General features: G+C 42.1%; 3 protein-coding genes and 1 long non-coding RNA gene across 7 annotated transcripts; all 4 read left to right on the top strand.

Moving 5' to 3' along the window:
* The first annotated feature begins 18,740 nt into the window (after positions 1-18,740).
* On the top strand, positions 18,741-74,477 carry LOC116545613 (T-complex protein 11 X-linked protein 2-like). 2 transcript variants are annotated; one of them, XM_032272145.1, is made up of 11 exons: positions 18,741-18,799; positions 19,260-19,397; positions 27,149-27,281; positions 39,467-39,587; positions 40,599-40,819; positions 41,581-41,717; positions 41,965-42,185; positions 42,284-42,465; positions 43,231-43,394; positions 44,245-44,393; positions 74,407-74,477. In XM_032272145.1, the coding sequence occupies exons 2-11, from the start codon at positions 19,271-19,273 to the stop codon at positions 74,407-74,409; spliced, it is 1,458 nt and encodes a 485-aa protein (XP_032128036.1). In that variant the 5' UTR covers positions 18,741-18,799; positions 19,260-19,270; the 3' UTR covers positions 74,410-74,477. The 2 variants fall into 2 exon arrangements, with proteins under 2 accessions (XP_032128036.1, XP_032128035.1); XM_032272144.1 differs by lacking the exon at positions 74,407-74,477 and having other exon boundaries at positions 44,245-44,882.
* On the top strand, positions 54,410-55,886 carry LOC116545616. The gene is made up of 3 exons (XR_004266379.1): positions 54,410-54,880; positions 55,136-55,219; positions 55,845-55,886. It is a non-coding gene; the product is annotated as an uncharacterized LOC116545616 (long non-coding RNA).
* On the top strand, positions 56,358-114,679 carry LOC116545615 (nuclear RNA export factor 2-like). The gene is made up of 23 exons (XM_032272148.1): positions 56,358-57,310; positions 74,407-74,514; positions 94,580-94,675; positions 104,877-105,060; positions 105,289-105,442; positions 105,756-105,839; positions 105,951-106,055; positions 106,173-106,253; positions 106,410-106,479; positions 106,636-106,724; positions 106,845-106,952; positions 107,146-107,255; positions 108,987-109,023; positions 109,400-109,468; positions 109,558-109,613; positions 109,754-109,861; positions 109,982-110,040; positions 110,167-110,282; positions 110,380-110,422; positions 111,012-111,084; positions 111,614-111,796; positions 114,197-114,257; positions 114,407-114,679. The coding sequence occupies exons 1-23, from the start codon at positions 57,301-57,303 to the stop codon at positions 114,449-114,451; spliced, it is 2,049 nt and encodes a 682-aa protein (XP_032128039.1). The 5' UTR covers positions 56,358-57,300; the 3' UTR covers positions 114,452-114,679.
* On the top strand, positions 74,478-80,784 carry LOC116545614 (melanoma antigen preferentially expressed in tumors-like). 3 transcript variants are annotated; one of them, XM_032272147.1, is made up of 4 exons: positions 74,478-74,518; positions 75,001-75,406; positions 79,333-79,388; positions 79,751-80,784. In XM_032272147.1, exons 2-4 carry the CDS (start codon positions 75,404-75,406, stop codon positions 80,184-80,186), a joined length of 495 nt encoding a protein of 164 aa, XP_032128038.1. In that variant the 5' UTR covers positions 74,478-74,518; positions 75,001-75,403; the 3' UTR covers positions 80,187-80,784. The 3 variants fall into 3 exon arrangements, 2 of the variants coding, with proteins under 2 accessions (XP_032128038.1, XP_032128037.1); XM_032272146.1 differs by lacking the exon at positions 74,478-74,518 and having other exon boundaries at positions 74,664-75,406; XR_004266378.1 differs by lacking the exon at positions 74,478-74,518 and having other exon boundaries at positions 74,664-75,029; positions 79,333-80,784.
* Positions 114,680-118,383: the final 3,704 nt, after the last annotated feature.

Below are 118,383 nucleotides of genomic sequence, written 5' to 3'. Positions count from 1 at the left end.
GTGCATGCTTCACGAAGTTCTCGTGTTGCGTTTTTCAGCTCCATCAACTCACTTATATTCCTTTCTATTTTGTCCATTCTTGTTAGCATTTCGTCAAATCTTTTTTCAAGGTTCTTAGTTTCTTGGCATTTGGTTAGAACATGTTCTTTAAGTTCACAGAAGTTTCTTACTACCCACCTTCTGAAGTCTGATTCTGTCATTTCATCACACTCGTTCTCCCTCCAACCTTGTTCCCTTGCTGGTGAGGAGTTGTGATCCCTTTTAGGAGGAGAGGTGTTCTGGTTTCGGGTGTTTTCATCCTTTTTGCGCTGGTTTCTTCCCATCTTTAAGGATTTATCCACCTGTCGACTTTTGTGGTTGTTGGCTTTCAGATTGGGTCTCAAATCTTTCAGATTGATGGTCTGTTTGTTGGTGATGAGGTTATTTCTGTTTCTTGGTTTCCTTCTGACAGTCTGGCCCCTCTGCTGTAGGTCTGCTGAGGTTCACTCCAGGCCCTGCTTGCCTGGGGTTCACCTGCAGTAGCTGCTGAACAGCAAGGGTTGTTACCAGTTTTCTTCTTCTGCTATCTTTGTCCCAGAAGGATACCCGCCTAGTGTCAATCTGATCTCTCTTTTATGAGGTGTCTTTTTGGATATATAGGCATCAGGGAGCTGCTTGAGGAGACGGTCTCTTCTTTATAGGAGCTCAAATGGTGAGCTGCGAGCTCTGTTGTTGTTCATTCAGAGCTGCTGGGCAGGTACTTTTAGGTCTGCTGCAGCAGCACTCATAGACTGCTTTTTGTTCCCAGGTGCTCTGTCCCAGGGATTTAGGGCTTTATTTATGAGTTTCCGTTATGCTGCCGCCTTCTTTTTTTTTTTTTTTTTCTCCTTCAGACCTGCCCAGCCCAGCAAGGAGGCAGCCTAGTCACTGTCGGCCTATAGCAGCTTTGCTGAGCTGCTGTGGGCTCTGCCCAGCTGCCAAGTGAACTTCCCTGCAGTCCTGTTTATATGGGTGTAGTTAGAACTGCTTAGACGATGGTGGCCCGCCTCTGTTGGGGCGGAGTCTCTGCTGTGGCGGGTTGCCTTGGCAACGGCGGGCTGCCTCAGCAATGGCGGGTTGCCTTGGCAACGGCGGGCTGCCTCGGTAATGGCGGACGCCCCTACCCCACAAAGCTGGACCGTCCTGGGTTCAGCTGCGCTTGCTGTGAAACTCTCAATCCAGAGTTTCTGGTTGCTGTTCTTTTGTGGGGGTGGGGCCAGCCGAGACTGATCGCCTGGCTCCCTGCCTCAGAGCCTTTTTTAAGTTGGTGTTCCAGTCGCCTGTTGAAGAGGCGCCAAGGTCTGTTTGTTTTCCCCTGCGGCCACTCACTGCGCTGGCTTAAACAGCGGCACTGAGGTTTGTGGCGCTTTTTTTTGTTTTTTTTTCCCCTGGAATCTACTCTCCTGGTTCTCTGCTCAGTCCCCTTTTTGAGCCTGCGTACGGGCGACTTCCCGTGGCTCCAATCGCCAGCCAAAAGGGCCCCCGGACCAGTGTATTTTGTACGGAGAAGAGCGGCTCTGCGGCGCCGACAAAGCAGCCGCGCGGGGCAAAGCAGCGGCGCTGGCTGGCACAGCTGCGCTGGCCGAAACAGCCGCGCTGGCGACCGTGAAGCACCTCCGCCCGGTAATTTCCTAGTCTGTGGGCAATAAAAACGCGGCGTCCACTCACCCTCTGCGTTTTCACGGGGAGCTGCAATCCTGAGCTGTTCCTAAACGGCCATCTTGGATCGTCCGGCGTATGCCAACTTTGAGTCAAAATTCTAACTTCCCTAACATCTGCCATAATTATGAGGGCATTCAGATATGTACAGTTGACCCTTGAACAACACAGGTTTAAACTTTGTGGGTCTACCTATGTGCAGATTTTTTCAACCAAACATGGATTTAAAATGCTGTATTCACAGAATTCAAAACTTGCATATATGGAGGGCCAACTTTGAGTGTACTCAAGTTCTGCAGAACCAACTGCTGGACTTGAGTATGTGTGGATTTTGGTATACGTGGGTGTGGGCGGAGTTCCTGGAATTAATACTCCCTGGATACCAAGGGAAGACTGTACTCAATTCCATTCTGAGATGTCAGAAAATATTACCTGCTGCCAGAAAGTGGATTTTCTTTATTCTCTAAGTCAAGATATTTAAATAATTTTTGCCAGTAAATATGCATTCTGTGGTCCATAAAGAATCTCTCTAGTTAAAAACAAACAAACAAACAAAAACAAAACATAAATAAGATACCAACTCTTGCCAGAATTTAAAACCAACTGACTGTATTTTTGTTGAAACTACTTTAAGTGTGCAACTCATTCATGTCCTGAAGCACCAGGTACAATTGTGGTGATGCAGCTCTTGGTAGGGCTTTGAAATCAGCCTAGTATCTTTGGGCTGAGGTTGCCACTAAACCATCTTGCAAACAAGCAGGCCAGGGAATGAAAAAGAGCAAGAGTGAAGGCAATACTGAGCGATCCTTTACCCAGGAATAGGCCCCTCTGAGTTGCTTCCGGGATGCTGCTACCTTCTGCTGCCACATTCCAAGGTCCTGGGAAAACACCTGTGGTCTCAGGACATAAAATGTTCTCTCTCTTTTCTCAAGCTGATGCTTTCTTTATTCGTTCTCAGCTTTGAAGACTCTTCCTGTTGTGGAAATAAAGGAAAAACGACTAAATGAGAATAAGCAAAGACTATTTATTTGGAACTTACTACAGCAAATGAGTCAGACATCATCACTTGTGTTTTGGCAGGTACTCAAAGCCATGCAGAGGAATGGGAAAACTTTATAGTAGAAAAAAGGGAAGACTTCAGATATTTCCTGATTGGAGGTTTTTGGCATGGGGAAGCTGTAGGTGGGCGAAGTAGAAGCAGAACAATTTATGTGACAGGTTAGGAAGTTCGTATTTAGTTTGCCCTGGTTGGTCCTAAGGTGGATGCAGGAACAAAAATTGAAAAAGCTGCCAGTTATTAATCAGGTGTTGGTCATTTGGGGCCAATTGTTACAGAAGTTGTTTGGTTTCTTCGATTGTTACTAGAGATAGCAATCTGGCTTCCTGCAAATCTGATTTATAGCAGGCTGTCTTCTTGGGTAATTATAGATAAGGGGATTAGTTTCCTGGGAAGGTTGTGGATCAGAGTTCTGAAACCAAGAACTGAAAGAGACACAGAGAGGAAACATGTTTATAACACAAAGAAAGAAAGGCTGACTCTGGTAACTAAGATGAGTCCAGTACATTCGGCAGGCAAGGGTGTTCCATTTTATATCTTTCTCCCAACAGTGTTGTTGCCCTGTGGGGTTAGGGCATTTATGGTTATTCATTCATTCCACACTTAATTTATTGAGTATCCATTATGTTCTAGGCACAGTGAAGAACCAAATGCACAGCCTCTACCCTCAGAAAACTTAGTCTCATGGTGAAGTTCAATATTCAGTAAATAGTAATTATGCAAATAAATGTATAATTACAAACTGTGGTGATTCCTGTTATTAAAAAGTACAGATTTATTTTTGTTAAGTAACTATCATTTATTTCTAGCATATTTTGGTTACACAGATTTATTTATTTATTTATTTATTTAAGAGAGTCTCACCCTGTCGCTCAGACTGGAATGCAGTGGCACAATCTTGGCTTACTGCAACCTCCAGCTCCCGGGTTCAAGTGATCCTCCTGCCTCAGCCTCCTGAGTAGCTGCAACCACAGGCATGTGCCACCACGGCCAGCTAATTTTTGTATTTTTGGTAGAGACAGGGTTTTACCATGTTGGCCAGGCTGGTCTCGAACTCCTGACAGCAAGTGATCAGCCCACGAAAGTGCTGGGATTACAGGCATGAGCCACCGCGCCCAGCCTGGTCACACAGATGTTTATGAAAATCAATTCTATTTAATTCCTTTAAACCGTGAGTTTAAACATTGTCAGAAATAATTTGATGTTCCTAGATTATTGCTCTAACCTGCAGACTGCAGTATAGGAATCCCAAATTCCTTAACAAGCTGCACATATCTCTGCAAGTCTCTGGATTGAAACAAAGATCCTTCTCTTTCAGGTCTGTGGTCTCTGGGAGAAAAGGGACCCTGCTCCATGACTCACTGAGAAACATTTCGCGGCTGCCTGTGTACCCTGCCAAAGGCGCAGACCTTTTTTGTGAATCCTTCTCAGTGCTGTTTCTTTGGCCCTGAGGCAGCTTTGCAGGGGCCTGGGCCTCTTCCCTCCTTGTGAAAACAGCGCCTTCACTTGCTGCTTGAAGCTTCTTTTTCTACAGCAAGATTTTCCAAACCTGAGCAGTGCATTATGAAATCAATTTAATGGCCGAAAGGAAGAGTCATTAATAATTATAGGGGATAACAGCATCAACTAGGACTGTGCTGGGCAAACCAGGACATACAGTCTCCCACTAATTCAACACTAGCATTAGAGAAAATAAAATGGAATAAAATAGAATCAGAACAGAAAATATCAGTGCATCACACAGAGAAAGTGTAAATAGTGTTTTGTGAAACTTTTCCTGGGGGCAAGAAAAACAAGTCTTATTGGAGTCAATGACAAAAGCACTGGAAAATTACTGCCAAATGGAGCTTGGGAATAGGCACCATGCGATTCTCGGTGGTTCTTGCCACTCTGGTCTCTTTCCATCCAAATCTAAGTTCTCAACCAAGGTAATTCCCACAAGTAAACTCCCACCTGTCCCACCAGTTAATTGGCCTGAACCCTGGCACTGAGCCCAGGTTAAGCCAAGTTCTGGAATATAGTGACTATGTTTAAAGGATAATACTTGTCTTGTCTGGAATATAATATACAGTCAGTAAGGGAAATAGGGGATCTAAAGCTATCCACATATGGGTATCTAAATGTGAATGTTTGTAAAAAGTAGAAGCTAAGTTTTATTTTTTATTTTATTATCATAAAATAATATTATCACCATCTTCCTTGAGGGTAAGAACCTTCTTGGAAAACAGCACCAAACCTGACAGATGGAGGAGCTTAGTGCTTATTGAACTCTGCTTGTCTGATAGGTGGATTTTCTCTGGTTTCGATAATCATGCATTGTTTCCTAAGTGATGTAACTGCCTCTTTTGTGGAACCGCTTCAGTGTTTTCTCTCATAATAAGGATGAGTCTCCAGCAGGAGAAAATATACACCCTAGAAACAATATCATAATGGGCAAGATTCCATGAGATAATTCTTAGAAGAAAGCAGTTAGCATGGTGCTTGATATCTAGTGAGTGCTCAGCAATGGCAATCGTTGCTGTTACTGCTATTAAGTATACAGAACAAAGAAAAGCACACAGGAAAATATATGAACTGTTTGCCTTTGTTTCACTCTGCAGAAGCAGGTAGGGCCTTCAAAACTTAGCCTGGTGGTTCTGTTTATTAGGTAAACCATTACTTAATTGATTTTTAATGGATACCATCAGTTCTTAGGCCCTTAACCCATGTGCTTTTTATTTTTTATTTATTTTTAAATTATACTTTAAGTTCTGGGATACATGTGCAGAGTGTGCAGGTTTGTTAGATAGGTATACACGTGCCATGGTGGTTTCCTTATTCCTCCCCAATCCCCCTATCCCCTGCTATCCGTCCCCTAGTCCCCTACCCCCTGACAGGCCCCAGTGTGTGATGTTCCCCTCCCTGTGTTTATGTGTTCTCATTGTTCAATAGCCACTTATGAGTGAAAACATGTGGTGTTTGGTTTTCTGTTCTTGTGTCAGTTTGCTGAGAATGATGGTTTCCGGCTTCATCCATGTCCTTGCAAATGACATCAATTCATCCTTTTTCATGGCTGTGTAGTATTCCATGGTGTATATGTGCCACATTTTTTTATTCAGTCTATCATTGATGAGCATTTGGGCTGATTCCAAGTCTTTGATATCGTAAGTGCCACAATAAACATACATGTGCATGTGTCTTTATAGTAGAATGATTTATAATTCTTTGGGTATATACCCAGTAATGGGATTGCTGGGTCAAATGGAATCTCTATTTCTAGATCCTTGAGGAATCACCACACTATCTTCCACAATATTGAACTAATTTATACTCCCACCAACAGTGTAAAACCGTTCCTATTTCTCCACATACTCTCTAGTGTCTGTTGTTTCCTGATTTTTTAATGATCGCCATTCTAACGGGTGTGAGATGGTATCCCAATGTGGTTTTGATTTGCATTTCTCTAATGACCAGTGATGATGAACTTTTTTCCATATGTTTGTTGGCTGCATAAATGTCTTCTTTTGAAAAGCATCTGTTTACATCCTTTGCCTACTTTTTGGTGGGGTTATTTATTTTCTTGTAAATTTGTTTAAGTTCTTTGTAGATTCTGGATATTAACCCTTTGTCAGATGGATAGGTTGCAAACATTTTTTCCCATTCTGTTGGTTGTCAGTTCATTCTAATGACAGTTTCTTTTGCTGTGCAGAAGCTATTAAGCTTAATTAGATCCCATTTGTCTATTTTGGCTTTTGTTACCATGACTTTTGGTGTTTTAGTCATGAAGTCTTTACCTATGCCTATGTCCTGAATGGAATTGCCTAGGGTTTCTTCTAGGGTTTTTATGCTGTTAGGTCTTATGTTTAAATCTTTAATCCATGTGTAGTTAATTTTCGTATAAGTTGTTAGGAAGGGATCCAGTTTCAGCTTTCTGCATATGGCTAGACAGTTTTCCCAACACCATTTATTAAATAGGGAATCCTTTCCTTATTACTTGTTTTTGTCAGGTTTGACAAAGATCAGATGGTTGCATATGTCTGGCGTTATTTTTGAGGCCTCTGTTCTGTTCTATTGGTCTACATCTCTCTTTTGGTACCAGTACCATGTTGTTTTAATTACTGTAGGCTTGTAATATAGTCTGAAGTATGATAACGTGATGCCTTCAGCTTTGTTCATTTTTTTTTTTCTTTTTTTGCTTAGGATTGTCTTAGTTATGTAGGCTCTTTTTTGGTTCCATATGAAATTTAAGGTTTTTTTTTTTTTTCCAATTCTGTGAAGAAAGTCAATGGTAGCTTGATGGGGATAGCATTGAATATATAGATTATTTTGTCCAATATGTTTATTTTCACAATATTGCTTCTTCCTAACCATGAGCATGGAATGTTTTTTCATCTCTTTGTGCCCTCTCTTATTTCTTGAGCAGTGGTTTGTAGATCTTCTTGAAAAGGTCCTTCACATCCCTTGTTAGTTGTATTCCTAGGTATTTTATTCCCTTTGTAGCAATTGTGAATGGGAGTTCACTCATGATTTGGCTCTCTGTTTGTCTGTTATTGGTGTATAGGAATGTTTGTGATATTTGCACATTGATTTTGTACCCCGAGACTCTGCTGAAGTTGCTTATCAGCTTAAGGAGATTTTGGGCTGAGATGATGGAGTCTTCTAAATATACAACCATGTCATTTGCAAGTAGAGACAATTTGACTTCCTCTTTTCTTAGTTGAATACCCTTCATTTCTTTTTCTTGCCTGATTGCCCTGGTCAGAACTTCAAATAATATGTCGAATAGGAGTGGTGAGAGAGGGCATCTTTGTCTTGTGCCAGTTTTCAAAGGGAATTCTTTCAGTTTTTGCCCATTCAGTATGATATTAGCTGTGGGTCTGTCATAAATAGCTCTTATTATTTTGAGATACATTCCACAGATACCTAGTTTATTGAGAGTTTTTAGTACAAATGGCTGTTGAATTTTGTCAAAGGCCTTCTCTGCATCTATTAAGATAATCATGTGGTTTTTGTCTTTGGTTCTGTTTATATGATGGATTACATTGATAGAGTTACGTATGTTGAAGCAGCCTTGCATCCCAGGGATGAATCCGACTTGATTGTGATAGATAAGCTTTTTGATGCGCCATTTGGATTCAGTTTGCCAGTATTTTATTGAGGATTTTTGTATCAATGTTCATCATGGATATTGGCCCGAAATTTTGTTTTTTAGTTGTGTCTCTGCCAGGTTTTGGTGTCAAGATGATGTTGGTCTCATAAAATGAGTTAGGGAGGATTCCCTCTTTTTGTATTGTTTGGAATAGTTTCAGAAGGAATGGTACCAGCTCCTCTTTGTACATCTGGTAGAATTTGGCCGTGAACCTGTCTGGACCTGGACTTTTTTTGGTTGGTAGGCTATTAATTGCTGCCTCAATTTCAGACCTATTTATTATTATATTCAGGGATTCAACTTCTTTCTGGTTTAGTCTTGGGAGGGTGTAAGTGTCCTGGAATTTATCAATTTCCTCTAGATTTATTGGTATATTTGCATAGAGGTGTTTGTAGTACTCTGATGGTATTTGTATTTCTGTGGGATTGATGGTGATATCCCCTTTATCATTTTTTATTGCATCAATTCAATTCTTCTTTCTTTTTTATTAGTCTGGCTAGTGGTCTATTTTTCTGATCTTTTTAAAAAATCATCTCCTGGATTTATTGATTTTTTGAAGGGTTTTTTTTTGTGTCTCTATGTCCTTCAGTTTTGCTCTGATCTTAGTTATTTCTTGTCTTCTGCTAGCTTTTGAATTTGTTTGATCTTGCTCTTCTAGTTCTTTTAATCATGGCATTAGTGTGTCAATTTTAGATCTTTCCTCACTTCTCTTGTGGGCATTTAGTGCTATTTCCCTGTAGACACTGCTTCGAGTGTGTCCCAGAGGTTAAAAAAGTACAGAATGTTAAGACAGGGGCTAACAGGGAACTTTTATTTAGATTGGAAAGCCATAGAAGGTTCTCTGAGTAATTTAGAATGTGAAAGCTGAGACATGAACAATGAGGAATCAATTAGTCCCGAAAAAGTGGGTAAAGAAGGAAGAAAGCATTATAGAGAGAAAAAATAGCAGGCTTAAGACATTGAGGTAGGAAGGCACATGGCCTGCTCAGGAGAAAGAATAAAGGTCATTACTGCCATATGCTAGGAATGAATGGTGTGAAATGTGAATGGAGAAGTAGACGCTAAATGCTGCTGTCAGAAATTTCATCTTCCACTGCTTTGTATCTCCTTTCCATGAAGATCTCTACTGGTTTCCCCATCCATCATGCCTCACTTTTTGCTTGGAAGTTTCAATTTTAGGCTGCTCCCAGATTACTTACAACCTTCTCATATTCCCTTTGGGTTCTATGAAGAAAACACATTGGTAAAAGGTAAATACAGATAATGTTGATGTGTAGTCCTGTACTGTAAAGGAGACAGTAATGAAATAAATGTATTTTATGATTTTGTGTGGTTTTATTTAAAGCTGGAAATAAATAGTGGTGTGCATCTGTGATCCCAGCTAGTTGGGAGGCTGAGGAAAGAGGGTTGCTTCAGCCCAGTAATTTGAGTTTAGCCTGGGCAACATAGCAAGACCTTCATCTCTAACAAAATAAAACAAATAAAGGTGCCATCCTGTATTTATGTGCCCCCACCACTTTAGTTAGCTGTTTATCTTCCACTACACTGTACTGTATGGTGATCTTGGGCTCTGTGATAGTTAAGATTAGGTGTTAGCTTGATTGAATTGAAGGATGCCTGGATGGCTGGTGAAGTATTGTTTCTGGCTGTGTCTGTGAGTGTGTTGCCAGAGGAGATGGACATTTGAGTCAGTGGACTGGGAGAGGAAGGCCCACCCTTAATGTGGGTGGGCACCATCCAATTAGCTGCCAGCATGGTTAGAACAAAGCAGGCAGAAGGAGGTGGGATAAATTTGACTCCTGAGTCTTCTGGCTTCCTTTTCCCATGCTGGAAGCTTCCTTCCACTCCTACCACCTTGGACATCAGACTCCAGATTCTTTGATCTTTGGACCCTGGGACTTGCACCAGTAGTTTGCTGAGGGATCTTAGGCCTTTTGCCACAGACTGAAGGCTGCACTGTTGGCTTTCCTGCTTGTGAGACTTTTGGACTTGGACTGAGCCACTACTGCCTTTTCTCTTCCATAGCTTGCAGACAGCCTATTGTAGGACTTCATCTTGTAATTGTGTGAGCGAATTCTCCCTAATAAATTCCCTTTCCAATTTCCCTAATAAACCATGTCTATATCTAGCCTATTGGTTCTGTCCCTCTGGAGAATCTTGACTAATAAGGCCCTACTTAACTTCACCTCTTAGTTTTTAAATCCATTGTGTATCATTTACATTTTTTCTTTAGCAAATGTATATACTTAGTTAAATTGCTCTTGAGTGGCTATATATGTTGTGAAATAAACAATCCAAGATATGGGTTCTAGTCCTGGCTTTTCTGTAAACTGGTAGTGTTCTGTAAACTCTAATTGAAGTTCTCTCAGTCTCAAATGCTTCTTTATAAAATGAAATGTTTAAATTTTTTATGTGTTAACTAAATTATTCTTACCCAGTATTCCTCCTAAATTTTGTAATTTTATACCACTTAGGAGCATCTATGAATATCTCTGTTTCACTTAGTCTTCTTTGTGTCCTTATGGATAAGATTGACTGTCAGTATAATTTTCTTTTTTGGAGTAGTATAAATAAATATAATTTAACAAATAATAATTGATCACAGTATTGAGGTAGGGTTAAAGCACATCTGAAGGGTAAAAATTCCCTGCTGAAGGCATAAAATTCTCATAAATGACTTTGCAAACTGTGATATGTGTACCCCAAGTGTATAACCCCAAGTGTGCCAAGGAATAAAAGAAGCCAACAAATATATATGGTCCTTCCTCCTGGAGGAAATATTTTACTCAAAGTTTTAGGGTTGTCTTTATGTGAAAATGAACATGGGTATATTACTCATATTTAATAAAAATCATATAATATTTTTGCCAGATGGTGCCAAGCAGTTCCAGGCTGTTGATATCACAGTATTGAGGCTGGGTTAAAGCACATCTGAAGGGTAAAAATTCCCTGCCAAATGCATACAGTTCTCTTGAATGTCTTTGCAAACTGTAATATGTGTACCCAGAGTGGGTAACCAGGTGTATTACTCACAGTAATATACAACGAACAAACATGGTATATAACTCATAGTTCACAAAAGTCATGTAATATTGTTACTGCATGGTGCCACACATTTTCAGGCTATTGGTATCCTGAATAAAGAATTGGACAAGACACACAGATAGCAAAGCAGCAAAAATTTGTTGAGCACAGTATTACACTCTCAGAGTGGGAGAGTAGACTGACCTCTGCGAGATGAGATCAGTGTTAGTTTGGTATACTTTGAGGTGTTTTTTTTTTTCTCTTGTGTGTGTGTGTGTGTGTGTGTGTGTGTGTGTGTGTGTTTTCTTCTCTTCCCAAAGCTGCCTAATCTCTAGCCAGTGTCGGCCTTTTAACTGACAGGTGTGTTGCTTAGTTACTTTGGCTGCTGTGCATTTGTAGGGTCACTTCTGTCCCATAATTTTAAGTGCCTGCATGATATGCAGTCCATATGCATGAGTTTTAATGAGCTGAATATCATATGGGGTCATGTTAAGGATACTTTTTCTCTTTAATGCACATGCCTATCCCTGAAGGGCTAACCCTTACTGGTTTGGTCCAGATCCTGCTAGCCGTGGGGTTCTTGCTCACTTTTTTTTCTTCCTTTTGTTTTGGGTGCTCAACTTCTTCCTCTTTTCTTGCTTCTTGCTCACCCACCCCTTCACCTTGCTTCTGCTCTCTGGTTTTACTTATTCTGCCCTTTATCCAAGTTTTAATTACTTTTGCTGTTCTCCTGCCTTATGTTTCCTATTCTCCTGCCTCTTTTTCCCTATTCCCTGCCTCAGTATTTTATAAAATATTATATGAAAAGGAAAGCTTTAGACTCCACTTAAATTAGAGGTTTTTCACTTTCTCTTAGGATACATTGAAAAATATTTGCATTTTTGAGTAATGTTCACTTTAATTATGTTACCAAGAAGAGAAAGTCCTGATAAATGATGGGGCACATCTGACAAATATCATATTAACCATTATGAAAGGTTAGAAAAGGTCTTAAGGTTTAAAAATGGAGAGCCAGTATAAGAGAGAGTCTCTATCACCTTAAAAGCCCAGTAATCTTTATAATCTTGTTTTTTGGGCCTCAGTTAAAGGCTGGGTTAATACTTGATTTCAAGCTCCTGGAAGGTATCTTGCCTTCTTTCTGACCACCTATCACACTTCTTGTATGTACCCAACTTCTGGTACTTACCATATCACTGCAAATTAGGTTTTCCTAAATTTTGGCAACAGCTTCTCTGCCGTAGATGCAAGGTGGTGTCATGCAAAAGAAAAAATATATTATCAAGTGTCAGAAAAACTTATCTCCCTTTCTTGTGTGTGCAAAACTTATCTCCCTTGCTTGCTGTGTGATCTGTATTAATTCACCTAGTTTTCATATTTCCATTTTGTTACCTTATTAAATGGGCATAAAATAACGTCTTACCTATTGTGCAGGTAGTATGGTGAGCATAGAGCATGTATTTGAATATATAGTTACATAAAAAGCAGTTATTGTTAACTGAAATTTGGAGGGGAAGAGGGCACATTTTCATTTCATCTTTCTAGGCCTCAATTTCTAACATTTTCTGGTTGATTCTTTATATAACTTTTAATTTTTGTGGATACATAGTAGTTATATATATTTATGGGATACATGAGAAGTTCTGATACAGGCATGGAATATGTAATAATCACATCATAGAAAATGGGGTATCCATCCCCTCAAGCATTAAACCTTTGTGTTACAGGTATTCCCATTTTACTCTTTTAGCTATTTTTACATATACAATTAAATTATTATTTACTATAGTCAGCCTGATTTGCTATCAAACACTAGGTATTATTCATTCATTCTAATTATTTTGTACACATTAATCATTGCCACCTTCCCTACTACCCCCCACTACCCTTCCCAACCTCTGGTAACCATCCTTCTACTCTCTATCTCCATGAGTTGAACGGTTTTGATATTCATTTATTTATTTATGAGACAGGGTCTTGCTCTGTCGCCCAGGCTGGAGTGCAGTGGTGCAATCTCAGCTCACTGCAACCTCCACCTCTTAGGTTCAGGCGATTCTCCTGCCTCAGCCTTCTGAGTAGCTGGGACTTCAGGTGTGCACCACCACACCCAGCTAACTTTTGTATTTTTAGTAGAGATGGGGTTTCACCATATTGGCCAGGCTGGTCTCCAATTCCTGATCTCAAGTGATCTGCCAACCCCAGCCTCCCAAAGTGCTGGGATTACAGGCGTGAGCCACCATGCCTGTCCAGTTTTGATTTTTAGATCCTACAAATAAGTGTGAATATGCTATGTTTGTCTTTCTGTGCCTGGATTATTTCACTTAACATAATGATCTCCAATTCCATCCATGTTATTGCAAATGACAGGATCTCATTCTTTTCTTATGGCTTAATATTACTCCATTGTGTATGTATAGCACATTTTCTTTATCCATTTACCTGTTGATGGATGGTTAGGTTGCTTCCAAATCTCAGCTATTGTGAACAGTGCTGCAATAAACATAGGAGTGCAGATATCTCTTCAATATACTGATTTCCTTTCTTTTGGAAGTATACCCAGGAGTGGTATTGGTGGATCATATAGTAGTTCTGTTTTTAGTTTTTTGAGTGTTCTCCATAGTGGTTATACCAATTTACATTCCTGCCAACACTGTACAAAAGTTCCCTTTTCTCCACATCCTCGCCAGCATTTGTTATTGTCTGTCTTTTGACTATAAGCCATTTTAACTGTGGTGGGATGATACCTCATTGTAGTTTTGATTTGCATTTCTCTGATGATCACTGGTGTTCAGCACCTTTTCATGTGCTTGTTTGCCATCTGTATGCCTTCTTTTGAGAAATATTTGAGATGTGGCACTTTGGGGTCACCACCTGAGACATTGATCACCACCTGCGGAGGTCTGTCTTTTCGACCCTGACCCAGCGCCAGATGAATAAAATACACTCTCACACACAGAACACAGTGTCAAGTGGGCAAGTGGGCTAGGGATGGTTGTCTGCTGCTTTCAGAGGGCAATTGCAGCTAACCAACCATAACTCCCTGTTCCTCCTTGCATTTATTCAGTATGGATTTAATAACAGAGGTTCTAAGTCAACTAGCTTGTGGATAGTTAGCATGGTTAAAAGAGTGGTTTTACGAATGAAAAAAGGTCTTGGTTCTGGGGCCCAGAATAGACACCATTAAAGGGGATTTCCCTTTCGATCTCCAGCCATCCAGCACAAACTTTATATGAGTAAACAGTTAGAGTAGAGACAAAGTGATGTGGGGTAAACAAACTTAACTGGAGAAGTTTTTATTATCCTTAATCTTTCACTCTATGACTTAATGCTCTAATGTAAGAACTGGCTGCTTTCAATCTGTTCCATAAGTTAATAAAAACCTTTTGGTCTTCCAAAAGGTTTGAGACTGTATCTTATAACCTTCCTAATATTTCCCTAATATTTTGCCAGCTACCCTGAGTGAATCCCAACATCTATTCAGATCTTTTGGTCACATTTTAATAGGATTATTAGATTTTCTCCTATAGAGTTGTTTGAGCTCCTTATACATACTGGTTATTAATCTCTCGGTAGATGGGTAGTTTGCAAATATTTCTCCCATTATGGGTGTTAGCTCTTCACTTTGTGATTGTTTCCTTTGCCTTGCAGAAGCTTTTTACTTGATGTGATTCCATTTGTCTGTTTTTGCCTTGGTTTGCCTGTGCTTATGGGATATTACTCAAGAAATTTTTGCCTAGACCAAAGTCCTGGAGAGTTTTCCCAATGTTTTCTTACAGTAGATTCATAGGGGTGAAACAACAGTGGTGAAAGTGGGTATCCTTGTTGTGTACCAGATCTTACAGGAAAGAGTTTCACTTTTTACTCATTCTTATGATACTAGCTGTGGGTCTCTGTTTTATACGGCTTTTATTATGTTGAGGCATGTTCCTTCTATACCCAGTTTTTTGAGGATTTTTATGATAAAGTAATGTTAAATTTTTATCAAATGCTTTTTCAGCATCACTTGAAATTATAATATGGTTTTTGTTCTTCACTCTGCTAAAATAATGTATCACACTGATTGATTTGTGTATGTTGAACCATCCTTGCATCCCAGGGGTAAATCCCTCTTGGTCATTATTAAATATCTTTCTAATGTATTGTTGAATGTGTTTGCTAGTATTTTGTTGAGGATTTTTGCATCAATATTCATCAGAGACGTTGGCCTGTAGTTTTCCTTTTCTGATGTGCGGTTGTCTGGTTTTGGTATGAGGGCAATATTAGCATTGTAGGATGAGTTTGAAAGTATTTTCTCCTCCTTTATTTTCCAGTTTGAGTAGGACTGGTATTAATTCTTCTTTAAATGTTTAGTAGAATTCAGCAGTGAAGTCATAAGGTCCCAGGCTTCCCCCGCCCCCCATAGATGGAGACTATTTATTAAGGCTTTGACTGTGTTACTTGTTATTGGTCTGCTCAGGTTTTGGATTTCCTAGTGGTTTAATCTTGGTAGATTGCATGTGTCTAGAAACTTATCAATTTCTTCTAGATTTTCCAATCTATTGGCATATACTTGCTCATAGTAGCCACTAGTGATTCTTTGAATTTCTGTGATTAACTGTTGTAATGTCTCCTCTTTCATCTCTGATTTTATTTATTTGGGTCTTCTCCACTTCGTTCTTCATGAGTCTGGCTAAACATTTGCCAATTTCGTTTACCTTTGACAAAAAAACAACTTTTTGTTTCATTAATCTTTTGCATTATTTTCTTCATTTCAAATTCATTTATTTCTGCTCTGATATTTACTACTTCTTTTCTTCTAATTTACTCTGTTTTCTTCTAATTTACCCCTGTTTTTATAGTTCTTTATGATGCCTCACTAGGTTTTTTATTTGAAGCTTTTCTCCTTTTTAAGGTAGGCATTTACAGCTATAAATTTTGATATTAGTACTGCTTTTTCTGTTATTCCATAGGTTTTGGTATATTGTGTTTCCATTATTATTTGTTTCATAAAATTTTTCAGTTTCCTTTTCAACTTCTTTATTAATCCACTGTTCATTTATGTGCATATTGTTTAATTTCCTAGGAGTTTCCTAGGAATTGCAGTCTTTGTGTCCTAGAGTGCCCTTCAAGTTTACCTGAAACTCCAGAGCACTTTGGCCTATAGTGGCGTGGATTGCTGAGAGACTGAAGTTCTCCACCCTGGAATGGGTGAATCCCCTCTAGCTATGTCTGGTCCAAATACTTCCTCTGTGAATGGGCACTGGCTGAGCCCAGCATCGCTTTGCTCTCTGCTATGACAGGGTAGCATTGAGTTAACTGTGGAGTCCCCCAGTCATTGCCCTCTTCTTCTCCCAAGTGCACAGACTCTCTGAGCTGCACAGCTGCTGTAAGGGCATTGGGGAGGGGTGGCATCAGGGATTTAAGACTGTCTCTCTCCAACCCTCTTCAATGCCTCTTTCAACAATATGAAGTTAAAACGAGGCACTGTGATTGCTCACCTGATTGTTGGTTCTCATGATGATGCTTTTCTGTATGCAGATATTGGTTACAATTTGGTGTTCCTGCAGGGGGTTCAAAAGGTCTAGGCTTCTATTCCACCATCTTTCTCTCTCCCTCTAGTTGGTTCTCGACAACTACTGATAATACATATTATTAAATACAATATCTGGGCCATCCCTAGGCAAAATGTAATTTGCTGTTTTCCTCTATTTCTCCTCCTTTGTTGTTTCCACACTTCTATTTCCCCTCATTACCTCTCCCAGGGATTTCAATATTATAAGACACTTAAAAAGACTATTTCACTATTTGAATGAAGTGCTAATAAAACTTTAGGTATCACTAGGTAGAGTTTTTTTTTTTTTTAAACAATGCAATTTTGTGAAAAAATGAATTGGTGTCATTCTGGAAGGTTTTTCTTAGAAATAAAATAGAATTCTAATTTTTTAAATGAAAAATGAAGTTCTTGTATAGTGAAACATATACCTTATGAATGTATAATTTTAGGTTCAAATCAAGGAAAATATATTTAAACATTTATCCTGGGTTTGACGTGAGAACAATTTGTTTCACAGTTGACATTACTGCAGCAAATACTAGGAAGGATGAGGGGGAAATTAAGATTTAATATTTATTAGTAAAATAAACTCTTTAGCTAAGTGGTAACTTTACTGGCCACGTCCCCTCATATCCTCTTGTGCCTGGAGGTTAAGGTGGATTTTTCCTAGGCTGGAAAGCTCTTGGACCTCTTCCTTTTTCAAAATCCACATGTTATGCAAGATATTCACACTGCGCTATTATCATTAACAAGGCGAGAATGGTGGTGAGAATCTGGTCAAAGTATAGTCTTCATTTATAAAAGAAACAATTTTTATGTGTTAAGAAATTATGTCAGGGTAAGGGAGGGATCAAATAGTATAGTGTGGAAACATATACATACTGGAAATACGCTAATCCAGGGGTCCTCATATCACTGTGGTGACTGGCCAGTGGAGTGACAAAGTACACTAGGACTAAAGAGTGAGCAACATGAGGCCCCTTAGGATCATTCATTCCCGTGCCCACAGTTTACAGATGAGATCCGAAGCTCACAACTGGATTGCAGTGAAGAGCATGCAAATAATTGAGCTGAAAGTACCCAAAGCAAAATGTAGAATTCCTTTCAGGCTTACGGTCTTACCCCTTTACTACACAGCTTCCATGACTGGTCCTTTAAAATGAGTCTTGATTTCCATATTTGTAAAATGAGAGTTTAACAGTTCATGGGTCTCTCCTTACTTTCCGTGGTGGATTCACTTATGCAAAAGATAAAAGAAAAATCCAAAAAAGACTTCTGGAATTTTGTAGCCCAGTTGGTTCTTTATTTGTAGGGGCTGTATGAACATCATGAAGTCAAACAAACAAACAAACAAACAACAAATGCTGATTTTTCCCCTAAATAGTTACTTAAATGCTATTTTTTTTCTGGGGCAGTGTAGGGGTCACTAGGTACGAGGCTGTGTCCTGCAGACTTTGACTTAACGATGGAGTTTTGGGGTGTAATGGAAATGTTAGTTCCCATAAGGAAAACATATGGATGGGTACGTAGTGCAAATCAGGCACTGATCAGTGTGGTTATGAATAAAGGTTATAGTATAGTTGTGACTAGAATTATGATATGTCCCATGCCAGGTGTTAAGGGAGGTGCTAAGATGCCCCAGGCACCATAAGATGCCTTGGGGTGGCATGGAGTTTACTAGGGGTCTGGGATATCCCATCCCCACATTGGCCCAAATTATAGGGGAACGAGATGTGGCTATGAAACTGTGATTAATGCTATGGTGGATAAAGATATTAGTAAGGCTGCCCTGCAATTGGCCGTAGGGGCTCCAGTAGAAGATGTTATAATTTCCTAAGTGGAGGCTATGGACTGGTTTCCCGTGACAAACCTCCCAGCTAAAGTGGAATCCACTACCTTCCCTTAATATTTTTGCCACCAACCTGACTGAATCCCCACAGGGCAATAGGGATAAAAGCTTTGAACAGTTCATTCATGAGGAGCAGGGCTTGAGATTACTTCCAAGCTCTTGATCCTGGGCAGGAGGGTATGAACATAAAGCCTCATTATGTGTATCTCAGCCTCCTGCCTTTATCACTCAGTGGTGAGACCCTGCTTGCCTGTCCTGCTCTCTTGGTTTCCAAGGCACCCTGGACAAGTAACACCAACCCGCTACCCTGGAAATGGATCACCCTTTGTTTTCATGTTTGGACTCTCCTATCTAGTGTCACAGGTAGGGGTGCACTCCAGGTGGACCTCATAATCTCCAGGATTCCATCAGGCTCATCCCTGATAATCTCCCCTCTCTTCCTGGCTACAATGGTACTTCCCAGGACCGGGCTGGGGAGGCAGAGGGGCTTCACCAGCAGACACAGCGGAGCAGCCAGTCAAGGACGAGGAGGAGGTGAGTGACCAGGGTCCCAAAGGCCGTGGGGGGACCTTGAGCCGCGTCAGGAAGGTCTGGAGCAGTAGTTAAGGAGTTAGAATGTATTCCAGGACCAATGAAAGGTAGTCAGAGCCGAGGAAGATTCCTTTCCTAGCTTGGTTAGTCATGTGCAGTGTACCCCCCTTCTGGTGAGCTTTTGTCCATCTCTGGGCCTTGTTTTCCTCTTACGCTTGCCCAACACTAAACTTTGATTTCACTAAAGGAACTGCCGCTAATTCCCCTTCCCCTCAAGGCCTGTTTGAAGACCCTAGTTGTTCCTTTGAGAAGCTTTGAGCCCTGATACTTAATCCTTTCAACTGAGGGCAGCGGATTCAGTCACCGGGACACACAACTGCAATTGAGGAGCCCTCTTTCTTCTTGTCGTTGGGTGTGAGTCAGGTCTTACACAACTGGCCTCTACTTTTCTCTCCAATTCCAGTTAACATCAAGATGCCGAAGACTGAGGAAACTGTGCTCCAGAATGATCTCAGTGAAGTGGAGAGCGGGGCCCCTGAGCCTAAAACACCAGGGCAGAGCTGGAAAAGCAAGAGTTTCTGTTTAGATGACCAGTCTCCTGGTAGGTATAGAATAATGTCATCAGTTCTATGAACAATAATTAGGCTAAAGGAATAGCCCGTGGTTTAGGGGCCTTTAAGGGATATAGAAGGCTCTTGCAACCTTGCATTTTTCCTTCCTAATCCTTCTGTTAGTCCTTTTTTGGATTATTCTTTCTCTTGTCTTTCTGCCCCCTCTAATTTTTACATGCAGGAGTTAGGCCCCTAATTGGTAAGTAAAATTAAAAGATTTTGGCTTTAGAGAAAGAGGCCAACAAAGGAAACTACTTGTGTTTGACAATAGTTGAGAGTGATTTAGTCAATTCAAAGCATGGGAAATAAATAGCATTCTTGTATTTTGATTTTGTGAAGTATAAATGGTAGATCTAGGACAGCTCAGAAGTGGTCCAAATTATCTGTTGCTTCAGTTGTGTTCTGTTCTTTTCCAGGGGTGCTTTGTTTACATAAAAATTATCACTGCTCTGGGGTAAAGTTATATAGATCTGTAATAACAGCATTTTTCTGTGAACATTGGGACTTTACGTCTTTTTTACACCTTATGTTGGGCATTTGAAGCTTTGGCTTGACTAGTCCAACCTCACAGGAACTCAAATTGCAGTTCTTTTGTAATAATCTCCAATAAATTTACCAAAGATTAATCTGCAGACCTATCCAGGTGTAGCAGTTTGATCTAACCTCTTGACTGAAACTGGAAAAGAAGTTGAATCACGTGTGTTTCTCTAGGGGCCACTTGGGGCCACTGCTAGTAAGCAGAATGAGGCAATTCATACGTCACAATATCTCTCAAATAAATGATGTCAGTGAATTAATTAGATGGTATATTTAAACATATGTAGCTTTTTAGTTAGTATAGAAAGGAAATAACAGTATGTGAGACTAACTTTTCAACAAAATCTCCTCAACAGTTTTTTAAGTGAAAAATAAATGGACGTAAATAGACTATCTTCTTGGAGTGAGTTTTTGGACTCTTATATGTGAGTTTGAGTATAACTTGAGGGCAAATAGTTCTCTCTGAACAAGTTATGAAACTACATTGAAATTGAGTTACCAAATAGTTTTATTACATCTTTTATTTTACATATCAAGTAATAATTGTAACTACTATATACATTTTGTTTCAATACTGAAAGTATCTTGTACAATGAATTTAGAACATTGGTTCCCAAATTCCAGTGCTGGGCTGTGACATAGTTCTTACCAATATTAAATGAAATAAAATAATAGAGATGTTGTAGTGAGTTTTTAAAATAATGTTAAATTGATTCAATTTAAAGGAGTATTTTGTTTTAATTGTACTTTAGGTTCTGGGGTACATGTGCAGATCATGCAGGATTGTTGCATAGGTACACACATGGCAATGTGGTTTGCTACCTTCATCCCCCTGTCACCCACATCTGGCATTTCTCCCCATGTTATCCCTCCCCAACCCCCTAACTCTCCACTGTTCCTCCCTTGGCCCCCCCAACAGACCCCCAGTGTGTGATGCTCCCCTCCGTGAATCCGTGTGTTCTCATTGTTCAACACCTGCCTATGAGTGAGAATATGCAGTGTTTGATTTTCTGTTCTTCTGTCAGTTTGCTGAGAATTATGGTTTCCAGATTCATCCATGTCCTTAAAAAGGACACAAACTCATAATTTTTTATGGCTGCATAGTATTCCATGGTGTATATGTGCCACATTTTCCTTGTCCAGTCTATCGTTGATGGGCATTTGGGTTGATTCCAGGTCTTTGCTATTGTAAACAGTGCCGCTATGAAACATACCTGTGCATGTGTCTTTATAATAGAATGATTTATAATCCTTTGGGTATACACCCAGTAATGGGATTGCTGGGTCAAATGGAGTTTCTATTTCTAGGTCCTTGAGGAAGCGCTACACTCTCTTCCATAATGGTTGAACTAGTTTACACTCCCACCAACAGTGTAAAAGTGTTCCTGTTTCTCCACATCCTCTCCAGCATCTGTTGTCTCCAGATTTTCTAATGATCGCCATTCTAATTGGCGTGAGGTAGTATCTCAATGTGGTTTTGATTTGCATTTCTCTAATGATCAGTGATGTTGAGCATTTTTTCATATGTTTGTTGGCCTCATGTATATCTTCTTTTGAAAAGCATCTGTTCATATCCTCCTCCCATTTTTGGATAGGTTTGTTTGTTTTTTTTCTTGTGAATTTGTTTTATTTCTTTGTAGATTCTGGATATTAGCCCTTTGTCAGATGAGTAGATTGCAAAAAATTTTTCCCATTCTGTTGGTTGCCTGTTCACTCTAATGCTTGTTTCTTTTGCTGTACAGAAGCTCTGGAGTTTAATTAGGTCCCATTTGTCTATTTTGGCTTCTGTTGCCAGTGCTTTTGGTGTACTAGTCATGAAGTCCTTGCTTATGCCTATGCCCTGAATGGTTTTGCCTAGGTTTTTTTCTAAGGTATTTATGGTGTTAGGTCTTATGTTTAAGTCTTTAATTCATCTGGAGTTAATTTTAGTGTAAGGTGTCAGGAAGGGGTCCAGTTTCTTCTTTCAGCACACTGTTAGTCAGTTTTCCCAACACCTTTTATTAAACAGGGAATCCTTTCCCCATTGCTTGTTTTTATCAGGTTTGTCAAAGATCAGATGGTTGTAGATGTGTGGCATTGCCTCCAAGGCGTCTGTTCTGTTCCATTGATCTGTTTTGGTACTAGTACTATGCTGTTTTGATTACTGTAGCCTTGTCGTATAGTTTAAAATCAGGTAGCATGATGCCTCTGGCTTTGTTCCTTTTGCTTAGGATTGTCTTGGCAATGCGGGCTCTCTTTTGGTTCCATATGAAGTTTAAGGTGGTTTTGTGCAGTTCTGTGAAGAAAGTCATTGTTAGCTTGATGGGGATAGCGCAGAATCTGTAAATTACTTTGGGCAGTTTGACCATTTTCACGATACTGATTCTTCTTAACCATGAGCATGGAATGTTTTTCCATCTGTTTGTGTCCTCTCTTATTTTCTTGAGCAGTGGTTTGTAGTTCTCCTTGAAGAGGTCCTTTACAACCTTTGTTAGTTGTATTCCTAGGTATTTTATTCTCTTTCTAGCAATTGTGAATGGGAGTTCACTCATGACTTGGCTCTCTATTATTCTGTTATTGGTGTATAGAAATGCCTGTGATTTCTGTGCATTGATTTTTGTATCCTGAGACTTTGCTGAAGTTGCTTATCAGTTTAAGGAGATTCTGGCCTTAGATGATAGGGTCTTCTAAATATACAACCATGTCATCTGCAAATAGAGACAATTTGACTTCCTCTTTTCCTAATTGACTTCACTTTACTTCTTTTTCTTACCTAATTGCTCTGGGTAGAAATTCCAATACTATTTTGAATATGAGTTGTGAGACAGTGCATCCTTGTTTAGTGCCGGATTTCAAAGGGAATGCTTCCAGTTTTTGCCCATTCAGTATGATATTGGCTATAGGTTTGTTCCAAATAGCTTTTATTGTTTTGTGGTATGTTCCTTTGATACTTAGTTTATTGAGAGTTTTTAGCATAAAGGGCTGTTGGATTTTGTCGAAGGCCTTCTCTGCATCTATTGAGATAATCGTGGTTTTTAATCTTTGCTTCTGTTTATGGGGTGGATTACACTTATGGACTTGCATATGTTGAACCAGCTTTGCATCCCTGGAATGGAGCCCACTTGATTGTGATGGATAAGATTTTTGATGTGCTGTTGCAATCAGTTTGCCAATATTTTATTGAAGATTTTTCCATCTATGTTCATCATGGATATTGGCCTGAAGTTTTCTTTTTTTGTTGAGTCTCTGCTGGGTTTTGGTATCAGGATGATGTTGGTCTCATAAAGTGATTTGGGAAGAATTTCCTCTTTTTGTATTGTTTGGAATAGTTTCAGAAGGAATGGTACCCGCTCCTCTTTGTACGTCTGGTAGAATTCAGCTGTGAACCCATCTGGACCTGGACTTTTTTTGGTTGGTAGGCTATTAATTGCTGCCTCAATTTCAGTCCTTGTTATTGGTCTGTTCAAAGTTTCAACTTCCTCCTCGTTTAGGCTTGGGAGGAGGCAAGTGTCCAGGAATTTATCCATTTCTTCCAGGTTTACTGGTTTATGTGCATAGAGTTGTTTGTAGTAATCTCTGATTGTAGTTTGTATTTCTGTGGAGTCAGTGGTGATATCCCCTTTATCATTTTTTATTGCATCTATTTGATTCTTCTCCCTTTTCTTTTTTATTAATCTGGCTAGTGGTCTATTTTGTTGATCTCAAAAAACCAGCTCCTGGATTTATTGATTTTTTGAAGGGTTTTTTGTTTCTCTATCTCCTTCAGTTCTGCTCTGATCTTAGTTATTTCTTCTGCTGGCTTTTGAGGTTTTTTTTTTTTTTTTTTTTTTTTTTTTTTTAACCTTGCTCCTCTAGCTCTTTCAATTTTAACAATAGGGTTTCAATTTTAGATCTTTCCTCGCTTCTCATATGGGCATTTAATGCTATAAATTTCCCTCTAGACACTGCTTTAAATGTGTCCCAGAGATTCTGGAATGTTGTGTCTTCGCTCTCAATGGTTTCAAAGAACATCTTTATTTCTGCCTTCATTTCATTGTTTATCCATTTGACATTCAGGAGCCAGTTGTTCAGTTTCCATGAAGCTGTGTGGTTCTGAGTTAGTTTCTTAATTCTGAGTTCTTATTTGATTGCCCTGTGGTCTGAGAGACTGTTTGTTGTGATTTCTGTTCTTTTGCCTTTGCTGAGGAGTGATTTACTTCCAATTATGTGGTCAATTTTAGATTAGGTGCAATGAGGTGCTGAGAAGAATGTATATTCTGTGGATTTGGGGTGGAGATTTCTGTAGATGTCTATTAGGTCTGCTTGGTCCAGATCTGAGTTCAAGTCCTGGATATCCTTGTTAATTTTTTGTCTCATTGATCTAATATTGACTGTGGAGGGTTAAAGTCTCCCAATATTATTGCGTGGGAGTCTAAGTCTCTTTGGAGGTCGTTACGAACTTGCTTTACGTACCTGGGTGCTCCGCTATTGGGTGAGTATACATTTAGGATCATTAGCTCTTCTTGTTGCATTGATACTTTTACCATTATGTAATGCCCTTCTTTGTCTCTTTTGATCTTTGTTGGTTTAAAGTCCATTTTATCAGAGACTAGGATTGCAACTGCTGCTTTTTTTGCTCTCCATTTGCTTGATACATCTTCCTCCATCCCTTTATTTTGAGCCTATGTGTGTCCTTGCACGTGAGATTGGTTTCCTGAATACAGTACACTGATGGTTCTTGACTTTTTATCCAATTTGCCATTTACATTTAAGGTTAATATTGTTATGTGTGAATTTGATCCTGCCATTTTGATGCTAGCTGGATGTTTTGCCTGTTAGTCAATGGATTTTTTTCATTGTGTCGATTGTCTTTACCATTTGGTACATATTTCCTGGACTTGAATGGTGGTCTGGTTTGCTAGGTTGGGGAAGTTCTCCTGGATCATATCCTGAAAAGTGTTTTCCAGCCTGGATTCATTCTCTCCATCACATTCAGGTACGCCTATCAAACCTAGATTAGGTCTTTTCACATAATCCAATGTTTATTGGAGCCTTTGTTCATTTTTTTCACTCTTTTTTCTCTGTTCTTGCCTTCTCATTTTAGTTCATTGAGTCGATCTTCAATCTCTGATATCCTTTCTTCTGCTTGGTTGATTCAGCTATTGAAACGTGGATGCTTCACAAAGTTCTCATGTTGTGTTTTTCAGCTCCATCAAGTCATTTATATTCTTCTCTAAGCTGTTTATTCTAGTTAGTATCTCTTCTAACCTTTTTTCTAGGTACTTAGTTTCTTTGCATTGGGTTAGTACATGTTCTTTTAGCTCTGAGAAGTTTGTTATTACCCACTTTCTGAAGCCTGTTTCTGTCAATTCATCAGATTCATTCTCCATCCGTTTTTGATCCCTAGCTGGTGAGGGGTTGTGATCCCTTGGAGGAGGAGAGGCGTTCTGGTTTTTGTTGTTTTCATCCTTTTTGCACTGGTTTCTTCCCATCTTAGTGGCTTTATCTACCCGTGGTCTTTGTAGTTGGTGACTTGCGGATGGGTTCTCTGAGTGGACGTCCTTTTTGTTGATGTTGAAGCTATTTATTTCTGCTTCTTAGTTTTCCTTTTAACAGTCAGACCCCTCTGCTGCAGGACTTCTGGAGGTCCACTCCAGACCCTGCTCACCTGGGGATCACCCTCGGGGACTGCAGAACAGCAAGGGTTGCCGCCAGTTTGTTCCTTTGCTATCCTCGTTCCTGGAGGGTACCCACCAGATGTGAGCCTGAGCTCTCCTTTATGAGGTGTCACTTTGGGTATACAGGGATCATGGAGTTGCTTGAGGATGCAGTTTGTCCCTTATAGGAACTCAAGTGCTGTGCTGGGAGCTCTGTTGTTCCATGCAGACCTGCTGGGCAGGTACTTTTAAGTCTGAGAACTCCCAACTGCCTCTTTTCCCAGGTGCTCTGTCCTAGGAAGGTCAGCTTTATTTAAAAGTTCCTGTCGTGCTGCTGCCTTTTTTCATAGATGCCCTGCCCTGCACAGAGTAGTCTAGTCACCATCTGCCAGCAGAGGCATTGCTGAGCTGCTGCAGGCTCTGCCTAGCTGCTCTGTGAACTGCCTCAGTAGTGGCGGACTGCCTCAGTAGTGGTGGTCGCCTTTTCCCCCACTGAGCTGAACCATCCTGGGTGCTGCTGTGCTTGCTTGGAAACTCTCAATCCAGAGCGTTTCAGATTGCCTGTTTTGTTGGGGTGGTACCTGCTGAGCCAGATCGCCTGGCTCCCCAGTCTCTGCCCCTTCCCTTTTAGTTGAATGGGCAGCTCTGCCTCCCAGGCATTCCAGGAGACAGTTAAAATGGCCACCCAGATTTGTGTGGGTTTCTGTGTGCCAACGCAGCACCGGCTGAAACCACCATGCTGAAAACTCGTGTTGCTTTTTGGCCGGGCAATCTCCTGGTCTGTGGGCCGTGAAAATTTGTTTGGAAATGTGGTGGGCCCTCATCCTCTATGTTGTTCTTGGTGGGAACTGCACACCGGAGCTGTTTCTATTTGGCCATCTTGGATCCTCCCCTCCAAAGAGTATTCTTAATGCTGACTGTGTTTTCTTTATACTTCCTGAGATGATAAAATGCCTTTTCTTTTTATGAAGTGATTATTTTGATGATGGTAGGGTAGGATAGTCTCATTGTTCTTTTGTTTGCCTTCCTGTCCATATGTGGAAAAATAAAAATTGTGAAATCATTTTCTGCCACTCATGTTATTTTGAAATTTTGTCTATTGAATCCCCATATTTAGAAACTACTGTTTTAGAAGTATGAGCAAGCTTTAGAACCATCTAGTAAGAATTTGTGTGGTATCTATAAGGAAATTTTAGCCTTCATCTTGTGTGTAGCCTCTGCGGTAGCAGGAGAACAGTGAGAACACAATAACTTTTAGATACACATTAATTCTTACAAATCACAACTTATTCATTGTTTTCTGTGTTTTACTTATTGTTTTACATTTCAAGTGGAAAGTTTTGAAATCTGTTTTGTGTTTTTGAAAAAACGAATTTCTTCTTTCCATGCGTGACTTCTCTGATACCTTCAGTGTTACTGAAGGGCAAAGAGTTCAGAAAACTTCTAATATTAAAATAATTGAATGAGTCTGGGTAAGATCCATTTGATGAATCTAGACTTGGAAGTCTTACTTGGTAGAGTGAATCTCAAAATAAAAATTCTATTTATGTGGGTTCCCTGTTAATGATGATTATGTTTTTTCCCCCTAGAGGGCAGACCTGATGCCTTTTCTGTCACAGAGCTGATAGAGACGGTTAATGAAGTTTCCAGGCTGAGCATTGCACATGAAATCATAGTAAATGAAGATTTCTATGTGGAAGAGACAATTTTACCTCCAAACAGGTACAGATTATTCAGGTATTTTTTTTTCCATTTTACTCTTCCTGGAGTAGGTACATAGCACAAATGACTTTTGGTCAGGTTTGAAGCATCTTATTAATAAATTTAATGGTTGGGTATGTCTTATATAGTACCAACAAATCAGTGTAGTTATTAGTTTAAAAAGGTCAAAGCAGCAAATTATATTTAAACAGGTAATAAACCAATGCAGTTGTAGGTTGAACATCCCAAATTTGAAATCCATGCTGCTCCAAAATCCAAAATATTTCAAGGCCAACATGATGCTCAAAGGAAATGCTCATTGCAGTATAATGTAAGTATACTGCAAATATCTCAAAATCCAAACAAAATCTGTAATCTGGCTAGGCTGATGCCTGTAAATTCCAACACTTTGGGAGTCCAAGTCAGGCCGATTGCCTGAGCCCAGGAAGTCAAGGCCAGCCTGGGCAAGATGGCAAAACCCTGTCTATAGAAAAAACACAAAAATTAGCCAGGCAAGGTTGTGCACTCCTGTAGTCCCAGCTATACAGGAGGCTGAGGTGGGAGGATCCCTTGATCCCAGGAAGCAAAGGCTGCAGTGAGCTGAGATCACGATCATGCCACTGCATTCCAGTCTGGGTGACAGAGTGAGACCCTGTCTCAAAAAAAAAAAAAAAAAAAAAAATCCATAATCCAAAATGCTCCTGGTCCCAAGCATCTTGGAAAATGGATATTCATTCTATATTCTTAAAGTGTTCATTTCAGGATCTCAGTTAATTATGAAACATAGAGTGATTTTCAGATCTTTTCAGATAGACTTGGAAGAATTAACTCCTAGCTGTTCATCTTTTAATATTCTACAGATTAAACAGGCACAGATGAGCAGGTTTTCTAATAGTGGTTTTATTCACTCTTCACGGGATAGGAAATTTCGGGGGTCATTTCTGCTTCATAATCAGTGTAATAAAGATTCTGCGAATCAAGATTAGAACCCCGTCAATAAATAGTGTGCTTCTACAATTATGCTTTATATTAGTTTCTCTTAATTGTATTGATATTGCAACATATGTTTAAGAATCATTCAGTATTTATGAATTGAATGCTTCTAGTGGTTTATTGAGAGTTAAATGGGTTGATTTCTTTCTCATAATCTGTATTTTATGGTATTTCTAATTTTCCACTTTAAATGCTTCTGTTATTTTTGCCACTTTTGGGATTCTGTTACGTAAAGCACCTTGTTTTGTCAATGGTTCTCTTGATCTTCATACTCCTTAGATTTGCCTTTGCCTGTTGCCAAGGATAGCTTATCTGAAGGAAGTTTTAACAAAACACAGGTCTTCCAGCATCTTCCTCATTGCCTTTATAGTCTCTGGGGCCTGAGTTAGATTCAATTTTCTGCTGGTAGGGGTGCAGAAAAAACTGAAACTAAGAGAATGAAGGTCTGTTAAAGTGGCTAGGGATCTCAGGGGGTGGGTAGATGAAGCAGGAGGAATAATATTATTTAGGACTTGAATTTCACTTTTCTTTTTTAAAAATTAACAGGCTTCTTTAAATGTAGTAATTCAAAGTGTATACTGGATAAGAAGTTGAAATAGAGTTTGGGGTTATCCATTGTCTACAGGTAATTGACAATTAGTTTTCCCTTTGGGCTTATAAAATTATACTAATCACAGTTACTGGTTTTTAGGGGAAATCTCTCATCAGACGTTTACTCAACAAACTTTTATTGAGTACTTATTAGGTGGAAGGCAGAATGTTGAAAGTTAAAGACATAAAGTTAAGTTAGTTACTGTATTTGCCATCAAAAAGCTTCTGTAGGGAAGATAGTCAAATAACTATTGGACAGGGTGACAAGTCATCTCATATCTAGTGTGTGGAGCGCTATGTAGTGCTCAACTTCCTGGGGAAGGTCGGTGAAGACTTTCCTGATAAGGTAGTACCTGAGTTGAGTCTTTTCAGGTGGTTTAGGAGAGAAGGGACGCTCCTGGAAGAGGAAATGTCATTTCAGAGGCATAGAGGGATGGAAGGCAATTATATATTCATTTTAAGTGGATTGTTATTGTTAGAGCACAAGGAATAGGAGGAGAAAGGGAGTTAAGGTAGGAGAAGTGGCAGAATAGGACCGTGAAAGGCCATGTACACTGCTGGTGATAGGCAACTTCTGAAAAATTTAAAATGACTATGCTATTATGATCAAATTTGTATCTTGAAAAACTAATTGTTTTCTGCTGGAGCTTTTAAATAATCGCTTCCTCCTCTTCTATACCCCTAAACGCACACTTCTCTGACCTTCACATTCCAGAAAATAAAGCCTTAACAGTTTTGTAGGCCTTTGTCCCAGATTGGAACCCGGAGAAGGGGTGGGGAGCACCAGGCTAGGAAGTCTGGAAAATAGGTAGGAAGTGGCATTCAAAAAATTTTTCACTTCAATTACTTTCCTTTTTGTTTATTTGGGAAGGTGGTTCCTTTTGTTTTACAACAGCATGCATTCATTTTGTTGTTTTTATTACTGGACAATACAATTATTTTCAGTTGAAAAAACAGGATTCGAGTTGTAAAAACATGACAATCTGTTTGGACTGCTGAATCATATTATAAATATAGACCTTCCAGAAAGCACTCCCCTACCTCCTTTAAGGACTTTGACATATAAGGGTGGTTTCTCTTGTGAAGGATCTCTATCTGCACGTCTTTCCATGAAGTGATGCACTGAGTCTAATAGAGCCTTGCTGGTGGATTTTCATATCTTGAGAACCTGTGACAAGCTGACGATCTCTTCTAAATTGTATTAGTGTAACTTCACCTTACAATAACACCTAGCCCTGACAATTCAGGACAATAATTTGGGGAAGCCACCCTAACAGATGAAAATGTATTATGATGGACACATAGACGGGAAAAGGAAACACTGGTGCCTACAGGAAGGTGGAGGGTGGGAGGAGGGAGAGGATCAGTTTACCTGTGTAACAAAACTGCACATGTACTCCTGAACTTAAAAGTTAAAAAATGTATTGTGAAATTACAATGTTAAAATAATATTTTACTGGAATAAATAAGAAAAAAATAAATAAAGAAAGCCGATTATCAAACCCAAATATGGAAAAATGCTATTAAATCGATTGAAATATTTTGAATCAGTGGGGAAAGGTTAGATTGAAGAAATTGTGCTAGGATAATTGGTTATTTTGAAAAACAATGAAGTGCCTTATTATTCTCATACACTTAAAAATAAACACTAGATGTTTGCACAAAAAGACATAAAACCATTAAAAAATAGAACTTAGCATGTCATTTTGTATATAATCTTAGTATGGAAAAGTATTTTAAAGTACAGCACCAGATACTGACAAGACCAAAAGGCAATTGGCTCAATTCTGCGGGGACCCTCCCCGTCTCAGAAACAATTTAGAGTGCTCCTCAGAATTATACTAACTAGTGAAGAGAAATTGGGATATTTTTCTACAGACTTGGCTCCTTTATTGGCAGATGTTACCCTGAGGATGTTAAAATCGGTGGCACTTCTAGGTTGTCCTACACCTGGGCTGAGCAATTTCCCAAGGTACCAGAAAAAGCACTCAGCAAAATTAGAAAACACAGGTACAGTAGAAGGATAATATCAGTTTTATCTCCACTCCAAGAAATGTACTATTCACATTTTACTCTAAATCAGTCAAAATATCTCCCTTCAAAAGCGAAGATAATACACACGTACTCATTTTCTTTTTTTATTGTTATACTCTAAGTTCTGGGATACATGTGCAGCAGGTGCAGGTTTGTAACATAAGTATACATGTGGTAACATTGTAAGAGTAAATTAACAAAGGCTAACTACCTGGTATGTAGCTTTTGATGTGGTAAATGTATTCTTTTGCATTTACTTGTAAAGGGGATCAGAACATTTACTTTCACATGGAAGAGATAACATACCCATTTCTAGTTTTGCTTCAGGGCAAACAAAATACACACTCCCACAGGGCATCACATTGACCCATTATATCCATGATATGCTGCTTGGACAGGAAGAGAAAAATGTGGTTATTACACTAGAGGCCTTTGTAAGACACATGGGCTCTGGAGGGTGGAAGATATGCCCATTACTTTACAGAAATTTTAATAGGTTCGATGGTTGTAAGAATGCCAGGATATCTCCTCCAGAGTAAAAGAAAAGTTACTTCATCTTGCATCACCTCCCACAAAGAAGGAAGTGCAGCACTTGGGAGGCCTCCTTGGGTGTTTGAAGCAACACATTTTATACCCTCTAAGTTATAAAGTAAGATGAATCCAGCAGTAGCCCATTATACGATGGAAACAGAATAGCCTTGATTAAGTCCAAGGAAAACCAGAGGACATAGGTTAGGTATATGAGCAGATAGCCCAGATCCCCATGCTACCCACCACAGTTGCACCAGTGCATCTCTTTTGGTTTTAACCATATGAAAGTATGCATCAAAAAGTGGGCAAAGGATATGAACAGACACTTTTCAAAAGAGGACATTTATGCAGCCAACAAACATATGAAAAAATGCTCATCATCACTGGTCATTAGAGAAACGCAAATCAAAACCACATTGAGATACCACCTCACACCAGTTAGAATGTGATCATTAAAATATCTGGAGACAACAGATTCTGGAGAGGATGTGGAGAAATATGAACACTTTTACACTGTTGGTGTGAGTGTAAATTAATTCCACCGTTGTGGAAGACAGTGTGGCAATTCCTCAAGCATCTAGAAATAGAAATACTATTTGACCCAGTAATCTCATTACTGGGTCTATACCCAAAGGATTATAAATCATTCTGTTATAAAGATGAATGCACATGTATGTTTATTGCAGCACTGCTCACAATAGCAAAGACTTGGAACCAACCCAAATGCCCATCAATGATAGACTGGATAAAGAAAATGTGGCACATATACACCATGGAATACTATGCAGCCATAAAAAAGGATGAGTTCATGTGCTTTGCAGGGACATGGATGAAGCTGGAAATCATCATTCTCAGCAAACTGACACAAGAACAGAAAACCAAACGCCACATGTTCTCACTCATAAATGGGTGTTGAACAGTGAGAACACACGGACACAGGGAGGGGAACATCACAAACTGTGGCCTGGGGAACATCACACACTGGGAGGGCTAGGGGAGGAATAGCAGGGGGTAGGGGGATTGGGGAGTGATAACATTAGGAGAAATATCTAATGTAGATGACTGGGCGATGGATGCAGCAAACCACTACCATGGCACATGCATACCTATGTATCAAACCTGCACGGTCTGCACATGTACCCCTGAACTTAGAGTATAATTATAAATAAATAAATAGATAAATAGAAAAGAAATTATGTGATTCCATATAACCAGTTGAAGGAGGAGGGGAAAGCTCAAGATTGGTTTACTGGATGAGCTTGGCATGTGAAAGTAAGTCAAAATACATGGTGACTGTATTACAGACACATTTAGAGGTGGTCCTGAAAGGCAGCAGAGAGGGAGAGAACATCTTCCCAGTGGGTAGGACTGCAAGCAGTGTACCTGATCATCCACTTTTTGTGGAAGAAGAAGTGGTTCATGATGGTAATATAAATGCATTATTGGACAGTAGCCAAAGGTCTGGTGATATGGTCAGGAGCTTGAAAGGAAAAGATCAGGAAAGGGAAGTCTAGAGTAGAGGCATATGGATAGACGTATTGGCAGTGGCATGAAATAGGAAGATTTCTGTATCAATCCTGTTTTAATGTTCACAAGAAAGCATTAATTATGAAAGAGTAACTGAAGAACCAAGCAGACAAAGCGACTTTGGCCATTGACATTAACCAGCATTCATTTCGGTCTTCTCGGGACTGGTTTGATGGGCCTCTGAAAGAACTAGCCATGGTGGCAGAAATAGAGGTGATATATGGGCCCAATATCATAGACTTCTATGTACCAAGACAATTTAGCTGCTTCCCTGTATGAATAGCCAAACTGCAGCAACAGAGACTAAGGCTCTTTCTCAAATATGACACTATTTATAAAGACCACTTAGCAGTAAATTGACTATGTTGGACCCTTTTCATCCTGGAAGGGTCAGTGGTTCATGCTCACAGGAATATATACCTATTCTGGGCATGGATTTGCTCCTTCACAGCCTTAATAAGCATCTGGGGGATTTGGGGGTTCCTGATCCACGGTCTTGGAATCCCACACAACAGAGCATGTGAACAGGGTAGTCACTTCATCGTAAAGAAGGGGCACAAATGGATCCAGAACAAGAGGATCCACTTATCATATCAAATATTGCACCATCCAGAAGGAGCTGACCTCACAGAACACTTCTAAATGCAAAGATAAAACACCAATAAAAGTAAACCCTGAAGTAATTGGGTGGCATCCTCCAGGATGCAGTATATGCATTAAATCACAGACCTCCATGTTAGTCTTTAGATCTAATTGGAAGAATGGGATTAAGAATAAGGGGTGAACGCAGGAGGGTGCCTATTCCTCATCATAGTGCCCCACAATCATCACAGCAGTGGTTTGAACAAGCATTGGACTACTCATGTCCAGGAAACAGCAGCCAAGAAGAGGAATCCACATATGACAGGAGTGATTGACTCTGAACTGTAGGGGGGTGTAGGGCTGCTTTAGTAAAATGAGTAAGAAAGGAATACGTATGAAACCAGGTGATCTACTTGAGTGCCTCCTGGTATTCTCTTGCCCCATTTAACTGTGAATGAATAATGTCATTGAAAAGAGTTTGGACACCTCCACAATGAAGGTTTTGTTCACATGACTGGGTAAGCTTCCAAGACCAGTCAAGAGAACAACTGTGTGTGAGGGAAATTTCAAATGAGTAGTGGAAAAGGAAGAGAATAATTACCAGTTCTGGCCCAGAAACTAAACGCAGCAATACAGGCTGTAGTGTGTCCCACTATTGTCCCTCTTCAGTTTCCCTTCATAAAGAGAAGCCCAAAGGAATAAGGAAGGAACCGTTCCATGAAGCTGAATGGAGAAATAGATCTGTGCAGTACAAAGGCGGACTGTGGTAACTATGAAAATGTGCTACTCAGATCCCCAGCTATAGGGAGCATAGTTGCTGGATGGCCTCAACTGCTGCCCCTTGGGACCAACCATTGCATTTGCACCAAAGCCATGCTTCCCTCAGACTTCTCCCAGATAATCACGGAGTGGGAAATAGTAATGCAGGTCAATTCTTTAGAGATGAGGAACTCCTCTAACAGGCAACTTTGTCTCATGGTATCCCTATCAACCTGTCAGAAACCTTAGAACTGTGGACAGTCTGAAAGTATTTCTACCCATCTTTATTTTTTCCTTCCTCTTCTCTCTTCACAAACATCATTTCAGCATTATGATCGGGAGGCTCTTCCTGCCTTCTGCTCCCTTCCCTCCTCCCCCTCTTCCCATAATTAATCCCTTTCACAGGAGTCTTATCTTGGTGTCTGCTTCTCAGGGAACCTGAACTAACATGTGTACCATAAATGTATTGTTTAGAATCACATGATTATATATTGGGAAATGTCGCATCCAAAGAAAATTCACCAAATATCATGGCTGTATCGAAAATAAAGCAGTAATAGTTGTTCATTTTATTTAAAAGGTTACTGAATATAGGTCAGGCACGGTCGCTCGTGCCTGTAAACCCAGCATTTTGGGAGGCCGAGCCCAGTGAATCACTTGAGCTCAGGAGTTCAAGACCCGTCTGGGCAGCATGATGAAACCATGTCTCTATAAAAAATACAAAAATTAACTGGGCGTGATGGTGTGCATCTGTAGTCCCAGCTACTCAGAAGGCTGAGGCGGGAGGATCACCCAAGGCCAAGAGCAAAAATCACAGTCCAGCATTGGCAACAGAATGATACCTTGTCTCAGGAAAAACAGCAACAACAAAAAAGTTACTGACTAAATTTTTTTTTCCCATTTTCCCTCTTTAATTTTTTTTATTCTAATTTCAGGGGTACATGTGCAGGTTTGTTATATAGTTAAACTTGTTTCATGGGGGTTTGTGGCACACATTATTTCCTTACCCAGGTATTAAGCCTGGTGTCCATTAGTTATCTGTCCTGATCCTCTCCCTCCTGCCAACCTCCACCCTCTAACAGGCCCCAGTGTGTGTTGTTCCCCTCTATGTGTGTCCATGTGTTCTCATCATTTAGCTCTCAGCTATAAGTCAGAACATGTGATATTTGATTTTCTGTTCCTGCATTAGTTTGGCTAAGGATAATGGCCTCCAGCTCCATCCAAGTTTCTGCAAACGACATGGTTGTGTTCTTTTTGTGGCTGCACAGTATTCCATGGTGTGTATGTACCACATTTTATTTATCCAGTCTATTATTGATGGCTATTTAGGCTGATTTCATGTCTTTGCTATTGTGAATAGTGCTGAAATAAACATACGTGTGTATGTGTCTTTATGACAGAACAATTTATATTCCTTTGAGTATATATCAAGCAGTGAGATTGCTGGGAAAAATGGTAGTTCTGTTTTTCGGTCTTGGAGGAATCTTCACGTTGTCTTCCACAATGGTTGAAGTAACTTACACTCCTCAGCAACAGTGTATAAGTGTTGCTTCCCCACCCCTCACCCCCACAGCCTCACTAGCACGTTATTTTTTTTAACTTTTTAATAATAACCAACCTGACTGGGATGAGATGCTGTCTCATTGTGGTTTTGATGTGCATTTCTCTAATGATCAGTGATGTTGAGCTTTTTTTCGTGATTGTTGGTCTGCATGTATATCTTCTTTTGAAAAGTGTCTGTCCATCTACTTTGCCCACTTTTTAACAGGTTGTTTTTTCTCGTAAATTTAAGTTCCTTATAGATGCTGAATATTAGACCTTGTCAGATGCACAGTTTGCAAAAACTTTCTCCCACTCTGTAGGTCGTCTGTTCTGTTGATAGTTTCTTTTGCTGTGCAGAAGTTCTTTAGTTTAACTAGATCTCATTTGTCAATTTTTGGTTTTGTTGCAATCACTTTTGGCATCATCATCATGAAATCTTAGCCTGTTCCTATGTCCAAATAGCTAATGCTATTGCCTAGATTAGCTTCCAGAGTTTTTGTAGTTTTGGGTTTTACATTTAAGTCTTTAATCCATGTTGAGTTAATTTTTGTATATGATGTAAGGATGGGGTCCAGTTTCAATCTTCTGCATATGGCTAGCCGGTTCTCCCAGCATCGTTTATTAAACAGAGAATCCATTTCATGTAGCTTGGTCTTGTCAGCTATTCAGAAGAGCAGATATTTGTAGGTGTGTAGCCTTATTTCTTTATCATGTTCCATTGTTCTGTTTGTCTGTTTTGATATCAGTATCATGCTGTTTTGTTTACTGTAGTCCTGCAGTATAATTTGAAGTCAGGTACCATGATGTCTCCAGCTTTGTTCTTTTTGCTTAGGATTGCATTGGCTATTCGACCTCTTTTTTGGTTCCGTATGAATTTTAACATAGTTTTTTTCTAGTTCTGTGCACAATGTCAATGGTACTTTAATAGGAATAACATTAACGTTGACTTTATAAATTGCTTTGGGCAGTATGGCCATTTTAATGACGCCGATTCTTCCTATCCATAAGCATGGATTTTTTAAAAAATTTGTTTGTGTCATCTCTGATTTCTTTGAGCAGTGTTTTGTAGTTCTACGTGTAGAGATCTTTCACCTCCCTGGTTAGCTCTACTCTTAGGTATTTTAAATTTTTTTTTTTTGTGACAATTGTGAATGGGTTTGCATTCCTGATTTGGGTTTTGGCTTGACTGTTGTTTGTGTATAGGAATGTTAGTGATTTCCGCACAGTGATTTTGTATCCTGAGAATTTGCTGAAGTTGTTTATCAGCTTAAGAAGATTTGGGACTGAGACTATGGGGTTTTCTAGATATAGGATCATGTCATCTGGAAACAGGGATAGGCTGACATCCTGTCTGCCTAGTTAGATGCTCTTTATTTCTTTTTCTTGCTTAATTGCCTGGCCAAGACTTCCAATATTATGTTGAATATGAGTGGTGAGAGAGGGCATTGTTGTCTTGTGCCGGTTTTCAAGGGGAATGTTTCCAGCGCTTGCCCATTCAGTATGATGAAGGCTGTTGGTTTGTCATAGATGACATTTATTATTTCGAGGTATGTTCCTTCAATGCCTAGTTCATTGAGAGTTTTTAATATGAAGGGGGGTTGTATTTTATTGAAAGCCTTTTCTGCATGTATTGAGATAATCATGTGGTTTTTGTCTTCAGCTCTGTTTATGTGATTTATCATAATTATTGACTTGTGTATGTTGAACCAACCATGGATCCCGGGATAACACCTGTTTGATTGTGGTGGATGAGTTTTTTGACCTGCCGCTGGATTTACTTTGCCAGTATTTTGCTGAGGATTTCTGCATCAATATTCATCAAGGATATATAAGCCTAAGATTTTTTGTTGATTTTGTTGTGTTTCTGCCAGGTTTTGGTATCAGGATGATGCTGACGTCGTTTAGAATGAGCTAGGGAGGAGTCCTTCCACCTTAATTTTTTGGAATAGTTTCAGCAGGAATGGTACCAGCTCTTCTTTGTGCATCTGACAGAACTCAACTATGAATCCTTCTGGTCCTGGTCTTCTTTTGGTTGGTAGGCTATTTTTTTACTGACTCAACTTTAGCTTGTTATTGGTCTGTTCAGGAATTTAATTTCTTCCTGGTTCAGTCCTGGGATGTGTATGTGTTCAGGAATTTATTTATATCTTCCAGATTTCCTAGTTCATAATGTGCACAGTGGTGTTCATAATATTTATTCTCTGATGGTTATTTGTATTTCTGTGGGGTCAGTAGTAATATCTCCTTTGCTGTTTCTGATTGTGTTTATTTGAATCTTCTCTTTTTTCTTCTTTATTAGTCTAACTAGCGGCCTATCTATTTTATTAATGTTTTTCAAAAACACCTCCTGCATTGGTTGATCTTTTGAATGGACTTTTGTGTCTTAGTCTCCAGTTCAGCTCTAATTTTGGTTATTTTTTGTCTTCTGTTAGCTTTGGGATTACTATGCTTTTGAGTCTCTAGTTCCTTTAGTTATGATATTAGGTTGTTAACTTGAGATCTTTCTAACTTTTTGAGGTGGACATTTTCCTAAATTTCCCTATTAATAAATACTACCTTAGCTGTGTCCCAGAGATTCTAGTATGACATATCTTTGTTCTCATTAGTTTCAAAGAACTTCTTGATGCCTATCTTAATTTTGTCATTTACCCAAAACTCATTCAAGAGCAGGTTATTCAATTTCCATTTAACTGTATGGTTTTGAGTGAATTTCTTAGTCTTAATTTCAATTTTGATTGCACTGTGATTCACGAGATTGTTTGTTATGATTTTTAGTTCTTGCTGAGAAGTGTTTTACTTCCAAATATGTGATTGATTTTAGAGTAAGTGCCCTGTGGAGATGAGAAGAATGTATATTCTGTTAGTTTTGTATAGAGAGTTCTGTAATGTCTATCAAGTCCATTTGATCCAGTGATGAATTCAGGTCCTGAATATCTGTTAATTTTCTAACTCAATGATCTGTCTAATGATGTCAGTGTGGTGTTAAAGTCTCCAACTATCATTGGGAGGCACCTATTTCCCTTTGAAGGTCTCTAAGAACTTGCTTTATGAATCTGGGCGCTCCAGTGTTGAGTGCACATATATTTAGAGTAGTTAGATCTTCCTGTTTAATTGAACGCTTTACCATTATGTAATATGCTTCATTGTTTTTTTTTTTTTTTTTTTTTTTTTTTTTTTTTTATCTTCATTGTCTGAAGGAGTCAGTTTTGGGATTGCTGAATTTAAAGTGTCTCAAAAGACCTTCAAGTATTATCAAGAGGTAAAATCCTTTCTTAGATTTCAGGCCTGAAGGAAAGAGCATCTGGTTCAAAGGTTTAAGTGTATGGCAGGGGAAGCTAAGTCACATATCCAGGCTAGACACAGAACTAGGGTTGGAAGTTGGGGCCTCAACTTCCAGTTTATGGTTCTTCCTGCTGCAGGAAGAGAGTATCTCTGGAACCATGAGTTACTCTTCTGAGAGAATGTAGCCAGTGCTTTTCCATCTGAGACTAACATCAGTTTATTCAGCCCTTCTCAAGACTAAACATAGGTCCTCCTAGCCTGTCAATGTGATGGTCTTTCATAATTTTAAATGCTGTTTGGGAGATTATGATCCTGTATCAATTCTCTAGGTAAAGAGAAATCTGCTCATTTAACCCTTCTTACAGTGTGGAAGGCAGGTTCGCAGAGGCAACGTGCAATGCTTTTTGGAACCATCTGAAAGAACAGCTATTGAGTACTCCTCCTGAATTTACTTGTGCTCTTAGACTTCTAAAAGAAATTAAGGAGGTGAGTAACCAACCTCCCATTCGTGGATGGGAAGTTCCTAGGCATCTCAAAACTTTGGATTGTCAATGGCTATTAATATCTTAAGCAACATACTTTTTAATGTGCCCTACTACTTAAACAGATAGGATGGTGCAGCTTCCATTTTATTTGTATAAGATGAAACTTGACAATTGAGCGATTACTGTAACAATATATAATTCAATTAAACAAATTCTTAATGAAACCCCACTGTGGTCTATGTGTTTCAGAAACACAGAGATGAACAGAAAGCCCTTGCCCACAAGGAACTTATTTATTTATTTATTTATTTTTTTTGAGACGGAGTTTCGCTTTTGTTACCCAGGCTAGAGTGCAATGGCGCGATCTCGGCTCACCGCAACCTCCGCCTCCCGGGTTCAGGCAATTCTCCTGCCCCAGCCTCCTGAGTCTCTGGGATTACAGGCACGCGCCACCATGCCCAGCTAATTTTTTGTATTTTTAGTAGAGACGGGGTTTCACCATGTTGACCAGGATGGTCTCGATCTCTAGACCTCGTGATCCACCCGCCTCGGCCTCCCAAAGTGCTGGGATTACAGGCGTGAGCCACCGCGCCCGGCCGGAACTTACATTTTTGAGTCAAAAGGCTATTTCAATTTTATCCTCACACTTTGGAGTAAAACAATCTAAAAATGTCCTTATCCTTTATTAAGAATACCTCATCTCCTTGTGGTGGTGTGTATTTCCTGTATCCCACACATTTAAAGTCACATTCTTGTTTTTATTTATATTTTTTAACCTCATTCTACCTAAAAAATAATAATGACTACTACTATAACTGATCCCAATGAAACCTTGAATGGTAATTGTCCTCTAAACAGAAAGAAATAATACTCTCTAGGAAACCTAGAGACTCAGTTTTCTGACCCCCAGAAGACATAATCTGGGATGGCTTTGGCCTAAGAGCGTAGTTCATTGGAGAAAGTTTGGGGTTCTAAACAGAACTTGGCTCCTTTGATTTCCTTTGTTGGGCAGATCTTGCTGTCACTGCTACTACCATGGCAGAACCGCCTAAGAAACGAGATAGAAGAAGTTCTGGACACAGATCTTCTCAAGCAGGAAGCAGAACATGGGGCCCTGGATGTCCCTCGTCTTTCTAACTACATTCTCAATTTGATGGCCCTGCTATGTGCACCAGTTCGAGATGAAGCGGTACAGAAACTAGAGACCATAACAGATCCAGTGCGGTTACTGCGGTGAGAGTCTAGATGGGCTGTCCCCCAAATCAGCCTTAGACACTGTGCTAGAGAACTCTGAGCCAGATACTGTGATATAGTACCCATCTTATCTGGCTCTAGCGTACTGACGACCTGACTGGCACCTTTTCTCCTTTCTGGATTATTGGCTTTTATTTTCTAAGGATAACCTCTCAGGCTTCCTTTGATGGTCTTTGGATCAGTTGGGCCTCCTTTATGTCATGATATTGTTAAGACATTAAGGTACAGTAATTTTTCTCCTATAGATTGCAAATTGCCTTTTCCCAGATGTTCTCCTGTTCATCCCCACCGAAACTCTGTGAGGGGACAGGACAGAGGATTATCCGTGTTTCACAGCTAGAAGAACCAGGACCTGCAAAAGTAAAATGATCTGCTGAATGAGTTAGAAATTCGATCACCCACATCCCAACTACCCACATAATAACAGTTAACGCCTTGATGATTTCCTTCCACTGACTACCCTTTTTTCAAGGTGACAGAATGACTGCAGGGGAAAGAGCTCTAATCCGGTAGTTAAAGTGTCAGGAGGTATAACTGTCCTTAGTTTTGCCGTCAACTCACTCTATGGCCTTGGGTCACTGGCCACAGTACCATCATTCATAAGTTGAAGTGGGACTGTTTGTTTTTAAGGCTTCTTCTATCTCTCAAATACTCTGCTTTTATGGCTCCTTGCTTGGATTCCACCCTTTCACATTAGATTTCCTTTAATAGTGTAAATGTTCTGTTTCTCCCTATGGCAGGGGCATCTTCCGTGTTCTGGGCCTAATGAAAATGGACATGGCGAACTATACCATCAAGAGTTTTCGACCCTACCTGCAGGAGCATTCCATCCAGTATGAACAAGCTAAATTCCAGGAACTCCTTGATAAGCAGCCCAGTATGTTTAAAATCTAAGGGCAGGAGAGGGGAGATTTGACCTTGGGTCTGCCTTCCTATAGCAGTAGAGACTATTTTTTATTTTTTGAATAGAACGTTTCTTCCTTGGACAAGGGGTAGGGAGAAGGAGTGTTTCTCTAAGACAGAAAGACCTACAAAAACACTTCTTTATTGACCAAGAGTATGTTTCAAAGCCTTTGTCTTTAAGCCTTGGGATTTTAAGATGCATATTCCCTTCTCTGTCGTAGGTCTCCTCAATTATACCACAAAATGGCTAACCGAAGCAGCCACAGACATCACTACACTATGTCCGAGTTCTCTTGACTCACCTGGCTCCTCCTGCAGCACGGCGTGTTCACTTCCAAACCGGGCAGCTTACAACTCCGAGCCGCCCAGTCCAACAATGGTGCTATACCAAGGCTACCTCAACCTCCTCTGCTGGGATCCTGAAAACGAAGAATTCCCTGAGGTAGGGATGTGTGTTGGGGCATTGCCTTATTCTATTGTATTCGGTGCCTGCATTTGAACCCTCCTCTTCTGATGGGCTGTCCTTCGCTCCCACACCAGACTCTGCTGATGGACAGGATCCGGCTCCAGGAAATGGCGTTCCAGTTGCACCAGTTAACCATTCTGGACTCAGTCTTGCTAGTGGCCAGAAGTTTCTCTGGTGAAGTTTTATTCAGCTCACCTGAATTTGTGGATAGACTGAAATGCATCACCAAGGCCCTGACTGAGGAATTTATCTCCAGGTAAGTTTCACAGATCTCTGTTAAAGAGGAAAATGTGTGGTATTTGGGACATAGGCAGGTAATGTTAATAGTTAATATTATTATTGCTTATTCTTCATCGCAAGCCACACAAAGGCCCTTGGGAACCATCTCCAAGGACTTTAGTGTCATCTTTGATAAGTTGTATTGAGGTTTGGGATACAAAAATAAAACTTATTTTTCCAGAGGAGAGTGTGGAAGCCAGTTTGCCAGAAACATTCCTTATGTGCTTGCTATAAGTGAGTCATTATATCCTTGATTGAATGACAGTGGATTTGAGCTATGTGAATCCAGAAGTTGGTCAGTGATATTGACCATTCACTGCATGTAGGGGCAGGGATACTGTAACAAAGTAAAAGGAGGAGTTGGAAGTCAAGGCATCTCAATATATTTGCAGTTTAATCGGTGGAGTAGGAGAAAAACCATGAAAAATACCCAATAGGATCTTAAAACAATATTTAAATAAAGTTGATGGGAGTGGAGAATGCTGAGTGGATCCAAGGATGGCAGTGAACCGTTGCCCAATGTACTTTGTTTTCTTTGAAGTGGCATATGGTACTGTATGCTTGGATCAGGTGGTACTTTGTGGGTAACAATGAGTATATTTCACTTGCCCAGTGGCTAATGCTCTCTTCTGGTGGCAGAGAGCCGGAATTCTTCCTGGGATAGGTCTGGCTTCTGTTGTGAGGCTCTCTGAGCTTTGCCCCTCTGCCAGGCCCACTCTGCCTTCTCTCCTTCATTATCTAGGCCTGAAGAGGCTATGCTGAGTGTGAGTGAACAGGTGTCTCAGGAAATCCATCAAGGCCTCAAGGACGTGGGCCTCACTACTCTGAGCAGTGAAAATACAGCATCTCTTCTAGGCCAACTCCAGGACATTGCCAAGAAAGAGAACTGCATTCGTAGCATCGTTGGTAAGAATCCCCATGGTCGTGGTGCAGAAAAGTGGCAAGAATGTGGGGGGTGGGCAGGGAGACCTTACCCTAAAAGTGAGTTACCTACCCATTTAAAAATGAAAAGGCATGATCATTTGGAAAGTTTTTTAGCTTTAGTTTCCTCGTCTATAATGTGCACGATTCTAATAGATCTTCTTCAGTTTGAAGAATGTGTATGTGGTTTGAAGGTGGCTCTGCACCCAAGATCTGTGACTCACAGGGGTGGGATACTGTTGCACTAACCCCGCAGAGTCATTCCTGGTCATCTTCTAACTGTCAGCCAAGATACCTGGAGAAGCCCTTTCTGTATCCTATGCTTTAAGCTACCGTGTGGGCCCCTACTCCTCTCCATGGAAGCGATGCTGAGTTAGGCTGTAGGACGTGTTCCATGCTGGAATGGAAGCAGTGAATTTGGCCACCTGATTTGAAGTTTAGCATCTGTTCATAGTCTGGATTGGGTGTATGGGCCTGAACTTGGTGCACTGGCTGCAACATGTGTTGTTACTTTCAGGAACTGGGCCTACGGTCCTCTTGTTAAGTTAAACGTGCACTCGGATCCCGTGTACAACTATATAAAGTAATCTTACAAATCGCCAGAGGTTTACTAGCTCGGCATCTTTTGATCACACACTGTCCTTTGGGAGCTTGATGGCATTCCCTTCCCCCAGACAAACAAAAATCTCATGTATATGGTTTACCCAAATGAGTGAAGAGGTCAGTGAATAACTCGGTTAACATAAAACTTTGGTGAGCAGATAGTGCAAAGGCATTGTGAATTTCTTCTGAACCTTCTTTGTTCCTCTTTTCACTGTTTTCTCCCTGCTCATAGATCAGCGGATCCGTTTGTTTCTCAAATTCTGCTTGCTGCATGGCATGAAGGAGTCTCTGCTACACTTTCCTAGAGGCCTCATTCTCATTGAAAGAGAGTTGGCAGAACTGGGCTGGAAGTTTGTCAGTCTGATGCATCATAATCAGCAGGTATTTAGCCGATACTATGCTGAGATCCTAAAAAACATCATCCTTCCACCTAAAGCACAAGAAACAGATGTGGAGCCTCTCTGATAGTGCTGGACCCCAGCCATGGCAAAGGGGACCCAGGAGAGAGAGGTCAGCATGTTTCTGCTCTGACGTCACCTGCAGCTAGTGAAACAATCAGCCCTCTTCCTCGTTACAGCCAGGACACTGGGATGCAGGAGTCAAGCATATAAACACCATCTGGCCCAATCCCCTTGACTAATAAACTTCTGAGCTGCAAGTAAATTTCAGTTCCTCCTGTGCTCTAGCTGAAGCCTGGTTTTGCATCCTCATCCCCTAACTAGCTGAGTGACAATCCAGTGGGCCCTCCGCTTTCCCTTCGCCAGCTGATCATTCTTCGGTATTCTGGCCTGAGCCAGAATCAGGGCATCAGGTACTGATAAGGGAAAAACCTGGGACTGTATACAATAATGCCCCTCTCCCTCCCCCCCCCCAAAAAAATGGGAAGGAGCTAAAAGATCAAAGAGTGACCTGGACAAGTCCAGCTTGATAACCAGATGAATTGATTGGGACTTAACGTATAGGGCATTCCTGGGTGGCAGCAGGACAGCTCTGGGGATCTGCACTGCCACTCATCTGCAAGCAGCTTTTAAGCTAATTTTCCAGCTCTTTGCCTTCCATATGCAATGAGACTCTTTTTCTAGGTATGTTTCCCGGTACCCTCCGGGATGTTTTGGTGTTCAGGAACACATCGTTTCCTCAGCTGGGCACCATGCATGGCCTTGGATCACCACCTGGCCTTCAGGGTTCAGGCAGCAGACATACAGCCTAAGGCAGTCTGGTGGGGGAGAGGAGTAACTCATTACCCTACAGGTACCAGCATTATTTTCTCCAGTGAAAAATCATTCCCTTGAGGGCTGGGAAAACTCTTTGTGGGATTATCCAGAGAATGCATATAAGGGCTTCTGGAAGTCAGAAATTCACTGAATTCCACATGAAGAGAAGACACAGAACTCCCATTTATAGCACCACATTTCCTTATAATTTTCAAGGATACAGCAATAGTAAGAGTTCCCAACTACTGTTCTACTGTGTGGTTTGAAGCAGTATGAAAACTGGGGATTGGTTGAAACTTGATATTGTCTGACAACAAGCATTCAGCTAAGGACAGGTCCCAGCTTCCATGGGACTTCTCTTTCCTTCCAGTGATTCTAGGAGTCTGGCTTGGAATCTCTGATAATGACAGTAAACCCAAGCAATTAGGTCAGCGAGTGTCATATGAAGTTCACCCCTGGTCTTATTTCTACAGCTGAATGAATCTTCTCTTTCTACATCTCTAGGCTTAGAACATCTCATTCTTCTTGACAGAATCGATGTGAGTATTCAAGAGTGGGGCAGCTGCCATGCTTTTTCCCGCTCCTGGTCTGGGACTCCAACTGCCAGATTATGAATATCAGCTGACTTAGCATCACAAATGATAAATGCTCTTGGTCCATATGGACTTGGGCTTGTTTTTAGAGATTGTAGCAGTTTATCCCATCATTCTCAGGTCAAGTGTAGCAGACAAGCAGCAATCTAGAAAATTAGGGGGAAAAATTAGGTTTCGATCTGGACTAGGTTTGGATTTAGAATGGACGGGGGAATATAGCAACTTACTTATGGGATAGACCCAAACTGGGTGCAAAAAAAAAAAAAAAAAAATAGTGTCCGCATTATTTTGGGGGAGGAAGGAGCTGAGTGCAGCTTACTCAGTCCAAGAAAATTAACAGATGATATTGGAGTTCCATGAGTCCCAAGGGAACCACCTAATTGATTTCCTAGAGGGTGGATACTAGACAGGTGACATAGCTGGGTAAACAGAGTGCTATTTTTACCTTGGCTGGAGATGAGGCACACAGGCAAGCTGTGGAGGGGATCATTCAGGTGTTCTAATCTTGTGACTAGATAGTCTCAGGACAGAGACCACGGCAGATGAAAGTTTCATGTTTAATAAATTGGCAGTGAGCCTTGCCTAGTTAAATTTTCTAACCTGACTGGCCAATATTAATACAATTTTTAAAAAAATATTAATTCTGGAAGGCAGATTATCTTGCAGACAAATGTGTTCTGAAGGGATCCCTATGGAGATGACTTTGGGCTGCAGTGAAACTTTGCTTTATACTTTATAATTACAATCTGATTTGTCTTTATTTCTTAGCGATTTTGAGTTTATTGGTTCTCTTGTGCTTCCACATGGAGGAAATGGGAATCCTGGTCTTAAGCAAGGAAAGATAGCTCCACTCAATTCTGTTCACCCTTTAGGGATGGGTGGATGGACAGTTAGATAGATAAATGGAACATGCACATGGTTAAAAATGACATACATCACAGAGAAAATTCAGTTTCTTTCCCACCTTTGTATCTCATTTCTCCTACTGAGAGGAAACTATTACCACATTTTTGTGTATACTTGTAGAGATATTCTGTGCATATGCAAGTACGTATTACAATTATAACTAATTTTTGTGAGTGTGTAGGCGCCAGGCAGCCTTTTAAGCACTGTACATATATTATTTCATTTATTCCTTGACAATTTATCTCCAATCTACTTTTCTAATTCTAGAACAATGTGGTAGAAAATGCTCTAAATGAGGGTAAGAACCTGTGTTTGTTTGCTTGCTTATATATTTATTTATCTGGTCTTCTTTGAGTGAGTAAGGGAAAATCATTTCACTTTCTTGGGCTTTTTCTTTGTCTTCATCTCTAGAATTCTATACCTGACTAAATTACTGACTTTGTTGTTCAATTCTATAGAGTCGTTTTTCAAAAAAATGCAATCTTTTCAGAAGTCCACGAATAAGAGAGATCAAAGCCAGGCAGCTTGAGTTGAAGTAGAACTGGAAGAAGGAGTTTTGGGGACTGTTTCAAAACCACTGGACTAGATGATATCTAAAGGTTCCTGTATTATTTTCCTCTTTTCTTATGGATGCTTTAACAAATTACTCCCTGAACTTTGTGGCTTAAAGTAACATGCGTTTATTCTCTTATAGTCCTGAGTGTCAGAAGACCAAAATCAGTTTCAGTGCGTCAAAATCAGGGAGTCAGTAGGGACAGGCTCCCTCTGGAAGTTCTAAGGGACAATCCATTGCCTTCCCCTTTTTAGTTTCTGGAGCTGTATTCTTTATTCCTTGGCAAAGCAATGGGTTCTTCCCTGGAGCTCCCAGAGCTCCCATTCCTTTGTCATCCAAACCAGCATTATAGCACCTTGTGTCAGTCATCACATCGCCTCCTTCTATGTGAAATGTCCCTCTCCTTCCCTCTTAATGAGGAAACGTTCTTACATTTAGGGCCTGGCAGGATAATCCCCCATCTCAAGATGCTTAGTCACATTTGTAAAGTCCCTTTTGCCATATGAGGTGACAGTCAGAGGTTCCAGAGACTACAACATGGATATCTTTGGAGGCCATTATTTAGCTTAACACAGTCTCCTCTCTAACTCCCCAAAATTCATGTTCATTCTACATGCAAATTATGTTTGCCTCACCTCAGTATCCCCAGAAGTCTTAACACGTGACACACCAACTCGAGTCGAAAATCTCATCTGTAAATAACCTAAGCTAGGTATGAGACAGACTCTGGGTGTGATCCTTCATGAGGCAAAATTTCTCTTCATCGGTGGCCGTGCGAAGTAGGAAAAGAAGTTACCTCTTTTTGATTATAGTGGTGACTCGGACATAGGATGATAGTTGTAGACAGTCACCCTCCCAATGGGAAAAACTGAAAGCAAGCAAAAAGTTACCAGCTCCAGGCCAACTCGAAATCTAATCAGGTCAACTCCCTTAGGTTTCAAGGCCTGGGAGTATTCCTCTGTGGCTAGAGGCTCTGCCGTCTATGCCTGAGGCTCCACCCTTTAAGTGGACAGAGCCAGGCTCTGTCCTCAGAGTCATCTTTTTGTTTTGAAGAGTAATACATGTTTGCAGCAGAGTACTTTTATCAGCCTTTTTCTTGCCTGTAGAATTTTGGAAGTCCAACAGCCTTCTTTCATTTCATCCTCTGTCACTTTAGTTCAAGTTGACAGTGCTTCTGCTGGCATGGCATTCTTTAAAAACCTCATGTGTTAAGGATTCTCTCCATTGGACCAGAGGATCCTTCACAGATCTTTCCTGGATAATCTTATCTATATTCCTAGATTCCGTTGAGATGATCGAGGGGATCCATGAGTCACATGCACAATTTCATTTAACTCTGTGAATATTCTGATCTTTTTATTCTTTCAAAGCTCTTGCAAAAGATTCTCCAGCCATATCCTTGGCTTTCTCCTTAGTGCATGTTTTCCTGAGAGTAAATCTCCTAATTTTAGCATTTTGTACAGTCTGAATAGGCTGAGAATTTCCCACATCTTAAAGTCTTGGATCCTTTTTGCTTAATAGATCTCCTCTCTCAATTTCTCTCCTTATTCTTGTGTTATACTGCAGGCACCACTAAGAAACCAGGCCACAGCTTCAACACGTTACTGGAAAATCTACTCAAATAAATACTCAGGTTCATCCCTTATAAGTTCTGCTTTCCACACAAATGTAAGGCACGATTGAGCTGAGCTTTCTGCCACCATGTGACAAGAATGCCCTGTCTTCCAGTTCCAAAAACATGTTTCTTACTTCTTTCTGAGCCCTCAGCAGCAGTGCCTTTATCACCCATATTTCTACCAACCGTCTGTGACAATTTAGGTATTCTCTAAGACAATAAAGTCTTTCTTTGCTGCACGAATTCTTTATTGAACTCTGCCACGTTCTTTATTGAGATAAAGAATTGAATCGAATTCACACAACAAAAAGTTTTCTGTTTTAAAAGATACAATTCAGTTTTTTTTTTTTTTCAGTGCACTCGCTGTGTTGTGCGATGTTCCCCATATTCTATTTTGGTAACATTTCCATCATCCTAAAAAGAAATCCTGTACCTATCAGCCGTCAGATTCCTGCCCCAACCCCCAGTGGTTACTAATCTACATTACCAGAAGCTCCCCTGTGAGTGGTATTCCTTGTGGCCTCACAGTGGCTTAACCCTGGGATAAGTCCAGCAAGGGAGGTTAGCAAAGCAATGCACTGTGGCTGACCACTGTCTACCTGGTGGTAAAGTGGCGGCTGCCCTCCCAAGGCGAAGACCTTGGCAGCAGAGAAAGTAGTTAAGAAGGAAGTTTTTTTTCTGAGAGGCAAAGTCTCTAGAAGTGTGGGAAGATCTCTCCGCATGAGGTACCACATAAGGACCTCAAATCCCAAGGCTAGAGAGGAGGTAGAGAGCCTTGGTGACTGGAATCTATTTATTGTCAACTTCCTCATGCCAACTTGAGGCTTAAAGAGTGGTTGGGAAGGTTTTGTTTCGATTTCCCAGCTGCAGAATCTTCCATCTGCCTGGCTTCTGGGCCTTTAGGGCTAGCTGATCGGCCACCTTATATGCCTGCCCCAAGGTCAGGATGGTCTCCTGAGTCAGATCCTGGGAGGAAACACATCACAACCAAAGTAATTTGGGGGTTTAGAGGCTGTTTCTTCCCTTTCTGATGCCTGTCCTGTGTCACCATGCCCCTATGCAGAGCACAGGCACAGGCATAATCTGGACCAGAGAGATTATTACACTGGCAATGTGAGCTATAGTTACGCCATCTGTAATTAAATTGCCCCATTTAGTCTTCAGAAGAAGCCCTTGAGATCGGTTGCATTATATGCCAGTTTTTACAGCTGAGGAACTAGGCACAGTGAAAGTTGTACAAGATCATACAGCTAGTGAATGACTGGGCCCAGAATCAAATGGAGGCAGTCTGCTACCAGAGCCTCTACTCCTAAACACCCCACTGCCATTAGGCAGGGTGGTAAGTTTGGGACACACATAAGGTCCCAGTGATGTTGGGAGTGCCAAGAGTTGTCTAGGTTCCAGAGCCATAGATCTTCTGGAAAACACCATTTTCCCTGACACTGAACAGCAGCATGCACTCTAGTTATTGAGAGGGCAGCAGCGAGCTCTGTGAAAGGTGGATTACAAGGTAGATTAGCTTGCTGGGGCTTCCGTGATAAAGTGTACAAACTGGGTGGCTTAAACAACAAACACGTATTTTCTCACAGTTGTGGAGGCTAGACATCTGAAATCAAGGTGTCAGCAGCACTGATTCCTTCTGAGAGCTGTGAGGGAACGATCTGTTCCAGACCTCTCTTCTTGGCTTAGAGATGGCTGTGTTCTCCCGATGTCTGTTCACATTACTTTCAGTTTGTGCATGTCTTGTACAAATTTCCCCCCTTTTATACGGACACCAGAATGACCTCACCTTAATTAATTACAACTGCAACAACTCTATTTTCTAATAAAGTAACATTCTGAGGTACTGAAGGCTAGCTCTTCAACACACAAAATGTTGTGGGGGGCACAATTCAACCTGTAAACAGACAGCATCCTCACTTCATGGGCTCCGTCATTACCTCTCTTCCATCTCACTGTGGACAGTGTATGTAAGGATGTGCTCCCTCTTCAGAGGTCAGTGCCATCCATAAACAAACTGGAGCAGAAACTTGAGGAAAGAAAATATATTGCCTGGGAGAGCATAGGTACCCCAAAGAAGAAAATTGGAAGGATGTCACATAAAGTATCGGACTGAAGCTTTGGTAAATAGGACGTCGTGTTGACAAAGGAGGAACGTTGGGCAAAATCCAGGCCTTGCCTGACCTAGGAGATAATGGTCTAGAAGCTGTAAAACCTGCCGCTGAAATGGTGGGCAAGCCCCTTCCTTGCTCTGTGCTTTAATGTCACCGATTGTTACGTACTGAATTGTGGCCCGCCAAAATTCATACATTGAAAGCTTAACCCCCAGTGCTTCACGATGTGGCTGTATTTAAAGGTAGCACATTTAACAAGGTAGTTCGGTTAAAAGGAGGCCATTAGTGTGTGCTTTCATCCAATCTGCCTGTTGTCCTTATAAAAAGAGGCAGTTAGGACATATAGTATTAGAGATAGTAGGGATGCACCCACACACAGGGACTAGCAGGTGAAGAGGCGGCAAAACAGCAGGCAGCCATCTGCAAGTGAAGGTGAGAGGCCGCAGAAGAAACCAAACCTACCGGTACCGTGTGTTGGAATTCTGGCCTCTGGAACTGTGGGAAAATTAGTTTCTGTTGTTTAAGCCGTCCAGTCTGTGCTACTTTGTTATGGCACTCCTAGCAAACTAATACACTGCGGATTACAGTGATACAGACTGAGTGATAGCTAAGACTTCATGTGCACGTCAAGCAATTGCTAAGTGCCAACAAGGTGCTGGCAGAGTGCTGGTGATGAGTCCAGCCTGCAGATACCCTGCTCAACAGTGACATTCTCCTGGGGAGCAAGCAGTGTCCTGGGATTCCGTGACTACTGGTTTCCCTAAGGGCATACCTTTATCACCTCCCTCCTCAACCCTTAGAAAGTGCGCCCTCCCACAGTTAAATCGCCACCTTTCCATGATGCAGGTTAGGGTGCTAAGAACACCCAGACACCACTTCTTCCCACTTTAGTTTATTTTGATGGGGTTGAGGAACAGTCTCTAACCTTGCGTGATCCAAGTTTGAAGTTCCTGCTCTTGGATGTGGCCACTGAAGGGGTGAAGGGTTTATATCCAACCACTGGCTTTGTTTAACATGGGGGTTACAGGAGGGTGGGATCATAAGGAGTGCTGCATGGAGGGGAATTCTGAGATCATTAAGGGAATGATGCCATTAAAGCCTCACGAGCAGACCACTAGGACAAATGGAATCCATATTTGCAAAGACCAGCAGCCGTTATGCACTAGGGCTGAGGGCAGGAGTTATTGGCAGGAACCCCAGGGGTAAGGGGGTCAGTTCAGAGGCAAGTTCTGGAACAAGCTGTTAGGAGTGCAGAGTAATACACAGGACCCAGAGGTGTTCTGAGGGAAGGCACAAAAGTTAGTTGGAGATGAGGGATGGAAGAGGGCCTGAAGTCTACTCCCCTCCGGAGTTCCTATAACTGCTTCTGGGCTCATTCCCCACAGAGGCTCCTTGTGAGAAGCACCCCCTGTTGGAGGTGTTTATCAGCTTGATGCCTTGGTACATGATGGGCAGGAAGAGAGGCAACATACGGGGAATAATGCCTCCTCCCAGAGCTAAGCCCTCACAAATTCCATAGTCTCAGCCTCCCTGCCACCATATCCCTAAGCAGAGTGCGCCAGGCCCTGGGGAAATGAGCAGAGGAGCTGTAGCTGGAGCCTCCTGGCTGTGGCTGCCATTTGCTGCCCTGCGTCCTAATCAGCTCTTACTTACACCTCACACTCCTCACTGTTCCACAGATAATCTACCCGCAGCTTGGTACAGGCATCTACAGTGGACGTTGTCCCTCACAGAATTTTTTGACCAGCGTGGAGCCCAGATACTGTGGAAACAAGGAGTGACGAGGCTTAGGAAGCTCTGCATGGCCACCCCTGGGTGGCCAGCCAGTTTTGGACCATGCCACTGGCAGTGTTCTCTAGCCAAAAGATCACCAGGAGCACACCTGGAGCCAAACATACTTGGGCTTTTGACTCATTGCAGTGAGGAAGAACGTAAACCGGGGAGACCCATGGGGTCTCCCAATAAGAGGGTGTTAGAGATGACTTATTTTAGGATTTTGGCTTGTGTTAACTGATTTTTGTGGAGCGTTCAAGGAAGTCAAGATTTGCTCTGGATTGGATTGCTCTTAGGAAGTGGGGATAAATGTAGAAAAACGAGTAGAAATGACCGTGTGCAACTTTAGAGACTGGCCACGGCCTGCCACTCTCGCTCTCACCCCCTGTTCTGGAGGCTTTAGCTGCCATGTTGTAAGGACACTCAAGCAGCTTTTGGCGGGGCCTACGTGGCAAGGAACATAGGTCACATATTTCAAAGACAGAGTAAGTCTGAACTATGTTTCTGTTAGTTGTTTGTTTCAATTCCCTAAGGATTCAGACAGATCTTTGCCTGAAAGGCTTTATTGTAACTCTGTCAGCTAAATTCCCTTCAAGTTTTCACAATCAAATGGCACCTGCACCTTCAGGCAGAAGAGCCAGTGGCTCACTCTTTCCAGAATTCAAGGTAGAGCATATGGAAATGTTAACAGCTTTAACAAACCTCATCGTCTAAAGTGCCAGGCCATAGTCTAAAGTGCCAGCACTAGCCTAATTTCCCAGCCCGCTCTTCTCTCCTGAGCCCCAAACTCTTCTTTACAGCTCTGTGTGGCACAGGGTGAGTCTTAGTACCCATCACCCCATGCAGGCTGTGATCTGTGAAATGTATGACGACTAGGGCCCTCCAACACGTATATGGACCACTATTAACACACCTCCATCTTCACCAAGCATGAACTCCCTTGTCTCTCATGTCTGCCTCTCTATCTGTGACTTTGTGTGTCTGCAGGGGAGGCATAAACTAAGCATCTTAGTGCAGTGACAGGAGCTTTAGTTTCAGCGAGTTCAGAGCAGAGTCAGTTTGCACACAAGGAGATAAGGCTGCAGCCATTGCTGACTACAAACTCCACTGGGGCCCTAAGTGTGGAGTAAACTGCAAATTCAGAAAAATCACCAGGGAAGAGGTTTGTGAGGCCAGAGGCTCTGGTGTAAAGGAATACACAAGTATGGAGCCATGTCGGCATGTCTGAGGATCAGCCTCTCTGTGGGGACTTCCACACAGAATTTCTCATCAGCACACTGGGAAAATGTTTAACCCCTAACCCTGAGCAGCAGGGTCAATGGGTTGGGGGGTGGGGGCAGGGATATTGACCATAAGGAGAAATTCAAAAGGGGCCCATATTATGCTGGGCCTTCATCAGCTCCCTGGGGCTTTCTCTACACCAAGGGCATAAACATTTTAAATTTCATACAAATGGTATAAACATCTTAAACTTTAAGGGATTCTGCCAAGTGAAGCTTAAAATTATAAAAGTTTGACATGAAAACCCACAGTACGCAAGAAGAACCTGTTTCCTAACACCCTTCCCATAGGGAAAACAACAACAACAACAACAAAAACAAAACAAAACAAAACAAAACAAAACAAAAAAACAAAGTGTATTCGGTGTCCCGCCTTTGCACTCTGAAAATTTATCTTTTCATTTAATACGTTATCTCAAGTTTTGCATTACAACTTCTGTAGTTACTGTAACTTGGAACATTTTCATGGCATTTTATTTGGCATATTTGTTGGTCTTCATGAGAATTCCAGGTTGACATCATTTTCTCATTCTTCTGTAAAGTTATTTGTGTATCAAGGATGTCAATCTCTCATCCGAGATATATTTGCCAAGCTATCTTCCCAATTTTTTTCATATGTCTTTTATTTTTTTGCAAGTCATTTATTTTTTTAATTATAATAGATTTTTATGATTAAAGAAGTAATATGGTTTTATGTCTTAAGAGTTAATGAAGAATGTCTGGAGGTCTTAGAACTCCAGCCTCTGGATTGATCAGTGTTAAACGGCAGCCCCGGCAGTGGTGGCTCCAGGAGCCAGTACAAAACAGCTTGGACTTTAGGGTAAGTCCAGTATTTAAGTCACTGCTCTCTCTGCTTTCTCTCTCTCTCTCTTCTCTCTCTCTCTCTCTCTCTCTCTCTCTCTCTCTCTCTTTTGTCTCTCTCTCTCTCTCTCTTCTCTCTCTCTCTCTCTTTTCTCTCTCTCTCTCTCTCTCTCTCTCCTCTCTCTCTCTCTCTCTCTCTCTCTCTCTCTCTCTTTCCTAGTATCATGCCCTATGGCAAGTTATTAATCAGCTCTAACTTTTCCCCTCCTTGTAGGTAGGACAGTGGTAATACCGATTGTGAAAGGTTTCACAAAGATGGAAGGAGATCACATAACAAGTTTTATTCACACAGAAGCAGGTTGTTGACTTTATATATGTCCCTTGGCTCTTCCACAAGCTTTTCCCTGCACACTTGAGGTTGTCCCTGTATACTACAGCTTCTCAGGAACCAGCCACATGGTGATTATTGCTGAGTAGGGTACTGATCGTGACTTTTCTTATGTATAATTCATTTAGTTCCAGACTACAGAAAACATTTCACTATCTCAATTAAAATTACATTTGTGCTATCTTTGCTGTGGCCCCAACCCTGTAATAGCCACTAGCCCCCTCAGCAGAGTGTGTAAGGGAGGGGAGGCACAAACTAAGTGTCTTAGTGCAGTGGCAGGAGCTTTAGTTTCAGCGAGTGCAGAGCAGGGTCACTATCATAGTCATCTGTGACACAATAAAGAAGATAATTCCTGAGTAAGGAGATTTCATCAGGACTGCACTTTACATTCTTTCAGCATTTGTGAAAAAAGAAACCATTTGTTTATCCAGTCTATCACTGATGGACATTTGGGTTGGTTCTAAGTCTTCGCTATTGTAAACAGTGCCTCAGTGAACATACATGTGCGTGTGTCTTTATAATAGAACGGTTGATAATCCTTTGGGCATATACCCAGTAATGGGGTTGCTGGGTCAAATGGTATTTCTATTTCTAGGTCCTTGAGGAATCGCCACACTGTCTTCCACAATGGTTGAAGTAATTTACACTCCCACCAACGGTGCAAACGTGTTCCTATTTCTCCACATCCTCTCCAGCATCTGTTGTCTCCAGATTTTTTAATGATCGCCATTCTAACTGGCGTGAGTTGGTATCTCAATGCGGTTTTGATTTCCAATTCTCTAATGACCAGTGATGATGAGCATTTCTTCATATGTTTGTTAGCTGCATAAATGTCTTCTTTCGAAAAGTGTCTGCTCATATACTTTGCCCACTTCTTGGTGGGCTTTTTAAATTTTTTTCTTGTAGATTTGTTTAAGTTCTTTGTAGATGCTGGATATTAGCCCTTTGTCAGATGGGTAGATTGCAAAAATTTTTTCCCATTCTGTTGGTTGCCGGTTCACTCTAGTGATAGTTTCTTTTGCTGTGCAGAGGCTGTTAAGTTTAATTACATCCCATTTGTCTATTATGGCCTTTATTTCGTTGCTTTTGGTGTCTTAGTCATGAAGTCCTTGCCTATGCCTACGTCCTGAGTGGCATTGCCTAGGTTTTCTTCTATTTGTAACATATTTAAAAAGCTTTTCCAGGGCCACAGGTCTAGTTTTAAGGACCCTGGTGTCTACATCATGCCCGAAAGTTACACATAAATCCCCCTCACTTGATGGTGAAGATCATGGTGGAGATGAAATCCTGCCCCCTAGGTCCAGAGGCTTGGATATAGGGACACATGGATTGGTGGTGTGTGGAGTTCAGGCAGAAGCACAGGAAAAAATGACCTCCAAGGAGGGAAGGAAATAAACATTTACCGAATTACTTTAAGCTAGAGGCACTAGACATGGTATCACTTTTAAGCCAAACATGCATTCAATTAACCCCATTATTCACAAGTGTAGAATTAGATCTAAAGCTTTTTTTCCTTGTGTTCTGAAGCCTTCAAGGCTTTGAAGGCTGGAATCTCCAGTGGTTGAGTAGTTGATACAACATCAATACTCAGTTTTATGTTTTCCACCACGAGTTGCCTTATTTTTAAATTAAAAAAAAAATCAATGAATAAATTAAAACAATTTTTGCGCTGCCAGAAGGAAAAACATTTTAAAGTGTGAAAAGCCATGAGTAAATAGTTGTAAACAGTATTACCCACTTAGATCATAATACACTTGACCACAAAGGACTTATGCTAATCAGTGGAGAATGGGACAAAAGATGTCAACAAATACTTTGCCTATAAAGCAAAATGCTTTTCTAATAAACCTCTGGACACATGCCAAACTGTCCCCGAACCAAACCGAGGGTTGGGCTGCTTATTCTTGAGGCCCAATAACGAGATGCAGATGAACTGGGAGAAAAGGGAGTTTTTATTTCTGTAATTGTTCATAGGGAGAAGGCCTGGAAGTTATTGCCAGACCAACTCAGAATTACAAAGTTTTCCGGAGCTTATATACCTTCTAAGCTATATGTCTACGTGTAAGTGTGCATTTATCAAAAGACATAAGTGATTAGCTTCTTCTAATGTATAACTAAGATCTTCCTCTGGAGCGTCAGTACATTTACTTAATCTAAATGGGTCCCCGTGCTGGGGTGATTACCTTTATCTTGTCTCCTGATAAGCCATGGAGGTTTGGGGAGTTCCCTTGGTCCCTAATAAAGCTTGTTTGTGGAAACCTGGCGAATATCTTCAGACCCCTCCCATGAAACTTGTTTAATCCTGAACGGGTCCTGTTAACAATTTCTTCATTATCTTGTCATGCTTTAAGTCCCAGGAAGGCCTACGCAAAATTCTTGGTGGAGCTTTGTTGCATTCCAGCCTTTGTATAAGGGCACTGGCTGTTTTAGCTTTTCGTATTTAACTTCACCACTGAGTCAGAACTGAAACAGTTGATATGGGGCCTGCGTTAGTGAGACTTGGCCTGTGACAAAACCACACTTTAATCGAAGAAATGAAAATATGATGTACAAATAAGTAACGAAGCGAATTTGAAGTAAATTATTTATGTGATTGCAAATTTTAAAAAGAGCCTACAAACAAATACTCACAAAAATATTTAAGGTAGTGCTATGCTTTGAATATGTCCTTCAAAGTTCATGTGTTGGAAACTCAATTGCAGTCATAACAATGGTGAGAGGTAGCACCTTTCAGAACAGATTAGGTCGTGAGGGCTCTGCCCTCATGAATGGATTAATGCCACTATTGTGAGAGTGTGTTAGTTATCATGGGAGTGAGTGAGTTCCTGATAAAAAGCTAAGTGAGAACCCCATGTTTTCGTTGTCTCACACACTCTATCACCATGCAATGCCTTCAGTGGCCCTTGCCAGATACCAGTGCCATGCTCTTGAGACTTCCCAGCCACCAGAACACTGAGCCAAATAAAATTGTCTTCTTTATAAATTTCCCAGTTTGTGCATTCTTTCACAGCAGTAGAACACACACTACGGCAGGCAAGTAAACATATTACCCAAAAAGAAACACATCTGAAAATATACACCAATCTTTTTACATTGAATATGTATGGGTCATAGTGATGGGGTCATGTAGATGGAAGATGTAGAATGATTTCATCTTGTAAATATACATTTATAATGCTCAGTGTTTTTTAATTAGGAAAATTTATTGAGAGAAACACTTGAAAATATGTAACAGCAAATTTACAAAGAAATCACATATATATTTTTATTTTAAAAAGTGTTCATTCTATGTTTTTTTTTTTTTTTTAAAAAGAAAGATTGCAACTCTTGACTTGAGAGTTACACCTATCTGTGTAGGTGTGTGATTTGTATATTACACTTCCAACCCTTAGAATGCTCAAACTCTTGTGTGCAGATTTATCTTCTGCTGTCTCAGGGGTTGGTTGTCCTCTCTCGGAGCATAGGGACACAAGAAGGGATTGCTGTCAAGGCATGGACAGTTATAGAAATTTCTGGTTGATGCACTGCATATCAGTCCCTTTTATCACTCCCTCCTCCTTGCAAACTGAGCTGTCCTGGGACTTTTGAGGTTAGAAGTCTGACTCTGACAAACAGATAGCATCTATGTACATTCAATATTTTAAAAGGAAAAGGTGTGATTATTTTTTTCTACTCTCATTCCTGTGACCACTAAAGTATGTTTCCTATTTCCTTTATACTTTCCATGTCTGTCTCTAATATGCTCTCTCTGAGATGGACTGAACATTTTTTTCTGTCATTCAGTTACTTTCAGATATTTCTGTAACTTTGTCCTTCCTTAAGAATATGTGATGAGCAAGAGTTTATTAAAACTATGTATGGTTAAATCGTGCCCATCCAATAGAGCTCCGTTCCAATGATGGCAATTTCTTGTAGCGTCTGAATGAACCCTGACAAGCTTCTACAACTCATTACATCTCAGCAATCTGAGACAGGCCAAGAAGCTGGTAATTCTGCATATCAGAATCCTGTTTGAGGAGCACATGAAGGAAAAAAATGTAATGCAATGCAGCAAACACAGAGCTTGGCAAGCAGCAGGCCCTCAGAGTTCCCCCATGTCTATAGCTACAAGTACCTGGGTTCCAGGTCTGCTGACTATAGTTTGCTCTGCAGGGGTGACTCAATTGGAAACAGCTCCCTGGGTGTTGGTAGCAAACTCAGGGGGCACGAAGAACGGGAAGTAGAGTCTCTTCTGACTCCTAGGGCTCTCCCCACTATGCCCTTCAGGAAAGGAGTTATTTTGAAAACTCCACCTTGTGCATGTGACCCTGACAATGTGGTCTGTGGCCTACTCTTGCCTTGTTTGACAGATCCCCTCAATTTTCTCTGAACCCCAGCTCCAAATCTCACAGATTCTCCTCACAAACACCATATGAAGACAGTGGTGACAGGTCACTTCCGACAGGCCACACCATGGGCGAATAGGCCAGTGCCGATCCTTGGCCTCAGGACCTCACAGGGCATGAAGGGTTCTGAGACCCTCTCCCACTTCAACCCACAGGACACCCAGCAGGTTCACTTTCAGTTAGAGGTGGTAAGTGGTGAGGGCCCAGGCTGACTGTTTTCCATTGTTCTGAGGATGAGGGCCAAGTGAATCCTGACATACCTGTCTTAGTCCATTTTCTGCTGCTTTAGGAGAATACCCAAGACTCCCTATATTAGTCCGTTCTCACACTGCTATAAAAATACTACCTGAGACTGGGTAATTTATAAACAGAAGAGATTCAATTGACTCACAGTTCTGCATGGCTGGGGAGGCCTCAGGAAACCAAGGATCATGCCAGAAGGCAAAGGTGAAGCAAGGCATCTCTTACCTGGCAGCAGTCGAGAGAGAGAGAGAGAGAGAGAGAGAGAGAGAGAGATACAGAGAGACAGAGCGAGGAAGCGCCACACTTTAAAACCATCAGCTCTTGCAAGAACTCTGTCACTATCATGAGAAGAGCATGCGGAAAACCTCCCCCATGATCTAGTCACTTCCCACCAGGTCCCTCCCTCCACACGTGAGGATTATGATTCAAGATGAGACTCGGGTGGGGGCACAGAGCCAAACTGTATCACTGGGTGATTTATAAAGAACAGCAATTTTTATCTTACGGTTCTGGAGGCTGGGAAGTTCAAGGAAGGGTCTGGCATGTGATGAGAACCTTCTTGCTGTGTCATCCAATAACAGAAGGTGGGAAGGTTAGAGAGCACAAGTGAGAGAGAGCATGAGATCAAACTCATAGACTCAAGCCCTTTTATAATTGGCATTAATCCATTCGTGAGGGTGCAACCCTCATAACCCGAACACCTGCCATTAGGCCCAACCTCTCAACAGTGTTGCACTGGGGATTAAGTTTCCAACACGTGGTTTTTTGAGGACACATTCAAATCAACCATTGCATCCTTCCTCTGGCCCTCAAATTTATGTCCTTATCACATGCAAAATACATTCATTCCACCCCAATAGCCCCAAAGTCTTAACTCACTCCAGCACCCAAAGTCCAGAGTCTCATCTGCATCAGAGATGGGTGAGACTCAAGGCAGGATCCAGAGTGAGGCCAATTTCCCCTAGCTGTGAGTCTGCGAAATCAAACAAGTTGTCCATTCCCAAAATACAATGGCGGGACAGGCATAGGATAGATATTCTCATTCCAAGAGGGAGAGATAGGCAAGAGAAAAGGCATAACTGGTGCTAAGAAAGTCCAAAACCCGTCAGAGCAAACAACATTACATTTTGAGGCTTGAGAATAATGTTTCTTAGCTCCAAGTTCTGCCTTCTGGGCACACTGGGGCAGGGATTGAGCCCCCAAATTCTCAGGCAGCCATGCCTCTATGGCTTTGCTGGGCTCAGTCCACCCAGCAGCTCTCACAGGTTGGAGTCTTGTTCCTCCAGCTCTCCCAGTGTAGCATTAAATGCCGGTAGCACTACAATTCTGGGATCTTGGTATCAGTCCAGCTCCCACGCCTCTACTAGATGTGACCCGAATTGGGACTCCCTGTGACTGACTTGTTCCCACAGCCCTATCAGGTACTGGTCTGGTTGGGGCTCTCTCTGGCTGCTGTGCCCCTGTGTCAGGTCTCTACATGGGCACTCAGGCTGTCTGCAACAGTCTGTGAAATCTAGGTGGAGGCTGTCACAGACCCATAGTTTGTGAACGCTGTGTACCTGCAGAATTAGCACCATTTGGATGCTGCCAAGGTCCACCACTTGAACCTCCCAGACCGGCAGCCTGTTCAGCACCTGGGTCCCCTTGAACTATGGCTGGCACAGCTGAGGAGTGCTGCATGAAGGTGTGGGGAGCAGGCACTAAACGCAGCACCGGGCAGCAGATGCTGAGGTCTTGTGGGTGCCTCTCTGGAAACTTTGCCTTTGGGCTCTGCTCTGAGCATGTGAGTGGAGGAGCAGCCTGGAAAAACTCTGAAATGCTGTCAGGGCCTTTCTCCAGTGGTCTTTGTCTTACTCAGTGGCACCTGTTCCCCTTCTATCCCTGGTAATCTCATTAGCAAAGTGGTCACTTGGCCATGCCTTTAGTTTGCACTCCTAAACATGCCTTTTCATTCTTTACATGGCTAGAGTGAAATTTTTCAAAATATTTACCTTCTTTCTCTCTTTTAATTTACACACTCCATCTTTAAAGCATTTCTCTTCTCTCTCATTTTTGTCTAAGTGGCTGAACAAAGTCACGCAGTACCTTGAAGGTTTTGCTGTTTAGTTATTTTTACTGCCAGATAGCCTAGTTCCTTCCCCTAAGTTCTTTTAATGTGAGTACATAGTAGGTGTATATATTTATGGGGCACACGAGATATGTTGGTACAGGCATGTAATGTGTATTAATCACATCACATCCCCTCAAGAATTTGTCATGTGTGTTACAAAAAATCTAATTATATCCTTTTTGGTACTTTAAAATGTACAATTCAACTATTACTGGCTTTAGGCACCATGCTGTGATATCAGATACTAGACCTTATTCATTCTTTCTATTTTTTTTTTTCTTAATCCATTAGTCATCCCCACCTGCCCCCTGCCCCTACACTACCCTTCCCAGCCTCTGGTAACCATCCTTCTACTTTCTGTGTCCACAAGATCAATTGTTTTGATTTTCGGGTCCTACAAGTAAGCGAGAACATGCGATGTTTGTCTATCTGTGCCTGGCTTATTTCACTCAACATAAAGATCTCCAGTTCCATCCATGTTGTTGCAGATGACTGGATCTCATTCTTTTTATGACTGGTACTCCATTGGGCATATGTACCACATTTTCTTTACCCATTCATCTGTTGATGGACACTTAGGTTGCTTCCAAATGTTGCTATTGTAAACAGCGCTGCAACAAACAGGAGTGCAGATACCTCTTCCATATATTGATTTCCTTTCTTTTGGGTATATACTCAGCAGTTGGATTGGTGGATCATAAGGTAGCTCAAATTGTATTCTTTTTAGGAACTGGCAAAGTGTTCTCCATAGTGGTTGTACTAATTTGCATTCCCACCAACAGTGTACAGTTCCCTTTTCTTCACACCCTCACCAGAATTTCTTATTGCCAGTCTTTTGGATATAAGCCACTTTAGCTGGGGTAAGAAGACATCTCATTGTGGTTGTGATTTGCATTGCTCTGAAGATCAGTGATATTGAGTACCTCTTCATCTGCTTGTTTGCCATTTGCACGTCTTCTTTTGAGAAATGTGTATTCAAATCTTTTTTCCATTCTTTAATCAGATCATTAGATTTTCTCCAATTGAGTTGTTTGAGCTCCGTATCTATTATACTGGTTATTAACCCTGTGTCAGATGGGTAGTTTGCAAATATTCTTTCCCATTTTGTGGGTTGTGTCTTCACTTTGGTGATTGTTTCCTTTGCTGTGCAGAAGCTTTTTAACTAGTCGTGTTCCCATTTGTCCAATTTTGCTTTGGGTGCTAGTGCTTCTCATGTATTACTCCAGAAATTTTTTGCCGAGAATAATGTCCCTGAGCGTTTTCCCAGTGTTTTCTTGTAGTACTTTCATAGGCTGATGTCTCAGATTTAATCCATTCTTTAATCCATTCTGATTTGACTTTTATGTAAGACGAAAGATACGGGTCAAGTTTCATTCTTCTCCATAAGGACATCCAGTTTTCCCAGCACTATTTATTAAAGAGACTGTCCTTTTCCCAATGTATGTCCTTGGCACCTTTGTCGAAAAAGAGTTCACTGTAGGTGTGTGGATTTGTTCCTGGGTTCTCTGTTCCGTCCCACTTGTCTGTGGGTCTGTTTTAAGGCCAGTTCCATGCTGATTTGGTTGCTGTAGCTCTGTAGTATAATTTGAAGTCAGGTAATGTGATTCCTCCAGTGTTGTTCTTTTTTGCTCAGGATAGCCTTGGCTACTCTGGGTCTTTTGTGCTACTATATACGTTTTAGGGTTGCTTTTGCTATTTCTGTAAAGAACATCACTGGTGTTCTTGTGGGATTTGTAGATTGCTTTGGGTATTACAGACATCTAAACAACATTGATTCCTCCAATCCATGAATGTGGAATAACTTTCCATTATTGTGTCCTCTTTGATTTCTTTCATGAATGTTTTGTAATTTTCACTGTGGAGATCTTTCACTTCTTTGGTTAATTCTAAGATATTTAATTTTATTTTTGTCTATTGTGAGATTAATTTTGATTTCTTTTTCAGAGTGTCCCCTGTTGGCATACAGAAACGCTACTAATTTTGTAGGTTGATTTTGTGTCCTGCAACTTTACTGTATTGTTTGATCAATTCTAATAGTTTTCTGGTGGAATCTTAAGGATTTTCTAAATATAAGATCATATCATCAGCAAAAATAGTTTGGCTTCTTCCTTTCCAGTGTGGATGCCCTTTACTTCTTTCTCTTATCTGATTGCTCTAGCAAAGACTTCCCGCATTATATTGAGTAACAGTGGTGATTGTGGGTATCCTTGTCATGTTCCAGATCTTAGAGGAAAGGCTTTCACTTTCTCCCCATTCAGTATGATACTAGCTGTGAGTCTGTTGTATATGGCTTTTATTATGTTGAGATATGTTCTTTCTATACCCAGTTTGTTGAGGGTTTTTATCAGGAAGGAATGTTGAACTTTATCAAATGGGTTTTCAGCATCAAGTGAAATAACGATATTGCTTTTATCTTTCATTCTGTCGATGTGGTGTGTCACACTGATTGAGTTGCATATGTTGAACCGTCCTCGCATCCCAGGGATAAATCCCACCTGGTCATGATGAATGATCTTTCTGATGTATTGCTGAGTTGGGTTTGCTGGTATTTTATTGAGGATTTTTGCATCGATATTCATCAGAGATATTGGCCTGTAGTGAGAAGCCATTGTAAGAAGATGCCTGAGAATGGATACTTGGTCAGTGTAACGGTTTTAATATGCGCCTGCCCTATTCTTCAGAAAATCGTCTCCTTTCTCATTTACTTTAGAATGTCACGACCCCCAACCTATGGAATTAATTAAACAGAGAAACACTTCCAATACACTGTTTCACACTCAGAAGGTTTCACAGTCTTTCACTGTCAAACCTTGTTAGCAAAGCCAGGACAATGGACTCAGAGCGGACAAAAAGTTTACCAGTATCTTCCACAGGGATGTTATTTTCATTCATAGGTTCCATCCTCAAGTCAGGCCAGACACTTCAGTCTCTGACTTGTAAAAAAATCTTGTGTAAGGAAAACATCAGTTTGCAACTAGTGTTTGGTCACTGCTGAGATAAACAAATATTTTTTAAAAAATAAATACGTCTCAGAGAGTTAAATAGGCGTACTTGGAAACATGAAAGCCTAGAAAATGAATTTAATATGGCAGATTTTATTGAGAATGCATCATGAGTCATAGGAGTTCAGAAATCAGGAAGTTCTGGGAGAAGCAAAATATCACAAAGGCAAGTTCATTGCTATATTTAATAATCAAGGGACTGCTTGCTCTCCAACCCAATAGATGATCAAGAGATGGGCAGATCTTGGTAGGCCCACCAGAGATGTCAAAATAAAATTCTCAAAAATAAACATCCTAGAGACCTCCAGCTCTGGCCAAGCTAGAGTTTGCCCTTTCCTCCCACATGGTCCCTCTACACCAGAACACCCTGAATATAACAGCAAACCAGCAAAGGGAACTCTGAAACATGGAAAGGAGAAAGCAGACTGACTCGTGCTCTCAGGACTCGAGCAAGACCACAGGCAGCGCATTCTCTTGGTTTTTCTATTTCCACGCAATGTCACAGAGAGGGCACCACAGACGCCTCCAGTCCAGAACCACTGACAATGGCAGACACAAAGCAACCAAGAAAAGCCTATTTCCTCAGCCAAAGGACCAGAGAAGGCATGATCTAAAAACTGAAGTAACCTTTGTGACAAATTCCCCTCCCCTACACTAGACAAGAAACAATGGAAAAGCCTTACCTCTCCCACCCCCCCAAGGTTTCAGGGAACAAGAAGGAAACTTGTCTTCTACCCTGCCTCTCTGAAGCAGATGGTGATGATCCCATTCACCTGTCAAGGTAATGTCAGTGGTGTCCAGCAGCAAGATGAGCCTTCACCTTCACCTGACATCAATAACACTGAACAAGGCAGTCCACGCTGGGACTAGTAAGCATTCCATTGATCCCCATCTCTGGTGTCAGTGATGTCTAGTGGAAACGTGAACCTTTACACGCATCCAAACTCAATCAAGTGGTGTGAGGTGGGGCTAATCGACTCTCTGCTTTCCCCTGCTGGCCTCCTATGCCAGCTAGGTCTTATGGAGAGCTATGCCTCCTCTTCTACCCATCCTCAAGATGGAATGAAGTGGTGGAAGGCAGGATTTGTTGGCACTCTCTTTTCCCACTCCTTCCCCTCATGTTCTCAGAGACCAGTGGGGAGCTAGGCTTCTGCCCCACCACACTGCAGCAACAAAATATTGAGTCAGCCGTTCAGTTGCCCTTTCCCTGAAGCCTAGCAAATAACTGTGCCTACCCTCCCCCACCCTACCTCTGAGGTAACAAAGTGTTGTGAATCGGTGCCCCCTTTTTTATTGGAAATGTGTCAGTGGGGCTAGGGTAAAAGTTTAGCTCCCACCACAGCCATCTGTAAAGAGGCAAGGTGAACCAGCAATCTTGTGTGCTAGAATGGTGTCAGAACAGGAATCTGAACATATAACCTTATAATATGATGGGACCACCATCACATATGTGGTCTATCATTGACCAAAAAGTCATTATGTGGTGCATAACTGTATATGAACTACCTTAATGAAATGCCATCAACAGCCTTATGAGCTTGAATTTATTACTATTCCCAGTTTAAAGATGGATAATAAAACCTTGGAAGAGTTTACCTGGCCAAGGTTATTTAGCTACAGAGTGGCAATGCCATGGATTCAATCCTAAGATAGCTGATGCTCATTACCCCATCTACTGAAAGATGACACTGTACTGCAAAAATTAAAACAGACACAGCTGATCTGCATCTTTACCTGTAATTAGAGTAATAGAAAACAACAAAACATAAAAACAACACGGTGACACGCTAACTGTCATGAAGAAAAGTACCACATGTCTGATAATGTGATCAGAGACGTACACCAAGTAAGCAAGGTCGCTATAGGGATACCTTCGGCCAGGCTGTTACAGAAAAACACAGAATGGTATGGGAGTATGCTTGCTGAGATAATGTTAGAGCAATAAAAAGGAGGCTAGTGTGGCTGGAGAAAAATTCATTTAATTATTAATTCATTTATTCATTCAAATTATCCCGTGAAGCAGGCATTGTTATAGGATCTTAGGATACATTAATGAGCAATAGACAAAGATATTCGCCCTTCTGGAATTTGTATTTTTCCACTATGGGAGACAGACAATGAAAAACAAAAACAGCATATGAGTAAAATATATCGTATTCCAAAAGATGAATGTGAGGAAAAGAAAATCAAATAGGCAAGAAATGGAATCAGGAGTGTGGGCTGAGGGTTGGACATGCAAACAAATATTGGCTGCCTTGTAATTGATAGCATTGTTAGATGGGTGGAAGTTTTCTCCTGTGTGCCGCCTTTGTCAGGTTTCAGTGTAGATGCTATGTTGGCTTCACTGCAGAAGACAAACACATTTTTCCTATCTTTGGTCAGGACTCAGTCCTTTCTTTAATATATCAGAGAACCAGGGACACCAATATCTGACAGCCTTTTGCCGTCAAGTGGCCACGCAGTTTTTAAGTCAACATCCCCTGCTACATGCCCACTAACTTTGGACTTTTTTTTTTTTTTTTTTTTTTTTTTTGAGATAAAGTCTTGCTCTGTCACCAGGCTGCTGGATGGAGTGCAGTGGCACAATCTCGGCTTACTGCAACCTCTGCCTCCCGGGTTCCAGTGATTCTCCTGTTGCAGCCAACCGAGTAGCTGGGACTACAGGCAGGCGCCACCATGCCCAGCTAATTTTTGGTAGAGACGGGGTTTCACCATGTTGGCCGGGATGGTCTCGATCTCTTGACCTCGTGATCCACCCGCCTCGGCCTCCCAAAGTGCTGGGATTACAGGCGTGAGCCACCACGCCCGGCCTAAATTTGGACTTGTAACGGTCTGTGTTGAGGCCTGGACTGGTAGAAACCCTCTCTGGGGCCGGATACGGTGGCTCACGCCAGTGATCCCAGCACGTTAGGAGGCCGAGACGGGCAGATCACGTGAGGACCGGAGTTTGAGACTAGCCTGGCTAATATGGTGAAACCCCATCTCTACTGAAAATACAGAAATCAGGAGGGCATGGTGGCAGGTGCCTTTAATGCTAGCTACTAGGGAGGCTGAGGCAGGAGAATTGCTTTAACCCCGGAGGCTGAGATTGCAGTGAGCCTGGATCCTGCCAATGCACTCCATTAAAAAAAAAAAAAAAAAAAAGAAAAGAAAAAAAGAGAAGAAACCCTGGCTGGCCAGTGCCGGGGGTCATATGCAATGACATTGTGGCTCACTTTTCACCTAAGATGATCTCAGCAGGTGGGGCAGGCTTATAATCAGAGCACCCTCCCTTTCCACCTCACACACTCCCATCCCCCTGTCCCACCACCCTTCCCGCCCCTCACCCTCCCCACCCTCGCCTTCTCTCCCCTCCTTCCCTGTTCCCCCTCCCCCCAGCTCCAGGAGCGGGAGGGGCAGGAATCTAGCCTCATCCCTCACCCATGGAGCTGATAAGTCAAAGGAGATCACCTGACCAAGCTGAGCCAATTGAAGTTCTCTCCCCGCTGCTTTGAGAAGGAACTGCTAAGACACTGGGCCCCACCCGCAAGATTGGGTCTTGTTTATGGCAAGATTTTTAAAGGAAGTGTAGCTCGCAAGATGGTTCCAAGTCTTCTTCCAACTAAGTGAATTACACCAGTATCTTTTCCATAAATTTTCTATAAATCAGGCCTACTTTGGCCTACATTACCTAGGGTCAAGGTTTAGGGATTAACAGGAAAGGCAAATCCAGCTGGATTGCTCAGTGGTCCACTCTCCACTCCACTCTCTATGTATCCCCTTTTCTGAAGGTGTGATTAGCTTCAACTGTATGGCTAATCACTTCATGCTGTCTCTTTACAATTCTTCAGACAGGTTTTCTCTTCTTCTTCTTCATAAAGTTGTATTTCTCTTTTGCATCTTAGTTTTGTTTATGGTTAATTTGGATATGTCGGGCTTTGAATCCTAAATATTGGATTGTATAGATGTTTTCCTTTCTATTGTATTTCATCCCTTTTTAATTATACTTTAAGTTTTGGGGTACATGTGCAGAACGTGCAGGTTTGTTACATACGTATACACGTGCCATGGTGGCTTGTTGCACCCATCAACCCGTCCTCTACATTAGGTATTTCTCTTGATGCTAGCCCTCCCCTAGCCACCCACCCCCTGACAGGCCCTGGTGTGTGATGTTCCCCTCCCTGTGTCCATGTGGTGTCATTGTTCAACTCCCACCTATGAGAGAGAACATGTGGTGTTTGTTTGTTTGTCTGTTCTTGTGTCAGTTTGCTGAGAATGATGGTTTCCAGCTTCATCCATCCCCTGCAAAGGATGTGAACTCATCTTCTTTTCATGGCTGCATAGTATTCCGTGGTGTATATGTGCCTCATTTCCTTTATCTGGTCTATCATTGATGGGCATTTGGGTTGGTTCCAAGTCTTTGCTACGGTGACCAGTGCCACAATAAACATATGTGTGCATGTGTCTTTATACTAGAATGATTTATAATCCTTTGGGTATATACCCGGTAATGGGATTGCTGGGTAAAATGGTATTTCTAGGTCAAATGGTATTTCCAGTTCTAGATCCTTGAGGGATCACCACACTGTCTTTCATAATGGTTGAACTAATATACACTCCCACCAACAGTGTAAAACTGTACCTATTTCTCCACATCGTCTCCAGCATCTGTTGTTTCCTGGCTTTTTAATGATTGCCAGTCTAACGGGCATGAGGTGGTATCTCATTGTGGTTTTGATTTGCATTTCTCTAATGATCAGTGATGATGAGCTTTTTTTTCAAACGTTTGTTGGCTGCCTAAAGGTCTTCTTTTGAAAAGTGCCTGTTCATACCCTTTGCCCAGTTTTCGATGTTTTTTTTTTTTTTTTTTTTTCTTTTTTTTTTTCTCTTGTAGATTTGTTTAAGTTCTTTGTAGATTCTGGATATTAGCCCTTTGTCAGATGAGTAGATTCCAAAACTTTTCTCTCATTCTGTAGATTGCCGGTTCGTTCTGATGATAGTTTCTTTTGCTGAGCAGAAGCTCTTTAGTTTAATTAGATCCCATTTGTCAATTTGGGCTTTTGTTGCCATTGCTTTTGGTGTTTTAGTCATGAAGTCTTTGCCCATGCCTATGTTCTGAATGGTATTGGCTAGGTTTTCTTCTAGGGTATTTATAGTTTTAGGTCTTATGTTTAAGTCTCTAATCCATATGGAGTTAATTTTTGTATAAGGTGTAAGGAAGGGATCCAGTTTAAGCTTTCTGCATATGGCTAGCCAGTTTCCACAACACCATTTATTAAATAGGTAATCCTTTCCCCATTGCTGGTTTGTGTCAGGTTTGTCAAACATCAGATGGTTGTAGATGTGGGGTGCTATATCTGAGGCCTCTGTTCTGTTCCATTGGTCTTTATATCTGTTTTGATACCAGTACCAAGCTGTTTTGATTACTGTAGCCTTGTAGTGCCATTTGAAATTATGTAGTGTGATGCCTTCAGCTTTGTTCTTTTTGTTTTGTATTGTCTTGACTATGCGGCTCTGTTTTGGTTCCATATGAAATTTAAGTTTTGTTTTTTTGTTTTTTGTTTTTTTCCTCCAATTCTGCAAAGAAAGTCAATGGTAGCTTGATGGGGATAGCATTGAATCTATAAATTACTTTGGACAGTATGGTCATTTTCATGATATTGCTTCTTCTTAACCATGAGCATGGAATGTTTTTTTCCATCTGTTTGTGTCCTCTCTTATTTCTTTGAGCAGTGGTTTGTAGCTCTCCTTGAAGAGGTCCTTCACATTCCTTGTTAGTTGTATTCTAGGTATTTTATTCTCTTTGTAGCAATTGTGAATGGGAGTTCACTCATGATTTGGCTCTCTGTTTGTCTGTTATTGGTGTGTAGGAATACGTGTGATTTTTGCACATTGATTTTGTATCCTGAGACTTTGCTGAAGTTGCTTAACAGCCTAAGGAGATTTGGGGCTGGGACAATGAGGTTTTCTAAATATACAATCATGTCATCTGCAAAAAGAAACAATTTTACTTCCTCTTTTCCTAATTGAGTATCTTTTATTTCTTTCTCTTGCCTGATTGCCCTGGCCAGAACTTCCAATACTATGTTGAATAGGGGTGGTGTGAGAGGACCTCCTTGTGTCGTGCTGGTTTTCAAAGGGAATGCTTTCAGTTTTTGCCCATTCTGTATGATATTGGCTGTGGGTTTGTCATAAATAGCTCTTATTATTTTGAGATATGTTCCATCTGTACCTAGTTTATCGAGAATTTTTCACATAAAGGGCTGTTGAATTTTGTCGAAGGCCTTCTCTGCGTCTGCTGAGATAATCATGTGTTTTTTGCCTTTGGTTCTGCTTGCGTGATGGATTACGTTGATAGATTTGCATATGTTGAACCTGCCTTGAATCCCAGGGTTGAAGCCTACTTGATTGTGAGGGATAAGCTTTTTGATGTGCTGTTGGATTCAGTTTGCCAGCATTTCATTGGCAGAAGACAAGAAACAGCTAAGACCAGAGTAGAACCGAAGGAGATAGAGACACAAAAAAATCTTCAAAAAATCAGTGAATCCAGGAACTGGTTTCTTGAAAAGATCAAGAAAATAGATAGACTGCCATCCAGACTAATAAAGAAGAAAAGGGAGAAGAACCAAATAGATGTAGTAAACAATGATAAAGGTGGTATCACCACTGATCCCACAGAAATATAAACAACTATCAGAGAACACTATAAACACCTCTATGCAAATAAACCAGTAAATCTAGAAGAAATTGATAATTTCCTGGACACTTACACCCTCCCAAGACTAAACAAGGAAGAAGTGGAATCTCTTTATAGACCAATAACAAGGTCTGAAATTGAGGCAGCAATTAATAGCCTACCAAGCAAAAAAAGTCCAGGACCAGATGGGTTCACAGCTGAATTCTACCAGAGGTACAAAGAGGAGCTGGTACCATACCTTCTGAAACTTTTCCAAACAATAGAAAAAGGGAATCCTCCCTAACTCATTTTATGAGACCAACATCATCCTGATACCAAAACCTGGCAGAGACACAAGTCATAAACAAAATTTCAGGCCAATATCTATGATGAACATTGATGCAAAAATCGTCAATAGAATACTTAGTGACTTCTTTTACTGTTTCAGTTGATTTATCATTGTTTCTACAGGGTTTTTCAGGTATACTATAATATCACCTGCACATAGAGATGGCTTTACTTCTTTTATAAAATGTAAGTTTTATTGTGTATATCTAACGTATGCAACATGTTGTTATGGGACAGGTATAAATAGTAAAACAATCACTATAGTGGAGCAAATGAACATACCCATTATGTCACATAGTTACCCATTTTTGGTTTCGGTAGCAGGGGGTGCTAAAATCTATTCATTTAGCAGAAATGCCACATCCTATTTAATAGTACAATTGTATTAACTGTATTCTGTATGTTGTACACTAGATCTCTAGTCTCTTTCATCCTACATATCTGCTACTTTTTATCCTCTGACCTACATCTCCTCCTTTCCTCCTCCCACTCCTTCTGCCCCACCCTGACCCTGGTAATCACGGCTTTATTCTCGGCCTCTGTATATTTGAGTTTTATTTTACTTTTATTTTTTCAGATTCCACATATAAGTGAGATTATGCAATATTTCTCTTTCTGTATCTGGCTTATTTCACTTAGCATAATGTCCTCCAGGTTCATCCATGTTTTGGCAAGTGGCAAGATCTCCTTTTAAAAGTGTGAATATACAACACATTTTCTGTACCCATCCGTCCCTTCGTGGACACCTAGTTTGTTTCCATATCTTGGCTTGTGATTAATTCTGCAGTGAACATGGGAGTTCAGGTACTTTTAAAAGATCAACTACATTTAAAAGGTGGTTATTTTATTTCCTTTGAGTAGACACTCAGAAAAGGAGTTGCTGAGTCATACAATAGTTTTATTTTTCACAACCATATTTTTTTCTAAAATAGAAAAATGTAGGACTACCATTTTATTTCTAAAACAGAAAAAAGAAATCTATTTCTTTAGGTACCTCCATACTGTTTTCCGTAATGGTTGCCCCAATCTATATTCCCATCAGCAGTGTACGAGGGTTCCCTTTTCTCCACACCCTCAGCAATGTGTGTTATCACTTGGCTTTTTGATGATCACTATCCTATTGGCTGTAAGGGGTTGCCTCATAGTAGCATTTTCCTGATGATTAATGACGTTGAGTACTTTTTCATATACCTGTTAGTCATTTTGTATGTCTTCTTTGGAGAAATATGTATTCAGGCCCTCTGCCCATTGTTTAAATTGGATTGTTTTACTGCCATAGAGTTGTATGATTTCCTTATAAAATTTGGATATTAACCCTTTATTCATATACACGGTTCGCAATTATTTTTTCCCATGTGAAAGTTGCCATTTCACGTTGCTGATTCCTTCCTTTGCTGTGCTTTTTAGCTCTTGAAATTCATTCCTGTGAGAATGATTGATTTCTCTAGTCAATTGACTATAAGACTTGTAATACAAGATTGAATAGGTGCGAGGTAGTAGGCATGCATTCCTTGTTCCTGATCCCCGGGGAAAACTTTGAGTGCCCCCCCTCACCCCACCGCAATAAATAAGTTACTGGCATTCGGACTTAGGTATATATGTTTTTTCATGTTAAGAAAGCATCCTGTGATCCCTAGTTTCTTGAGGCTTTTCTAATTTTTAACATAAAGAGGGGTTGAATTTTCCAAAGGCTTTTTCAGCATCTCTGGTGATAACCATGTGATATTTGTCTTTAATTGTATTAATATGGTGAATGATATCAAGGTACTTTCTAATATCTAACCAACCTGCATTGATGGGATAAATCCTACTTTGCCAAAGCATATTAGGATTTTTTAAATGTGTTGTTGGATGTTGTTCACTAATATTTTATCTAGCTTTTTTGCATCTACACTTATCTCCCCATGTCACACTTGCTTCATCAAGGGAGTTATGAAAATTTCCTTTTTAAGGCTGTTGAATAATTTATAGAGCATTGGTACTCTGGTATACTATCTGATCTCTGAAGTTTATTAGAATTCACCTGTAATAGCATGTGAGCCAGGTGCTCCGTGGGAGTCATTCCTTAATAAATTTTCCTATGAAAATTGGCCAATTTAAGCCTTCCAGCATTAGAGTGAAAATACTGATAATCTGATTATCCTAGGAAATTATCAATTTCATGTGTATTTTAAAATTTATTTGTATACGGGCTTCAAAAGTAATCTCATTTTTTTTCTGTTTAAATGATTATCATTTGTCATTCACTATTTTGTGTATTTGTGCTCTCTCCCTTTCTTCTTTCATTAATCTAGCTAATGAGTTTGTCCACTAAAATGAAACAGGATGTTGATCTAATAAATATACACATATTGATTTCCTACTATGTATCTTATCAATTTCAGCTCGTTCATTCATTCATTCATTTATTTTAGTGACCGAGTCTCCCTGGATCACTCAGTCTGGAGTACAGTGGCGCGATCATAGCTCACTGCAGCCTCCAGCTCTTGGTCTCAGGCTATCTTCCAACCTCCGCCTCCTGAGTAAGTAGGACTACAGGCATGTTCCATCACGCCCAGCTAATGAATTATCATCATTATTATTATTTTTGTAGAGGCAGGGCCTCCTTATGTTGCCCAGGCTGGTGTCAATCTCCTGGCCTCAAGTGATCCTGCCACGTCAGCCTCTCAAAGTGATGGGATTACAGGTGTGAGCCACCAAGACTGGCAATTTCTGCTTTTATATTACTTATTTATTTGTGTTTCTTTTGGATTCCCTGGTTGTTCTTCTATTAGATTTTTGAGGCAATGCTTTAATTTATTTAATTTTATTCTTTCATTTTTACTGATCAGAGTATTTAGCGGTCTGAATCTGCCTCCAATCACTGCTTTAAATATCTTCTACAGATTCTCATACGTAAGCGCTCATTGTCACTCTTCTTAAATATTTCTGTAACTTCAGTTTGTGTCTCCTTTTTATCTCAACATTTGCTTAACAGAAGGCTTAAACATTTTTTTTTTTCTAAGTAGAAGACCCTTTCTGATTTCAGTTTCTGTTAGTAAGTTCTACTTTTGTTTCACCACGATTGCAAAGGGTTGGGTGTAATATTTCTACTTCATGGAAATTAATGAGGTCTTCACTGTGAGATAATTATAATCGTGTTTCATTAACGTGCCATCAGCTTCTGACAAGGTGGTTTATCCTTCATTTCCAAGGTGTAGAGTTATGCGTGCATGTGTGTGTGTATCTATGCCTATGTGTATATACACACATACAATGTATCTTATGAATTATGTTGTTTAGATTTTCTGTATACTTCTCTTTATTGTACCACCGGATTTGCCTTGTACTGAGACTTGCCATGTATTAAATCTCCTACTACTACCGTGGTTCAACGCCTCCATACTTTTTGGCCTTACGAAGGTGGATGCTATGGTGATTTATGCATAAATATTCCTAAGTATTATATCTTCACTGTGAATTTTCAGTTTTAATGTTAACATGTAAACTTTGTCATTTAAAAAAAAAAAAAACATTTTTAGCACCTGTTTTCTTATTGAGCATTTTACTATCTGGTCCAGTAGTTGGTTTTTAACCCGTAGTCTCCTTTGACACTCATCTACTGCCTTATGAAAAAAAAAAAAAAATGTTTACTATGGTTTTTTCTATCCCTCTTATTTCTCTCAATTTCCTTGCACTATTTCTTTTTTCCAAACTATAAAATAAATGCACATTAGTCGTTTTCCTTGCTCCACCTTCATATTAGTGTTAGGTACCAAAAGGTCACCCTCAGATGTTTTAGGGAAGATTTTCCTGTCATTACCTGTGGAATGACAATCCCAGTTTACCCTTTAGAATATAGGTTAGCAAACATTTTCTGTAAAGAGCCATATAGTAAATATTCCAACCAGTGGGCCATAGTTCGTAGACCCTTGCTCTAGTGGAGTCCTCAGGAAGGGCTGATGGGTACATAATTTCCTAAGTTCCTGTCTGATTTTCTATAAACCGTGATATTTGTGAGGGATCAGCTGAGCTGGATATCAAATCATTACTTCAGACCTTTTTTAAAGTCCGTTTCTGAGTTTAGAGTTTTAAATTATATTCTAAATCAAGGCAGGTTTTATAATCTCAAATGTTTGTTTGAATGGAATTAATTCTGTTTGGAGGATTGACTTACAGTTTTGTTTTTTTTTTTTATCTGTTTCATGGTTGTTTAATATGTGTGAACTTTTGTCTTCTGCTCTTTTTCTCTTTCTGGAATGATTTGTAAGGAATTCTTCCTTTTGTTCATTTATATGATATTGGATTGTTTTACTAGATTCCTATTTTAATGGTGCTATTTTCTGTCAGTGTAGAAAAATTCAGGCCTTAAATTTACTGATTTCGTTTGTTTGTTTTGGCAGTGGACAAAGAAGTGATGAGTGCCCTGATTCTATGATTCTCCTATGTGTTGCAAGATTCTTCATTTTTTGATTTTGTTTCTTTTCCCCATCATTACCAAAGTGCCAAAGTGGACTTCTCCCTTTCTGTCTGCCCTTCCCCTTCCCCAGAAGCTGTGCATTTCAAAGAGTACTTTTTTTTTTTTTTTTTTTTTTTTGAGACAGAGTCTCGCCCTGTTGCCCAAGCTGGAGTGCAGTGGTGTGATCTCGACTTACCGCAACATCTGCTTCCTGAGCTCCAGCGATCCTCCCACCTCAGCCTCCCGAGTTGCTGGGACCACAGGCACACACCACCACACTTGGCTAATGTTTTAAGGTTTTGTAGAGACGAGGTCTCACTATGTTGCCTAGGCTGATCTGAAACTCCTGGGCTCAGGGATCCTCCTGCCTTAGGCCTTTCAAAGTGATGGGATTACAGACGTCAGCAACTGCACCCAACCCAAAGACTGCATTCTGAGATCATCTCTACCTGTTTATATTACACCTATTTTAGAGGCCCTTCCCTATACTCCCTGCTCTCATTATCTGGGTCACCTTTTTGGTATTTTTTAGACTTGGTAAGGGCCCAGTCATTTTAACTGTAGTTTCAGACCAACTTGCCTCTTCCTTTCTCTGTATCTCTTGCAGCTTTTCTCGGTCTGTCTTTGCTTGCCGCAAAGCCTAGTGATGGGAGCATGACAGATCATGTGCTGGGATTTCATGCTTTTTCTCTTTTTACTCACTACTAAAGATTTGGCATTATCCGTTTCTAAGTAACGATGAGGGTGTGGCTTCTGTATAGATTTACATCATCTTCCTTTGTGATTGGTTTATATCCTTTTCACAGGAAACATTGGGAGGCAGGTGTCTGGGTGGTTAGACATTGCCTTCTGCTGACTTACAGCTGATTTTGGATGGCATTTTATCTTATCTAAATGTATATGTGTGTGTGTGTACAAACACATACACACACGCACACAAACACAGACATTTGTATGCACATACAAGTCTATTTCTATTCTGATATAGTTCTCTTGAAGTGGCTGTTGGATTCACCATAGATTTGTTCAATGTGTATTTCATTCATTGCTGTCCTTGGTGGCAGTCAAGAGACTGTGGAAATCTTCTCGGGATTTGTTAATGTTCCTCACCCTAAAGCAGGTTCACGAAGATGGACCAAAAGGTGCCAGCCACACTGCTAGAGCTTGCTGCATGGGGTCTGCTGAGTGAAGAGCCTGCAGCTATCCATGCTCTTGAGGAGCTCCCATGGGGCCTCTATGTTCCATTGTTTATCATTGCCTTCTCGGGAGGGCAGGAGATGAAACCGAAGGCCATGGTGAGGATTTGGCCTTCCCGTTGTCTCCGTGTTGGACCACTGAGTGTACAGAGTCACACTACGAAATCTTGGGAGCCACGGCTGATGGTCTGCATATCTTCCCTGCCCAGAACTCTTCCTCTTGGTAACCCTATGTACACTAGAGGCATAGTGAGTCATCAGGAGGGTATGCTGGAGCCTGAGGCAGGGGATAGCCTAACAGTCTCCTAAAGGTAGTTGACGGTGAATGCTGAGAATCTCTGTGAGGTTGTTGGTCCAGCACTTGAGGTCACCTTAAGGACTCTAATGTCTTACAGAGGTGATTATGGAATAGAGGTGACTGAGAATGCTATTGATGGATTTACCTCCTGGGTATGATTACATAGAAGAACAACATGGGCATTGAGACTGGGGAGGATCAGAGGAGAAGGAAGGTTGGGGAAAATAATGAAAGATGTTGAGTTTGCACGGAAAAAAAAATTTGTTGGTAGATTGTACGTGGAGTGAAGAGCAAAGATAAAGGGTTTGTCCCTGCTTCTCCTCATTGATCTTGCCGGGTTAGATTAAAATCAGCTGCCTTTCATGTTCTGTCTTCCTCTCTCTACAGGGGGCCGAAACGGAGGGTGCTAGGTTTAAGGCAGGACCCAGACATCAGAACCACATGCTCTTAGATCAGGAGCACATTTCCATTTTGTTTTCAGTCTTGTGTTTAATCTCAGCACTCTATCCTGAAAGGAGAAGAAACCAAGCACGGTGTTAGGTGCCTGGAAATTGTACGTTTAGAGTCTGAGTCTCAGCCCAACCAAGGAATGCATGGGATTGTTAGTGGGCCTTTCCCTTGAGAAAGGACCTTTCCGCTGAGAAGAAGGCAACTCTTTTCTTTCCTTTCGAGTAAAGTTGAGCAGAGCCTTGGGTCCTTGCACCTTTGCTGCAGAGATTTGCAAATTGATCAAGTGTCTGCCCATGAAAGCATCCTGCAGTTTCTGGAAATGGGACGCACTGATCACCTGGAAGGAGATCAGGCTTATTTGGGTGAAGTCAACATCCTTTTGGCACCGAGGATCCACCTGGACAGACTTAGTCTGTCTAAAATCACTTTAAAATCCTGTAAGCAGAGAAACTTCTCAACTTTTCTCACTCATCTTGAGCAGATGAACAACCTCCAGGAACTCAGCTTGTCTTTCTTCTGCCTCACTGATCGGCTGGACAAAATTTCCAGATGAGGGGCTGGGGAGGGACCTGGGTTCCCTGAATGCCGCATTATGAACAAAGGAGTGTGACTAGTCATAGATATTCTTAAAATACCTTGCAGGCTATTTCTCCTTCCACATCAGCACGGGCACTGCTGGGTGTTTGAAACTGGTCAAGCTAGAGAGTGTAGTCCCTCATGCTGAGGAGAAAGGATTAGGAAAGTCAGCTGTGCCCGGTCCGTCAGTCAGTCAGTCAGTCAACCATGTGCAGACACTAGGATGAAAAAGAAAACAGTTCTTCTTTTATTGGAGTTTATAGCCTTCTAGAGAAGAAGCGGAGGGGTTCAGTTGGAGAAATAACTTATGCTGTAGCACTGATGCAAATCCCCGTGCAGTGGTCACAATAGGTAATACTGCCACATCATTTTGTTCCTGTAGTTTTCCCGAGGCTTAGGACTTGAATGGAGAACTTGTCATTTGGAAATTCGTCAAAGGTAAGTCTCAGTCGGCTGCTTTTCCAGACCCATCCCCATCAAATAAGTGAACTAGATACGCTGCTAATTATACTGTAGGCACTAAGTTAAATTCTTTTTCACTGAATCTTTCCCACAATCTTGTATAATAATTGCTATTGTACACATTTGAAAGACTAAAAAACTGTATCTCAGAGTGGAAAAGTAACTTTCTTAGGGTCACAAATCTATTAAGTCTGACTCTAAAGCCCACAATTTTAACTGCTGTTACAATGGACATACAGATTACTTTATTCTAGAGTCATAAGCACCTATAATTCAGAACTGCTTGCTCTAGTCCAACCCTCATTCTTCAGAAATACCTTCCTTTTTTCCCTCTACAGAGTCCTGCCACCTCATTTGTATCCAGTGTATGTGTCTCTCTGTGGACTTTCTACCAGAGACATCACTGTCCTATCCCAGAGCTCTCTGGTTACCCACCTAAAACTGTTGAGTCTGAGTAACAATCAGATGTCCTGGGAAGTTTCTGGGCCATTCCTGGCTCTGCTGGAGAAGGTCTCAGGGGCCCTGCAGCATCTGGAGATAGACAACTGCCTGATAACTGATTTTACTTTCTCTGTGGTCACCCCAGCCCTGAGCCACTGTTCCCACCTCTGTGTCCCTAGCTTTGTCTTCAACCCCATTACAATGCCGGTGCTCACAAGTCTTCTGCAGCGCTTAACAGCCTGGATGGAGCTGAAGTATGTGATTTATCCTGTTCTTGTCCATGGCTATAAACAATGGCATTGTCGTGGCAGTTTGGACATAAAAGCTTGCTGAACTGCAGGCCCAATTGAAGGTGATGCTACAGGCAGTACAGCAGAACAACATGAACTAGGACACCCATCCTGAGTGATTTTCACGGGACAAGGAGCTGTTTCATCACTGATGTGTGGCCACTAAAACAGAATGTTCTTGCCTGAAGCCCAGTTTTTAAAGACACATAATGTAAAATTCTGCTATTCCAGGAACCTGGTGTTAGGAAGATTGGGTGTGTAACTGACCTCTATAAGAGAAAAGCCCTAAGAAGGAAACAGCAGACATTGAGAAGTGCTGTGGGTCTCTAGTCCATTGTCCTCTACATCCTCCATCTCGTTACTGACCACAGTGTTGGGTATGTGACGTGGGCTGACCCAGTCATGGCACACCATTTCCCCATCCACACTGATCGGTTCGCTCATGGGTACTTGACACCAGTCAGGACAATTGAAACCTTTCCTGGATGTTTTTCTGGAGTAGGTGCTGGTTACTGAAGCCAATAATATTACTCACTGAATTCCTTTGATCTTCTTGTATTCACGATTGCCTCAGGCTGCTTATGAGAAACCGCTGGCAATTAAAATGATAAACAACAACAATAAACAAACTATGCCCACTACCTACTGGTGTCTTTATCAGTATATTGCTATCTCCGTTCCTGGGTCTCAGAAGCCTGGGGGCTCCTTTAGCCCTTATTTCACATAGATTCACCAAAGGTCTGTTATTAATCAGGTACTGTTCCTGGTGCTAAGAATTAATAGGCAAATAAGACCCTACACCAAGTCACTCACAGTACAGATTGTCCTATGATTTGTCTGTTTCCCCACTCTTTTCTTTGGAGATTTGGGAAAGCTATTTAACCCATCTATATGCCAGATTTATTTGTTCGTTTATTTGTTTGTGTGCTTTTTGCTTTGCCCCTTGCAGACTCTGCTCAATCCACATTGGCCTCTATATGCTGTTGGATAGCTCATCAGGACTCAGGCCATAGCTTAAATGTTACCTACTCCAAGAGGTTTTTCTCTTACTTCCCTCTGCTTACTTACCCCACTTCTCTCCCCTTACTTTACCATACTGTTTTTTTAATGTACCATGTACATTTTCTTCAGGGTACACATCATTCCGTATGTATTTGCTCCCTCTGCTCTTCTCCTAGAGTTGCACTGTTCAGCATGGTAGACACTAGCCACGTGTGGCTACTGAGCACTAGAAATTTGACTACTACAAAATGTGATGTACGATTACTGTAAAACGCACACTGAATATTCAAGACTTTGTGAGAAACAAAAAAGGTAGAATAACGAATAACTTATTTGTATTGTTTACGTGATGAAATGATAAGACACTGCAGCTCAAACACATAGTAAAAAACAAAAAAAGAAGGCACATACTAATGTGTTTTTACCGTTCACCATGTTGAAATGATAGCACTGCAGCAAAGACAATCACTCTCAGCACTCCTATTCCATACCTCCTTGGAAGACCCAACTGATACAATAAAGCAAAGGAAAGCACTAAAAGGCACACAGATTGGAAATGAAGTCATCAAAAAAGTGTCCCTATTTACTGACATGATGGCTATGTATAAAATTTCCAGGAATTTATGAAAAACTTCCTAGAACTAAGGAGTGAGTGTACCTAGGTTGCTGTGTATCAGGTTAATATTAAACATAGGTCAAGTGTATTTTTATATGCAGTCCTCCCTTTGCACAGTTGCACTATGCAGGAAGGTTATTTACCGTGATTTGGTTAAATAACACCAGTCCCTTCACAGCATGGGTCCAATTTCAGTTACCATGGTAAACTAACTCTCAGTGGTTCCATAAAGACCACACTTTGCTGCTGGCTTTTCAGTCCACAAATCCCTACTGAAATTACAGATGAGAATCATGATCAGTGGCCAGTCATGCCACTTCTTTCAAATTCTGTTTGTGTCACTCCACAAATCACTATTTAAATAATAGATGAGCATCAGGATCAGTGACCAGTCATGCCACTTTTCTTTTAAAATCTCACCGTGTTTGGTCACTGAGTATCTCTTATTTATTTCATGCATCGACAGCCAAGAATGAAGCTGAGTTTCCACCTTGTCTCCCAGTGAACTACTCATGTGACATTTTGCCAAAGAATTGGATAGCTTAAAAAGGGAATTGGCCAAGAAAGAGAAAAGCAGGCAAGCAAATGACAAGAAATAATGCTGGAAGCAGAAATTGGAAAACGATTTTGATGGAAAGGATTAAGCTCTCCCAGTGAAAGTGACACTTGCAAAAAAGTTTACACTACAGGATTCCTTGGAGATATTCATGACATAGAAGGAACAAAGAATAAAATGATGGAAGCTGATCAACACTTAAAACTGAGAAACAAAATTTGCCAAGTCACGGGAAGAAAATATGTCTACTTCATATCACAATTAATAAGATGAGACGAAGGCAAGAACTGTTCATACTATTCCTTTTTTTTTTTTTCCCATGAGAAATTCTGGATTTAGCTTTATTTGGAATGTCACCACCTTCTCCGGTATAATATATGGTATAATTAAGTTTAGAATGTGAATGCTTTATTAATATTTGAAGATATTTTTATGTTTTGAGCACTTTTCTGAAAGAATAGCTTCTATTTTAGTGAATAGTAGTGGACAAAGCCAGAATTGATGTTTTCTGTAACATTTAACTGGTATTGGTAGAAGCAGTTAAATTCAAGTCCTTTGACTCTGGTTGCAAGGCTTTCTCTAAATTACTGTGACTTTGTAAAATATTCTTAATTTGAAATTTCTTGTTAATCCAATAGTCATATACACTGATCTTAAGTAAAATTTGTATGTGGCGGCCAGACACGGTGGCTCACGCCTGTAATACCAGCACTTTGGAAGGCTGAGGCGGGTGGATCACTTGAGATCAGGAGTTCGAGACCAGCCTGGCCAACATGGTGAAACTCTGTCTCTACTTAAAAAAAAAAAAAAAATAGGTGTGGTGGCGGGCACCTGTAGTCCCGGCTATTTGGGAGGCTGAGGCAGGACAATTGCTTGACCCTGGGAGGTGGAGGTTGCAGTAAGCCAAGGTCGCACCATTGCACTCCAGCCTGGGGGACAAAGTGAAACTCTATCTCCAAAAAAAAAAAAAAAATGTATGTGGCTAGTTATTAATTGTTCATTTCACTTTCATTGACATTTCTACTTTCACTTCACAGTGCTTTAAAAATATGACCTGTTGGATTTCTACTTTCATGAAGTTAATGGTTAATGTCATTTTTAGACCTAAAACTTTTTCTTTATTAAAAATCTTCATGTGTTTTTAAGGTTTATTTTAAGTTCCGGGGTGCATGTGCCCGACATGTAGGTTTGTTACATAGGTAAACACATGTCATGGTGGTTTGCTGCACCTATCGGCCCATCACCTAGGTACTAAGCCCCACATGCATTAGCTATTTATTCTGACGCTCTCCCTTCCTCCCACCCCTCTGAAAGGCCCCATTGTGTGTTGTTCCCCTCCCCATGTCCATGTGTTCTCATTGTTCAGCTCCCCTTTTAAGTGAGAACCTGTGGTGTTTGATTTTCTGTTCCTGTGTTACTTTGCTGAGGATAACGGCTTCCAGATCCATCCATGTCCCTGCAAAGGACATGATCTTGTTCTTTTTGTGGCTACATAGTATTCTCTGGTGTATATGTACCACATTTTATTTATCCAGTCTATTATTGATGGCCATTTGGGTTGATTCATTGTCTTTGGTATTCTGAATAGGGCAGCAATGAACATACGTGTGCATGTATCTTTATAATAGTATGATTTATATTTCTTTGAGTAGACACCCAGTAATGAGATTGCTGGGTCAAATGGTATTTCTGATACTATGTCTTTGAGGAATTGCCACACTGTCTTCCACAATGGTTGGACTAATTAGCACTTCCACCAACAGTGTAAAAGCGATCCCATTTCTCCACAGCCTCACCAGCATCTGTTGTTTCATGACTTTATAAAAAAAAAAAAAATCACCATTCTGACTGGCATGAGATAGTATCTCATATTGGTTTTGACTTTCATTTCTCTAATGATCAGTGATGTTGAGCTTTTTTTCATATGTTTGTTGGCCGCATAAATGTCTCCTTTTGAAAAGTGTCTGTTCATGTCCTTTGCCCACTTTTTAATGGGGTTGTTTGTTTTTTCTTGTAAATATCTTTAAGTTCCTTGTAGATTCTGGATATTAGACCTTTGTCAGATGGATAGATTGCAAGCATTTCCTCCCAGTCTGTGGATCATCTGTTCTCTCTGATGATAGTTTCTTTCACTGTGCAGAAGGTCTCTAGTTTAACTAGATCCCCTTTGTCAATTTTTGCTTTCGTTGCAATTGCTTTTGATATTTTTGTCATGACGTCTTTGCCCGTGCCTATGTCCTGAATGGCACTGGCTAGATTTTCTTCTAGGGTTTTTATAGTTTCAGGTTTTACATTTAAGTCTTTAATCCATCTTGAATTAATTTTTGTATAAGGTGTAATAAATAAGGGGTCCGGTTTCAATTTTCTACATGTGGCTAGTCAGTTCTCACAGACTATTTAGTAAATGGGGAATCCTTACCTCATTGCTTCTTTCTGTCATGTTTGTCAAAGATCAGATGGCTGTAGATGTGCGGTCTTATTTATGAGATCTCTATTCTGTTCCATTGGCCTATGTGTCTGTTTTTGTACTGGTACCATGCTGTTTCAATGGCAAGTGCTGCAAATAGAACAAAAGGGACTGTCGCTCATTGTTGGTGGAAATATAAAACGGCCCAGGCACTTTGATAAACAATTTGGCAGTTTTGCATAAAATTAAAGATACACTTACACAGCAATCCCACTCCAGGGTATTTACCCAAGAGGAATGAAAACCTTTTTCCCAGAAAAACCTGCAAGCAAATCTTTCTTAGTTTGCTAAAAACTGGAAACATCCCAAATGCGCATTAACTGGGGAATGGATGAACAAACTGTGGTGTGTACACACAATGAAACACTACTGCACAGCAAGACAGGTTCTAAGTACTGATAACATAATATGCGTGCCACAGAATGGATGGCTCTCAAATACATTATGCTGCGTGAAAGAAGACATACTCAAAAGTCTACATACAATGCCATTTATTTGGCTTTGTAGAAAAGGGAAAACCAGAGAGACAGAACAAATCAATCAGTGGTTCTCCTGGGCTGTAGAAGATCATCTTTAAAAGGGCATGATGGCATTTTATGGAGGTTTGGACATGTCCAAGATCTTAATTCTTGGGTTGATCACGTGGTTGCATGCTTTTGTCAAAAGGCACAGAATCATGTCCTGAAAAAGGGAAAACGTTGCACTGTATCTCAAAACTCTGCACCTTGTTATTTTGTAACAATTTTGTCTGTAGCTAAATTGAAAGCTGAGACTAAGAAAGGCCAAGTATGGTGAAGTAAAAGAGAGGTTCTATTAGTAATAGCAAAGAGTTGGATTTCAAGCTCTGTGTTCCTTTCATTTGTTTTTAAATTTTATTTATTTATTTTTTAATTTGACCAAAAATTGTATATATTTATGGGGTACAATGGGATACTTTGAAAAGTGTACATACACATTTAGAAAGATTAACTGAAACTAATTGATATGTCCATCATCTCACCTACTTATCACATTTTATTCTGAGAATATCTAAAATCTACTTTTAAAGCAACTGATATATACGATACGCTATTACTAACTCTTCTCACTATGCTGTGTAATCGATCACCAAAACATTCCTGCTGTCTAACTGTGCTCCAGTCCCAAATCCTCAGCAGTAAATGCCCCTGCCTCTCCTCGGTGAAACATTCTTGAGTCATAAAGTAGTCTTAGTATAGTCCTCTCTGGGGCTTAGTTATCCCACATCTTTCCTGCCATCCACCAGAACCTCTCGGCCCATAGAGAGTCTTCTGAACTTGAGAAGCGGCAGGATTATGAAAGCCCAGCATGTCATACACCTGCTTGCTCATTGCCCCTTCTCTCACCTTGGCCCTCTTGTCTTTCATTAGCAATGCCATCTCAACATTGGGCATCATGAACATAACTCTTCTGACCTGTCACAGAAATGAAGCAAATGAAGTGATGGTTAAAAAATATATATGTAAATACCAGACGTAAGTCAAACCGTTTAAACTGTTACTTTTGTATTAGTGTCAGACAAAAAAAGGCGTTAGGACAACAACCGTTATTTGGAATAAAGAAGGCCACCACGTCGTCATGATAGAACTTTTATCAAAGAGTCGAAAAGGCTGAACTTACATGCACTCAAAAACATAGCCGAGAAATATATAAAACATGATGTTCAGAGTTATAGCGAAGTTGCCTCAATAAAATATAAAAGTGCACTATTTTAGAGTGGGGGCAGTTCCAAGAAGTAGCAAGATCCAGGGAGTGGCCGTGAGCATGGCAGTCAAATGAGAGTCAAAGTCAAGTTGACAGGAACATTAAAATAGAAGAGGTCTTGCAACCATGAGGCTTGGAATCAGACTGGTTTTCTACACAAACATTGAAATCATCCAGGATTGTGACAAGATTAGGTGTAGAAACTCTGAATGAGACGTAAAAGTCTTTGACCAAAAGACCAATACGTTGTTTTTATTTTAGAAAGCCACCTTTGTAAGATGCTTGAATGGCCATAAAGTTGTATGTGTATTGGTTGGGGATATTTAAACGACAGCTAACAGAAAGTGCAAGTCTCACTGGCTTATCCAATAAGGAAAGACATTTGTTTATATAACTGAGAGTTCTGAGGCAGGGTGGGTTTCATGGTTAACGGAGCCAGTAATTGAAAGATGTAAAGATCCAGGCTAAATCTTGACCTAACCACTGTTGGATTGGACATTGGATTATTGGATTAGATTAGACTAATTCCGGGCACACTCTTGGAGCTAAGAAAGTGACCATATATCCCCAAGCACATGACTGTATTGGGAGGAGATACACTGATGGAGGCCCGAGCCCTATCAAGAGGGTGAAGAATGTATATTGTGTAGGTAAATAAAAATGTCACCTGCAGGCACAGACTCAAATCATATATACCACTATGAGCGTAGTAACCACAATATTCAAGTCCTTCTTGTTTCCAAATAGAGTGACTCTCTGGGTAACAAAGACAGATACTTTTGTTCAGGAGCTACCTATATTGAATTCACGAATAGGCAGTTACAAAGCATGGGAGTTCTCCCCTGTGCGGTGTATGTTTCGGAAGAACCTCCAGAGGCATCCATTGTGGGAAATCCCATATTCATTCTTTTTCAACTCGTCAGCAAAGTTTTCTATTCAGTGTTGTCCTGAGATGATGTTGTGTCAGGATAATTTGACTAGCGGTAAATGAATTCTTCATATTTACTGTTAAGTTTTATCTTTCTGTAAACACCGGCACAGACTTCATAAAGATATTGAAGATCCTTGGATTTCAGTACGGAACAGTCTTAAGAATTGTGGATCCTCGAGTTTCAGTATGGAACAGTCAAAGAATCCCATGATGGATGCCTCTTGAGGTTCCCTGGGTCTTTAGAAGAAAGTCAGACCTGGCCGGGCGTGGTGGCTCACACCTGTAATCCCAGCAGTTTGGGAGTCTGAGGTGGGTGGATCACGAGCTCAGGAGATCGAGATCATCCTGGCTAACATGGTGAAAACCCGTCTCTACTAAAAATACAGAAAATTAGCCAGGTGTGGGGAGACACGCCTGTAGTCCCTGCTACTTGGAAGGCTGAGGCAGGAGAATCGCTTGAACCGGGGGGCAGAGGTTGCAGTGAGCAGAGATTGTGCCACTTCTCTCCAGCCTGGGCGGCAGAGTGAGACTCCATCTCACCAAAAAAAAAAAAAAAAAAAAAAAAAAATATGTGGCCTCGATCACGTCAGGGTCATCACCTGAGACTTCTGTCACCACCTGCAGAAGTCTGACCTGCAGACCCCGACTCAACGACGGATGAATCAATGCACTCTCACACCGTTACAGTGATACAAGTGGGCTAGGGATGGCCATTGGCTGCTTTCAGAAGGTGAAATGCAACCAATCAACCCAGACCCTGTGTCCATTCACCCTTTTATTCCCTCAAGATTTTACAACAGTGGTTTTAAGTTAACACACTTGTGGATAATTAACATGGCTAAAATAGTGGTTATACAAATGATATAAGCTTTAGGTTCCGGGGCCCAGAGTAAACACTATTAACAGGTAATTCCCCTTTGATCTCCCACTGAGAGGACTATCTAGCACAAAGTTAACAGGAGTAAACAGAGTGGAGACAAACAGGTGTGGGGTAAAGCCTTTGATCACTGCCTATCTCTTTCCTGTGCTAATGTTAATGAGGTGGCTGCCTTCAGCCTGCCTCAATAAAACCTTTTGGCCTTCCAAAAGGTTTGAAACTACAATCTATAACTTTCCCTAAATAGTTTCCATAATATTTTGCCACCACCCTGAGTCAATAGCAACAAAAAAGAATCAAGTCAGACTCATATAATGTACCAAAATTAAAGAACAACCTTTTCCTCCAATGCATGCATTTATTCATGCCTTAAAAAGAATGTTTCCATAACAATACCAAATATGTAAATGAAAAGAAAATTAAAAATAAGAAATCACCCAATCTGCAAATATGCAGATTTGAAAATTAATTATCCATCTATAAATGGAAGCTCTTAATAAAGACGTTGTAGTATCACATAGACAAGGTATGTAATGTGCTTTTTGCTCATGTATTGCCTTAGCCTTCATCTACACTGTCAAATGAGCTTAATCGTGTCCATTGGTTCATTATTTGCTAACTCCTTGATTGATTTAGCTAACTGAGCCATCTGGCCAGTGAGTCATTCTATAACTGTTGATAAACTATGTGATGTTTAAAATCCAAGGATTAAAAAAATAAAACAAACATTAAATATTCTGGATTTTTCCACAGGATCTAATCACCGAAAATAATTTATCAGTGATAAGCTGATCACAAGAAACAAAGGCTAAGCTTTTCATACACCAAAAAGAAAACAATGTGGCTGACTATATTTTTAAAATGATCTGACAATATTTTCCAAGAGAGTAGTTAGAACTATTTCTTGAATTGCGAAATATGGTTGCCTTGAGCAGATAACAAGAAGCAATCTGGGAAATTTAAACTTATCTCCTTTTAATACATTATAAATCTTTGAATCATAATTCCTCTTTTTGTTTTTTAATGGTCTTCACAGTGGAGGGGGTTTCCACATTGTACCAGAGAGCTGCATCGTCACAAATGGCACTGCTCTTGAGTAAACACCCTCTATGGAATCCCTACCTTTTCACTCCTCTCCATCCTTTGCCTGAAAAAAGTTTTCAATGTAGATGTAATTTTGTATTTGTATGTTGTGGTAGTACTCAAAAAGTGAGCCTATTACCTGGAGCTGTTGAATTTTGCCTTGCATTGAGGGGTTGGCATATTGAGCAATTTGCCAGCGAGCACTATCTGCAACTGCTTCTCTTTTTTTCCCGTTGGTTGGCACTGACATAAAGTTACTTCTAGCGACGTTAACGAATTCCACAAAGGAACACAGAAAAATATATGTTGAATCCAATGCCCATAATGACAGAGTCCCAGCTTATGCTTTCCCTTGTATGCTGTTGCTAGGTAAGTCATTTTACTTTCTGAAAGTTAATTTACATAGGACATCTAGTTCAGGTGTATGTATCCGTGTTCAAACCAAAAACATTAGAGTATTTATGTTTAATTTAACGTCACAACCGTTCTGTTACTTAGGGGAGTTCTAAGTAAGTAAGTTCTGGAAAGGGAGTTCCGGTACTCCTCTTTCTCTCTTTTCTGTGTTAGGTAAAGCTACTCCTCCTAAAGACACTAGCACAGATCTCCAAAATGTCCACCACAGAACAAAAAGGTCAAAGAAGAGAAAGTTGTTCCCGCTGAATCTTGCCATATCACATGCAAGAGAAACGGCTTCTGAACCTGCCTCACCTAAGTAAACACGGCGCCTAATAAATTCAGTGCCTAAACTGGACCCCAGACATATTAATCTTTGCCCATAGAGTTACCTTCCCCTACTGTCTGTGTATACTAGAGCGCCTACAGACTTCCATTGGTGTAACTTAAAAAATATATATATATCCGAACAAACTCCTGATAATCATCTCAGAGAAAGGGTTAATGATATGAGTGTCAAGTCTGATGGGAGCAAAATATGACTTAAAGTAAGGGTTATAATAATTAGGATTTGTCTTTTGGTGAAATAATTTGACCATAATCACCATCAATACTGTGTAAGTTCCAGTTGAGCATAGGTGGGCTAGATAACATTCTGCTGTGCCTTTTACTGGTGATCTGTTCATCTGTATGTAGTGATAGGAACCGGGGTTGGGGCAGATACCAGGTCTTGAAGTAGGCTTCCATCCTGTGACTGTGTATAGATACTTCCTAAATCCAACTTGAAATTTCATCGTAGGTTCTTTCATAAATATGTGGCCCCATTTTATATCCTTTATTTACATGTGTCCCATAAGTAATTTTCCAGAATTATCCGAGACCCACTGATTTGCACTTCCTAGTCCTTCCTTCCAAATGTCATGATTTCCTTTGATAACCTTAGAACCACAAACACAGCCTGTTGTCCTCAGTAGTATATTCCACTTTAAGTGTGGTGGAAAATTTGGTCTGTTGAGTTTTCTTCTGCTTGTTTATGTAGCCAGGCCACAGGGTGGGAACCTAGCAGAGTAATCCCAACGCTTGGATAGCACTGTTTGCCTCTGCAAGCAAACCAGGAACACTCCACTCCACCAAATTTATTTTGGTTATGCTGATGAAGCTGCAGCTTCCCACACAAATCAGCAAAAATGGGGTTCGTGAAATTGCGATTAACAACAACCACCACTGCAGTGTGTACTCTCCTTCTCTTTTCTCTGTCCTTTTTGGGAAGACAGAGGAAGAATAATGAAACGGTAAAATCTAATTATAATTCAGATTCCACGAATTCAAAATTGTTGTAGTTCAGGCAAGAGCCAGGTATGATGTTTTAAACGTGCTGATATTTCTCTTTTCAGTGATTTTTATAAGAAGGAAATGTTTTCAACTAACCTCAAGCATTTTATACTGTCTTTTATATACACATATTTTATATATTAATAGTAGGTTTATATGTATACATTTAACTGCATCTCCTGAGGTCCTTAATTAGATTCAGCATTGACTGGTGCTATTTACTAATAATACTTGAAATTACTTAGTTGGCATTTCAAAGAGAACATCCAAGATCTCAACGCTTCAGTAACTGGGTCTGGCTTCCAGTTTGTGTGAATTAATAAGGCTGAACTAAAATTAATTCTGCTTGGAACACCCGGGGGCGGTCAGAACAGTCTAGTGCCACACTGCCTGGGGGAGACAGCTGGCTTGCCACCTACAATGTCTGTGACCTCTTAGGCAAGTGATTTAATGCCTCTGTGCTTCAATTTCCTCGTCTGTAAAATTCTGTTATAGTACCTACTCCATAGAGTTAGCACTCTTAAATGCGTTAACCTTTGGAGTGTGTGGCACATACTAATCACTATACACATTTTCTTTTTCAAATGGACAACTCAAATTCATTAGGTTTGCCTTAATTTCCTTTGCACCTGTATGAAATTAAGTCAACCGTGCTGACCTGTACGGATGGCTTAGGCTCTTGCAGTAGTGTCTACGATTATGGTTTTAGTGAGGATCTTTTTCACTGTAAAGTATTAAATTTCATGTTTGTTAGAAACAAAACACATACAATATATTATGGAAGGATAGAGGGACCGGGCACGGTGGCTCATGCCTGTAATCCCAGCACTTTGGCAGGCCAAGGTGGTGGATCACCTGAGCTCGGGAGTTCAAGACCAACCTGGCCAACGTGGTGAAACCCCGTCTCCACTGGAAAAAAAAAAATGCAAAAATTAGCCAGGCGTGTTGGCCGGTGCCCGCAATCCAAGCTACTTGGGAGGCTGAGGCAGGAGAATCACTTGAACCCAGGAGGCAGAGGTTGCAGTGAGCCAGGATTGCACCATTGCACTCAAGCCTGGGCGACGAGAGCGAAACTCCGTTTCAAACAAACAAACAAACAAACAAACAAAAAGGGATGGGTGTAGAGAAAGCTCAAGTTTGTCTGCTGTGGAAGGTTATCTGGAGGTACCACCATCTCAGAAATGTGAGCATTATCAGAGCTCTGGGGTTCATGAACATAATGGTCTCCTGAAACATGCAGATCAGTAGAACTCTACAATGGTTGCATTCTACTGTCAGGCAGTTGACCCAAGCTGACCCACCGCTCCTAGGTACTTGAGCCTTGCCGCATCCTAAGGCTGCAGGTCACGTAGATGCTGCCATCATGCGAATACTACAATTATGAGCCCTACTGGTAGAGCCCTCCTGGTCATACCAGCACCGAGGGCTCCAAAGCTTTGAGGTCATGTGGTCTCTCTTGTTATGTTGCTGCTATGGTCATGTGGTGGGCCCAGCTCTTCCAGTCACTAGAGTATGGTGGACTCCTGAACCCTGTTGCTCACATGGATTCTTCCCTCATGTGGCCGTTACTGGCTACCACCATGTGGAAGTCTCAGCCCTCGAAGTCATGTAGATGACCTACTGTTCAGGGGCATGTGGATGCTATGGTCATGTACACTGTTCCCACCCACTCCTCCCCACGGCCACAGAGTCAGGCTCATTCCTCTCTGTCATGGGAAGATTGTGAGCTGCCAGACTCTGCAGATCCGTGTGTGGGCAGGCAAGTGGCTCCTATCATCATGTGGCAGGCAAAACCCTTGTGGTCACATGAGCACCGCAACTAACCAATGTCTGCTGCACACGTGCCTCCTGTGGTCACGTGAGATTCCACGCCCTCCCAGTATCACGAAGATTGAACTCTCGCGAGTCTTGTCAGAGACGCACTTCCGGCGGTTGTGTGACCTTGACCTCTCCTCTCCTCAGGTACAGGCACCCGCCCTTCAAGTGTAGGGAAGGTCTCCTGACCGTGACTTTCTGAGGAGTCAGAACTACCGAGGTAGACGACCGGTAGAACTGTGCTCCACCCCCTGACTCAGGCGGAAGTTTTATCGGACGGTGGCTCAAGCTGTCCGGCAACTTTCATATCCTGCCGCAGTGGAAGGAAGTCTGGTATTAGGGGAACCAGCCGTTACCAGAAGTTTACTGAGAATTGGGCTTTAAGGGGTGGCTGGGCAATCTTCAAATAACAGAGGCTGTGTGTGGAGGTTTGGGGGGGCTTAAGAACAGAGAAATAGACCATCATCGCTTAAGGGGGCGGAGGGGTGAGGGGGTTGGGTGGAGGTAGGCAGAGGACTTTCTTAATGTGGCCAAACTTGCACACACTTGGCAGAGAAACCTTGTGAGTGTGTGCGCGCGCGTGCTTGCGTGCTTGCGTGCGTGCGTGCTGTCGCGCACGCGTGTGTGTGCTCTCGCGCGCTTGTGCATCTATGTCTGCCGTCCACCTTGATCCTGGATTCACAGGAGCTGTCGTTGGTAGAGAGTGAAGTGAAGGAGGAGAAAGCTCTGGGGCAGAATGTGGGGCTAAGATGTGAGGGGTGGGGTGGGTAGCGGGGCGGCGGGGGTTCACGAACTTGTAAGTCGTCTGTCAGGGTTAGGGCTGTGGAAGCCCGATGGGATCCCCCCTCCCCCACCACCCCGGCCCCACACTGGAAGCTCTACCTTTTCCCGTCACCCTGCCTGATTCACTGTCTGTGCCAGGTGATTCTCTCCTCTGTCCCTCCTCGGACCATGTTGTTATTAAAGACATTCGAGACTGCCTAGATGCCAGTTTGTATAGGCGATTCCAGACCCAATCTTAATTTCTGTCTTTTATTTGATTATGTAAAGATTCTCTTTGTTTCCGTGATTTGTTTTTCTACTAAACATTCTAAACATGGGCTCAGAGGGGTGGGCGAAAGGGAGAGAGGAGAAGCAGTATTTTTTTTTTTTTTTAAAGAGAATTTGATAATTTCAATGAAAGTGTCCAAGTCGTCATGATGTGAAGATTCAGAATTTACTTGTTATACTTTAATTGAACTTCCATTGGCTTTACAAAGTACATTGGGGAGTGGGGTGACAAATTTCATTTTGTGCTTAGGATCCCTCAGTGGCTTATAGTAGTATAGCTTGACGCTCTTTTGTTTCTGATTCTTCCCCTATCACCCCCGGATTCTGTGATTGCTTCTTAGATTCCTTCCTGAAAACGCCCCTTTTCTTCCTGTGGAAAAGTATAGTGAATGGATTTAAGGTACAATCATGGGTGATAACATTTGGTACGTTATGAAAGTGGTATTGGGTGAATGAAGTTGAGCTAATCAGCAAGATAGTGCTTAAACTTATGGGGTTTTAAGTATTGCTCGGCAGATGACTAGAGAATATTGTGACTTGTGATATTTGATATCACATGTAGCTCGAATAATCGATTTTTCTCTCATTTCAGCATTTCCAAGTCTGTTCTGTGAGACACTAGGGCCAGGACAAAGCAACAACAAAATGTGCTCTACTCTAAGGAAGTGTGGGACATACAGAACTGAAGGTAAATGAATACTGTAGGAATTTGTTAGATGCTCTGCTAGTATACAACATTGAGTCCGAAAGGGAGGGCTACTCTCCCCAACCGATATGGGAATGGCACAGTTTTTCCATAGAGCATTTGAGGTACCAGTGCTCTTCAGAAATTATTTGGGGAAACCCTGTTCAGACTACATCTTCTAACACTTTAAAACCTTGTGCCTTTGTTTACTCAGAACAGCGCAGTGTGGGTTTATAGTAGTTGTAATCTATTCTGCTCATTAAGAAATTGGTTATTGCTCTTTAATTCATTTTATGTCATTAGTCAGTCTCTCCTGCTTGAAGCTTTCCACATTTTTGCTCTTCAGAGATACCGCCAAGCATGCGTCTGATACCTTGGTGGTGGCAAACAATACGTGCATAAATGCAAGTGATTAGGAAGTGTTACCTGTGGCAGCAAATAAAGTGCCCCACTCTTGAAAACAGGATACAACTTACCTGTCAGCACAAGCAGACGCAGTCCTGCTCATTTTATATATATATATATAAACACACACACACACACACACACACACACACACACACACACACACACACTTCTTCAGAACCATTTTGTTATTAATAATTACAGCTACCATAATTTGAGCCCCTGTTATATGTCAAGCACTGTGACAACCTTGGCCGTCATGCAAGTTACTGCATTTAACCCTCAGGAAAATCCTGAGAGGGTGTTATTTTAATTGATAGATGAGCTATATGAGACAGGAGAGGCTGAGTGTAATGCTGTGCTTATTGGCAACCCCCAAACCTCAGTGGCTTATTTCTCACTCCTGCTGCATGTTTATGGCAGGTGCACATCCTTCATGGCATGGGGGATGTTTGGGTCTGAGCGATTCTTATTGGAATGACCCAGAGACCCAAACTAATGGAGCAACCACCATCTAGAAAAGGGTTAGTCACTGCGTCAGAGTGGGAGAGAGCCCTAGGGGATCTCAAACCAACAACCAAACGTTCTGGCCCAGAAATAACCCATGTCACTGGTCACTCACAACCCATCGGCCAGAGCTAGTCACATGCACGACCCTGACCCAAGGAAGGCAGTCAGGACGGGCAGTTCTACCAGGTGCCTGGGACAGGGGAGAATGTAAACACTTGGCAAGTGGCAGCACTGACTACCACATGAAGGAATCGAAGCTGGGAGGGATTAAGTACTTGCCTAACACCACATAGGCTGTAAGTGACAGAATCGGGATTTGAATCCACCCTGGTGTGATTTCAAAGTTGGTGTCCTTTCTGCTTCTTTCTACGCTGTCTGCTATTCTCTTATGGGAAGTTTATAGTAAAAATTCTTTTACATCAACGGTGCAATTCCCTCTTCCTTAATCATCTGATAGTTTAATTGAATAGACACGATGGCACTGGTTAAAAAGACCAGCATTGATAAGCTAGAGGTCTTTTCCAAACGAGGGAATGTATTGGATATTTGAATATCCATTGTATTCTATTATAAAAATAAAATCAGGTGGTAGATGAAAGGACAGTTCATTGATCATTTACTTAATATAGAATAATCTCCACGCCTTTCCACTCTGTTAAGGAAAAATGATAAAAATTAGAGCCTACCTTGATGAAACTGAAAACAGATGTGATAGAGTTGAACAAAATTGCTAGATGTCAGTGTTTCAGAAACACAAGATAATGATAAAATCTCTGGCCACATGGGCAGAGGAAAGTTAGTGAGATGGTGCAGGTAAGCCACTTTTGGAATGAAGATAGTGTCACACTTACGGTGACAGAAAAGATGGAAAAGATCACATTATGAAAAAGATGTGATAGTTTGAAAATTTAGATTAAATATTTGAATTCCAGGGGAAAAATATAACTTTCCCTACTGAAGGAATAGAACATCTTAGTTTGTTCAATATATTCTTGACAAGGAATACATGCAAAGGCAAATTTACTAGCTGATCTGAATTAGTCACAGAAGCGCAAATAATATAAATTAATTAATGGCAAACTAAACCCAACAATGGGTAAAACAGATGACACAGCATGACAAAGTTGTGTTTAATCCCAAGCGTGCAAGCTTTTTTTTTTGACATTTTAAGAGATCCGTAATGTAATTTAACACATTAGCTGAATGAAGGGAGGAGGACAGGACACATAACACAAAGATCATTAAAAAAAAAAAAAAAAAAAAAAAGGTATGCAATAAATTAACCAGCCGGAATCGACCAACAAGAATAACAGTAATTCTCAGCAGATCGGTAACATAGAAAGCTATCTCTTTAAATTGACGGTGGGTATCGAAACAATACACCACATCAGACACCGCCCTTGATAGTAAAACACTAGAAGTATTCTCCTTACAATCAGAAAAGGGATAAAGATGACTGGTATGACAAATTCTGTTCAATGTCATACTGAATCTAGTGCAGTAAGCCTTATATCATATTAGGCAGTGCAGTAAGCTGTGATGCATGCGTGCCTGCGTACATAAATGAATATATGTATAAAAGTGAAAATAAACAAATTTATAGCTGTCAATGTGCCTATCTTCATATGAAACTCAAGAGAAGCTACAGAAAATTAAAATTAATAATGAAGATTAACAAGTTTGTTGGATATAAGACGAATATACACAAACCATTGTAACAAATGGAAAATACCATCTCTATTGTAAATATACCATTTACAATAGAAAAAAAGTGTCTTGTGAAATATACAGTGAATCTGCTTATTTGGCAGCTATTCCAACACTCTTGAACATTCTTATATGCTTTCCTGTACCGTAGGGACTAGAAAGTTGGAACACGAAAGGAAACACACATGCATACCACCACATGCATGGGTGCACTCTCTCTCTTTCTCTATGTGTCTCTCTCTCTCTCTCACTCTCTCTCTCTCTCTCTCTCACACACACACACACAATTTACCGGAGCCCCTTGCAGTTAGGGTCCCAAATGGGATATCTATCATATGAAGCATATGTGCCAACATGAGACTCAGAGGTGGAACTGAATAACATGGGAGCCATATGTGGGGTGGACTACCTGTGTCGAGGGAAGTCTCCAGGTTTTATGGGGCAGCCATTGTAGAGTTTCTAGAATTCAGTCTCTGTCATGCATGTCAATTAATGGGCAGGCAACAGTGGTATTTCAGCTGTGGCGGTTTCATAATGTGGGTGGACTTCTCCTGGCTGTGCAGCATCCAGGCCTGCTTTTCTGGCTCTCACAGAGTTTTTGTAACCTATGTAATATATTTTATTACTGATATCTTGTTTGTATAAAACAGCTAGAGTGAATTCTGGCATAGGCAGGTTGGGACCTTGATTAACACACTACTTGGCACCAAAATTGGTTGCAAGCAAAAGACCTTGAAGGAAAGGGGGATTTGGGATAGATTTGTCCCACAGACCATAGTTGCTGACCACTGCTCTAAGCTAATAGACTCATTGGGTCCCCAAAACAGTGCTGAGTGGGAAGTCAGCAAAATGAGGAGGCAGCTATTCCTAGGATCCTCTGGCAAGCATAAGCCAAAAGCTGAGGCTTTAACACAGTTGTTTTCAACCTTGGTTGCATACTGCAAGTCACGTGGAAAGTATAAAAATGTGGTTGCCCGGATCTAACCCCGGTTCTGCTTTGATTGTTCTGGGTGTGTCCTGGTGCTAGTGAATTGTCTCCAGGTCTCCAAGTGGCTCTAATGTAATCATGGTTGAGAACTGCTTGAGCAATTTAAATGACAAGAATGCAAGTATTTTACCATAAATACTTTTAAAATGTTATAATTGTGGCTTCAGAATGATAACGTTACAACATATGATAAATACAGAGTTACACTGGAAAATATGAAATAAAGATTCCCGTGTAAGAAATTGAGGAGAGTGTCTTTTTCAAACAGAAAGGAAATGAGAAAACTGGTAAAGCAGGGGCCACCACAGCTTGTGTCCGGGTTGAAGCTAAACTGCCGGCAAGGCCAGAGCAGCGTATGGGTTAAAGCAAAGTGTCCGTGAGCCCAGGGCTGATTCAGCAGTGGAGGTTCCTCTGCAGAAGACAGCCACAACCCAGGGTCAACATGGAAGGGATGGCACAAACTCAACAAATCCAATAATTGGCACTGAGGGAATAGAAAAAAATGGAAGCAACTGAAACAGACATTAAGATAATATTTCCCCAGAGAGACAAAGGAGTGATAAAGGATGAAATTATGTCCGTTATAAAAGAATAGAAGGCTGTCCAAGAAAGATGGCTAATTGAAGGCAAGTTTCTCCTTTCACTTCCTCCTGAAACTTCATTAAAACAACATCAAAGGTGAACAAATTGTGGTGTGTCCATCAAGGGGCTACTACTCAGCAAGGAAAATTCAAGAACATGGGTGGGTCACAGAAACATGCCGAGTTGAAGAAGCCAGACACAAAGGGGTACAGGGTGTTTGATTCCGTTTCTGTGAAATCCTAGAATAGGAAAACGAATATATACTAACTGAAAGCAGATCAGTGTTTGCATGGAGCCAAGGGATGAAGAGGAGATCAACTGGGAACCTTTTGGGGTGTGTGTTATATTCTATATCTTGATTGATGTGGTAGCTTGCCCTAATCCCTGGAATCTGGGATCAGGAGAAGTTGAATGAGTCGTTAAAAGTGAGGTTAGCTTATTAATCAGAGGGAAGATATCCACACCCGATTATCAATAATAAACGGTTTCCATTGTGCTGTATATGGGCCAATAGGAAAAGTGCTTCTTCCCAAGCACTTGGCAAAACCCTGACCCAGCCATAAACATCCACAAGTATAAAGCATAGGTGTGAAAGGATAACCATTCTGCATTCCAGCCACCTGCTTCTACACATGGTTGACATTCTCACGTGTCCCTTTACCCTGACTTGTTTGTGTTCATATATACAAATGAAAACAGAATTTTTCACTGATATTTTCTTCTGAGGAATCATACTATAATATACAGTTTTATAACCTGACATTTTTTTTCTTTCGCTTTGTATCACGTGGTGTGACGAATCTTCTGCCTGGCTGCTTGTAGTCTGCCACTTAAACCTGAAACATTTCTTGCATAATAATACATTTTGTTTCCTCAAAGGTTGGAAATGGGCATTTAAGTCCCCTACTGAATCCTTCCACATAACCTGTTTCATGCTCTGAGCATTTTATTTTGGTTCCCTTCATCCATATGTCACATGATTCCCCACTGGGGCCGGGGCTGTCCTGTTTTACTACCGCCGCTTTGTAAAAATACGGCTGACATGGCAACCGGATCCGACTCACTCATCTCTTTTCCTTGTCATTTCCAGGAGGACTAATGACAACGAATACAACTAATACTTATTTCTCTCTCAGTAAATGCCAGATGTTGTACTAGGTTCTGGACATAGCAATAGACAACTTATTTTTGGTGCTTGTTAGGTCACAGGCATTTCTCCAGGTGTTTTTCATGTATTTCCGTGTGTTAATTCACTTAATTTTTACAGTAGCCCACAAGGTTGAAACTGTTACTAAATTCTTTGAGTCAAGGGGAAAAGGGGCAAAAAGAACTTGAGTCACAGCGAGTTTCTTGCTTTGGATCATAGAGTTTAGCACCAGGATTGAAATCCTGATGGATCTGATTTCAAATCCTGTGCCCATAACCAATCCTGTGCGACTCTGTGTCAAGGCTGAAATGAGTGGTGTGAGAGGGCCCATTCAGAGTCTGGTGGGCAATGATGGGTGTGGTGTCTGGAACCAGTGATCCCTGACTCCAGGCTTCTGGGCAAGAAGCTCGTCGTTGCACACTGTTGCCCTGTACCATCTCTCCTTTCTTGGACTGTGTGGGAACTGTTTCTCTGGTGTTCAACTTGAAGTGAAGTAACAGGGACAGACAAGATGTACATGGACAGGAAAGAAGGAGGGCTTCCAGAGGGGAGCATATCGCCAAGATGAATTCAGTTCCCTGGGGGGCTTTTTCAATGTGTGTTTCATTGTCTTCTCTCTGTATTCACCTCACCCTCTCCTTTCTGACCCACACATCCATCCCTTGGCCTTTTCACTCTGTACAGTCATGCCCCTTCCTTGCCATGTCTACTTGATTCCAAGGACAGTCATTTCTGCTTCTCCCAGGACAATATCAGCCACTCTCTGGTCCCGCCATCCTTCTGTCCCAAGGCACCTGTAAGGCACAGCCATATAATTATATGTATATATTTAGACAGAGAGCGATTTATGTAATAAATTCAAAAAGTGAAATGTCTGGATCAAACTGTAAGAATGACTTCTGAATGGTTAGGCATATCACAGAAAATTAGACTCACACACGGCTACTGGCAGGGTATGTTGGTGTAAATCTCATGGAAAATATCACTTTACGCTTAAAAGTATTCATGTGCTTCTCCTGGGAAAGGTGGATCGGGGACTCAAAATCTTACACCCACTTTGAAGCTCTGGCTGTGTTCCACTGGGTTTTTTGGTCTCCCCCACTGGGGGTGCTCTGTAACCCTGGTCAACCCGTGGATATTGTTCCATTACTTTTGTGTGCAGAGAACTCTATTACTTTCTTATTTTAAAACGGTCAACTCAAATATTAAAACACCGAGAGGTTTAAAAAAAAAAAAAAGAAAGAAAGAAAGAAGAAAGAAAAAAGCATATTCTGAACAAGAAACAAAATTTGGCCATATATAACACATGACACATGAAAAGAAATGTGCAGTGGGCTCCAGTATTGTGTGGCAATGCGTTTCCCAACATGGCTTGGAGTCATGCCTATCTTTAACCTAATTCTAGAAGCATGGAATACAAAATACAAACACTTGCTTGCATGGGCTCCACAGACACACAGACCCACACTCTTCCCTTTCCCTGAGACAGGGATGGTACTTCCTGTCTGTCAGAAGGCTGAGTGAACACAACATGCCTGTAGGTCCAGAACATTCTTCCTACAGGGACCACATGTCCAGAAAGCTCTGTCTGCTGGATTCAGGGAACGCCTCTCCTCATTTCCATCACTACTATTTGCAAAAGCCTCCTTCTCTGAGATCCTCAAAGCTGCCGTTCTAGCCTTAGTCTGCAGGGAGGTGCTTAGTTCTATTTCTAAGGATACATTAATGAAAAAAATATTAATGTTGCAGAAGGAAAAAGTAGTTCGTTCTAGTTTTGCAAGCAGGTTATGAAATAGTTCTGCGGCCCGAATAGGTCTGGAATAAATACAAATAGACGTCGGTGGAAATGGTTGAGATGGATGTATCCTCAAAAGTGGTTTTGCCGATGAACCCAAACCTACATCACATGCATTCTTTTAACAAATATTAATGAGGCCCTTCTTCTGTGCCAGACACCACCCGCCCAGAGTGACTCCTAATCTGAAAACCCGTGGCCCAAACAGATTTCACCCATCTGGTCGAAGACAGAGATCTCCACCTTGTCCAAGGCACCTGGTTCCCACCCCAACAGGAGTGACTAACACAAAACATCATCCCTGGCCTGCTCAGCAAAGTCTGTCCTTGAGACCTGAAAGCTTGCCATTTAAGGGAGAACCAGTGCAGTTGCTGGAGGAGCACTCGGGGTGTAGAGGCAGACCAATATAGGTGACGACATAATTCCTGTTCTGCCACTTACTTGGCTGGGAAATGTACCCGACGTCTGTGAGCGTCATATCCATGATCTGAAAAGAGACTGTGGATACAATTGTCATGGGATTTCTGTGAGGAGGTCAAGAGAAACCTAGTGAGTCTGCCCAACACGGAGCAACTGTTGGTTGCCACTGGGCAAGTGTTGGTTTTCTTCTTACCCCATTCTTTCTGTGCCGTAGCAGGGATGCTGATGCACTGAGTGGCATGGCAGTGACGTAGGCAGAATTCCAAAATAACACAGGAAGTACCAGTAGGAGCGCACGTGATGTCATAAAGGACACTCACTACTATGTCTGTGTGGGAGGATCAGCCAGTACATCATGGTGGGGCCCGAGGTGAAGCCCAGGCGGTCTGGGTGAGAAGCACTAGCTGCTTTACAGTACCCTTGAGGTCGCCTGTAATTCTGGCAGCACAACTGCGAGACAGGGATTGTGCTGAGATGCCAGAGTTCAGCAAGTGGATGTGCGCCTGTGTGTGCTTTGTCTTCAGCATCTCTCTCTGTCGCGTACCTCTGTGGCTTTTTATCATCTGTGCTCTCTTCCAACTCAAAGCCTTGCCTGAGGCTGTAGCTGTAGCTGTTGAATAGCTCACTTTTACCCCTTCTTCCCCTCAGTGACATTATTTCTGAAGTAATGCTGCTTCTCAAAAATGACGCTGACCCATCCTGTGCTCCATATATTCACCACGTGCCCTTAACCCTCATTTTAATCTTCGATTTTTTTTCCCTTTCATTTATGGACTTTTGTGAAAATGAGTTGGTTTCTGGGCATCCTCCAAATGTCAGCAATAGGGGTCTTTGTTGTTGTCGTCGTTGTTGTCGCTGTAGCTGCGTATTGTTATGGACTCATAGCTTTTTAACATACCGATGGGCCCCAAACCCCGTTTAAAGGATTTTGAGTAGAGGAATGACAAGATTTGACTTAGGCGTTAAAAAGGTCCCTCTGCCTGCTGTGTTGAAAATAGATGGTAAGGGAGCCAAGGGCAAAAGCGGAAGGACAAGTTGGAAGGCAGCATAATGCAGGAGACAGATGTTGGTGACCTGGCCAGGGTAGGTAGCAATGGAGGGGGTGAGAAGTGGCCAGACTCTGGATATATTTTAAAGGTAGAGCCAAGAGAAGATACATCCATCCTGATCGGTTGGATGTAGAGTGTGAGAGAAAGTGAGCACTCCAGGTCCACCTCCAAGATCTGGGGACCGAGCATCAGGAATGTCTAGGTCAAACGCTCTGCCTACATTTAATATCACTTCTTTTTTGTTTTTTGTTTTTTTTTGAGACGGAGTTTCGCTCTTGTTACCCAGGCTGGAATGCAATGTCGCGATCTTGGCTCACCGCAACCTCCGCCTCCTGGGTTCAGGCAATTCTCCTGCCTCAGCCTCCTGAGTAGCCTGGATTACAGGCAGGAGCCACCATGCCCAGCTAATTTTTTGTATTTTTTAGTAGAGACAGGGTTTCACCGTGTTGACCAGGATGGTCTCGATCTCTTGATCTCGTGATCCACCCGCCTCGGCCTCCCAAAGTGCTGGGATTACAGGCGTGAGCCACCGCGCCTGGCCTTTAATATCACTTCTAATGGCACACAGGGAAAGTCCCAAAGCAGCCGAGAGGAGCAGAACTGTCCTGACAGTGGGTCACACACAGTGAAAGAAATGACCCGCCTTCCCCAGCCCCCACAGAAGTTCATCTGAGGCCTGGCCGTAATCAGTAGTACATTGCAGAGAGATCAGCAGTGACCGAGATTTTATTCATACGGGTGCCCCGAGACGACGGGTACATTTTGAAATTGGTTGAGGTCTGTTTGATGGCCCAGGAGATGGTCTACCTTCGTGAATGCTACAAGACGGTAGGGGGGGAAAGAAAAGCATGCTCTGCTTTCGTTGTTGGGCACAGTGTTTTACTTATGTCCTTTACATCCTGTTACTGTAGTGGTTTTCAATATCTTTGCTGATTTTCTTTCTTTATGGGAATTCTGTCACTTGCTTGGGAAGAGTTGTCTCTTGGGCTGAAAGCATTTCAGGCTGGACAAAAAGAAAGCCTGCTCTGGATATTTCCAACTGAGTATTGTTGAGGGCAAGGCTGGAGGTAGGGGGGTAGCTTCGGAAGCTGTTACCTCAGTCTCACCTGTCATTAAAGCCTGTGCTACACCGGCAAAGAAGTACAGCTTGCTGATGGTTCACAGAATGCATTTGGGGGACTGGATTTGGGAGGTGCGAGAGAGGTTGTCTCCAGGTGTTGGTGTGGTTGGTGTGTTAGATTGGAGAAGCCTGAGAGAAGGCAAGATTAGGACCCCCTCCAGGTGTGCGTCTGGTATGTAGTCTAACCCATGGACACACGCACCTCTGTTCTGTATAATTCCTGCTCCATTTTTTTAAGAGGTTCACCACAGTTGCTTCCTCTCCCAAGATTCCTCCCCTGATTGTGCCACCTGTGAGATAAGGCCCTTGTATCTGGACAGGCAGAGGAGTTTGTTTTCTGGGGCTTGTGTGATTGATCCCTTGGGGCGGGTTGGCACTCTGTTTGCCCTACCATGGAGTTAGCCCACGGCATGGTACGTGGTAAGTGGGCCATTGACCCATTGACATGTCTTCGAACTTGTCTTCTTCTTCCCAGTTGCAGGATGCCATGACCATGGTAGCACTTTTCAAGGAAGAAAGAAAGGTGGGAGTTCTTTCCAGGATAATTTTGACAAGAGGAACCCTCGTTACGAACACGGTGGGCATGAGCTTCCGCCTTCAGAGCGCCAGGAGAATGATGGAAGCCTGGAGATGGGGGATGTCCACAAGGACCGCCAACTAAGACAGTAAGTGACCAGGCAGCCTGGTTTGCACGTAGCAGTCCCCCGGGACTGTGCAACCCTTTTATTCTCCGTGGTCTTCCTTTTTTTTCTCTCATTAGAGAACTGAGGAATGCTGGAAGTGGAATAATGGCTAGGCAATCCTAACTGTAGCACTGGTGTCAGTGAGGGGGGCGGGTATAGAAGGCTTTCTTAGATTTAATGGATACCCACCTTCTCGCCTCTTCCCCACAGCACTCCTTATAGTATCGAACGCAACAGGAAGCTAGTGAAATGGCATAGTGAAGACCAAATCCATACTACCACGTGGAGAAACAGAAAACGTCCAGAGAGAAAAATGATGGAGGACACGCAAGATGGAAAAACGAGGGCCTGGTTCAAGGTCACAGTGAGTATCTTGGTGAGGTCTGCATTAGGTGGACTACTCTGGAACCTGATACTGATAGAAGGAAGACCACTTAAAACACCCTAAATTGATTATTTGCAGGAGAGCTTCGGAATGGGGGGAAAGGGAGTTTTGGGAATCCATATTTGGCACACAAATAAATAAGAAATCATGTCAGCGGTCGCTTCTTTAAAAGTCCAAGCTAAGTAGAAGGCTGGAATAAAAAAGAAAGAAAAAAGAGCTGGTTGGTTCTGTTCTCCATCATTTGTTCCATGTTGTCTCTCCCTTCTCTCCTGTGTCTTGTTTTTACCCTCAGATTCCGTACGGGGGAAAGTATGACAAGGCATGGCTAATGAATTCAATCCAGAGCCATTGCAGTGTCCCCTTCACTCCGCTTGATGTAAGAGAGCATGGTGAAGCCAGATGAGTGGGCACGGGGTACGGGGAGAGGCCTGGCTCAGCAGGGGCCATTGGCCTCTGACACCGTTGCTCTTGCCTTCACTCCCTGTAGTTCCACTACTTCCAAAATCGGGCACACTTCTTTGTGCAAGGTGCTAGTACTGCCTCTGCATTGAAGGATGTCAACTATACGATTTGTGATGACCACAACCGGAAGGTGTGTGCGGAGGGCATTCCCTGTCCTTAGTCTCTGGGCAGGAGGACAGGCCAGGAGGCTGGTCATCCTCATTGGGATTAGAGGTCCTGGTACTTACCCCACGTCTCCTTCCTGCAGATATGTATATTTGTCAATCATTCTACTGCGCCCTTCTCTGTGAAGAATAAGTTGAAGCCAAGCCACATGGAGTTGCTAAAGGTAATACAGACTCCAGGATCATTGCATGCCCACTTCCTGGATGCACCTCTTCTTCCCCTGGCCCCCTCTTTCCCTGTCACCACCACCACCACCACTACCACCACCACCACCACCACCAGAGCCTCAGAGTCTCTGTCTTCATCTCTGTCTCTATAGCTGACCATGGACAAACGATATGATGTCTTCCAGCAAGCTCTTGATCTCCAAAGTCTCCGCTTTGACCCAGGTATGGCTGACAGCAGCAATTCTAAGGCAAGTGGGGGCAGAGCAGTCTGCCCGGGAGGGAAACTTAGGGATGGCAATTTAGGGAGGGGTTGGTGCTGGCTCTGGTCCAGCCAGGGCCCTCCCAGTCTTCTGATTCTCTTCTCTTGGCTTCCTGAAGACTTGACGGGCCGTGATATTGATATAATCCTGAATCGAAGAAACTGCATGGCTGCCACCCTGAAGATCATTGAATCGAATTTCCCTGAGGTGAAGCCTTAGGCCAAGTGCTGGTTTTTAGTTAGAGGGGTGGAAGAGAAAAGGTGGAGGGCAGATTTGTCTCTGAGGCGCAAGACAGTAGCTGCCACACTAACTCTTCTTGACCCAAAGCTACTGTCTTTGAACTTGTGCAACAACAAACTGTACCAGCTGGATGGCCTGTCCGACATTACAGAGAAGGCCCCCAAAGTCAAGATCCTGAACCTCTCCAAAAATGAGGTGAGAAGGGGGAGCCAGATCAACTTTGGGTGGAGGATGGATGGCAGTACACATCAGGATGTTGGCAATAGGCAGGCAGAGGTGTCTGGTGTCTGTAGGTGACTGTGAGGGCTGGGGGAATTTGGGGCCCAGGGTCCCGGGTGTCTGTCTTTCCCTGGCCCTCCTTCTCCAGTTTCCTCCCCATCTTTCTTAGCTGAAGTCGGTGTGGGAGTTGGGCAAGGTCAAAGGGCTGAAGCTCGAAGAGCTGTGGCTAGAAGGGAACCCTTTGTGCAGCACATTCTCTGACGAGTCCGCCTATGTAAGGTCAGTGACAACCCCTGTTGCCCTTCCTGGGCACCTTTGCTCCCTGGATGACTGAAGTGTATCTGAAAGTGCCCCTTTCCAGGAAGAGGTAGCCTTGGTCCTCTGGGAGGACCACAGACCTCCTACCCTCCCCCCCCCCCACACACACACACACCACACACACACACACACACACACCACACACTCTCCCTCTCTCTCTCTCTCCTTATCTATCCCTCTCTCTCCCTGTCTCCCCCCCCTCCCCCCCCTACCTCCTGGCATCACTGACTCATCTGTGCTTAGCTGTCTCCTTTCCTTCCTCTGACATGCTCCTCTCACCTGCTCTGGGGTGCCTTTCCCTCCTGTCTCTGCCCGGCCTCCTCCAGCGCGTCTTCTGTGAGTGTGCTCCAGGAAGTGGGGCTCCCCCACCTCCCCAGGACCAGCAGTATTCAGATGCTGGTGCCCTGGACCGAGAAGAGTCCTGTGGCCCTGGGCCTCATGCTGAGACAGGCCTTCCTGCCTCCATGGTGAGATGGGAGTTCCCTCCACTCTCCCGATAGGGGTTCTCCTTCTCTTGCTCCAGAAAGGTCCACGCCCCTGTCCTGGGCTGGCGTGAGGGCTTCCCTGTCCCATGCTAGGGGCCGAGGTCCTGGGTGGCTGCTGTCTTGCCATCTCTTCCTCTGGCCGCATGCCAGAAGCTGGGCCCTCCTTGAGGAGAAACCTGGCTTTAACGAGTCAGGGAACCAGAAGTGGGCCACATTCCCGAGTCAGGAGTGGAAGGCACTGGGCAGAGGAGGTTGAGGAGACAGAAAGACAGACCTCTCAAGCCACTGCCCCTCCTTCCTTCCACACCTCACATTGTCTTGCCTGGGCCCTCAGAGGAGCCCTGGGTAGCCAGAGACGGGTAGCCTTCCTCGGTCAAGGTGTCAGCACATTGGGGCGCAGGCTCCAGGGACCATCAGAAGAGAATGCAGTGGCCGCGAGAGGGGGTCCCCAGAGTCTGAACCCCATGCTGAGCTGGGGCCTGACCCTTCACTCCTCCTGGGAGAAGGTCTCCTGTCCCCGTGGCTGCTCTGTTTCCCATGCCCAGCTCAGACTGAGCTCACACAGGTGAGAAAGGCTCCAGCTGCATCCAGCGGGCCCCGGCCCAACAGGTACATGTTTTCCTTTCCTGCCTCGGTCCCCAGGGCCAGCCAGGGGACGGTGAGGGAAAGGGCTGCAGCAGGGGAGCCCTTTTCTCCTCTCTTCCTCCCTGAAGTCCACCCGCACAGTAGAGCATCTTTCCCTTCCCTTTGCTTTGCGTCCTGCTTCTCCTTTGTCTCTCATCTCCTATGTCTCCCCCGTCTCTCCCACCCCTACCTTCACCCCATTTCTACTGTCATCCCCCCCCCCCGCCTTCCTGCCTCCTGAGCCCGGCCTCACTCACCTCCCTGTCCCAGCACCCTGGGCCATCCCTAAGGGCTTACCTGCTCTTGGCCAGGTTGATGGACAGCCAGTGAGGTAGCAGAGCCCTGGGTTCCCACCCCATTTCCTGCTCCCTGCAGAGCCTTCCATGTTGGCTTGGAAAAAGGCGAGGAAGAGAGGGAGGGGAAGAAAGCCCTGGAGCCTGGGCTCCCAATGCTGCTTCTTGTGGCACTGGAGAAAAGGGAGTCAGGGCAGTCTAGGTGGAAGCTAACCAGGAGAAAGGAGAGGGAGAGAGGCCACACAACCCTGAACTGTCAGTCACTTCATTCTATTTTTGGTTTCGGACAGCGCCATCCAGGATTGTTTCCCCAAGTTGTTACGCCTGGTAAGTATCTATCATACCGTCAGTCTCCTCCTACTCCAGAACATGACCTCCACACCTGCCCTCAAGTCCTTTGGATCTTGCCTAGACTACATGCTTGTGTCAGACCCTCATCCATTTTAGAGGCATGGATTCTGGAAAAGGACAAGAATATTCTGCCTGGAAAAATGTGTCCATAAACACACACGTGCACAAACACCCATGCTGGCATGTAATTGTAGAGATGTCTGGCACCTCATGAGAAAGCCGCCCACTGGAAATTCCAGGGCCATTTCCCACCTGGCTTCTGATGCTTTTTCTCCCCGGGCATGTTCATCTTATGGGTCATCCAGCTCCACCTCCTTGGTCTCCACTGCCGACTTCCTGTTTCCTTCTCCAGGACGGCCGAGAGTTATCCTCAGCAACGACTGTTGACATTGACAGCTCTGAGTTAATGAAACCCTGCGAGGTGAGGAAGAAGGACCAAACGACAAGATTTGGAGTGTTGTAAGGGAGGCTTTGTCCACTGCATAGGTCCAAATTGTCTTTTGATTTCAGGAAAGCTGTAATGGATCTGAGACCCTAAAGCATATAGTCCTGCGGTTCCTGCAGCAGTGAGTATCCCTGGGACCATGAGGAAGTGGAGGGCTGAGGCAGACTGGGCCACCCATGAACAGATCAGTTCACGGGAGTTTTCCAGTCTCATTTGGGGCCCAGGCCACAGAGATAGCCTATCCTCGCTGCTTCCCCACAGGTATTACTCGATCTATGACTCTGGAGATAGACGGGGCCTCCTTGGTGCTTACCATGAGGAGGCCTGCTTCTCCGTGACTATTCCCTTCAACCCCGAGGACTCAGCCCCGTGAGTATCGGGGCTCAGACCCTGCTCCGTGGCTGTGTGTCTTCCCAGCAGACACAGGCCAGCTCCTGGAAATGTCCACACTGGCCGGACCACCCACACCTGCTCCTCTTTCTCTCCTAGGAAGAGCTTGAGCCAGTACTTCGAGGATAGCAGGAATATAAAAACACTCAAGGACCCATGTAAGTGTGTGAGGGGGAAGAGTGGGCAAGGTAAGGGGGTGTGGCAGGAACAATCACAGAGGCCACAGATCAGAGTGTGGCAGCCCCCGCCCCCCCCCCATTCCTTCCTTCTCCTCTCCTCTACAGACCTGAGGGAGGAACTGCTGAAACACACAAAACGTGACATTGTGGACTTCCTCAGTGCATTGCCCAAGACTCAGCATGACCTCAGCTCCATCCTGGTGGACATGTGGTACCAGACGGTGAGCACCTGCTTCTTGCCTCGGGCAGGCCCAGAGAGCCAGAGGTGGGTAAGGAGGTTAAGGAGGATCCTGAGCACTTAGAGCTCTTCCCTTTCAGAAATGGATGCTCTGCTTTTCTGTCAACGGGGTGTTCAAGGAAGGTGAGTGTCTGTAGAGTCCCCTCCCCAGATCCCCACTGCTTCCCCCCTCTGGCTGGGCTCCCTCTCAGAACTCTCCCAGCTTCCCTGATTTTGTCCCTTTCCCTCCTCGTCTTCCCTCCATGTTTTCCCACCCCCACTGCGCCCGCAAACCACCCTGGTCTGAACTAGGTCCATGCCTGTCTGCCCTGCACAGCTCAGGCGTGCTTTAAGGACACAGACTGTGGAGTCTGACAGCTCTCATCCCAGGTTCTTACCCTGTGAACTTGTGCTGGTTACTTAACCCTTCAGTTTCCTCATTTGCAAAATGGGGCCAACAATGACCCATCTCTTGGGCTACTGTGAAATAGGAATCAAGTGAACTTGTGGTTTTCACAGGGCCCCACACATGATCGGGGCCCTATCACTGGGAGCAGATTGTTCCCGTTGTTGCCCTCCCCATTCCTGCCACATCCTCCTGACTCCATGTGAACAGTTGTCCTGGTCTGCCCCGCTTCTGTGTGAGTGTCAAGCGAGGCTCTGACTGGGGATCACCGTGTGAGCATGTAAAGCCTGTGTAACTCTAAGGTGGTGGTGTTTGTTGTCTTTGAAGTGGAAGGACAGTCTCAGGGTTCTGTTCTCGCCTTCACCCGGACCTTCATTGCTACCCCTGGTAGCAATTCCAGGTTAGTTCTGTGTTGTGGGTGGGAGCACCCATCCCAGCCTGGGGATAGTGTTGTGGGAATGTGGTGGGTGCAGTCCTCGGGGTGTTCTCAATATGGTGGAAGGCCAACAGGTAGATCCAAGGGGCAGCCTCGCCTAGTGTTTAAGAGTATGGGCCCTGGAGTCGGAGTAGGGTTCTCTTCCTCACCGCAACACTCACAAACTGTGTGACCTTCATCAACTTAGCCGACCTCTCTGTGATTCAGTGTCTTTCTCTGAAAAGCGGAATAAGGCTATCCACTTCCTTGGGCTCTCGTACAGGGTAAACGTGTTGGGCTTAGATCTGAAAATCTAGTGAAGCTGGTAGTCTCTCCAAAAGTGGACTCCATGGGAGGGTTAGAGGGTACCAGCCAAAAAAATCCGGGAGGCAGGCACAGTAGGGATATGGAAGGAATTTGGTTGTTGAGTGGCAGTGGTTAAGAAGGATCCTGTTGTCGGGGGTGTAGAGTTGTCTACCTGTCCAGTTTGAGGGTGCATTTTTCTTTCCTCCAGTCTGTGCATCGTGAATGACGAGCTGTTTGTGAGGGACGCCAGCCCCCAAGAGACTCAGAGTGCCTTCTCCATCCCAGTGTCCACACCCTCCTCCAGCTCTGAGCCCTCCCTCTCCCGGGAGCAGCAGGAAATGGTGCAGGCTTTCTCTGCCCAGTCTGGGATGAAGCTGGAATGGTCTCAGAAGTGAGTGCTGGGAGTACATGGGGATGAGGGGAGTTGGGACATCATAGGAGTGAGCAGTGGAGTGGAGACTCACGTGCAATTTGGAAAAATAACAACCTGGATATTTTGCTTCGGAAAAAAAAAAAAAAAGTGGGCCCATGAAAAAGGTATCATGCTTTTATACTGGTATAGGTAAATAAGTGTTCAAATGACACAATGCCCAAATGACATTACCTTCCGCATGTAAAATCTACAAGAATCCAGCACAACAAACTACTAATAAACCAGTTCTGCAAGGTTACAAGATACAATATACAGAAATCATTCGCACTTCTATGTAGTTGCAATGGACAATCCAAAAAAATGAAACTAAGGAAAGAAGTCCATTTACAGTAGCATCGGAAAAAATAAAATAAGTAGGAACAAACTTAAGAGAAGCAGCACAAATCTTATACTCTGAAATCTGCAAAACACTGCTGAAAAAAAACGAAAGAAGATTTAAATAAATGGAAAGACATCCCACGTTCATCCATCGGGAGGCTTAATATCATTAAGACGCCGGTACCACCCAGAACAACCTACAGATTGATTGAAGTCCCTGCCAGAATCCCAGCTGGCTTCTTTGCAGAAATTGACAGGGTAACCCCAAAATTCATGTGGAAATACAGTGGACCCAAAACAGCCAAAACCATCTTGAAAGAGAGGAACAATGTTAGAAAACTCACACTTGCCGATTTCAGAACTTGCTACAAAACTACATTAATCAAGAGTGCATTGTCCTGACATAGGAACAGACGTGGGAATCAGTGGAATAAAATTGACAGTCCACAAGTAATCCGACTCATTTATGTCCAGTTGATTATCATTCAGGGTGCTGAAAAAAATCCAGTGGAGGAAAAAAATAGTCTTCTTTACAGTTGTTGCTGGGACAAGTGGATATCCACTTGCAAAATAATTACTTTTGGCCCCTAACTCACATCATGTGCAAACACTGACCGAAAATGGATCCAGGACCTAAAAGTAAGAGCTAGAACTGTAAAACACTATAAGTGTACAGCTTCATGACCTTGAATTAGGCAACCATTTCTTACACATCAAACCAAAAGCACAAGCAACCAAAGGGGTGGGGGGGAAGGTAAGTTGGACTTCATCTAAATTAAAAGCTTTGGTGCATCAACAGACACTCTCAAGAAAGTGGAAAACCGACTCGGTGGAACAGGGGAAAATATTTGCAAATCCCATCGCTGACAAGAAGAACCCTTGCAACTCAACAAGCAACAGACAAGCCACCCAGTTAGAAAATGGGGAGATGATTTGAATAGATGTTTCTCCAAAGACGACCAACAAGCACGTGCAAAACTTCTCAACATCATTAGTCGTTAGGGAAATGCGTATCAAAACCACACTGAGTTACCACTTCATACCTGCTAGGATAGCTTTAGTCAATGAAAGAAAACATTACAAATGTCGGGGAGAATGCAGAGAAATTGCAAATCTCATGTATCACTGCTGGGAACATAAAATGGAGCAGTCGCTGGGGAAAAGATTTTGGCAGTTCCTCAAAATCTTAAATACGGAGTTAACACATGACCCAGTAATCCCACGCCTAAGTGTATACCAAAGGAAATGAAAGTATATGCCCATTCAACAACTTGCACATGAATTTTCATGGTGGTATTATTCGAAATAGCCAAAAAATGGAAACACATCGAGTGACCTTTAGCTGATGAATGGATAGATTAATGTGGTGCATCCATACGGTGGTATACTATTGCAATAGTATTCATTCATACAAAAGAATGTAGTTGTGATATATACTATGACATGGGTGAACCTTGAAAACATTGTGTGCTAAGTGAGAGCAGGCAGTCAGAAAGAGCCACATAATTAGATGATTCCATTCACATGAAGCGTTCAGAATGGGCAGATCCCTAGAAACGGAGAGCAGAGTAGTGGTTGCCAAGATCCGGGGAAGAGGGAGAACGGGGAGTGATCTCTAACAGTTAAGGAGTTTCTTTTTGAGGTGATCAAAATAGTTTGGGATTAGATAGTTGTGATGGTTGCACAATCTTGTGAATATACGTAAAGGCACTGAATTGTACACCTTAAAATGGTGTGACTGCTACAGTATGTGCATTATATCTCAATAAAAAAGAAACGTATTATTGAATTTCCACTTGTTATTTCTTGAACATCTTTCTTTACCAGTATGTATTAAGCTCCGATTTGAATTCTAGTGGGCATGAATGTCAGGGATAGGAGTTTTGGTTTTCCCTAGGCCTTTTTTCATGGTTACAAGAGTGCTCATATTGATACGTGTGTCCCAGAAAAAAGGTAGCATAGAGTAAGTGTGGCATTGCACGGTCGGCGTGCCTGTCCTGAGGCAGTAATGGAGAGCCACCTGTTCTTCTCCCACCCCAGGTGCCTTCAGGACAATGAGTGGAACTACACCAGAGCTGGTCAGGTCTTCACTATGCTCCAGGTGAGGTCTGGGAATCAAGTGGGCAAAAGACGGCTGTCTCTGGGCCGTCGGGAGGGCCAAGAAGATGGAGGCCAGGTAGCGTGGGGATGGAACTCAGGGCACCTGGCTCTGCTAACATCCCAACTCCTTCTTTTCTTTACTTCCTCTAGACCCAGGGCAAGATCCCAGCGGAGGCCTTCAAGCAGATCCCCTGAAAGGAGCCCTTCCATGTCTTCTTTGTCTTCGTTCACATCCTCTTTGTTTCCTCTTTTCACCAGCCTAAGGCCATGCCCAGGAGCGGCGTTGGAGGCCTGGCCGATCAGGAAGCCAAAGTTAACTGGCAGACTGCATGCCATAACCACCCGAAGAGCCACTTGCTCTGTGTATTTGCCCCACTCATTATCGCTGTTTATTTTCATAATAAAGAGTGATGTTGCACGTTGTACGTTGTGTGCCCTGGATTGCTCTTCTCCTGCCCCAACCATGCGCCAGTGGGGCCAGGACTGAAAGCCCTGCATACCTGTTCACCCCTGGCCGGCCTTAGCAGATACATCGATCTGGCTTTCCTTCATAGGTAATTTTGTCAGTAAACCCTGATGAGAAAGTACACACGCTCCTTCCAGAGATTGACCTTGAGAGACAGATGCTCGACCTGGAGGCCCACAGAAGCAGGCATGTTACCTTGGCACACCAGGAGCTTTCATCCACCGTCTCGGCCCCTCCCTTTCCCGAAGGTGCACTATTCGAGGAGGAGTCTCAGGTCAGCACCTGCAGAGGGAGGAAGACTCAGCCCGTCGGCCCAGCGCACTCCTCAGAGAGCTGACATCGGGTGCTCCATGTCCATGTTCTCGACGGTGTTCAGCCATTTATTTTCACTTCTAAACAAACAGCAGTAGCACAGAATCTCACCTTACGGTCGGTTCTCAACGACTGGCATTTAGCAGTTGTCGAGAACCGACCATAAGGTGGTCAGTTCCAAACTGCAGGCAAGAGTTGAGTGGGACATTTGCACAATTTATTGCCTACACTTCTGAGATGCTTGCACGTTAGACAATCAGCAGGCATACTTTTCAAAATTAAAATAATAGCAGTATGACGTTGTCAAGTCATAGTCCTATAAATGATGACATAGGAGAGGTACCACCAGTTTACAAATTATGCCTCCACTTTCGTGTTTGACATACATTATTTCCTACCACTTGCACTTTTCAGTTCTTTATGTGCATGTACATTAGGGAGCCATATGTTGGAATGTGAATTTCTTAAAACTAGGAACTAAGGGGGTAGTTGTCATTACAAAAAGAATAATGTCCATCTTGTTCTTCCCTGTAGCGCCTCAACAGTCAAAGGCAAGCTCCTGTACCTCTCTAAGCCTTGGATTAAATGGATCACTGCATTGAAAGCACTCAGAGCAAAGCTGTATTGTACATTTTCACATCGCTATAAAGTACTACCCAAGACTGGGCAATTTATAAAGAAAAGTGGTTTAACTAACAGTTCTGCAGGCTGTACAGGATGCATGGCTGGGGAGACATCAGGAAACTTACAATCATGGCAGAAGTCAAAGGGCCAGCAAGGCACGTCTTACGTGGTGGCAGGAGACAGAGAGTGAGAGAGAGAGAGAGAGAGAGAGAGAGAGAGAGAGAGAGAGAGAGAGAGAAAGCGCCACACTTTTAAACCATCAGATCTTATGAGAACTTACTCACTATCATGAGAACAGCAAGGGTTAATCTGCTACCTTGATCCAATCACCTCCCACCAGTCCCCACCCCTGACACTTGGGGATTATAATTTTACATGAGTGGGGACACGGAGACAAACCATATCAAACGCCCAGCATCTTCTAGTGATGAATATGCATTTGCGTCATTCATTGTATTTATTGTTATTCCTCCCCACCATCCAAAAGGAGAGTTGTGTAAATGGGGTTTGCATTGCCAGGCAATGTAATTGTTCTGTGGTGCTGCACCTTCATCTTTGTTTGGAACAGACTGGTTGGCATACAGTTTAAAGGAAGACTATGAAAAGCTCAGGAGCAGTCCCAGATTTGTAACATTACTTAATATAAAACAGATTTGGCATTTCCAATCCGTGCATTCAGATGCATTGTTTTAGAAATGAGACAGATGCATCTATAGACGGTTCGATAAAAATCAAACTTCAATACTTTCCCCATAGCAAAATATTTAATATTAATTAAAACATCAACAAAACAATAAAGCACAAAACTGTGTATATATCACAGTTCTATGAAATGTCAACGCTATATACATGCAATATATTTGCACGAATGCAAGCAAACGAAAAAGAAGGGAATGAAACCCAGGAAAATGTTAACAGTTCTCTTTCCAGCAATGATGGGTTGCTGGTTATTGATATTTTCATCTCTATAATTAGCTGTATTTTAGTCGTTTGGTAACATGAATATACATTTATGACAGAATAAACCTTCAGCTTCTAAAATGTTTGTTACTAATCCAACATATCAAATGTGCAAAATGTTATAGAGAGCCATGAAGTGAACACTTGTGTATCCACTACCCAGATTAAGCAATAAACTTGACAAATGTTTGAGCCCATCCCCTCATTTCAGTTGTCCTTCCTTTACTCCTCAGATGTTACTCATAACCAGAACGTGGTGTTTATATTCTCCATAAATCGCTTCACAATTTTATCGTGAATAAAAGCATTCTTAAGCGAGGATTATGTGAAAACAGAGTTGTTCCTCTCTCTGGAAGGTGGCCTGCAAAAAGATTATTGATGTTTTCACGAGGATTTTAATCAGTGGGTACTTTATCTAATTTAATCCTTACAGCTATTCAAGTTACTGTTCATTGTTGATATTATTCAGCTCAGGGTACAGGAGTTATGAGAAGTTAAGCAACTTTCCCTAGAGAAACAAACTTGTAAATTAATGTCCAGGGACTCAAAACCTATAATTACACAGAGAACCATTATTTTTCTGCTCTGTTATCTGGGAAGTCAATCAATGAACCTAAGTGTTTTGTTTAGGATTTCTCTTTAACAATGAGAATTACTGCTTCTCTCTCTCTTCTCTCTTTCCACACAATGTTTCAGTTAACGATGGACCACATATATGACAGTAGTTCTACCAGATTATAATGGAGCTGCCCTATACAGGTAGCTATTTTTATCTTTTATATCCTATTTTTATTGTACCTCTTCTATGTTCAGATACACAAATACTTACCATTGTGTTACCATTGCTTAAAGTATCCATTACAGTAACACACTGTACTGATTTGCAGCCTAGGAGGAATAGGTTATAGCATATAGCGTAGGTGTGTAGTAGGCTATACCATCTAGTTTTGTGTAAGTACACACTATGATGTTCGTACTGTTATGGGATCTTTGGGGTGTCACTTTTCTGGCTAGAAACCTCTGTGGCTGGTGGCACCTTTGCTTGAGTTTTTCTCGGGCCCACTGTGTTCATTCCACCCACTCGACCTGGCAGACTGCACTTGTCTCATGCTACCGGCCTGTGTCACACACCTGCCACGGGAGACTGCAGGGAGCAGGGAAGGGTGTGTGAGCAAGTGTGTGGTCCAAGTACTGTGCAGTCAGAAACGGCCACTGCTGCAGGCAGGGCAGGGAGCTCCAGGTGCCAGCATGTGTCAGCTCTCCACTAAGCTGCAGCTAGACCAGGTGCACCAGAGCTTCCACAGTTGGCACTGGGGACCACAGTGGTGCCCGGAAGCTAGGAGACGCCAGGAACTTCACTGACTCAAAGACAGAGTCACAGCCCTGGCTCAGTGAGCTCCTCAGTCTGGGTTCCCCAAATGGCCGCAGCTCTTCTTTCCTTCTCTTCACCTGCAACATGGTGAGCAAGGGGCATGTCTCAGCCCTGTTTGTGTTACAGCTTCTTTACCCTCATTTGACAGGACCTGAGTTCTTTTCTTGTGCCCAGGAAGAATAAAGTATGCAGACAAGTGGAGGGTGAGCAAGACGAAGAGGAGCTTTATTGAGCAATAGAACAGCTCAGAGGAAATCCACAGGGGACATCTCGTTTCTACAGCCAGGGTGTTCCAATGAGTGTTCCTCTCCTAGCATAGAGGGTAGCTCCTCTCTGCTAGGCAAGTCATCCCAACAAGTGTTCAGCTGTCAGCAGAGAGGGTAGCTCCTCTCT

The sequence above is a fragment of the Sapajus apella genome, unplaced genomic scaffold, assembly GCF_009761245.1.
Source record: "Sapajus apella isolate SASKATOON/1434 unplaced genomic scaffold, GSC_monkey_1.0 scaffold310, whole genome shotgun sequence".
Classification (NCBI taxonomy): domain Eukaryota; kingdom Metazoa; phylum Chordata; class Mammalia; order Primates; family Cebidae; genus Sapajus; species Sapajus apella.
The sequence above is the reverse complement of the archived record's forward strand: the minus strand, read 5'-3'. Positions and strand labels throughout refer to the sequence as shown.

What these genes read in the sequence shown, in the direction of transcription:
- LOC116545613 (XM_032272144.1), top strand. Translation starts at nt 19,271, where the DNA reads ATGCCGAAGACTGAGGAAACTGTGCTCCAGAATGATCTCAGTGAAGTG. An exon ending in TTCTAAAAGAAATTAAGGAG is followed by an intron (nt 39,588 to 40,598) that starts GTGAGTAACCAA and finishes TTTGTTGGGCAG; the next exon opens with ATCTTGCTGTCACTGCTACT. An exon ending in ACTGAGGAATTTATCTCCAG is followed by an intron (nt 42,466 to 43,230) that starts GTAAGTTTCACA and finishes TTCATTATCTAG; the next exon opens with GCCTGAAGAGGCTATGCTGA.
- LOC116545614 (XM_032272147.1), top strand. An exon ending in CATTTGGAAATTCGTCAAAG is followed by an intron (nt 79,389 to 79,750) that starts GTAAGTCTCAGT and finishes TTCCCTCTACAG; the next exon opens with AGTCCTGCCACCTCATTTGT.
- LOC116545615 (XM_032272148.1), top strand. An exon ending in TCCCCAAGTTGTTACGCCTG is followed by an intron (nt 109,024 to 109,399) that starts GTAAGTATCTAT and finishes TTCCTTCTCCAG; the next exon opens with GACGGCCGAGAGTTATCCTC. An exon ending in CAACGGGGTGTTCAAGGAAG is followed by an intron (nt 110,423 to 111,011) that starts GTGAGTGTCTGT and finishes TTGTCTTTGAAG; the next exon opens with TGGAAGGACAGTCTCAGGGT.